Source organism: Tenrec ecaudatus, chromosome 17 (assembly GCF_050624435.1).
Source record: "Tenrec ecaudatus isolate mTenEca1 chromosome 17, mTenEca1.hap1, whole genome shotgun sequence".
Classification (NCBI taxonomy): domain Eukaryota; kingdom Metazoa; phylum Chordata; class Mammalia; order Afrosoricida; family Tenrecidae; genus Tenrec; species Tenrec ecaudatus.
Window position 1 is genome coordinate 52,099,955 of NC_134546.1, and position 143,664 is coordinate 52,243,618.

Below are 143,664 nucleotides of genomic sequence, written 5' to 3' on the forward strand. Positions count from 1 at the left end.
GAAGACAACAAAAAGACTTGAGGATCTCAGGTGGAAGAATGCGACAGATTTAAGAATGATCGGCTTTAGAGCTGAGGAAAGCAGCTCAAGTAGAAAGCAAATGTTTTGAGAATGATGATGGCAACAAATGTACAAATGTGCTCGACACAAGGGATGGGTGGATGGATTGTGACAAGTTGTACGAGCCCCCCTTCCCCCAAAATGATTTAAAAGATCGGCTTCTGTTGGAAAAGTCAGTAGACTGAAACTAGAGAGGGGAAAACGCAATCATTTGACTATCAGCAAAGCGCCTGCCACGTGGCTGATGTCTCTTCGGAGCAAGGGCTACACACAGAGGATCAAGGCAAGGAAGGGAGGCTCTCGCCTCGATGGGAAAAAGGGCGCCTTGTTTTTCCGGGGAGTTCTGATTCCACGGCCTTCCCCACTCCCGTAAAGACGCCAACAGGTGCCACACGTCCCTCGACCTAAGTGTCCCAAGGGCACGATGAAGGTCACAACGAAGTGGGGGATCGCTCCGAGGGCCGCGCCAGGGCCTCCCCCGCTACAGCCTCCAGAACCCGGCCTCCGTTCCACAGGCGACCGGGCAAGCCATTCACCTTGCGACTGACTCGCTCCTCCCCGACGCTTCCTTTGTCTCCGCGTCCCAAATCTCGCGCGACCGGGCGGCAAATCCCGCGAGCTCCGAACCAGGGCCGGGGCTGCAGCTCTCGCGGTGTTTGCACGCGCCGCTTCCTTCTCGCCAGTCCCGTCCGCCTTCCTCCCGCTTCTGCCCGCGGGGCCTCCCCTCCTCTCCCCGCCGCCCCCGCCCCGCAGGGAGAGCATGGTCTCCGGCGATGGACGCCCCAAGTGCAGGTCAGTTTCCGGCCCCCGCCTCGGGGCTGGCGCCGGGGTCCCCGACTCTCTCGGCTCGAGTCGTTCGCCCGGGGCCCGCGAGGGCCAAGCCTCTCGGCCGCCGTCTCGGCTGCTGCTCTTGACCCGCGCCCGCCGCCACCTGGCAGATGCTGCTGGCCACCCGCGGGCCCCCGCGCCGCTCCGTACATCAGGTCGCCATAGGCCCTCCGCCGTCCCCCTTCTCCTCGCCCCTCTCCCTGATTGTCAGAGCGGAGGCCGCGCGCTTGTCTCTCCTCGCACCTAGTTGTTTCTTCCGCTGTCCAGCCGGGAGCCCCTCCTCTCGTTGCCTCTCGAAGCAGAGTGAGGGCCGGTCAAGGCCGAGCACTTAATTAATCAGTCAATTCCCAGCCCTGATGGCAGCGCTGGGTTGCCTCCCCTGCCCTCTTTCACTTAACCTGTCTAAAACAAACAAACAAACAAACGAAAAACACTGTGTAATGGGAAAGTCTTTCTTTTCCCAGACCAAGGCCCCAGCAGTGCTGATGGCCCAGCCCACCGACCTCAGTGACTCTACACAAAAGACCCGAGGCTTCTTTCCCTCCTGGGTGTCTGTCCCTCTGCCTCTTAGAATGTGAGGAGCTGGCCCCAATCCGATGAGACCCCTGGGCCTTGGCCACTGACTGTGTACTTCAGCTTCAATTGTGCACAACCAGGAAATGTCGCTTTTCTGAAGAACCTCCTAATTTACCTAGGTGCTATTCGTTTTTTATTCCCCACTCCTTAAGACACAAGTCTTAGAAATGGAAGAACCTTTGTTTAGTTTTGGTTTTAGGTTGATTTTGTTAATGACGTTGAATGCTCTGGGGAGCCCAGGAGGTACAGTGGTTACTTGTAGGGCTGCTAACCACAGGGTCCACAGTTCAAAACCACTAGCCATTCATGAGAAAAAAGACAAAGCTTTCTACTCACTTGAAGAGTTGTAGGCTTGGGACTGCTCAGGGGCGGTTCTGTCTTCTATAGGGTTTCAGAGTCAGAATTGACCTTGATGGCTTTTGAGTTTGGTTTTTTGGTTATTGAATATTCTTGTTTTTTTTCTAACCAAATTCTAAAACGAGTTCTCAAATTGTTCAATGTATGCTTACTCAACTTTTAGAACATGTCTTTCCAAAATATACCTATATATCATTTACATTCTTCTTGTTCCCTTCTAGGCCTCCCCTCCCCAGAAGTTAATTATCTTACAAATTTTTAACAGCAGAGACATGGCTAAGCACTGTATGATTCCATATGGTCTCCACTAGCCAAATGTGGCTTTCTAGATTGGTTGAAATAAATGGAATTCTTCCATTGCACTAGCCCATAGGCCCCTGACTTTATTTGGCTTACTGCCTTCTTTTCAGAAAACAGAGTACTCAGCCCTTGCAGTTAAAAGCTTTTGATCTATTGCTCATAATCCTGGATAAAGTGTAGATATCAGCTTCTGCAGCACCTCTCTGCACGCCTTTGGGAAACCCGGCTCTAGCTACATTTCAAGGGCTCAGTAGGCTTGTGTGTATTGACAGCCAGATGTAGAGCCTTCCTCCATTTCAGAAAAGTCTTACCAAAGTTGGTTTGAAGCTATTTCCACTTTGAATAAAATATTCTGTAGCTGTATCTAATGAAAGCTTTTTTTTCCATCCCCAGGATGCCCTTTTGAGTACCTTGTTGAAACATTAAAGGACAGTTCGCATAAATTCTTCAATATACCTAAACTTGGAGGCACCAAGTATGGTAATGTTGCTTTTAATTTACTCTTGGTTTGTTCTTAGCTTGTTTCTAGTAATGTATGTGTTGAGCTCAGCCAAAGAGATTTTACATTTGGTTATACCCTGTTGTGAGAGATACTTACCTACACTTCTCTCATATTTGAAAAACTCTTAATGCAACTTTTTTTGAGGCAGACATAAGTCCATGCCTTAACCTCTTTTGGAAATCTGTGAATTAAGCAATATTTTTCCCCCCAAAAAACGTATAATGTGATTTCTTAAAAACCTGCTGATGATATTCTGTAGCTATTATGTGTCTATTTCAATTTTTCAAATGACAGTGCTATAATTATTCTTTATCTGCCATCCTTTGAATAGGAACCAACAGGGCCCACTGAATTTTTTTTTTTTAACAATTTATTGGGGCTGATACAATAGGGCCCACTGAATTTAGTTGTTCTGTAGTACCACGTTTGGTTTTAGAGTACTGAGCAGGGAGGGCGCTCTGTGGCACTGTTGGTTAGGTTAGCAACTGTGGTTGCTAGCCACAAGGTGAGTGGCTTAAAAAACAACCACTGCGCAGAGTGGACCAGATGGCTGATCCCACTATGAGACACGACATCTCTCGCTGACCCATGGCCCTACGGGGACAACACTAGCCTGGTCTGACCCTGTAGCACCGAGGCAAAACACTAAAGGCGAGCGGCAGAGCAACGGGGGTTAGCAGAGCAGGGAGCTCCCAAGTGAGTGCAAAGGATAGACTCTGGGGCCAGAGTGTGACACCCCATTGGACTTGACTGGAGGACAGGCCTAGAGGTCAAAAATCAGACCTTGATCTATTTACAGGTTGTTCCTTTTTAAAAATATTTTTTTTCGTTTTTTTTTTAATTCTTCTCTGGGTCATTGGTTTTTCTGTTTTGTCATCGTTGTGTTCTCTTTTGTCGCTTTGTCTTGCTGTGCCTTGTGTTTTTGGTGCATATTATTATCTCTGCAGATCTATCTAGAGAACCTAGGCTGGATGAACAGTCTGGAGGAGAAAACAACGGGACCAATGGTTTCGGGGGGCACATGGGAGAGGGGGAGGCGGGTGAAAGGAGGTGGTGTTGACCAACCAGGGACAAAGGAGCAACAAGTGATCCAAAAATAGTGGCAAGGTGGGTGTGAGAAGCCTGGTAAGGGCAATGTAACCGAGATAAATTACTGAAACCCAAATGAAGGCTGAGTATGACAGTGGGACAAGAGGGAAGTAAAAGGAAATAGAGGAAAGAAATAGGCAAAGGGTATCTATAGAGGTCTAAACAAAGGCATGTACATATGTAAATTTATATAGGATGGTGGGGAAATAGATCTATGTGCATATATTTATAGGTTTAGTATTAAGGCAGCAGATGACATTGGACCTCCACTCAAGTACTTCAATGCAAGAACACTTTGTTCTATTAAATTGGCAGTCCATGATGCACACCTTCCTGACACAATCGCCAAAGACAAATGTGTGCATAAGCAAATGTGAGAAAAGCTGATGGAGCCCGGCTATCAAAAGATAAAGTGTTTGGGGTCTTAAAGGCTTGAAGATAAACAAGTGGCCATCTAGCAACAAAGTCCACATGGAAGAAGCACACCAGCCTGTGTGACCACGAGGTGTCAAAGGAATCAGGTATCAGGCTTCAAAGAACAAAAAAATCATATTGTAAGTGAGGGTGAGTGCAGAGTGGAGACCCAAAGCCCATCTGTAGGTAGCTGGACACCCCTTACAGAAAGGTCGTGGGGAGGAGATGAGCCAGTCAGGGTGTAGGGTATCAACGATGAAACATACAACTTTCCTCTAGTTCCTAAATGCTCCCTTCCCCACCCCACTATCTTGATCCCAATTCTGCCTTACAAATCTGGCTAGACCAGAGGAAGTACACTGGTACAGATGGGAACTGGAAACAGGGAATCCAGAACAGATGACCCCTTCAGGACCAGTGATGAGAGTGGTGATACCTGGAGGGTGGAGGGAAGATGGGTTAGAAAGGGGGAACCGATTACAAGAGTCTACATATAACCTCCTCCTTGGGGGACAGACAACAGAAAAGTAGGTCAAGGGAGACATTAGACAGTGTAAGATAGGACAAAATAATTATAAATTATTGGGTTCATGAGGGAGTGGGGAGCAGGGAGGAGGGGGAAAATGAGCTGATAAAGGGCTCAAGTAGAAAGCAAATGTTTTGAGAAATGATGGCAGCAAATGTACGAATGTGCTGGACACAATTGATGTATGTATGGATTATCATACAAATAGTACGAGCCCCCAATAAAATGATTTTTTTTTAAAAAGATCAAGCTGCTCCCTTACAAACTTACACTCTGCTATATTTAGAGTTGTTATGAATCGGAATTGACTTGGTGGCAGTGGGATTCAGGAGTTTTATTTGATAGAACTGAATGTGGTTTGGTTTTGGTTTAGAGCAGGTTTGCCCTGACTGGCCCTCTGGCACTTGTGCTGAGCACTGGATGAGTGAGTCTCTGGTCTTAGCTGAGTGTGTGTTTGGCATTGAGTGAAAGTCGTGGCTTTATTGACAGTTGACTTGACTTTCTCAACCACATCACTGAAAGGAAGATTACTTAGGAGAGTAATTATTCTTTTTGGACTACAGGGGAAATTATACAATAAGATTAGCAAAATTTATTGCAGCCAATTGTAGGGTGAGCTTTTGTCCCTCCTTGTACATTTAAAGAGGAATTTAAAAATTATTTTCCTGTAGATTTTAAAGGATTTAAATGTTCTAGATTGCCATAACAGTATTTTCCTCTGCATTATGACAAGCATTGGGTATCTTGAATTCTCTTAGAAGATCCCAGTCTTATCATTCGATTACCATTTAAAAAGAAACAGTTCACCACAATCAGAGCAATAGCCCTTGTATGTTTAGTTTCAGTGCTTTGTAGTTTATTGTTAAAAGAACTGGGCCATTCTCTAGTGCCTTATGTCTTTCATCCACTTTCGTTTTATTAATTTGGAAGGGAACAGTGAAATTGATTATTGCCTTTTCCTTCTCCAGATATCTAGGGATTCTAGCTATAAGGGTTTTTTTTTTTAATCCAGAATTTGTGGCATAATGAATTAAAACCATGTAAGTAAGAGGCTGTTTTAAAATCTGATTACAGTTACTCTTTGGATAAATGTGGAGTGTGCCAGTTTGACAGGGGCCTGTCTTTCACAAATGCAGCGACTCCAGTAGGAAACAGCCATAGGCAAATGGTCCTGTAAAATGCCTAGAAGGAAAATGATTAATCATGGGAAAAAATAAATGAGCTCTGATGAGGAAAAGGCTATTGGGGCATCTGTACCTGCCAGGGGTTCCAGCGTGCCCGGGTTTTCTTAACCACGATAAATGCAATAGTAGAATACCTGTTCATACAAACGCCTTCAAAACAGATTTGGGCTATATTTTCTGTGGGATCACTACATGGAGTCTATCCTAGAGTGATTACTGGGATGTGAGGAGATGATTAGAAATTATTTGTCATTAGGTTCTTAGTAACTACTGGTGAGAAAATCAGTTGGAGAAAAGCCGCTTGTTGCCTTCCTTATTGATCATCAGAACAATAATCCTTGACGACTGTGCCGGAGAGGCAGATTGACACCGTCCGGCATGTGCTGCTTCTGAGGTTGCCGCGGTCTTCTCTGCCTGTATCTCGAATTCTGGAGCCCAGGCTTGTGGTGTGTAACTGTTAACAAAGGACATGTGCTCCAACATCCCTCCAAGTTGGGAAGAAAGATACTCAAGCCTCACTATTTCTGTCCCCAAGCTAACTCTATCAAGAATGCCTTCAGCTGCAAAAGAAAAAAAAAATCATTTAGCAAGTGCCTAATAAGTAGGGGATTATTTTCTCACAGGACTCAGCTTCCCCCCACCCACCCACCCAATTGCTCTTAATCTTGTGGTTGCAAAAGCACTGCTGTGCCCCTGAACACTGGCCTGCTCCTGGCAGCTGCCCGAGCCAAGAAGGAAGGGAAGGAGTTGTTGTCTCTTATCTCCTTGACTAAAATGTCCCTAGCCTCTGTGAGCTTCTGAAAGGCTGGCAGATGGGAGTATTCTGCTTCCCAGCCTTGAAAGTAGAGGAAGCCAAGAGAGAAGTGATTGGGGATGGGTGGCCTCTCTGTCTCTTTGGCCATACCGTCTTTTCCTTTACTAAAATGATCTCACAAAGTATTTATCATCGGGAGAGGGACATACCTGGTTGGAGCACACGGGAGCAGATGAAGGGAGATGAGGAGAGAGTGGGGCACATCCTGGCCCACCAGGTTTTGAGGGCAGTGTTCCCGATTAGAGCAGCCAGTCCACAGAGAGGACCACATGGCCGGCCCCACTATGAGACACGATGTCCCTCACTGACCCATAGCCCTACAGGGGACAACACGAGAGACACAGTGTGGGAATTGTACCCGATCTGATCCCGCCACACCCAGGCAAAACACTAAGGGGGTGCAACAGAACAGCAAGGGAACAGAGCGGCGAGGTCCCCAGGGAATGCTTAAGGTGGGCTTTGGGACCAGGGCTTGGTGCCCCAACAGACTGGACTGGAAAATACTCCTAAAGGCCAACAAACAGTCCTTGAACTACAAAATAAATTATCATTATAAGACTGACTAACTTTACTGAGCATAATGTTCTCTAATTTTGTCCATGTCTTAGGGTGTTTGACAGACTTGTCATTGTTTTTAAGGCTGCATAGTCTTCGATTCTAAAAATGTACCAGAGCTCATCCATTCCCTTCGCCGGAGGCTTTGATTGTTTCCATGTTTTGCTGTTGCGTTAACTGCTGCAGTCAGCATAGGTGTGCGTATGTCTGCGTTTTGTTCTGTATTTCTTTAAGGTATAGACCAGTCGAAGGAGTGCGGGATCAGTTGGCACTCACATTTATTTAAGGAAGCACCATACTGATTTCCACAGTGGTTGTACAATTCTACAATCCCACTAGCAATGTCTGAATGTTCCGGTCTCCCCAGTGTTTATTAGTTCCCGGTTTGGTTTTGTTTTTTGTAATTTTGCTGAGTCTAGGCGTGAAGTGATATCTCAGTTTTGTTAAGTTGTAGTTGTATGGCCAGTGAACGCAAGCATTTCTTGATGATTGTTAGCCACTGTTTGTCATCTTTAATAAATTGTGTGTTCATGTCTTGTGCCTGTTGTGTGTGTGTGCACGTGCGCCATTTTTTGATTGGGTTATTTGTAATTCGGCTGCTATTATAAATGGAGTCTGTCTTTAGATCAAATAAATGCACTTCCCCTGCTTTCAGCTGCCACTCTTTCTGCTTCCCACGGTTCTGTGCAAGGTTTCTTTCAGGAAGTGAATGTCCTGAAATCTCTCAGCCATCGCCCGTTCACCAGAGGGCCACTCACAGACATCTGGCTCATTTTGATCTTTGAATGAAGTTTTGCTAAGTCTCCTCAGTAGATATTGGAGTTTGTACTTTTCTTTTCTTTTCCCCTCATTTTTTTAAAAGTCATTTTATTGGGGACTCATACCATTCTTATCACAATCCATGCATACTTCCAGAGTGTAAGCACATATATACATTTGTTGCCGTTATCATTCTGAAAACACCTGCCTCCTACTTGAGCCCTTCATATCGGCTGCTCATTTCCCCTCCCCCCCACTCCCCCACTACCTCATGAAACCTTCATAATTCATAAATTATTATTTTGTCATGTTACTCTGCCCACCGTCTTCCCCCGCCCTCTTCTCAGCCATCTATACCCCAGGGAGGAGGCCATATACAGATTCTTGTAATTGGTTCCCTCTTCCCACCCCACATTCCCTCCACCTTCCAGCCTTCGCCACTCTCACCACTGGTCCTGAGGGGTCATCTATCTGTCCTGGATTCCCTGTGTTTCCAGTTGCTCTAAGTACTATATATTCTCTGGTATAGCCAGATTTGTAAGGTAGAATTGGGATCATGATAGTAGGGGGGGCGGGGAGAAGCATTTAAGAACTAGAGGAAAATTATTTTTCATCGTTGCTACCCTGACTGGTTCATCTCCTCCCCACAACACTTCAGTAAGGGGGTGTCCGGTTGCCTACTGATGAGCTTTGAGTCTCCACTCTGCACTCACCCACATTTACAATGATATTTTTTTGTTCTTTGATGCTTGATACCTGATCCCTTCAACAGCTCGTGGTCACACAGGCTGGTGTGCTTCTTCCATGTGGGCTTTGTTGCTTCTGAACTAGATGGCCACTTGTGTATCTTCAAGCCTTTAAGACCCCAGATGCTCTATCTTTTGATAGCCAGGCATCATCAGCTTTCTTCACCACATTTGCTTATGCAAATGTTTGTCTTCAGTGATCCTATCAGGAAGGTGGACATCCACTGATAGGATTTTTAGTTCTTTGATGTCTGATAACTGGTCCCTTCTATACCTCGTGGTCTGACAGGCTGGTGTGCTTCTTCCATGTGGGCTCTGATGCTTCTCAGCTAGATGTACTTGTTTTCAAGGAGGGTAGAGACCATTGGGACTGGGCAGCACGGGGCTGCTTTCTGGAGGAACCTGCCCTGACTGAGGTTTAAATAGAAGGGATGGTGGAGGACAGTTCGTGCCTGGGAGATTAGAATGAGAAGCATAATGGACACATGGAGGACACTTGACTGGGAGGGAAGATGGGAAAAGATTGGCTTGGCCGGAAGGAAGCATGTATTGTAAATAGTGGCTACTCTTGGGTAATAGGAACTCCAGCGATTAGAAAGCCCTCAGCTCCCTTTTCATCTGGAGTGGCCTCAGTTGCCTTTTTAATCTCTCCTGAAGATCCTCAGCATTTGGTCTGCTGTTACTTTTTAGTGTCCAGTATTTTTTTCACCACAGGACCTCTCAGTTCTGTAGTAGAGCCAGCACCAACTTATCCAAATCCTGCCTGTGAGTCTCTGGAAGAGAAAATTTTGTTTGCTTTTTAAAGAGAGTTTTTGTTTTTAACAGTAAACCCCATCCACAAGGCAGGTTTATTTATTTTGCCTTTTTTCCCCCTGCTTTCTTTTATTAATACATTATTTTATTGGGGGCTCTTACAGCTTTTATAACAATCCATTACATCAATTGTATCAAACACATTGGTACATATATTGCCATCATAAATTTGAGAACATTTTCTTTCTGCTTGAGCCCTTGGTATCCGCTCCTCTTTTTCCCCTAAAGAGTGTTTTATGGCTGATAGGCTATCCAAACAGAGTTGAGATTCACAGAATGACATCTTCCCCTGTGATTGTCTATAAGTCTCTCTTGTATATCACACTCAGTTTGGTTTCTGAGTTGGGAGCAGGTGTTCTGGAGAAAGACACCGCTATTGCCCAGCTTCTGAGCGTGGTATGTTTAGCCCACAAACTTGGAACTGAGGTTACCAACTTTTCTCTCTTATTAAACACGGCTACTCTCTATGCGTTTGTATTGAAAATTTTATGATGATTTTTTGAAAGTCAGTTCAGCACATATACTTAAAAAAAATTTTTGTTCTATTCTGTCTGTTCCAGTCTTCATTCTTGAATCCAAGCAACAGAAACTCAATCATCTCAGGATTGGAGGGGAGGGGGGATTGGGGGGTGTCTTATAACCGTTTCCAGGCATCCAAAGATAAGGAAGCAGGGCTTAGTCAGTCCATCCCAGTTTGATCTCCACTGAGTGGTTGCCTTTCCACCTCTGATAGACTGAAGGGAGAGGAAATCCAGGGAACGAATGTCTAAACCCCAAGCTGCTCTCTCTTTTTTTTTTTTAACTCTTTAACAATTTATTGGGGCTCATACAATTCTTATCACAGTTCATACATATACATACATCAATTGTATAAAGCACATCTGTACAGTCTTTGCCCTAATCATTTTTTTCTCCTCTTTTCTTTTTTTACATTTTATTAGGGACTCATACAACTCTTATCACAATCCATACATATACATACATCAATTGTTTAAAGCACATCCATACATTCCCTGCCCCAATCATTCTCAAGGCATTTGCTCTCCACTTAAGCCCCCTGCATCAGGTCCTCTTTTTTTTCCCCCTCCCTCCCCATCCCCCCCTCCCTCATGTGCCCTTGGTAATTTATACATCGTTATTTTGTCATATCTTGCCCTATCCGGAGTCTCCCTTCCCCCCTTCTCTGCTGTCCCTCTCCCAGGGAAGAGGTCACATGTGGATCCTTATAATCAGTTCCCCCTTTCCAACCCACTCACCCTCCACTCTCCCAGTATCACCCCTCACACCCTTGGTCCTGAAGGTATCATCCACCCTGGATTCCCTGTACCTCCAGCCCTCATATGTACCAGTGTACAGCCTCTGTCCTATCCAGCCCTGCAAGGTAGAATTCGGATCATGGTAGTTGGGGGGAGGAAGCATCCAGGATCTGGGGGAAAGCTGTGTTCTTCATCGGTAGTACCTCACACCCTAATTAACCCATCTCCTCTCCTAAACCCCTCTATGAGGGGATCTCCATTGGCCGACGCTTGGGCCTTGGGTCTCCACTCTGCACTTCCCCCTTCATTTAATATGATATATATACATATATATATACACATACATACACACACTTATATCTTTTTTTTTTTTTGCATGATGCCTTATACCTGGTCCCTTGGGCACCTCGTGATCGCACTGGCCGGTGTGCTTCTTCCATGTGGGCTTATTTGCTTCTGAGCTAGATGGCCGCTTGTTCACCTTCAAGCCTTTAAGACCCCAGACACTATCTCTTTTGATAGCCGGGCACCATCAGCTTTCTTCACCACATTTGCTTATGCACCCATTTGTCTTCAGCGATCCTATCATGGAGGTGTGCAGTCAATGATATGATTTTTTTTCTTTGATGCCTGGTAACTGATCCCTTTGGGACCACTCGATCACACAGGCTGGTGTGTTCTTCCATGTGGACTTTGTTGCTTCTGAGCTAGATGGCCGCTTGTTTATCTTCAAGCCTTTAAAACCCCAGTCACTATCTCTTGATAGCCGGGCACCATCAGCTTTCTTCACCACATTTACTTGTTCACCCACTTTGGCTCCAGCCGTTGTGTTGGGAGAGTGAGCATCATAGAGTTCCAATTTAATAAAAGAAGGTATTCATGCATTGAGGGAGTGTTTGAGTAGAGGCCCAAGGTCCTTCTGCCACCTTTATACTTGACCTATAAATATAGACACATAGATCTATTTCCCCATCCTCATATATATATTTGCATGTACATGTCTTTGTCTAGACCTCCATGAATGCCCTTTGACTCCTAGCTCTTTCCTCCATCTACCTTGACTTTCCTCCTGCCCTACTACCATGCTTCGTCGCCACCTGGGCTAGAGTATACCTCTTCTCTAAGCAACCTTACCCTTGATCATTTCCCACCAGGCCTGCCACTCCCCCTTCTCTACCATTTGGGGTCCCATGTTTTTCCCTTGTCCCTGGGTTTGTTAACACCACCTCCTTACCCCCCTTACCCTCCCACCCCAAGTCCAGTCGTTCCCCCCCCCCCCCCCCCCGAACTGTCGGTCCCATTGTTTTTCCTCCAGATAGTTCATCCAGCCTGTCCTATTCAGACAGACCTGTGGAGACACTAACATGCACGAAAACAAGACAGAGGAAAACAAAGCAACAGTATACAACCAGACAACAAAACAACAAAAACAAACCACTGACAAAGAACAGAACAAAACAGTTCACAAGAGAAAAGCCAAGCTGCTCTCTTGATCACTTCAAGACTGCCTCCTCTCTTTTTCTTTTAATGCCTACTCCATTCTTCTATCTGGACAGCTCACTCTGCTTATTCATTTCTTGTCAGCCAATGTGGCCACCACTGCTGGCCATTCTCTCTGCTCACCAGCCAGAAAGATTGTCCCTTTAGGGGACTTTTCCACCTTCTGTGTTAACCTAGTTTGGCTGGGCTTGTCTGCTGTCTGTTGTTGGTCCAGTTACCTGGCTGGAAAGGACAGGAGGAGCTTTTAAAATTTCCTCTCTGCCAGGAACTCTGGGCAAGTTCTCTGGAAAGTGTAGGGCAGGGATTGAAATTCTTTGCTTGTAATGTGCCTACAGGAGCCCTGTGGTGGCCCAGTGGCTAAAGTGCTTAGCTGCCAAGCACAAGTTTAGCAGTTTGAACCCACCAGCTGATTCATGGGAGAAAGAGGAGACTTTCTACTCCTGTAAAGATTTATAGCCTTGGAAACCCCCAGGGGCAGTTCTGTTCTGCCCTATAGAGTTTCTGTGAATGAGAATGGACTCCGTGGCATCCCTGAGTTTTTTCTTTTGCTGCCTAATGTTATAAGGATTGTCTGTACCTAACAGGATCCCAGTCCCGTCCACAGCCAGAAGTACTCCCCGACCCGAGTCTTTTTTTTTTTAATCTGCTTTTGACGCTGCCCCTTTTGGTTGCAAGGTACTGAAAGACCCTACAAGTTCAGATGAGAGAAGGAGTTACTGTGATGACATGTGGCTGTATCTTACAGAAGAGGAAGCTCGCATTTTACCTGCACGGCTTCTCTTCCTTCCTCCAGATGCTTGCAGGCAGCCTCTGTCTCTAAATAAACAACAGTGATCACCATCTGAGTGCAGATCCCTGAGAGAAGCATCCAGTGGGCCCAGTGGTCATTTTCCCGCCAGGCTGTTGCCAGGGGCTATTAGGCTAACCAGTAGTGTCAGCTTACGTGCTTACCAGAATTGAACGAGAATGCCCTTAATCAACAATGGATATGATTTTTTTTCAACTTTGTCATTGAGTGGGGAAAAAATTCGTAAGCAGTAATATTTTCTCTCTGCCTTCTTAGCCTATCTCAGTGATAATTTGTGGGGAGAAAACAATGCAAAGTTCCTTTCCTGGAAGTCAGTCTGTTTCAGATTACACATGTTGGATAGAAGTAAGATCTTGATTTTAGTAAGATAGACGTCAGGTCTGACTCAGCAGCCCCACGCACCACATGATTCAATACTGTCTAGTCCTGTATCGTCCACAGAACCAGTGCTGTACTTGACTCCATTGTTGCAGGTACTGATTCAGCCCATGTCTGACAGGCTTCCTCTTCCTCACTGACCTGCTATCTCACCAAGGATGTACTTTGACTCTTGTGTTGTTTGTTTTAATATTTTTCAGCTTAATTTTGTCTGATGAGTATTTGATGATCTATCTGTTCCTATAGTCAATGGAATCATGTTCTGTTAATGATCTTGAGCTTCTCCATGGTTTCTTTCACAGATGTAGTCAATTTTATTCTTGTGAATTACATCCAGTGAAGTCCACTGGTATAGTTACAGTTTTTGTTGCTGGGGGAAAAAAAGTATTGGTGGTGGTGTTGCTTTTGAAAAATTGTCATAAAATGTCGTGTCGTTCTGTCACCTTAGCCATCTAGTGATCCTTCTGTTTTCGACGTTCACATTTCACCAGTAATTATCAATACATCTTTATTGCATGTTTGATCAATTTCACATGGCAGAAGTAGGTGAAAATCTCCCATTTCCGCATCGTTGACATTGGTGTGTACAATTGAAATGCAGTTGTACTAACTGGTCTTCCTGTGTAAATATATAGATATTATGACATTGTTTTACTTGTTAGATTTGGAAATGTTCTTTTAATGATGAGTGCAGCCCAATTCCTCATTAATTTGTCATTTCTCATTTCTGATATAGTAGACGATACAATTTCCCAATTCAAAATGGCCAATACCAATCAGTCCATATCAGTTTACTAACTGCCCAAGATATCAATCTTTATGGGGTCCATTCACTTTTTGATGACTTCCAGTTTTTTTCCTTTTCCAATTTTCCTTACCCATTCCAGTTGCCAGTGCTGTCTGCAGCTGCTCCTCAGGTCTTGAAACCACGGCACACCAGCAAGTGAGGCTCCTCGGAGCTTTCCGCCAGCCACGTGGTTAAGGTCCGCGCTTCTCTGGCGGTGTGTGAGTGCTCTCAGCCCCAGGCACTGCATCTGAAGATGTTCCGCTCCTTTTCATAAGCTTCTCGTTGCCAGGTCATATTTAGAAGTAGGTCACCGGGTCCGACTTCCAAGTTTTAGTCTGGAAACAGCACTGAAGTGTGTCCTCCAAAGGTGACTGGATGTGGTGGCAAAGCCTCCAGCACCCCAGTGCTTCAGAGTGACAGGTGCATGTAGAGTAAGATTGGGCGCCAGGTCTTTCAGAATTCTAGGCAACTGAGATCACACGAGGAGCCTGGGTGGTGTGTCAGGCGAGCAGTGGACTGTGAACTAGAAAGTCACCACTTCCCACGCTGCTCCGTGGGAGGACGAGGACGCATCTATTCCTGTCAAGTTTTACAGCCTTGGGATCCCTGTGGTGGTAGCTATGAGCTGGGATTGCCTTGGTGGCAGTGGTTTTTTTGTTTGTTTGTTTGGGGATTACAGGACCTTTTAGGACAGTTTTACAATCTTTTCTCCAGGAAGTTTATTTTACTAGGGACTAAATCAGAAGGAGCCATTCAGGACTATTTCTGTTTCCCGTGGAAATTTGCACTGTTGCCCATGTGGTAGAGGACTCTGGTAGAGCTTGCCATGGGCGTTTTTCAGTTAAAGCTCTGACTAATTGAAAGTATTCTCATAATAAGCAGATGCATTATTCGTTGATCCTCCAGAAAGTCAGCCATCAAAATGCCTTGGATATTCCCCCAAATTGTTTCCATGACCTTTGCTTCTGACCTGTCCACTTTTGCTTCAATTGGATCACTGCACTTCTTGGTACCCATAGTTTCGATTTTGTTTTGTCTTAAGGATCGTGCAGGAAGAGCCTGTTTCATTTCCTGTTACAATTCTGCAAAGACATGCTTGAGGATCTTGATTCCCACTTGTTGAAAGACTCCATTTAAAGTTTTCCTCTTGTTTGCAGTAGATTTGAACTCAGTCGTTTGGTTCACATCCATTAAATGATTTTCCACTGAGTAATTGATAAAAACATAACTGTTAGTATCGGCTTGGTGCAAAAATGTGGTAACACAAATTATCCTGCTTTCTCTGTTGTTTTTTAATTACCTTTGCTTAGAAGATTACTCTCGAGATTCATAGAATTCTAGAAGTTACTGGTTAGAAGAGATAAAAGTATCCCTAACCAATTTCCTATTTGGTGCAGGAGTCTCAACAACACTTTAGTTCACATTTATTGAATACTTACAACTTTCCAGCCAAATAAAGCTGGTGGGTTTGAACTGCTGGCCTTGAGGTTCACAGTCCACCTCTCAATGCTGCCAGTGCTCACTGTAGCCTTCGTCACAATATGGGAGCACAGGACATCTCCATCAACCAATGCGTGGATATGCGAGATGTGGTTCAGTCTGTGCTTTGGAATGTTACTCTACCTTTTATAAAGAAGAACGAAGTCCTCAAACACGCTACAACATAGGTAAGCTCGAAAACGTGCTGCGTGACATAAGTCTGCTGCAAAAGGACAAATGTCGTGTGATCCCACTTGTATGAAATAATAAAATTAAGAGTTGGCACATTGTATAGAGACCAGAGATGATAGTGTTTACCAGGAGGGGAAGGGAGAGTCCTTCATTGCTGATGGTACCCTGAGCTGCTATTAAGGGTGGTGGGAGATTTTGGAAATGGATAGTGATGCTGGATACACAACATGATGAAAGTAATGTCACTGAATAGTACATGTTAAAAAAAAGTTGAAATGACACATTTTATTGTATACACACACAGACGGGGGGTGCCCCCCCAAAAAATGTTTAAAGGCTCCACTGGGCAGAGCTTTCATATTATACGTTTTCCCTGCTAGGTGAGCAAGAATGGAATCTCAGGTTTGACAAATATATTAAGTATAATGGAGATTACGTTGAAGGTGACAATGGGGGGGGGTTGTTTTTTTTTTAAAATCATTTTATTGGGGGCTCGTACAACTCTCATCACAATCCGTACATACATCCATTGTATCGAGCACATTTGTACATTTGTTGCCATCATCATTCTCAAAACATTTGCCTTCTACTTGAGCCCTTGATAGCAGCTCCTCATTTTCCCCCTTCCTCCCTGCTCCCCACTTCCTCATGAACCCTTGATGATTTATAAGTTGTTATTATTTAGTCATATCTTACACTGTCTGATGTCTCCCTTCACCCACTTTTCTGTTGTCCATCCCCTAGGGAGGAGGTTATATGTAGATCCTTGTAATTGGTTCCCCCTTTCCACCCCACCCTCCGGGTATTGCCACTTTCACCACTGGTCCTGAAGGGATGGTCATCTGCCCTGGATTCCCTGTGTTTCCAGTTCCTATCTGCACCAATGTACTTCCTCTGGTCTAGCCAGATTTGTAAGGCAGAATTGGGATCATGATGGTGGGAGGTGGGTGGGGAGGAAGCATTTAGGAACTAGATGAAAGTTGTATGTTTCATCGTTGCTACACTGCACCCTGACTGACTCGTCTCCTCCCCAAGACCTTTCTGCAAGGGGATGTCCAGTTACCTACAGATGGTTCTTGGGTCCCCAATATACACTTCCCCTCATTCACAATGATATGATTTTTTGTTCTAATGATGCTTCATACCTGATTCCTTCGGCACCTCATGATCACACAGGCTGTTGTGCTTCTTCCGTGTGGGCTTTGTTGCTTCTCAGCTAGATGGCTGCTTGTTTGCCTTTAAGACCCCAGACGCTATATATTTTGATAGCCGGGCACCATCAGCTTTCTTCACATTTGCTTATGCACCCATTTGTCTTCAGTGATCGTATCGGATAGGTGAGTACACCATGATAGGATCTTTTTGTTCTTTGATGCCTGATAACTGATCCTTTCGGCACCTCGTGATCACACAGGCTGGTGTGCTTCTTCCATGTGGGCTTTGTTGCTTCTGAGTTAGATGGCCGCTTGTTTACCTTCAAGTCTAAGACCCTAGACGGTATATCTTTTGATAGCTGGGCACCACCAGCTTTCTTCACATTTGCTTATGCACCCGCTTTGAGTTCAGTGATTTTGTCAGGAAGGTGAGCATCATGGAGTGTTGGTTTTAATAGAACAAAGTATTCTCACACACACCTTTCCACTCCCTCATTTCTAGATCTGGTAACTTCCAATCTGTTCTCCATCTAATCCTTTTGTTATCTCAAGAGTGTTATATATATGGACTTACACAGCATGTAACCAATTGTGTTTAGATTTTTTCCATTCAGCATCGCTAGTGCTTATTAATGACAAAAGTGTCTAGTTAATGCTCATGATTTTTTGTCATAATGCTATTATGTAGTAGTTTGTTGTAATTTAATGTTTATTTAATTTTAAAAACTGTTAAGACCACTTTGACGTGTAACCAAAACAATACCCATGACATGTTTACCATTTGAATTCCTCAAAAACGGGAATCTTCAGTTCTTCGCTATTTTCTCTGGTATCTTTTTCCATATTAACTAAGTACTTTTGTGTCTACTTCTGTTTCTTGATTTTAAATGTTTTAGACTTTGTTAGCATTCTGCTATGGAAAATGAAAGTGTAGCACTTTGCTTTTTCCTGCATATGTCACCTACTTCCCTTCCTGATATAGACATTATACTCTTTTTAAAACCAGCATTCAGTGTGTACATATTGTTGTATTCTCTAGTAACCTATGGTCATATCTTATGTCTCTTACAACCCATTCTAGTCAAGCCCTTCCGTTGTGACCCTGGTTAGATGGGTTGGGAATTGCCTGGGGAGGTGAGGCCATGGTTTGTAGGGACTGCTCTCTATAAACGAGTTTCTTTGAATCTTTGCTTCCCTTCTTTCTCGTTTGTACTCAGTTGTACTCAGAAGGCTACTTACTAGGGAGACAGAGATCCTCTTTGTTCTCTGCGATGGTGAAGGTTTTATTTCCCAGAGTCGTGGTTTTCTATTTTCTCTTCACCCTCTTGTTTGATAGATCATATTGTTCAGTAAGTTCCTGAGAAGGGATTCTGGAAAGTTCAGATTAGGCCTGGCATGTTTTATTTAGGGTTGCCTTTATGTAAGTGTCAAGGTTGGACAGTGTTTCACTCATGAAGATAAAGGCTTTGTCCCATTGTCCTCTAGCTCCTAGAGCATCTGATTTACAGTGTGGGGACTTCTGACTCCTGGCTCTGGCTGGTTGCTTGCTTTCCCCCAGTGTGGGCATTCAAGTGTCAGCTTGTTCTGTTGTCTAAAGGGCACGAACATGTTTGCATCCATTATCTTTTCATTGCAGTTTCCACAAAGCCCCCCCATATTCGCTTCAGGCCATTGCTGGTCATCCTTGCCTTTTCTTTCCAAATGTACCCATTTCTCTTCTCCTTATGTTTTGTACTTGTGGATTTACAACCTTTTTGTTTACCATTTTGCTAAATTTTAGGAGGGAACTATTTAACTTTTGAAGCCTGATATTATGCATTTTGTGAAGACACTTTAAGCAAAAATTAGTATTCCTATGACTTTATTCTAAAGCCATGAAACATTAATCCTTACTGTGGTAGTGTTCTTGCTATTGTCATTAAATGATCTATAAAATTCGCGATTTTCTCTCCCTCCCCAAAATCCTGATACCCCCCCCCGCCCTTTTTTAGGACTTTGGTGCACAATGGTTAAAGCACTACGGCTGCTAAGCAGCGGTTCTCAACCTTCCTCATGCTGCGACCCTTTCACACAGCTCCTCATGTGGTGGTGACCCCCCCCCCCCAACCATAACATTTTCGTCGCTACTTCATAACTGTCATTTTGCTACTGTTACGAATCGGGTGCCCCCTGTGAAGGGGTCATTTGACCCCCAAAGGGGCTCCACCCACAGGTTGAGAACCACTGTGCTAAAGGTTAGTGGTTCAAACCCATCAGCTGCTTCATGAGCAGACCTGGCAGTCTGCATCTCTAGACTGGCAGCTTTGGCAACTTTATGGAGCAGTTCTACCCTGCCCTAGAGGGCTATTATGATTTTCATTCACTCGACAGTAGTGGGGTTTGGTTGGGTTGTTTTAGGACTTTATTTTTCCTCATGCTTCAGAATAAGATGTAAGCGTGGTAAAGATACTCTTCCCGTCTCTCACAGACTTGTTCTGGCTTGCGCAAGGCACTGCCTTCTGTCAGCTTCCGAAGGTCATCCTGACTTTGAGTCTCACATTACTTATTTTGTAATCCTGTATCCTCTCTCACTACTTCATATTCTTTCACTTAGGAATCTAAAAGTGTTCAAACATATGGAACAGAGAATAATATAAAGTTATACTATGATATATTAGTAATGATAGTATAGCCATGAGCTTAGCCATTTGTCAACGTTTTTAATCTCCCCACAAAAAATATTCCAACATGGTTTAAAACCTAAATTATTTTCAGTATGCATCTCTGATAGATAGATAAGAACAAATAATGAAAATTATCCCGAGATTATACTACCTGACAAAATGAATAGTAGTTCCTTAATAAAATCTAAAGCTTAGTTATGTTCAGATTTTCCTGGTTGTCTCAAAATAATTCTGCAGTTATTATTTTTTAAAATAGGGTTCAAACAGAGTTCACGTTTGGCACTTGGTTGTTATATCTTTGTCATTCGGTCTATAATAGCCCTCCCCCCCCCCATTTTCTGTTGAAGAAGCTATGTTCCTGATTGACTTATGACTGCTGCTTGGTAGTTTCCCATTCCACTATGCTCTTCAGTATTTCACCTTAACTGAAAGTCAGGGCTAGAGGTTCTATTAGATTCTGATGAATGGATGGATGGGACTTCCTGCACAGTGGAGCCGGTGGCTCCCGCTTCATGGTATTCGTGATGCCGCATTTTACATGTTTCTAAGTGGGCTCAGGTGTAATCAGCTTGACCCTTCCATTAGAAGTTTCCCGTCCACATGGAGCCTCATTACCCAGCTTCTCTTGATGATCACTCTCAGAGCTATTACTTCATTAGCTGTTAGACAGTGGTGATTTTTCTCATTATATCATTCCTATATTGGCTGTAATTCTATGCAGAACTTTTCTCTTTTTAGCTACTTAATGGCCTAAAATGAAGTGAAGCAAATTAAGACTTGTTTTTCTCCCTCCTATGTGTTAATTTTTAGATGAATAAATTGATGCCCTTGCTCTGCCAACTAACATTGATCAGCAATGGAGTTAAGACTTTTATTTTGATAAATTGCAGTTACTGTTGATTTTTGTTTGTTTCTTAATGTGGAAATTGATTCATCTCTGGCCAGTAGAGGGATCTTTTGACTGGCGACCTTATGGCATGACCCATTAATCTTCGGCGTGATGTGATGTTTGCTTTCTGTTGTGATGGTCCAGGCTCACACTTTACATAACCTGTCTATAGACATGCAGTTGACTGTTTCTTCAAGAAACTCTTGTTTTTACTAGAAACAGTATTTTAAAACAGCAGTCTGAGTTGCTAGAGGTATGGTAATACTGGGTTATTATTTCTACACATTTAGTAGACATAGATACATTGTAAAAAGAAGAAATACTGAGTTCATACTGATATTTCCAATTGCAATTGAAATGCTTTGTTTTTAATTTAGCTACTATGATTTCCATTTATATATTGTTTGTAAATCTTGGTTCCCAGTCTTGGGGAAAAAAATTACTTTTTTATATGAAAGGTCTTCAGAAAGTTATGGAAAAGTGGATTTAAAGGCTAAAAATAAAATACATGAGCTTTTTCTCAGTATAAGCTCCCTCAAGGTTAAAACAATTTTGTTAGAAATGATACCAGCCATTTAGTCCATCCCTAAAGAACTGAGGGTCCTGGGAATTTAACCTTACTGATGCAATCTTTCCCCCTCCCCCTTCTTTTTTTTAACTTCATTAACAGAAGAAAATGAGTATCCCGTAGGGTGTTTTGTTTTGATTTTAAAGTTAGGAAGCAAAAATAAATCAGACAGTGCCCAATCAGATGGTTGGACAGTGATTGTCGATAGAAAGCCTCACATAGTGGATGGACAACAGAAAAGGTGGTGAAGGGAGACGCCAGAGAGGCCAAGATATGACAAAATAATAATTTATAAATTATCAAGGGCTCATGAGGAAGGGGAGAGTGGGGAGGGATGGGAAAAAAGGACTTGATGCAAAGGGCTTAAGTGGAGAGCAAATGCTTTGAAAATGATGAGGGCAAAGAATGTACAGATGTGCTTTATGCAATTGATGTATGTATGGATTGTGATAAGAGTTGTATGAGTCCCTAATAAAATGTTAAAAGGAAAGCCTCATATAGTTGGCCTGGTTTGAGGATCAGAATCATCAGGAATGTGCCATGGTGGAGAAGGCCTCCGTTTTTCTAAGTTTGAAGCCTTGACTAACTTTCTCAGAACATTCTCCTACTAAGCAGCTACCATCACCTTTGACTCTCCCAAGGCAGCATGTGAACTGAGCATTCCCAATTCTCCTGCCGGCATCACCTTTGCTCTTGACCGGACCGCTTCCATCTCTTGGTAGCCGTTGCTTTACATTTTGTATTCAGGGTCAGACTGGTGCCTTCGGGTCTCAAACCCACTTATTTAAAATTTCCATGGAAAGCTCTGCCCTTCTCAGCAACTGATGCATCCATTTTGGCGCCCACCAAGCCTTAGTTTTAGTATGTACTCGGAACCCATTGAGATGTCCGTGGTGTTGGCTGTTGTTTGTGCTGTTGTCGGTCCTCTTCAAATCGAGGGCCAACAGTATTAATTCTTTGGTGACAAATTCATGTGGCTGGATGGATCCTCAACTTAAATGTGTCTCTTAAAACAAGTCATCCATTTGTAACTTGCTGACTTCTTTGGAGTATTTTCCTCACAACTTTTTGTGAAGCAGTGATTTCACCATTCTTTCACCCAACCTTCACCATAGATTTGATGTTCACACCTGTGTTAGGGTTCTCTAGGGAAACAAAACCACAACACTTCTGATTTTATATATATGGAATATAAAGGTAATTAGTCCTCACGAAGGAATATAACAGATAATTAGTCCACACAGTAGTACAGAGGGCTCAGTTCAACTCACTTCCGTGGAACAATAAATATACTGGAAGTCCTTCAAATCAGTAGGGCTGCTGGGTCCAAGGTCAAGGGAGCAGACAGCTGAGTCTTCCGTAGAGCAATGCAGGCAATCTGGCCACAGGTAGCAAACAGCAGGGCAAGCTACTAACTGTCAGCCAGATGACAGGATCCGACAGTCCCAAGCTCAGGCATTGTATACACCAGCAGCTTGGTGAAGCATCTCTCGAAGGAACCTCAAACGTTAGCACAGTGGTTCTCAACCTTCTTAGTGCCATGTGACCCTTTAATACATTTCCTTATATTTCTGTAAGCCCCAACCATAAAATTATTTTCATTTCTACTTCATAACTGTAATTTTGCTACTGTTATGAATCGGGTAACCCCTGTGAAAGGGTCATTCAATCCCCCCCCAAAAGGGTCACGACCCACAGGTTGAGAACTTCTCTAGCGACACGATCCATGCGTTGGGTGTCCAGTGGGTAGTGTAGCTCACAAGTTAAGGCAGAGAACTAGCTAAGGGAACCACATGCTTGTCTGATCACCAGGGAGCAAGAGAGAGACAGGTGAGGCTTGCCGAATCATTTATCTCTTCGCCCTCCAATCAAACTGCAACCTTATTGATCCACGTGTTCCTATTGACCAGGTTCCTATTGACCACAACCTACCTGTCACAATACCCTTGCTTCAATTTTAGTAGAATGAGTTTGTGGGGTGGGGGTGGGGGGCCTGATAAATTTTGTAAACCTATGCCAATTTTTTTTGTGATCCATATTCTCCACAAGCTCTTTGAATATCCTTGTATATCTGCTAAGGAGCCCTGGTGGCAGTGCAGGCAAAGTGGTGGACTGCCAACCCCTCCAGCTGCTCCAGGGGAGAAAGAGGAGGCTGTCTGCTCCTGGAAAGATTCATAGCTTCTATTAAACTGGCATTCTGTGATGCCTACCTTCCCAGCACAACCGCTGAGGACAAAGCGGGTAAATGGGCAAAGGCGGTAAAGAAAGCTGATGGTGCCCGGCTATCAAAAGATACAGCGTCTGGGGTCTTAAAGGCTTGAAGGTAAACAAGTGGCCATCTAGCTCAGAAGCCAACAAAGCCCACATGGAAGAAGCACACCAGCCTGTGTGATCACGAGGTGCCGAAGGGATCAGGTATTGGGCATCATCAGAACAAAAATTCGTATCATTGTGTGCTCACCTCCCCCAATACGATCGCTGAAGACAAATGGGTGCATAATCAAATGTGGCGAAGAAAACTGATGGTGCCCAGCTATCAAAAGATAGAGCGTCTGGGGTCTTAAAGGCTTGAAGGTAAACAATCGACCATCTAGCTCAGAAGCAACAAAGCCCACATGGAAGAAGCACACCAGCCGGTGTGATCACGGGGTGTTGAAGGGATCAGGTATCAGGCATCATCAGAACAAAACATCTTATCATTGTGAATGAGGGGGGTAGTGCGGAGTGGAGACCCAAAGCCCATTTGTAGGCCACTGGGCATCCCCTTACAGAAGGGTTGCGGGGAGGAGACAAGCCAGTCAGGGTTCGATGTAGCAACAATGAAAAATACAACTTTCTTCTAGTTCCTAAATGCTTCCTCCTCCCCCACTATCATGATCCCAAGTCTACCTTACAAATCTGGCTAGACCAGAGGATGTTCACTGGTACAGATAGGAACTGGAAACACAGGGAATCCAGGGTGGATGATCCCTTCATGACTGGTGGTGTGAGTGGCAATACAGACAGAGTGGAGGGAGGGTGGGTTTGAAAGGGGGAACCAATTACAGGGATCTACACATAACCTTCTCCCTGAGGGACGGACAATAGAAAAGTGGGTGAAGGGAGATGTTGGACAGGGCAAGATATGACAAAATAATAATTTATAAGTTATTAAGGGTTCAGGAAGGAGGGGGAGCAGGGAGGGAGGAGAAAAAAATGAGCTGATGCCAGAGGCTTAGGTGGAGAGCAAATGTTTTGAGAATGATGAGGGCAATGAATGTACAAATGTGCTTTACACAATTGGTGTGTGTGTGTATTGTGATAAGAGGTGTATGCGCCCCTAATAAAACAATTAACACCAAAAAAAGATTCACAGCCTCATAGAGGGTCACTCCATGAGTCAGCATTGACTCAGTGCTGTGGGTTAGATTTTGGATCTTGTATATATGATCATTTCAATATTTCATTTTCTTCTGTGAAGTTTTTTTTCCCCCCTTAGTATATATCCCACTAGGGAAAACGAGAAACCAAACTCAACTGCCATCGAGTCCAGGCTGACACACAGCGACCCTGTAGGACTGGGTAGAGCTGCCCCTGTGAGTTTCCAAGACGGTCACTCTTTATTGGGAGTAGAAGGCCCCATTTTTCTCAGCACATCCAAAATACGTATGAGGTAGACACAGTTTCCCTTGGTAAGCAAGGGACTGCTAACCACAGGTTGACGGTTCAAGCCCACAGGTCACTCTGCTCCCCCAAAGATTTATAACTTCACAAGCCCTTTATTAGGGTCACTACTAGTCAGAATTGACTCAATAGCATGGGGGTTGGTTTTACACGGATAGTGTACTGTAAATAATGTTCATGATACTATTCTGTAAATACTGTTCTGTATAGCCATTTTCCTTAATGATCAGTCTCAGTGACCTCTCTATATCAGTTATTTCGATAGTGCCACTCCTTTAAAACAGTAATGTACCAGGAGTTATTCAAGCAGCCCCGTACTATTCCGTTTTCCCCTAAGTTCCAAGAAACATTTATGTATGGAAAATCTGATAGGAGGATTTAATATGATTGACAGCTTTAAAATACTGGAATCTTTCCCTAAGGGATGCGTAATCTAGCATTGCAGAGTGGTAGGAAGTTCATGAAATGTATTTTGGTGCTTGCCTGTGCCGACCAATTTACCACAGACTTCAACCATTTCATCTGTTGGCTCTCATAAGGGGTGTCACGCCACTGGTGCTTTTCATGTCAGTATTCCTTGCTTTTCAGTGTTTGTCTTTTCTGAGTGTCAGCTGTTTGCCGTGGTTACAGTCCTCTGTGTCCAAATCATGTGTTTCATGTGAATGCTTTTATTCCTACTTTGCCAGGGTATTGACTTATGTCTGTGAAAGTCAAAGTTACAGAAAGTCTAATGCTAAAGTGAGTTTACTAGACTGGAAAATGACAGTGTTTTTGTCTAACTTTTTGCTTCTATAAGCTTTACAGTATTGTAGTTATGACTTCTTATTGATGCTCATATTTCCTCTTGAATCAGATGCTCTGCCTTACTCGATACGGGTCCTTTTGGAAGCTGCTGTACGAAATTGTGATGGATTTTTCATGAAAAAGGAAGATGTTATGAACATTTTAGACTGGAAAACCAAACAAAGCAATGTGGAAGTGCCCTTTTTCCCTGCCCGTGTTCTTCTTCAGGATTTTACGTGAGTGAGGGGTTATTTGTTACTTAAATGAATTTGCAGTAGGTTCCCTTTTAAAATGCAGGCCACCGACAGATGACTGTTTCTGCTGTGTTCCGATTTTGAAAGTTAGCTTAGAAAAGAAGACTGTTCTTTCTAAACAAGAACAATTCACTAAAAATGGGTACTGATTTATTGTACCACTTATTCAGGAGTACTTTTGCTTAACTGCCTAATTAACATTTCCTTTAACTGTACTAGTCTTCTCAACTTGACCTGCCCAAAGCTGATTTCCTACCCCCCCGCCCCCCCCCCCCTTCTATTCCTTTCATCCCAGTAAATAGCACCTTTAGTCTCCCATTTGTTTAGGCCAAATGTCTGGGCACCACCTTTGAATCCACTCCGAGTACCCAAAGACGGTCTGTCAAGAAGTTTTGTTGGTTGTGCTTTTGGAATTTGTCCTGAGTCCAGAACTCTTAGCACCGGCACCGTGTCCTCCTGTTTCTAAGCGCCTGCGTCCCTGCTGCAGCAGTTTTGGATCTGGCGTCCACACTTCTGCACTGTGGTCTACACACCGTGCCTTGCATAGTACATGGAGCAACCTGGTAGGAATGTTACCAGATCTAAGCGTTCTCCTCCTTCAAATACACCAAATGGCTTTTATCCATTTAAAATGAAATCCCAACTCTTCCCCACACCTTGAAAGAATTTCCCCGGTTGGAGTATATGTGGGGATAATTTACTGAAGAGTTAAGCTGACTGTTTAAGAATGTATAGGTGTGAACTAGCCAGATAGCATTCTACTCACCTACTTACCAAACCTCCTTTGTGTGCCACTGCTGTGTGCTCGGTACGTCCCGCTATTAGAAGACACATTCTGATACTGCGGTGCCCTTTGTCGCCACTACTCTATCTTCCTACAAGGCCCTCGAAAATAGAAACGACGTCTTGTCTGACCTGGCACACATTGGAGGCCTTTGGTCGATGTTATTTTGTAGGAAGACCGTTCCCTTGAAACCCTCATGCGGGTCACCTTCCCCCAGGAACGCTCGTTCTTGGATTTCGATTCACTCTCTTAAACCAGATGCATCCAACTCTGGGTAACTGGTCCCTTCCCACACATGAATGCAGACTGAAAGGGATACTTTCAAACATTGAACCGTGAGTACGCGCATGTCCGTCATGTCTCGGTGCCTCTCAGGGAACTGGGCCCTTCTCTCTTTTGCAGCGGCGTCCCGGCAGTAGTGGATTTTGCTGCTCTGCGGGAGGCAGTGAAAGCCCTGGGAGGCGATCCCAGGAAAGTTCATCCTGCCCGTCCGACAGACCTCACGGTTGACCACTCTCTGCAGATCGACTTCAGTAAATGGTACTTCTTTACAGATGCTTCTCAAGACAGCCATGGAGCCGCCCTGGCTGCCAGTCCCCTGCAAGCATACGCTTCACAGGAAAGCGGCTGTTTTGCCCATGTCGAGTATGCTGCGCTTAATGTTGACGAGTGTGTTTTAAAACACCTGATTAGAAGTTGGTAGATTCTTTGTCATTAGTCTGGGCTTAAAGTTGCTTTTGTTTGTGTACATTCTTTTGCTTCCATGTTGCTAGAAATGTATGAGCCTAGAGCCTGCTCTTTTGGGTGAGTATCTGAACTCGGTCTCTCCTCTGGTTTAGTTTTTCCGAAACCCTATTTGCCTTCTAGAAAGTATGTAAAGAGGTGAACCATGAATATGTCTTTAATTAATTGGTGACAGAAATCACTGACCCCACTAGAGCTGTAACTTCTTCCACCAAAGTGAATTTCTTCTATTTCTTAGCCTCCCGGTTAAAGGTCTGACTGGAGATTCCATGCTTCTGTTACATGCACCAGCTGTCTTTAGCGAAATAAGACGACAGTTTATGACCACCCCAGAGAGATCTTAGAGTAAAGCAAGGATTCTGAGCTTTTAAAACTTCTTCGATGGAACCCAAAATCTGTTTCAGTACTTGCTCAAAGTTATTCAGATCCTTAACAAAGTTTCTGTCTATCATTTAAAATTACGTGTGAGAGAGAGTAATGAGAGGTTTGCTTTTTTTTTTTGAAGAGTTAAATTTGGTCCCTTTTCATTTGCCCTCTTTCTCCTCTTTGGAATAATAGTGCAATACAGAACGCTCCAAATCCTGGAGGGGGTGACATGCAGAAGCCAGGAAAACTATCTCCACTTCGAGCGCAGCCTAAGAAGCTGCCCTGCAGAAGCCAGGCTACCTGCCGCGGACCGTGCGGTTCTGGAGAACTGGGCCGACACTCAGGAAGATTTTCCTCCCAGATTGAGAACACACCCATTCTGTGTCCTTTCCATTTGCAACCAGTGCCTGAGTATGGAGTTCTTTTTGTTCGTATATTTTAGCCAGACTGTAGTTAAAGACATGCTTGTCCCCGTCCCGTCCCATTCCACTGCCTTCATTATTTATTTGGCTGGTTTTGAAAGGAGTATGCATATCCCTTTGTTCTGAAAGAAGCTCAAAATATTTAAGTGCTGGTCTATAGCTAAAAATGTCATCTGCTTCTGAGAAGGCAAACCTTATCTGTAAATATATTTTGTACTCTTAAGTGGAAAATGTGGTCTTTTATTAGACTGTACGCTTTTGACTTGGTGAATTCATACCATTTTTCATATGCTTATTAGTCATTCCTGTTTCTTTTGTGGATTGCATTAAGATTTGTCTGTATGTTAAGAATGATCCTTTATGTTAGATATGTGCTTTTACATAGCTGATTGATTACCTGCATAATACCTTGGAAGATAGTAAACCTTCCCAGAAAAGAATCCTGTTCATAGGTTTTGTTTGGATTTCCTTGCTTAAAATAAGAAAAATAGTTCCATGACTTGAATTTTTATATATTATGAATTTTCCAAAACAACTTGGTTAAGTTTTGAATGAGGGGATCTTAGAGCCCTTAATACTTTTTTTTTAAAAAATTTTTTTGGGAAAAAAACAAAAAGCATTTAAGACTTAAAATAGCTAAGAGTAATAACTCCTCATAGTTCATACTAAATGCCAAATATTGTATTAATTCATTTGTCACTGACCTGGATCTGTAACCTTTATCTTCGGTAATTTAAGTTCTCAAACTGTAGACCTGAATGCTGGGCTCAGTGTTCTACACAGCCTCGGGGTTCTGGTGGTGCCTGGACTCTTCCTTTCTAAGAATCCATTATTGCTCTCTCTCTCTCCCCACCCCCACCCCACCCAGTAATTACCCTTGTTGTTCAGGACATGTTGACTTTTGAGATTAATATCTCTTCTTATACAAAAATTAATTTCCTGCACAGATCTATTGATGCAAAAGCCTGGCTGTTCTTGTTTGTCGTTTTATGACTGACAGGATGTGACGTGTTTGAGTGGTGGTGTTGTTTTAGAAACAAACTCCACTTTGGTGTAACATCCTCCATTTTGACTTTCAATTGCAGAATATTTAAGCTGGCTTTTATTGGCTTTGTGAAAAGTAACTCTTGTATTCCTTATTACATCAATGAAGGGTTTAATTAGACACTCAGGCAAGAAATTGAGAGAATTGAAAGTTGAGAGCATAGCCTTGGGCACTTGAAATTATTATCTAATTAGAAGTAGGCTTGTGAGCTAACAAATGTTTGCAGGGCACTTTGCAGCCCTAAGTGCTAGGAAAAGGGAAGCGATTGTGGGGACTCTTTAAAGACACCTGTTCCCTGCGGTCCTGGGAGCAGGCTCACTTAAGATGTAGTCTGACTTAAAACAGTCACTCACTCAGCAGTGAAGTATTAAAGTAGCCTTTGTTTTTTAACATGTTGACAATTAACCATCATTAGCTGGACCCTGGAGGACTGGAACCTTCAATATAGTTGAGGTTATATTGATAATTCCAGTCACAGCTGGCAGGCGAAATAGACCATTTAAATTTACTGGAAGTAATTCTTTAAAGGACCCATTAGATAAAAATGGTGCTATGTTTACTGCTTGGAGATTTTTTTTCCCTCCTAAATAATTCATATAAATTATGTTTGTAATCCATGTAAGCTGCCACTTACCCAATCTTGAGGGAGATGAAAAGATTTTTGTAAAAAGTGTAAGCTAGAAAATTATGTTGAGCCTGTTTGCCGCAACTGCATAACAAGAACTTCATTCTCTAATCAATGCCTGTCTCCTGCTTTCAATCTGCACATGAGCAAAGTAGGTAGGAACAGACATGTTTATGGTTGAATGAACCACTCACTCATCGCCCTCTTTCCCCTGCAATCTAAAACCCAACAAAGTTTACAATTTTTTGTTTCTGTTATGATTTTAGCCAACTCTTACACAGTACCTGATTTTGCTGCTCTGAATAAAGTGCTTTGCTACTTTCTATTGTAAAGTTGGAAGAAAAAATAGCTTGTTCTAAGAAGTCTGATGAATTGCTCTTCCATTGATTTTTTTCTTCTGTGTTTGCATATATTTGCATAGAAATGAAAGCTTAGACATAAGACAAATATTTCCTGTATTACATATATTTAATACCAGCTCTTCTTCCATCTAGACCTGAAACAGTGTTAAAAAATCAAGAAGTAGAATTTGGCAGAAACCGAGAGAGACTTCAATTTTTCAAGGTATAGATTTTGTCTAGAAATTGATAAAATAAATTGATATTTATTATTTTTGTATCTTTTAAGTTAGGGGCTTGAAAGATTTTATAGCAGTAGAATCCTTTCTGTTCCCCCAAATAAAATATTACTGGAAATCTTGGTGTATGAAAAAAAGATAGAATCTAGAATGACTTTGGTTTAAGTGAGCTTGGGAGGCCTCTGAACTATTTGAATAATTTTCTTAGGAATCATTTCATTTTGTTTGAATAATTGATTAATAACTGTAGTAAAGTATGGCCTGTAAACTTGGAATTGAATTGACCATATTGAATATTGGCTAAACCAATTTTAGTATCAACATGCATTCTTATCTTATGTATTCAAATTCATACTAATTCTTATATTTCTAAATTTAAACAAAATATAGTGGAGTTCAAGAGTCTTTAAGAATGTGACTGTCATCCCGCCTGAGACTGGAATGGCTCATCAAATAAACTTAGAATATTTGTCAAGAGTGGTTTTTGAAGAAAAGGACTTCCTCTTCCCAGACAGTGTAGTGGGCACGGATTCTCATATAACCATGGTGAATGGTTTGGGGATTCTAGGATGGGGTAAGTAAAGGACCAAATAGATTTCTTAAGTCCATAAATAGCAGGTCTGCTTAGCCTCTTTGAGACCGTTTTCTCAGTCTATGTTAGCAACAAAGTGTTTAAATCCATAAGAGTTTATAAGCCATGTAGTAGAAGAGTTTTGCCTAGTGCCTAGTGCCCAGCATAGCACTGCCACTTGGGAAGTCATCAGAGGGGCCATGGTGTCAACGAACACAATGTTGGTGACTCCCTTGTTTGAAGTTCCATGGTGGCTTCTACTGGCCGCCTCCATGCATCCGGATTCGTTAGTACCTGGCATGGTAAACCTTCAGTCAATGTTGCTCGGCGCTGCTGCGTCCGTAGAGTGGAGCAGTACCAATAGGAGCCCTGTGGTGTAGTGGGTATGCGTTGGGCTGCATTGGGCATGGTTGGCAGTTCGAAACTACTGGTAGCTCCTCGGAAGAAAGACTGAGCTATCTACCCTAGGGGGTGGTCAGCACTCCCTTGATGGCAGCAATTGTTGAAACTGTAATCTCTCAGAGCAGATCACCAGGGCTAGAGTTCTGTAGACCAACCAATTGTTTTCGCCTGCCAGCCTTTCTGTTAGCAGCCAAGCATTGAGCCATTGTACCACCAGCACCCTGTCAGTAAATGTGTGCTGGATTGAAAATGAAAGTGAGGATCGGATTTCACACCCATCTGAGATGTTTTAGGGTTGCTGAATGAAAACAACTGCGAGGCGGTGGCGGGCTCCTTAGTCTCATAGCAAGAGCAACGTAGCAGCTTTGTGCTAGTACTGTGTGAGGCTCATGAACCACCCAGAGATTGGGAGTTCACACAGGAAGTTATCTTTCACTATACTGGCCTAATCTACCTGTCCGTTACTTTAGGGGTTGGAGGGATTGAAACAGAAGCCGTGATGCTTGGTCTGCCGGTTTCTCTAACTTTACCTGAGGTGGTTGGATGTGAGTTAACTGGGTCATCAAATCCTTTTGTCACATCCATAGATGTTGTTCTTGGTATTACAAAGGTAAGTTACAGTCGGAGCTTGGGTGGCAAAGTGGGCCCTCCTTTCCTGTTACGTTTAGAAGCCCTGTGAGAGCAGGGTTGGCTATCACAGCATCCTCAGCATTTGGACATAACCAGCCACAGAGTTCCCATTGTAGCAATAACAGCAAATACAAAACCGTTCCTACTGAGCACAAAGATGTTGTGTGATTACTTACTCCCATACACTTGAATTCTGAGGAAAATTGGGGTACAAAAAAGGCCTGATGACTTACCCAAGGTCATAGAGCCAAGTAGTAAGTGGTAGAAGAAAGATTGTAGTCACGTTCTTGGGTTCATGTTCATAACTGTAATGTCTTATTGCCTCAATAAATGTTGGTTGACTACATGAATGTTTTTAATAAAACAGACCTCTACTTAGCACGTCTGATTTAGCTGAGTTATTTACCCTGAGACATCATTACTCCACTAGATAATACGTTAAGAATTATAGACTGGAAGATGTGATAGGGTCTAAATTTTCTGTTGTTTGTTGTACCATTTTGTTGACAGAGTTTTTCTCTGAATTTAAAAAAATAGTAGTTACATAGTATTCTGAAGATAGGTGCTCATAAGTTTCCTAGTGAACTTGGCGCCCTACATTTCTAGTTCTCACCAACTTAGTTATACTGATTAGAAAAGGCTTTGTATGTAATTCCGATTTGAGTCTCCCAATAGCAACTTTTGGTTAACCTTTCCGGGCCCTCGGGGCTATTAAATGGTAGCGCCTTCATCAGTATTTCGTATTGATCCTTATTCTCTAATAGGGACACTTTTGACATCTTAGCGAATCGATTGATTCTGTATGTGTTACCTAAATTGGGAATTGCAGGATTGTTCCCAAAAGAAAAGGAGCATCCATTATCTTTTCAGAGACTCCTGAGAATTACTGCCCCTTTTAGATTTCTACTAGCTCTTTTTTCTTAACAGTATTATTATTATTATTTTATGTTTTTCAACATTTGGGTTATTGATTCCAAAATTTGATCTACGCAGTTTGCTCTTACTGACCCCTCCCCCTTTGGAGTTCTGTGTATTTGAGATTTTTTTCCTCCCTTCATTTTGCTTTTGTTGTGCTTGAGAAGGGTGTACAGTAAAGCATGCACCAGTTCAGCACTATGTACTTGAGTTCAGTGAGATGGAGTGCATCCTTTCCTGAGGCGATCCTCCCCCATTCACAGAACTCCCTGCTCTCCAAGTTTCCTCCCTGTTCGCCATTTGGTCTCCTACAGATAGACCTTAAAGGAGTGAAATGCTCAAGACAGACCTTTTGTACTAGTTAGCTAAACTGCTGTTTGGTTTCAAGAAGACTTCGGGGGATTATTTGGGGTTTAAGGGTATTGATGATTTTTATAAAATTGCTCATGTCATTGCTTTCCACACTGAATAGAGGTAGTTTCTCTCCTACTCCCCTTCCTGAGCACTCTTCTCTATGAACCTGAAACTCTTTTACAGTTCCAAAAAGTGTGAGAAACAACTAAGAAAATTGGATTTTTAGAAGGAATCAAATTAAGCATATGTTAATCCTACTCATCTGGAATTAAGAGGGCTGTGCCAGTATATTAGCGTTTCAGTGAATCTAAAATGCCGTAATTAGTCAAAAGCACTATGGTTTCCATATCGCTGATAAAGCAAAAGGCCCACCAGCTAAACAGACACAGCACTGGGTTCGATGTGCTGCTCCTCGTTCAGAGGTGTTGAAACCGGAATCTTGGCCACCTGAAGGTGTCGGACCTTCTCTACCAAGATTAACTAGTGTGAATACTATAACCGGAATGAGTTGGTGTTTGACAGACGACCCTGTCTTAATGCCAGGACTCCTGCTTAAAGCAGTGGGTTTGTGTGGTTCGCAGGCATCCGTGCTAATCTCGACACTGCTAATTTTGTGTGTGCTTCTCTATGTCCCTTTTGATAGCACCTCCGGCAAGCAGGAGTGGCGGGAAAATTTGTTGAGTTTTTTGGGCGTGGAGTTTCACAGTTGTCTATAGTGGATCGAACCACAGTAGCAAACATGTGTCCAGAATACGGTGCTATCCTCAGCTTTTTCCCTGTTGACAATGTGACACTGAAACACTTAGAACATACAGGTAAGAAGATCAAGTGGAGGGGGAGGCGGGGGGCTGATACAGCCATGTGTCTGCCTGGCAGTGTTTTATAATAAATGCCTTCCTTGTACCATGCGTGTTACTTCATACCCAGGAAACTTGTGTTTTGAAACAATGGCTCACAAACTGTCTCAGGTGCCTTTGGCGTGTTCAGTCATCAAGCCTTAGCCACGTGACGCATTTGCACCCATTTGAAAGAAGTAATTCAAAGCTGCTGGTCCTTGCTGAACTCTTTCTTCAAAATAACGGCTATTGTAGCTTCAGCTTAAGGATCAGGTTGCGATTTAAAGGAAGTCAATTTCGAGCATATTCACAGCTGTCTCCTCCTGTACCCAAAGTGGAGAAGCCTTCAGGCGAGAGAGTTTGGGAATCAGTGTCTGTCTGTCTTTTGAACTGCAGGCTCCGAACCTCGTCATAGCTTGACTATCATTTTGCCTCTTTCTTGTTGGTGTTGAATTTAAACTATGAAGTACCAGCAGAGGTGTGTTGCTGTTTCATGAAGGTAGTGTTCTTTGAGAACCAGGAGCTCGCCCTTTGATCCACTTCATTGCTTGTGTCATTTGGAGAGACGTTCCGGAGCCATTCAGTGCTGGAGCCAGAGGTGTTCTTCAGCTGAAAGGCGGGAATGAGTCGGATGGCAAAGTGTATGGTGCGGTGCAACCGCGGGAGGATGGCCCACAGAGCACGCGGCTGCCGCCTCCCTGGATTTGGGTTGGCAGGGTGGTCAGGAGTTAGCCGTGGCTAGAGAAGCCTCCTTCCTTGCGTGTTAAATTGAGCTAATGAATCGCTCTTTAGCCTGTTAGCCTGAGGCGCACGCAGTGGCTGAACAACAGTAGTTTTCTGTTCTGCCACGTCTGCAGATGAGTGACTCAAGACAAACCACAGCGGGCGCAGCTTGTCCCTGCCTTGGGAGTCTCAACTTTGCCACTTGCTGGCTGTAAAACTTGCCTCTGGATCATCAGTTTAAAGACGTACAGGACAGGGCCTGGCCTTGTGAAGCCTTGTCCACCTGCATCTGTGGCTCAAAGTGCTGAATGTCTGCTGAGGGCTTACCTGGGGTTCTCAGCATATAAATTCTTTTAGTTTCTGGAACAGCTTGTTTGATCTCTGATTTGTATGCTTCGTGAAAGGAATTTTTTAATTTATTTTGATGTCAATGTTGCTTGTTAATTTAGGGGGGAAATAGTGAGTTTCCCCTTCGTGACTAGTAGTAATATATTATATTACATTTCACTATTGGCTTTATTCTACAAATAGTATTTGTTGGTGAGTTTTGTTCAGTAGTCATTGTGTCTTTGAAATAACCTTTAAATGAGGACAGTGCGCAACAAGTGATGTGTTTTGTAAAGTTTTCATGAAAGGTAAATTTACTACTTTGGAAGAAAATACCAGCTACTAATTTATAAAGAGTCTTTAATACAAGGGGGTAAACCCTCCCAAAAAATGGGGAAAAGCTCCACGGGAAGAGCGTTCACCGTATGTACAGCAACTCGCACCCAGTTAGTGCACTAGAAAACCTAGGGAGGTTTCTCTGGTCACAGTGAATTTTCTCATAACAGCGATTTTGCTCAAATCTCGTTTTTTGGGATGGTTGGTTCATGAGAACAGTGTGTAGCTGTGAAATTTTGTTTCCTTCTGGGGGCCGCAGAAGCTGTTTCGATGTTGAACACAACTTACAAGAACAGCACTATGGAAAAAACTCAAGTGTACAAGTGGTTTTCTCATTTCAAAAAAGGTGAAATGTTGATTGACGACAAACCTCGTTCTGGATGCCCATCAACTTCCTGAACAGATGAAAATGAAGACAAATGTCGTGCATTTATGCTCAACAGAGCATTGAAGAGACGAGGAAGCTATGTGGACTATCTTGGAGATCGATTCAACCCATTTTAAAGGAAGATTTGGAATGAGACGGGCCGCTGCAAAATATGCCTCAGGTTCTGACTCCTAGGAAAAAGAGTGTAGCCGGGGAACAAGCCATGCTTTGAAAGAACTGCTCCTAAGCGACCCAGGCTTTTTTTCCCCCAAGGTCATTACTAGTGACATGATGCTATTCTTATGGCCCCGAAAGCAAGCACCAATCAAGCTCAATGTAGAGGTCCCGAAAAGATTGCGAAGCTGTGTGTGACAAACAAGGCCTGATTGGTGGCAGACGGCAGGCTGGTTTTGTCACCACGACAGTGCACCTGCCCACACAGCCATCTCAGTGCGCCAGTTTCTGACAAAAACAGCAGGCCTCTCTTGCCCCGCGCACCTTGCTCACCTGACCTTGCTCCGTGGGACTTCTTTTTGGTTCTGTGAATGCAGAGGGAAATGAAAGGACAATTTGATGACACAAAAGAAGTGATCAAAAAAAAATGAGTGAGATGCTGTCAGCCATCCAAACAGATGAGTTTGAAAAATGCTTCCAAGAATGGAATCCGAATTTGACAAGCGTATCAAGTGTAATGGAGATTGCTTTGAAAGTGATAAGGATGATTTGTAAGAAAAGTTTTTAATATATCGCTTTGGAAGAAAATTCGGAGGTTTTTTGGGTACCCCCCCCATACACCACGTGTATTTTGTTTCTTGTTAATTATTGAATTCAGTACCCTAAGCCCCCAAATTTCAAGTATTCTCTATGGCATTCCTTTTTACTCCTCTCTTTAAAGGTTTTGACAAAGCCAAACTAGAGTTGATGGGAAGCTACCTGAAAGCTGTGAAATTGTTTCAGAATGGCCAGGATTCTTCAGGAGCACCTGAATATTCCCAGGTAGGTTCAGAATCGTCCATTTAGCAGTATGTAGCTACAAGTGTAAATTCTGGAGCCGCACACTCCCTGGCTTTGAACCTCTGCTCTGCCATTTATTAGCAGAAAATTTGAGCCATTTATTTAGGCTTCCTGCTTCAGTTCTTTCCATATGTAAACGCTGTTCATGTGGACCTGATTCCTTAGGGATGAGATACAAATCTGTTGAGCAGGTCCCCTTTACAGTAAGTGCTCAATAAGTGTTCGCTGTGATTATTACTTAACAAACGTTGCTTGCTTGTGGCTCGATATTTGGTTTTAGTCATTAATTTACACAGGCTTTTAATTTTCACAGTGAGTTTTAGAATATTTTGTTGAGTTGGGTTTTTTAATATTGAAAATACATAATTCACTCTTAATTTTAGCTTTATGATAAGAGTAGTACAAAGTGTGCTTAGTATAATTGAATGCTAGATTGTCATAAGCTTTGTAAGAACCCCCAATAAGATGATTAATTTTTTTTTAAGTTCCCATTTTTTAAAAATGTAGTACAGCATATCACCAGAATATTTGTTTCCACAAGGGCGACATCTGGTTGATGATTATATTTTGCACGTTGTTCGTAACTATAAAGGGATTAAATGGTTATGAAGTCACAAATATTTGTTCTAAAGATATTTTACAACCTAAGGAAGCACTATTTTGGTAAGCAGTTTACATTAAATATTATATTGGGACTTGTAAATCTTAAGAGAAACGCCTTAAATACCCTGCAGTGACTAGGGATCATTTGAGCCCATGAAGGCAGCATATGAAAGAAGCTGATGGTGCATTTCTGATTAATCAGAATAAACAGGGCTGTTACATACTTATTAAATGTATAGTGAAGAGATTCCATTTAGATTGATGGCGGCCAAACTAAAATACACAAGGAAATATCAGAAGAAAGAAAAGACAGAAGTGGGGTTTAGCAAAGCACAGTGTCTGAAACGTGGTCTGCAGGAGCCTGGTGGCAAGTGCCCTAGAGCCCTTCTCTTCTCCCCCCGCCCCCCCCCCCCAAGGAAATGTCCTGCCAGTGCACTCTCCTGAGCAGGTTCAGCGCCACCTTAGCTGGCGAAGGAGTGTGGTTCCCAGGTCTGTCTCTATTGTCACAGAGCTGGCAGTGAAGTGTGACTCGGCAGCAGTAACTTGTTAGATAACTGACTCGGGCAGTGATACTACTGGCAGGGGTCTGTGGGGGAATACCTGGGGCCCAGAAATTGCATAGGCTCTAGTTGGTACTGTGGTAGCTCGTACACTGATGTACTAAGTCTCCCAGCACATTGTTACTAGTTAAGTGTCTTCCGTTTCATTGGGCTTCCTTTGAATGCTCTGCTCTTGGTGGTGTGTTTCCTTTAAAACAAATGTGGATATATTTATTCTGCTTCAGAAAGTAATGCTTCAATTGGAATGTATAGGTGTAAATTCTAATTCCTCTTATTTCTGATTTTGTAGGTGATTCAGATTAACCTAAATTCAATCGTTGCATCTGTCAGTGGTCCAAAGAGACCTCAGGATAGAGTTGCTGTGACAGATATGAAAAGCGATTTCCAAGCTTGCTTAAATGAGAAGGTCAGTTACTGCCATACTACGAGTTTGTGCTCCCTATAAAGTGAAGAAGCAACCATGTGGCCTGCGGGCTCAATCCACTCTTCAGATGATTCTGTGTTATGTCACACGCCCGCTCCAACCACCCACTCACTACTGATGAGTTGTTTCCAATTCAGAAAAAACCCGTAGCCCTACTTGTAGAGTTGCCAAGGCTGTACATCTTCATAGAAGCCGACTGCCTCGTTTTCCTCCCATGGAGCACCTGGGGGTTTTTCACTGCTGACCTTTGGGTTGGCGACCCACATACATAACTGATTATACCACCGGTGTTCCCTCATGCCCCAGCAGCACCTTCATTTTCCTCCATCAAATATGCAAGTCAGTAATTAGGTAGGTACGCCCCCGTTTCACTGTGTGGCTGGGAGCTTGATTGTGACTATTGAAAGTAACTTAACTGAGGAAGAATATTGAGCTTCGTAGTCCTGTTTGCCTCATTTGTCTGTGGTTCCCTCAGCCTTAGCAGCACAAACGTGGGACCTTTCCATCGCCACCGGAAGTTCTGTTGAGCAGCAGCCCTGTTCGAGATTTGTGTGACTCACCACAGTGGGAGGAAAACACAACCCCCAAACCACTGCTCCGTGATCATGCTCCCAGCACCTGACACGCTGTAACTAAGTAGCGAGGGGCCGCTTGGGCTTTGGGGGTTTGCCTTTTCTGTTTGAGGATCATGACTTCAGTATTGTCACTTTCTCTTCTATGTTGAGAACTAGTCAAAGGGCTTAGTGCCTTTACTATTCGTTTTTGTTTGTTTGTTGTTTTAAACTGTCAAGTTCAGAAATAAAAATGTTACAATGAGTTCCCCTGGGCCGACCACCCAGCTTCAGTGATTATCAAATCATAGCAAAGATTGTTTTGATGGCAATCCTTACAGCCTTGTTGGCCAGGAAAGGCCATCTTCATACACTGGAATGAATGGAGAACAGGTCCAAAGGAGGTGTGGATCCTGAGCAGTTCGGCCAGCTAACTGGATAGAGAAAAGCTTTATTTAGGAACCCAGCTTCCTAATGTGACGATTCAGGTTCAGGCTTCGGCCCAAGTACAACTAGCTGTACTGAACTCGCGGTCTCCGGTTTATAAGACTAAATCTTTGGGGACGTGGAAAGCTTCATCTTTTGCTTGTGGAATGCCTGGTGGTTTTGAACTGCTGACCTTGCAGTTAGCCCAGCTCACAACCCTCATTGCCACCAGGGCTTCCCACATGCCAACTGGAATGCTGAACATTTAGGTCTGAACAAATGGCAAGGAGCTAGTGGCTTTTCCCGCAGTCATTTTCCCCTCACAGCGTATAGGTATCTGGCATGTTTTGTTGAAATCTCTGCCCATTTATACAGGTTGGATTTAAAGGCTTCCAAATCGCAGCTGAGAAACAGAATGACTTCGTCTCCATTCATTATGAAGGAAGTGACTATAAGCTGTCTCACGGGTCGGTGGTCATTGCTGCAGTCATCAGCTGTACCAATAACTGCAACCCATCTGTCATGCTCGCTGCAGGTAGGTTGTGGTTCGTGGCCAGTCCGGGTCCTTTGCTGGATTCATTCTGCTGTTCTGCTTTTTCACCTTCTGTGCGAGTGCCCATGTCTGTGTGAGATGAACGCGTTCTCTGATTCTGAGTAGGCCCTCGGAGCCTAGAGTTGGTTCCTGTTATCAATTTTGTTTTTATTACACCAAAGGTAAGTGGGGTCGGTTGGTTTCACTGTAACGTGCATGTCAGTAGACTTGGTTGTAGCTGCTGTTACTGTTAATTTAGAAGTAGAATTAAGCAACAGATGTCGTATTTATTAGAAACAGCACAGCATGGGTTTGATTCCATTGCAAATAAGAGGAAAGAGAAGATTGTTGACAAGGGTTGTAAATGGAATTAATTGGGTACACATGGCAAGGTTGATGCGTGAATGAAACTGTCTCACAAAGGTTAAGGAGCCCAGGTGGGCTAAGTTAAGTGTTCCGCTTATGGAAACGTTGGTGTCTCAAACCCCGCGGTGGCTCCTTTGGGGTGATTCAGCTCGGTCCCGTGGGCTGTTTCTCTCTGCCATAGGGCATTGCTAGGAGTCAACAACTGATTCAGTGGCACCTAACAACCACTGCACAACAAATGTTCAGTTGCTGTTAGATTGGAATGATCTTATCAGTGGCTGCTCCCTGCCCCGCCCGTGTGTTCAGAGTGAAACTGCTTGGAAAGGTTTTCAAGGCTGCGTCGCCAGGGCTCCTTCAGCCTGGCCCTCTGGGGAGGGGGAACCGCTCACCTTTGGATGTGGTGAGGGATGACTGTCTGCAGCACCCTCATTTTGAAGGGCACCATTGTTAGCCCTGGTTCCGTGACTGTGCCAAATGGTAATGTGCGCAGTGCCGTACTGTTGGTTCGACCCCAGGAACTCCAGGTCCAAAGGGTGGTATGTCTGCTACATTTTCATGGCATTTTTTATGAAATAAATAGAACAAAATGGACAAACTAATGACAGTAAATACATGATTTGGATTTTCTAAGTAAAGCCTAGCCTGTTAAAATGAAATATTCCTTCCTACTGGAATATGAGTGAAAGAGGGGAAGGAAAATTGCCGTCGTAAATCAGTCTGTGTGTTGATTGTGCAGGTCTTTTGGCTAAAAAGGCCGTGGAAGCTGGTCTTCGTGTGAAGCCTTACATCAGAACAAGCTTGTCTCCAGGCAGCGGGATGGTTACACATTACCTCAGTTCCAGTGGAGTATTACCGTACCTTAGTAAGCTTGGGTAAGTGAGAGTTCATACTTCACATTGACATTGGTAGTCAGCAAGTTATGGGAGCTATTTGTTGTGGCCATTCGTAAGCAGATAGAAGGGAGACAGCCTTGGCTCTCGCAACTTCCTGTCGCTCGCTTTGTTCTCACGCTCCTTCCCACATGGCAGCGTGGCTGTGAGGCCCCGTGGTGGTCAGAGGGGCAGACCGTCCCCAGCCTCTGTCTAGATGTGAGCCAGCTCACGGCCATAGCAGGGACGAGCATTGGAGAGGAAGCACTTCACAGCTGTGTGTCCCTGTAAATCCATGCAGACAAAGACCTCCTGGGCTGCATCGACTGACTAATGTTCTTTATTGCGGTTTTGCGAACTTACTGCATCTGTCATCCATTGTTCAGTTGTCCGTGAATTTGGTGGACAAATGTTGCTTACATTTCTTATATCATCAAAAAGTCCATGCCAGCTGTGTTTCTAATAAATACTTCAAACACCCCTCACAAAGATCATTGATTCCATTGCAAGTGTGCTGACTTTTAGATGGTTCTTCTTGTAGAAGAATGGCTGAAAGTAGTTTAGAGGATTATTTGGCTGGAAGTCCAGTCCCATTATTTTTAAATGTCATGTTATTTTCTTAGCAAGTATAGGAAGATTTTTGTTGTGTTTCGGGTTAGTTGAACAAATCTAAACAGAGGACGTCTCGATTCTCAAGACCCTCAGAGATCCTCATTCAGTACAAATAACATGCCCGACAGTCAGACCAGTCGCTTAAAATGCTATGAAGTGAGCATGGCGGTGAAAGTTGGTGGTCCATTGAGCATGAATCTGAAGGCATGGAAACGGAAGAGCGGATGTGGTGACGTGCTGCCCAATTCCATTTATCTTTTGAAATGCAGGTTTGAAGTAGTTGGCTATGGCTGTTCAACATGTGTGGGGAATACAGCACCCTTATCAGAAGCCGTTTTAAATGCAGTGAAACAGGTACAGTGTGTGGGCCAGCATGATGTCCGAGAGAGCTCTCGTTACTAACTGACCGGTTCCTAAGGGTTAGCCAACGTGCATTTCCCTTCCTGTCGTCCTTGCACCTCTGATCTGCAGTCAGTTGAAAGAGTCTTTTCTAGACACTTGTCACTGTGCCTACACGATATAAACAAGTAGCTTTTTAAATTTGCAGGATTGATAACTCTGAATCTAATAATTCATCATAGACTTTGGGGGAATACCTTTCCCTCAGGACTATACTATGTGAAATTATTGCTAGATGATTACTCAAGTTTCCACCGTCTATTGATTTGAGTACATCTGTTTGCATGCTTTGTTTTTTGGCTTGTTTTCTTTTTCTCCTCAGGGCGACTTGGTCACTTGTGGTGTTTTATCTGGAAACAAACATTTTGAAGGTCGTCTCTGTGACTGCGTTCGTGCCAATTACCTTGCCTCTCCGCCATTGGTGGTGGCCTACGCCATAGCGGGAACCGTGGATATCGATTTCCACAGCCAGCCTTTAGGTATCTCTTCCTCCCGGTTCTGTTAACTACTTCGGGAAAACTTCACATAGTGCACAATAGCATTCATTTCTGTGTTGGGAAAATGTAAAATGGATAAGCAATTAGTTGTAACTACTTAAGCCTGAAGCATCTTGTTGAAAGTCATTGGAAGACATGAACAATTTGAGGGGGTTATTTTTTATACTGAATGTTGTGTTAAATTCTTAACCAGGGACCGACTGTACTGGCAAGGACGTTTTCCTGCGTGATATCTGGCCTAGTCAAGAGGAGGTCCATCAGGTGGAGGAGGAGCACGTGATCGTCTCCATGTTTAAAGGCTTGAAAGAGAAAGTAGAGGCAAGGGTCTCTTTGTTTTTCAGTAGTTAATAGAGTTGTCGTCGCTTCTGTGTGGAAGAATGAATTCCCCCAAAATAATCTATGTGATTTGCATGCATAGTGTTTAGTAATAGACTGGAATCCACATTAAGAGAAGGGTTTGTATGACTGTCTTTGGATTTGCCTGTGGAGTTTGTTGACTAGAACGCATAGCAGGCACTGAGAGTTGGCATCCTGAAGGAGGACACGCATCCTAGAGACCTCCCTTGTTTATCACTCCCATTCAGATGGTTCCACATTCAAAAGAAATCACGGTCAACAGGGAAATCTCCCTCCTGCCTGACCGACCGTTAGCCGCCTCTCTGGGGCAGTTAGTGGTGGTGGTTTCTTATGCATCTTTTCAGAGCCGTGTTGTAAACGTCCAGATAAGCAAATGTGAGAGTGGAAATGTATGTATTCACCTAAAACATACTTACTGAGCAGCGCCTTAGTGCCAGGTGGGGACCTCAATAGAGCAGCGGTTTGAACACACCGCGCACGCTGCCTGGGAGAAAGGCGGGGCCGTCGGCTTCCTTAGAGAGGACGGTCTGAAGTTCTGTGAGCAGCTCAGCGCCGTCCTGCTGTACGGGCACTGAGTCACAAGGGACCAGAGAACCAGGAGTGGGAAACGTGGGGAACAGATGAACTTCCATTTGCGAGGAGAGGGGGCCCCACTGAAAAGATGGTGCTTGATACAGTTTTGAAGGCAACGCATGAGTCGTCCCTCTTTCTGGACAAAGAGCAGAACTTGCCTGGAAGAGTTAACAAACAGCTCGCATGAAAGCCAGTGTGGATAGAGCATTCTCTTCAGAAATGTTATCACAGCAGCGTAAATGAAAGATAACACTTGGCCTCTAGAATACTCGGAGCTGCTTTCCAAACATACTTATTTTTTGAGAGGGCAGGGAATTATGTCAGAAATTGGAGATTCGAATCCAGAATGCTAGGCCATGTGTGACCTTAATCTTTCCCCGCAGTGAGCGGGAGCACCATTGAAGGCTTTGGGGCAGAAGAGAGTTGTAGCCGACTTGGAAGGATTGCTTTGTCTGCAGATTGAAAGCAGGTGTGGGTCCTGGGTAGGGGAGGGGTGGGGAGGAAACTGGGTAGGAAATCATTCACAGTAATCCTAAGAGAAAAGATCTTGATGGCGTGGACTACTGGGATTTCAGTAGAGTTGGTCAAAGAGATTTTTGGACACCATTTGAAAGCAGGCCCGGTAGGTAGTAATGTTGGACAACTGTGACGAGAAGAGCAGAGGCGCTTAAGGTAAGGCCAGTGGTTTCCTTGCCTCCAGCGGGAGATTGGCATCCTGAAGCATATTTCTTACTGCATCACTCTCTAGCTCGCACCCTCCCAGTCATGAGTGTGTCTTCCCGATCAACATCCTCAAGCATACAAGATGCTTGATTTCTGTTTAGCAGTGTGCACCACTACAACTGAGGCAGCCCCGAATGACTCATAGCAACCCTGCAGGAGAGACTAGAACTGCCTCTGCTGGGTCTGAGAGTGTAACTCTTTACAGGAGTAGATAGCTTCCATCTTCCAAGGAGTGGCTGGAGGTTTCAAACTGCTGACCTTGGGGTTGGCAGCCCAACACGTAAACCACTACACCACCAGCTGCACGTAGAGATCTTTCTAAATACTTTAGCTTTGGGGGGAACTCTACAAAGTCCCTGTGCTCAGTTCATATAAATCCACTTTCACAGTCTTCCTGAAGACCTGGTTTGCTGGGAATTGATGAGCACATCGCTCGTGTCCATCATGCTTACAAACGGCACTGTCTTCGAGTGCATGCCCATGGTCATGTCTCTACCCCCTGACACAGTTCTTTTCGATCCTTGGTTATTCTCAGGAGCCTTTTGTCTGACCCTGTTTTATGTCTTTTATTGCTCACAGAAAGGAAATAAACGGTGGAATTCTCTAGAAGCACCAGATTCCATTTTGTTCCCTTGGGATTTAAAGTCCACTTACATCAGATGTCCTTCGTTTTTTGATAAACTTGTAAGTACAGCTTTACAATTTGATCTTCCAAACATGGTTATGAACTTTTCTGAAAAATACCACAAGTACTAAAGAAATGCCTTGAATTTTTACCTTTTAGACCAAAGATCCTGTTGCACTTCAGCCTATTGAGAATGCCCATGTTCTGTTATACTTGGGAGACTCTGTTACCACTGACCATATATCACCTGCCGGAAGCATCGCTAGGAGTAGTGCTGCTGCTAAGTATTTGACGAACAGAGGGTACGTGCAGAGCCGGGGGGTCTCTTTAGGCATATATTTTGACCGTCACGTACCCTGGTACTGTGGGGATGCATGCGGGCAGCACAGTCGACCTCGGGCGTCCTCACTAGACAGGCCATATCGGTCCACCAAGGACATTTACCCAGCCCGCCAGATGTTTTTTCCCTGTTTGTTTTTTTACTTCAAAATAAGATGTGTACAGTGTGCATAGGAATTTGTTTATAGTTTTTGTATGTTTTTTTTAAACTATAGTCTGGTTCTCCAACGGGTCTGGGGGACAGTGAATGGGCCTCCAATTTTAAAAGTTTGAGGACCCCTGATTCTACTTAGAGAAACTAGGGAAAATGGCCCGGCTTCTTTAGATCAAATACACGTGGGAAAAGGAGGTGAAAGAAACCTTGTAGATTAAAAGAGCCTTGAGATATGTCAGCTGCATGAATTTAGTGAACCTAATTTGAAATTCTGATTTGAGTAAACCAACTATACAAAATAGCACCAGTGTATGGGGAAACAGGGAAATTTTAACATTGATTTTTTTTTTGATGCTCTGAAATTGTTGTCTTTTATTTTTAACTGTTAAACAACAAGTTACCTGAGTTTGCCTCAAAGTAATCTAATTAGGTGGTGATTGTAAAGGAAACAAAGTCCGAGAGTGGATTATTACAGCTGGGCTCTCAGCACATAGGTGGTGGCGACATTTGCTACTTTAGTACGTGCTTTAAAATGCTCGTAGTACAAATCCACTTTAAAGTAAGTTGTACTGTTACTTTGCACTGGGCTGGAGCTGACTTCCGTGACTTTTTTGCAGCCTGACTCCTCGCGAATTCAATTCTTACGGCGCCCGAAGAGGTAACGACGCTGTAATGACAAGAGGCACTTTTGCAAATATCAAGCTTTTTAATAAATTTATTGGAAAGCCAGCCCCTAAAACAGTTCATTTTCCATCAGGACAGACGGTAAGGGCCGCGACAACAGTCCTTTGGCGGTTGCTGACCGGATCACAATCTTCTGTCGCTAACCAGTGTGTGTGTTTGGATCCACAGCTGGATGTTTATGAGGCTGCAGAGCTGTACCAGAAAGAAGGTGTCCCGCTGATCATCTTAGCAGGAAAGGACTATGGTGCAGGAAACTCCCGCGACTGGGCTGCCAAAGGACCGTTCCTGCTGGTACTCCTGCTTTCCCTTCTCTCCATGCTTGCCTGAGAGCGTTCACGAGGCCCTCTGTCAGCCACGTCCTGTCCACCTCTCCCTCCTTTACTTGGATCTTTTATGCTTACTTGGACCTCGTATTTGTAGGAGTTTGTTTTGTTTATTTTAATGCGATCTTTTTTTTTTTTTTTTTAATGCGATCTTGTGGTATTTTGGATATCATGTAGTATTTGTGTAATAGTGCCTAAGATGGAATGTGCTATTTTGGTTTGGGCTACCAAATGGAAAGTCAGTTGTTCAAACCCACCAGCTGCTCCACAGGAGAAAGACGAGACCGCTGGCATATGGAAAGAAAGGTTTACAGTTTTAGAGGGCCCGGAGGCAGTTCTTCTGTGGGCTCGCTGTGGGTTGGAGTTGGCTGAGTGGACTTGGTTGGTGTGTGTGCTATTTTATCTCCCCCTCCGAGTCCAGTACTACAGCTTTCTCCGTCTTTGTCCTTCAGGAGATCAGTCCAGGCGAGAGAAAGGCGTGTCTGTTCCGGACTGTTGCTTTATGATTTGTACCCATTGGTAGTGTCACCTCATTTCGTTTTTTCGAGGGTGCTCCAGTAGGGTTGACAGGCAGGTTGTAGGCATTTTTTTCCGATGGGATGGTGGGGGATGACCGTCTGCCAAGAAGACATTCCTCCTGAACCCTTTCTTTGTGCAGCAGAGCAGTGGGGGTGGCCAGGTGCCATGGGGGTGGTGTCAGGTTGCAGCCATAAGTGATGCTCTTTACACATGTAGCTGTGCAACCTAGCTTATGAACTTCATTCATTCTGAGTTCTTAAACAACTCCTTCTAAAATATAAGTGTTCTCACAAGTTAAAAGTACTAAACCAAAATCTTGTACCTTTCTCAGATATTAATTATAGGTATAGTGAATATCAAACATTGCTATTTCCACAACTAAATCAACTCCAGCTTATAACGGCCCTGTGTAGAGTTTCTGAGGCTTTACTTTTTTTTAATGTTTTATTAGGGGCCCATACAACTCTTATCACAATCCATACAGACATCGATTATGTAAAGCACATTTGTACATTCGTTGCCATCATCATTCTCAAAACATTTTCTTTCTACTTGAGTCTTTTGTATCAGCTCCTCATTTTTCCTCCTCCAGCCCTGCTTCCCCCCTTCCTTATGAACCCTTGATAATTTATAAATGATTATTTTGTCATATCTTACACTGTCCTACGTCTCCCTTCACCCACTATTCTATTGTCCGTCCCCCAGGGAGGAAGTTATATGTAGATCCCTATAATCGGTTCCCTCCACCCTCCAGGCATCGCCACTCTCACCGCTGGTCCTGAAGGGATCATTTGTCCTGGATTCCCTGTGTTTCCAGTTCCTATCTGTACCAGTGTACATCCTCTGGTCTAGCCAGATTTGTAAGGTAGAATTGGGATCATGATAGGGGGGGACATTTAGGAACTAGACAGAGGAAAGTTGTATGTTTCATCGTTGATACCCTCCACCCTGACTGACTCGTCTCCTCCCCACGACCCTTCTGTAAGGGGATATCCCGTTGCCTACAGATGGGCTTTGAGTCCCCACTTCTCACTCCCCCTCATTCACAATCATATGATTTTTTGTTCTTCAATGTCTGATACCTGATCCCTTCGATACCTCATGATCACACAGGCTGGTGTGCTTCTTCCATGTGGATTTTGTTGCTTCTGAGGTTGGCAGCTGCTTGTTTATCTTCAAGCCTCTAAGACTCCAGACGCTGTATCTTTTGACAGCCAGGCTCCATCAGCTGTCTTCACCATGTTTGCTTATGCACCCGCATTGTCTTCAGCGGTTGTGTTGGGAAAATGAGCCTCGTGGAATGATGCTGTACATTTTTTGGTAACTTCAGCTTACTCACAGGAGAGGCTGGTGGTTTGAACCACCAACCTCTGAAGTTAACAGTTCAACCTACCAGGGCTCCAAATACTGGTATCGGTTCCTTTTAGTCCCTGAAGTTGATTTTTCTCTATATATACATATCCCACTCCTCAACCGCATAGTTAGGTAACAGAGACTAGGTTCTGAGGGAAATTGGTGCTGTGTGGGAGTGAAGGAGCTGCGCCCGGTCTTCAGAGCTGGTATCCCTCTCACGGCTGCCTGGTGGGTTCCTGGTGCATGTGGTACAGGTGAGGAGCCCCTTCCCTACCACTGCGGAGCCCACAGGGCTTAAAGATAGTGGTACTAGTTGGATGTTGCTTGTGCCTGCCCTGAGCAGAGAACCCACTTTTCGTCCATCTACCCCTGCCTCACAATTGTACAAGACACACCCTCTTCCCTTTTATGTGTGCCCCCCCCCTCCTTGGTCTCTTCCCCCACATCACTCTTTGTCCACCCTGACCTGGTGCCATCCTCTGGGACAGATCACGACAACACGGGTGAACCGGAGAAGGCATCCCGTGTCCTCCATGTTGTCCAGTCACACTAAGGCTTCTGTTAGGTTGTTCCAGGTGGGTCATGGATGGCACCCCAAGCCCAGCCACGAGCACTTGTGGGACCCAGGCAATTGAAGATACCCCTGAGTATTTTCCCACAGTTGCCATATGTGTGACATGTCGAATGAGATCCCAGGAGTAGAGGGTGGGTGTGTGTAGACGAGAGGCTTTCAGCAGGAGTCCTTGGGTGCCCATTCCGTTCCACGTTTAAACAGTGATCACAGGTTAGAGTGTGGGCAGTGGGTGTCAACCGGTGCGCCTGACTGATAAGCCACCCTTTTCATCTGAGAACCTCGTTCTCCCTAAAGCCATTCCGTTTCTGCAAAAGAGACCCCAAAATACCAGACTTCCCGTGAACGTGTCAGCTTTGATCTGCTGTCTGCTTCCTGGCTTTCCTGTGCCCCATGTGACCCAGTCAGAGTCTGCCTGCTCAGTGGAATTGACGGGACTGCTCCCAACAGGGGAAAAGAAACTTTCCCTGTTCCAAGAATTGGTACTGCCCCTGGCTGGTTGGCAGTGCCATGGAAGGGGTCCTGGCAATTTGCTTTCCTGAAGACTATAACCACAAAGGTGCTGCGTGTGGACACAGCCCTATCTGCTCTGTGACACATGGGGACCCCGTAAGTCAGAACAGCTCAGCTGCAGGAGTGGGTTTGGGTTTTGGAATTCAGGAGCAGCATTGAACTGGAGATCTGCTCTTGGCTTTACAGAAAGATGGCTGGCCAGTGCCTGTAAATGCTGAGACCATGGAGTCCTCGGCTTTTCCTGGCATCTCTGTTACAGACTGACCCAGACGCCCCGCTTTTTAGTTTCAAGCCTTTGGTAGAGTTCTTTCCAGGCATCCCGGGGGGTGGGGGGGTGGGTGTGGGTGTAACTTTTTTTAAGGCTTCTGTAAGTACATTGATACAAAGTTTTTTGTTTTTTCTTTTAAAATGCTTAGTGAAGCGATCTTCATCAATCATTGAGGGAATAAACTCCTTGTGTGTTACAGGGAGTGAAAGCCGTTTTGGCTGAAAGCTATGAAAAAATTCACAAAGACCATCTGATCGAAATCGGCATCGCTCCGCTTCAGTACCTTCCTGGCGAGAACGCAGACTCCTTGGGCCTGTCAGGCAAAGAAACCTTCTCCTTAACGTTTCCCCAGGAACTCGCTCCCGGAGTGACGCTAAACATAAAGGTACTTGTGGAATTCTCAAGCAGGTGATTGTGTACCGTGGAGTCAGATAGGATATTCCGCTGAGTGAGCATTATTCATGGTTTAAATTGTGTACTGACATCAGCTAATGAGCCCAAGTTTAAGCTGTTTGCTACACATACTTAAGCCTTTGGCAAGACTCTTGGTGCCCTCTAAGAAAAAGTCGCAAGAACTCGATGATTGGTGTGGTGTAAAAAACAACCCTGGGTGGAGATGTCCACGTGCAAGGGTGATGGAAACTCAGCATCCTCAAGGGAGACGGAGCAGCAGACGTGGGCGGGTGTGAGCCCTGCGCAGTGATGTGCGTTGCCTTGCAGACGGTGCACACGCTCTCCCCGTCCAGTAGAGGCCGCCAGAGATACTCTTCCTACAGAGACCCTGTACCTTCAGTAGGAAGAGAAAATCTGCACGCTCCTTTTGTGCTCAGTATGCTGTACCTGGTTATCATTCCAGTTAAATTCCCAGGAATGGGTTTTTTAAGCTGTAGCTATATAATTGGGAAAGCTTTCTTTTCCATTGTGGAAAGATTGCACGTTCACGCACACACACGTAAGCACCTGCAGGCTTCATTTCCTTAACAAAGCCATGTGTGGGCATGCATCTTGCTTCTGTGGTGTAGTCCACAGCCAAGCCGTCCAGCCTCCCCACTTCTCTCTTCAGCGGCATCTTCCTCCGAACACAGACGGAGCGTAAAATCTACCTGGAGCGTATGGTTAAGGAATCAAAAATATAACGCTCCTCTTATAAAGTGCCTACATCTGTTAGAACGGAAGAATTTTAGATTCATCAGATCTGAACAAGCTCAATTAACCCTATGGCCCAGCCACCTGTATGGTACATGTGCGTGAAGCAGGGTGTCTGGGGTGCGTAGCACGTTCATGACACGGCAGGACTGAGCCCCAGCTCCTAGCACTTGAAGTCAGTGTCTGTGCTTCAGTGCTGCTGTTCCCAGCGTGGCCATTGCACTGACAGCCCCCCAGGGACTGTCGTGAGTAGATAGCAGATACCTATTGTTTATTCTGGACAAATGCCTGTAGTACACAATGTTTAATTGCCAGGGTATGCTGAGTTTTGGGGGTTTCTTTGTTTTCTGAAAAAGGGGTAGTACTGGGCAGTAGGGAATCTAACCTATGCCTCATATCATGCTGCTTCCATCAGAGAAGGTTGGTTATATGCCTGTCTGTGGTACTGGAATTTCATCATCAATTTTAGTTAGGCTTCCTAAGTAACAGCTGGTTGCTGGCCATGTGCTGAATGCCGTGGGGTTTATAGAGTGAGGTGGATCTGTTGTCGGAATTAGGAACCCCTTTGAGGGGTATTGAGAAATGAGATATCCCACAAGTCAGGTGGGAGGATGTTAGACTAGGAATCCGCTTGATGGCGGTGAGTTTGGTTTGGGTACTTGGATTCCTATCTGTATGCATCTAGGAAGGGTGCGTTGAATGTAGTGGGGGAGGAGCAGTGAGGTACTTGTCTGGGCTACGTTGGTAAAGTTGCAATGTTGGGTAATGACTGACTTAGGGCTCAGAAACGCCACGTGGCCATGTTCTTGGGAAAGCTTGGCTCAGTCACATGTGTTGGCCTCCTTTTCCCTGTTTCCAGCTCCTCCTGTTCAGATCCAGTTTTGAACTTGAGTAGTCTTTGGACTTAGGGTAGACTTTACAACCAGGAAGAAAAAGGAAGAGCAACCAATACTCTATTCAGTGAATACTTGGTGCATCGGGAATATGAGTGTTAAAATGCAGCCTCTGGTGAGTAAGTAGAAATCTGAGCCTGTGATTGGGTATTCTACAAGGTGCAACACCAGCCAAGTATTCTTTTCTGAGTCAGCAATTAAGCTCTAGGTCTGGTATCTTGGTGGTACTTTGTACTTGGGGGATCTGTGCCTCCAACCCTTCCCCCCAGTGTAAGGGTTTCAGGCAGTTGGAATGCAGGTATCCTCCATTTTTCAAACATTTGCTTTATGTCACTGTCACATATGTGAAAAAGATAAAAGGAACATTCACAACTTGTCGCAAGAGCAGGGGTTCTCAACCTTCCTCATGCCGCAGCCTTTTCATACAGGTCCTCATGTTGTGGTGACCCCCCCCCCAACCTTAAAACTATTTTTGTTGCTACTTCAGCACTGTAATTTTGCAACTCTTTCGAATCGGGCGTGACCCCTGTGAAAGGGTCATTCGACCTCGACCCACAGGTTGAGAACCGCTACGCTGGACAAATTCATAAGAGAGTGTCCATTGTTAGAAGAAAAGGTAGAAAGGGGCCCAGAGGAGAGCTAGCAATCAGCAGTTGAAGAGGCTCCACCCCTCACACCCCAGGCCTTGTGGGCGGGAACTGCGTGTGGCCTCTGGACTCTGGCTTGTTCATGAACAGTGAATGTCAGTGTTGTGTCAGGTATGACAAGGGGCTTCACGTAGTTCCTGGACAAATGAGATCAAAAGAGAGTGGAACTTCCCACGAACCATTTGGGTGCCTCCCAGTGTGTGTTGCGTGGTCTGATTTGGTAGATTCCTTTTGGGTCCAGGAATACTCCAAGATTTTCTCATACAAGTGAATGGTCATGCTGCTGCGCCCCACGGCATTGTGACCTACAGAAGGTTTCCTGGGGACGCTGCTTCCAGGGCCCAGGGAAGCCTGTATGGGAAAGTAAAGCTGGGAGAATGGGTTTCTGACAGGTGGTCACTGAATATGTAGACAGTGTGGAGATTTCACGGCTGATGTGAAGTGTTTTCTGTTTCTTTAAAGACAAACACTGGGAAAGTCTTCAGCGCCATTGCTTCCTTTGAAAACGACGTGGAAATAACATTATACAAACACGGAGGATTATTAAATTTTGTGGCACGGAAATTCTCATAGTATCCACTCACCGGGAGACCTTCCTAAGAGATAAGGGCAGAGCCGCCTGCCTGTGCTGCAGCCGGGAGTCCTTACCACGGAGCTGCGGACCGTCCAGCGCGCCCACTCTCCCATCCGCGACGGCAGCCAGTACAAATCAGCGTCGTGACTGAAAGGAAGCCTTGATTTTAAATAATACATGAATGGTGCTATTAACCTTGCTAAAATCAGTGTGTGGAGTGTGTTGTGGAAGAGGCCTGTAAGTATGGGGGGAGGGGAGATTTTATCACACCGTTTTGTAAATAAAGGCAGAATTTGAACTTGTGTTGAAGATTCTTATCCGAGTAACGTCCCTGGCGTTTGTTTTGTTTGCACCTGCCAAACTGTGCACTGCTCTTTGTTGGCTTGAGAGTAGCAGGTTGAAATCTCAAAAGCCAGATTAGACTCTAAAGTTAGAGAGTTGGAAATTGGTTTATAACTGAACTTCCCCAATAGATTCATGTCTTTTCAGAATTGAGCTGGACCCTGTTGGCTTTCTTGGTAATGTCAACCAAGGACAGAGCCCACCCCAGAACACAGTCCCTCGGCCGGCCACAGGCACCCTCTACGCTTGCCCTAACAGATGCAGATCGGGAATGTTTTGCCAGGGCCCTCCAGCAAGCCTCAGGTGGTATGGTAGTGCTTAGATTCAACTGTTTTGCACACTTGGTGCGATACTATAACTTACAGCATATTTCAGGTACCATTAACCAAATTTCCACATATTTTATAGTCGCTAAAGAGTTTAATCTCTAAACTCTACAGTTATTTTCTCTAGACCTTTAAATTACCCACTCTTAAATTATATGATTGCTCAACTCTAAGCATTGTTTTAAGTTTGATTATTTCTTATTTAAATGGATTTCCCATTACTGTCTTAAGTCCTTCCTCGACCTGGGGTGCCTGGCTCCTTCCGTCTTACTGTAACTAGAGGGTAAGCAGAGCTGCCCCCCGGAAACAGCCTCTGTGCTGGCTGTTCCGTCAAAGCTGAGGTTCGCCGTGCTGAAGAAGAGGCGTTGAATACTTCCAGAAAGGTCGATACTGTGTTTGAATGACCAAATTCAGCTTGGTAGGCTAAAGGTCAAACATAGTTTGTTTTTTCTCATGGAATTATCGTTAGATGACCCAGTCACTGCCACTCAGAACGAGCTCCCGGTGCACAGAATAAAGCAGTAGTTCTTTTCCCCTGAAGCAACTGGAAGGAACAGAGCCGGGGCTGACGGCCACAGCAGCTCTGCACGTAGTCACTCGCACAGCCTGCGGGACGTGGTGCGGACGTGTTCACACAGGAATGTGGACTGGAGTGTGACAGAACAGTTCCCTCTGTTTGAATTTTATAAAATCGTTGCTTTGGTTTCTTCAGAGTGTGAGCTTGACATGGGCTATGCTGTGTGTGTGTCGAGGCCTGCGCTTGTTTGTTTATATGCCAGACATGAGTTGGAGATGGCAGACTTACGAGTTGAAGGGTAAGGTACTTGTTCACTGCTTTGACGATGTGGTCGTGACAGGTTGTGTTGGGAGGAGTCTGTGTTAGTTTGAAATCCTCCTATCAGCAGAGTCAGCAGCGTTAGAAACCTCCAGTCTAGGAGAGGAAGCCAGGTGACAGGGTGGAAGTGTATTTCCACTCCACCTGGGCTAGCTGCTGACAGTAGCAAATGTTATTTCAGGAACAGAATCAAGTTTCTCTTAAGTCTCATGCTTATATACAATTAACCAAATGCTTAGGATGTGTGGTTTTCCTTTCACGAGGGGTTTCAAACAGTGCGTGGGGCAATTTCTTGTCCTGCAGTTCCATCCTTCCATGAGCTCTGGGAAGCCCCTTATCCCAGAGTAGGCAGGATAATTCTGCCCCTAATCAAATGCTGTGGGGGCAGAAACGAAGCCCTAGGTTGCCTTGTATTGTCTCAACAATACAGAAATCTTTGTTGACTAGAGAGGGGTCATTCCGTGTTCACACACACACACACACACACACGAACACATTGTGAAAAGGGAATAAAAGAGGCACTTGAAAAGCAAATCTGTGTTGGAAATGAATTTAAAGTTAACCTTCTCAAAAGTCATTACCAGCGGCATTCACTCCACCACTCCTCTTGCAAAACATTACCCTTTGAGTTTTGGCATTAGGGTGTCATCCACCCAGCAAGTCATTGTGATTATCCCTAAAACATTCCCAATGGGATCGTGGTGGCTTCCCATTTTATGTCCAAGCTCACACTTGGGCTTCCATTAGCTGAATTGTTCACGATAAGCAAACTGCCCTGTAATTAAAGAGGTAGCCGGAAGGCAGGGGTTGAGTGGCGGAAGACATGCTTGGGGATGAGTTGCAGGGAAGGAGACACTACTTGACACTTTGCTGGGACTGGGTTTGAAAACGACAAATGTTAGGTGTAGGAGAGGTACTGGATTTTGACCCTAGACTTAGTTTGGTTTAGAGTAACTAACGGGGTGAACTTAGGCTTTGTTGATGTTGGTTTTGCCCCGCGAGTGTGATAATACCAATATTTCTATCCTTTGTACACACTTGAAAACCCTATCTCTCACTTAACCGCAGATCATTGTTTATTATTTAAAGCCAACAAAACAGTGCGACAGTTTTAAGTTCCATAATGTTAAGTATTGTATAGAAATATATTGGAGGCAAAGTTCAATTGATGACAATTGTGTATATGTTACGGATGCTGTCAATTATTTTTAATAAAGAAAATTGTATTATCACATATTGATCCTTGTTCAGTTTTGTGGTAACCGAAAATAAACACCCTGACTCTAAAGGAAACGAGAGATACCGTCTAGACGTTTCTCTTCACTACACCTGACGCCTCTCTAGCAGTTCCTGTGGGGTATAAACAGCTCACCTCCCCCAAAGATGTCTACCTCAGACCTGGGACAGGCTTGCAACTAATGGTAAATGAGTGTCAAGCTATTTCCCTGAAGGCGTCAGCCATCCAGAGCAAGCAGCCTGTTGTCTGTCCCACCAGAGGTGGGACTCACTCCCTGCTGTTAGGGACAGTGGATTGCTTCCCCTGAAAGCTAACAAGTCTCCACATCAAGGGCAGTCAAGGTTAGGCTGCCATCATGAATCTAAAATCTGCCCTTGTCACATGCAAACCCTTAATCCCTCCTCTTCTTAGATCGTCCCCCTCCCATTACTGTAGTACCTATAATACAGCCCCTTCCTGTGACGTATGCCTTTGCCTGTAATGAGGGGACTTGCATGCGCCCCCCCCCCCCAAGATATATAATCCTTGGTTAGCAATAAATCACATCCTCTCTGTCCGTATTGTGCGCGGACATGGCTGGCCAGGAGCATACTACCATGAAATGTGTCTGACTTTTCATTTTACCCTCTCTCTCCCATCTCCTATTTCTCGATGAGTTTATTATAATTATATGTTTTAACCATACAATTGCACTTACTGAACCTGTGATAGTGTAGTGTGTGGGGCTGGCTTCCCCCACACGTTCCATTTACTCCTGAGCCAGTAATGAAATAAGCCCAAGGCCAACTTTTGATTAGGAGTAGCCTGAAGGAGAAATCACCAGAATAAAAATGAAAACTCAGCCCAAAGGTTCAGATTCTACGGCATCAGAGTTGAAGACTAAAGGGATGATCCCGTCTACAAAGCAATTGTAAGCAGCAACCATCTAATTGGATGTTTTGTTGGTTTGTCTTTTGAGCTAAAAACCTTCCACCTCTTAGCTTATTACTCATTGATGCTCTCTTCCCCTAATCTGTGCTTCAAACATTTCTTCTACTAAGTACAAAGGTATTTCTGCCGGGGTTCCAATTCACACGTTTTATTCCTAACAAAATGCTAAAATGTCACAGTGGCTACAGACAAGTTCTCTCAGTAATACTAACTGCCCGCTAAAGTGGATCACCGTACTGTGGGTTTGAAACTGTAACTCTTGACAGGAGTAGAAAGCCCACTGTCCCGAGGAGCTGCTGCTAGATTTGAACTGTTGACCATGTGGATCACAACCCGAAAGCATAACCACTACACCACCAGGGCTCTTTAATCTTAAGGAACCTTCAAAATAAGTCCAATCAAAGCATTAACTTCCAAGGGAATCTGCTCATTCGTTTATGATGACTGATTTGGGGGGCTTCCAAATCATCCTGCTGTATTTCCTCAAAGAAAGGGTGATGATCTTGGGGCTTGTTATAAAGATGTGATGGGAAACCTGCATTGGTGCGGGAAAGTGCACGGGGAATTTTTTCCCCACCATGACAGTGCACCTGTTCATTCGTCCAAGAGTAGCTAGGGCTGTCTGACAATCGCCTTGGGAAGCCCACCCCACGCCTCGATAGCCCTGAAGTTGCCCCTTCAGCCCTCTGTAAAACGTTGTAAAGGAACACAATTCGATCCCTCAGCTGAGGAAGTCAAATGCCACTGTGAGGTTGGGGGAAATGGGGAGCTGATAAGGAGTACAAGAAAAGAAAATGTTCTAGAACTGATGGTAGTGATGATTCTACAACTCTTCTTGATGTGATTGAACAATGGAGTTGTATGATATGTGAATTATCGGCCAGTAAAACTGTTGGAAAAAAAAGTTTAGAAAATGATGAAGGCAACATATGTACCAATATGCTTGATACAATTGATGTATGGATTGTAAGAGCCCCAATAAAATGATTTTTTAATAATAAAATGAATTTCCATACAAAACAACTTTATCACCTTCAAAGTACTCTCCATCACACTTAATACATTTGTCAAATCTGTGATTCCGTTCTTGGAAACATCCAAACTCATCTCTAGGATGGCTGGCAGGGCCTCCCTTTTTTTTTTTTTCTTCACCTCTTCTATGTCATCTATCACTCACTGTCCTTTCATATCCCTCTTCATTCACAGAAACAAAAGGCCTCATGGAACAAGGTCAGGTGAATCAGGTGTGTGTCCAAGAGAGGCATGCTGTTCTTTGCCAAGAACTGGTGCATTGAGATGGCGGCAAGAAAGGGTGCATTGTCGTGGCAAAACCAATCCCATGTCTGCCTCAAATCACACTGTTACGCTATCTTCAGAATCTCTAAGCAGAAAGCTTGAATAACAGTCTGACCTGGTGGAACAAATTCCAAATGCACTCACATCAAAAAAACAAATGAGTCATTTTGGGGGTGTACCCATCATATGTCATTGTTCCTACATGACTGAAAAGGTGATTTCCTTTAGAAACTGTTGTGCCCCCACCAGCTTATGTAACCCATCTGCTTAAGCCCCACCACTGCCTTTTCTTCACATTGCACTTGAGCCCAAAGCCCCAGTGGTCACTCCCAGGCCCTAAACAGTCTGATTCGTCCACGCCTCCAACTCATACCCCACCTCCTTACTGGTCAATCCTGCTTCAGCCACATTGGCCTAGCTGTTCCTGGCACACAAGGTCATTCTTGTCTCCAGGCCTCTACTTAATTTTCTCCACCTAGATAGTTCTTTTCCCACCTACAGAGATGTGGTCTATGCCTTGAGAGGCCTTCCTATTTCCTCAAAAATTATGAATATTTGGACCATTAGCATATGCATGCATTGATACTAGTCTCTGTGAAACAAACTTAAAAATAAGCCTTACTCATTTATGGCTAAATGTCACACGATGCCTTAAGAGTAGGAGAAAGGGCATGTGTTTTTAGAGCAGTAGGCTGCAGACCACATTGACAAAACATGAGGGGATAGAGAGGCTACAGGTCAACCAGAACTGACTTCACTAGGGAGCACCAGCAAAGGGAGGAGAGGGTGACATCCACACAAAGCCCCTTCATCCTGCGGCCAATCCCTCCTGTAGTACACAACGGACGCCGAGGGACCAGAAGACCTCCGTCCAATTCAGTCCCAAGGGGTTGCTTGAACACAATTACGTCCATGTTAAAGGTCTGTAGTATGGAAGATACGTATAGTCCAGCTCTTAGAGGAAACGCAGAGGGCAGAGGGTGGGCACTGGGAGGGGCAAAAGGAGGGGTTCCAGATCTCGCAACCATATTCCATCTTCATTCCCTTCACTCTTCCCATGAGGCATGGAAAAAGACCAGACCAGTCTATATGGAGTGGAGACAAGATGGAACTCAGGAGCTGCTGGAGGGCCAAGGACTTAGACTCAATTACAGAAGATTCATCCTAAAAGAATGAGACATTTTGTTATATGTGTTAATATAGACTACGCACCCCACCACCCCCACTCCAAGATTTGGAACGGTGGGGGCGGGAGTCCTGCACCTTGAATACTACGGAGTGAAGTAAATAGTACCATATCTGAAGGGGAAAATGACGGCCTTGATACAAGGCTGAGATATACCAGGCAGCCTTCTGAAAGTCCCGGGACACTCCAGCAAGGAGCGAATCTACTAATCGCAGGGCCCAAGGAAGGGTGGTGATCTCCTTACTGTCACACCATGGCCCCACTCCTCTGAGACAGAGGTTTGAGCTGCTTTCCCTTCTCTGCCCTCTTGTCTTCATCGAATGGTTTTGGCAGAGAGGAGAAAATTTGGTGCCTCCACAAGAGCATAGGCTGGGTGGTGGATGACCCACGCTGTGGCAGAGGGGGGCCTGCACTGTGGCTGAGGCTCTGGGCGACCTTCCATTCCGTTCCCTAACAGCCCAGGAATGTAGGGCTTTCTGGATACATAAAAGGCTTCCTTATAGCTTGGTATCTCCACAGGAACAGCCAGGCCAGGGCTCACAGGACCCCCAACCAGGGCCCTTGCCTCCAATCCCCCTCAAGCTGTGCTTTCCTCTGGGATACAGGCTTACAGCATTGGCATGTGGGAAAGGGGGAGGGAAGTGAAGGGGAAAAAAAACAACGAGGATGGGACTTCTGTGAACTCAAAATCTCCATACAACCGGTGCGGAAAATGTTTTGAAAATGATGATGGCAATATATGTACGAATGTGCTTGACACAGTTGGTGTATGTATAGATTGTGATAAGAGCCGTACGAGCCCCCAATAAAATGATTCAAAAATGCAAAGAACCAGTCCAAGTTGCTGCTACTAGGGCAGTGGTTCTCAACATGTGGGTCGCGACCCCTTGGGGGGTTCCAACAACCTTTTCACAAGGGTCGCCTAAGACCGTCGGGAAACATATTTCACAATATATAATTGCATATTGGCTTGTGACTAATCACCATGCTTTATGTTCAATTTGTAACAATGAAAATACATCCTGCATATCAGATATTTACATGACGATTCATAACAGTAGCAAAAGTACAGTGATGAAGTAGCAACGGAAATAATTTGATGGTCTGGGTCACCACCACATGAGCAGCTGTCTGAAAGGGTCGCGGTCTTAGGAAAGTTGAGAACCAAGGCATTAGGAAGTGGACAAGGCGGAACTGCGGAGAGTCACTCAAGAGCTGGACGCTGCTAAATGGCTACTCACCACCTTGGGGGCGGGGCGAAGTCTTGAGGAGCCAATAAAAAGAGGAATCTGAAGTGCCAGCTCAGCGGGGTTGGGACTAGGAATGTCAGCGAAAGGAGGCGGGGCAGGATGGCGCAGAGCCAATCAGAAGCCACCTGCTGCCAGGCCCCGGCCTCCAAGGCAGGTAGGGACCGAAGTGGGAAGACTCAGGCACACCTGTGCGGTCTAGTCCACTCCGACGCTTAAGGACCCTGCACGGGGAGAGCCAACCAGCAGCCAGGGCCCCCAGCTGGCGGGCCGCTGGACCTGCAGGACGCCCCGGCCGCAAGCTTCCAGGTGAGCTGGGCTGCGGTGAGCGCAGGCGGGCCCCAGCCTTCCCGGGGCCCAGGTGCGGACCCAATGTGAGTGTCCCAGGCCCCGTCGCTTCCGTCTGGCCCCTCGGCGGGCCAGGCTCCGCATCCAGCTGCAGCCCATCGGCCTCCGCCCTCCTGCTGGCGGCCTCCGGGTCACGGGTGGGTGGCCCATCTGGAAACGTCGGAACCGCGAGGCGCCGAGGCCCTGCCCTACTTACTGTTTCCCGGTCCCCTTTGAGAATAAACAGTCTGGGAGACTGGGCAGTGGACGCGCCCCTCCTTCCTTTAGCGCCACCGATGTTTCATAAGGGCTACTACAAAGGCAAACGAGCCCTGGTGGCACTGTGGGTTAGACGTTGGGCTACTAACCCTAAGGTTGGTGTTTCAAAACCACCTGCCGCTCCCCGGGAGCCCGATGAGGCTATCTACTTCTGGAAAGATTTACAGTTTTGTCAACAACATCTGGGTCTCCATAAATCAGAACCTACTCAAAACCCAGGCTCCGACTGGGTGTAACCCTGGTTCCCCCACCTGGAAGCACATACCATAAGGGATTTCAGGAGGAGAAGGGCAGATTGCAGGGGTGGAAAGGTGTGTGTGTGTGTTGGGGGGTGTGTGTGACTAGACTTTGTAACTCTGTGGGAGGGCGAAGGGGGGGGGGAGAACCAGAATGACTGCTTCCTGCCTGGTACATTTCACCCAAAGTTTAAAGTCCAGCGCTCTTAGTTTTAGGACAAAGGTTTTGCGAGTCTGGTGTAAACCAGGGGATTAGAAAATATTTGCTTCGTGAGTGGTTTTTCTAGATTGCAGTCAAATAGTGCTTGCAGGGCATAGAAACTGACTTGAACCATACACACAGTTTGTTAACACAGCCATCTGTGCTGAATACATGTTTCCTCTTTATTTCTTTGCTTTCAGGAGCCGAATGATCAGTATTAATTCCTTGGCTTGGAATATATATATAATGTCTTTATATATTCTTTATATATAAAAACTATATATTATGAATTTATACATATATATATAACCAATTAAGCTGGGGGGTAAATATTTTAGAAGTAAAGAATGTTAGAATTAGAAGGGACTTTGAGACAGTCTACTTCACCTCTCTTTTACAGGAGAAATGAGCGAGTAACAGAAAAACCCAAACCAAACCCACTGCCAGCTAGCTGATTCCAACTCATAGCAACTCTATAGGACAGAGTTGAACTGCTCCATCGGGTTTCCAAGGCTATAAGTCTTTCCTGAAGCAAACTGCCTCATTGTTCGCCCCAGGTGAACTCTTGGTTAGCAGCCCAAGGCTTATTAACCCACTGTGCACCACCTGGGATCCTTTAGGTAACAGAGCTGGGACTAAGACGCGCCTCTCTGCTACACCAGGCTGTCTTTCTGATGGCCCGAGTTGTCCAATATTGCTTTAAGCTGCTGTAGAAAACACGACTCTTTAAACCGGCTGGAAAAGCTCCTCCCACGGATGCTATGGACCTTTTCTGAGCTAGCAGGGAACTTGACCTTCATCGACTGTGTGTAAGGTTCCTTTCAGTGAATTCAGATCAAGTTCAGTATTGTCCTGCAGTCCTTAAGGTTTTGAGTGTTGGGAAAAACTCCAATTTCAACTTAAAGTTTCAGCTCATATTACATTGTGAAAACTAGTCTGACACCAGCTTACAGACCTCTGGAGAGAATGTTAGCCTTCCGTGTACAGTTTTAAACCCCAGGTGTAGTGTGAAAGGGTAAGTATCTTGGTTCCCAGAAGCTTCAGGTGCAAAGATTGTTTTGCAACCCTATTTGGGCTTTGAGACAGTATCTTTAGTAGCCCAAGCTGAGCAGCTTAGCTTGGCTTCTGGAAGAAAATGTTCTGGTCAGGAGAAGGGATGGTGTATGTTACCACTCTTAACAGGTACCAAAAACTTGCCAGCGACAAAGAAGCTATATGCAAATTTGGAGGTGGGAAATCACCCTGGGTGGGAAAACTGGGGACCACTATGGCATGGAATCAGGGGAGATGGCATTTGTGGGGTATGCTCTGATGATCATTTCGTGTCACTATCAGAGACCCCCTGGTGGCGCTGTCCATAAGATTTAACTGCTAGATCAGCGGTTCAAACCCACCAACCAGTACACAGGGGGAAGATGAGGCTGCCGGCTCCTGTAAATGTCCACAGCCGTGGCCAGGGTCCCGCTGAGTCGTAATGGACTTCATGGTAGTGAAGATAATGCGGGGTCACAATGAGTCACCGAGGTGTAACTCTTTTGGGAACCACCCGTTTCTTCGGTGGCTAGCCCTTATTTTCTTGGCAGTAGAAGGCTTACTCTTTTTCATGTACAGCCCACGTGGTCACCTCTAGTCTATTGTGGAGGTGAAGTGCCTCAGAGTCAGCTCTGACACAGCGACCCCTACAACAGAACGACGCACGGCCAGGGCATGTGCCCTTCATCGGCTAGTGTTGCGTTTGAGCCCGTTGTCGCCGTCAATGTGCCGATCCATCGCGTTCAGGGTCCCAGACCCTCGATCAAGCAGGCGGTCCTTTTCCTGGGTTGGTCAAGGTGACATACTCTCCCCTGTAAAGTTAACGGGGAGGAGGTGGATTTGGACCAGATGACATCCCAGGGGCTTTCCTGATCTGCCTTGTGTCCCTGGAACATTCCTTCATAAAATAATAAAGACTCATGGTCCGAGGACTTAAAAAATATATATTTTCCCCAGGTTTTATTTTTTTCGTGATCCAAGTGAATTTAATGAGAGTTAAAAGAAGCTTCAGGTTTTACGCGGCACCCATAGGATTCCTTTGACCATGTGGCCTGGCAGAGGCTGCTCCAGGTCACACAAGGATATCTCTCCTCCCACGAAGACGACCAGACCAGCCAAGCCCTTTCCCGTTTTTTGTGAAAGCTAACACAGCAAGTTAGGTTCCTATTTGTCAGTTTCTGCAGAAATGGCTCAGTGACATCAGTTACGCGTGTCACCATGTGTCCACACTCTCCCCTAGCTCCCCCTCATTGGTCTTCCATCTAGGAGCCCTGGGGGTGTTGTGGTTACATGGTGGGGTGCTAATGCCAAGGTCAGAAGTTTCAAACCAACCGCCACTCCAGGGGAGAAAGACAAGACTTTCTACTCCTGTAAAGAGTTTTACAGGCTTGTGAATCCACCGACGACAGTTCTGCTCTGTCCTGATGGGTCACTCTGAGCTGGAATATCTTGATGGCAGCGAGTGAGTGAGTGATCTTCCATCTATCGTCCATCCACCCACCCGTCCTGTCCATCTACCTGCTCATCTGTTTATCCATGCATTCACCCATCTACTAACCATCCGTGTATCTTCCATACATCCGTTTTCCCATCCATTCGTCTACCCAATCATCCATCAAGCTTCCATCTGATCCATGCATCATCCATCCATTCACCTATCCAATTATCTGTCCATGTAGCCGCCATCCATCCATTTATCTTCCATCTCCTCATCCAGGGCTCCTCAGACTTTTTAAATGGGGCCAGTTCACTGTCCCTCAGACCCGTTGGAGGGCTGGACTATAGTTAAAAAAATTATGAACAAATTCCTATGCACACTGTACATATCTTACTTTGAAGTAAAAAAAAAAAAAACAAATGGGGCAAAAACACCCAGTGGGCGGGATACATGTCTTCGGCAGGGCCGCATGTGGCCTGCGGGCCATAGTTTGAAGACCCCTGTCCTAATCCATGCACCATCTATCCACTTACCCACCCACAACTAGTGATCCCATACTTGGTGTCAAGCTCTGTCCAGGGACAAGGTGCAATAAGGCACGAGACAGGCCTCCTCTCAGCCCTCTTTGATGTAGCTTAGAGTCCATTGAAGACGAGCAATAATGAAGTCGTCAGGGAAAGAAACACAAAAGTTATTAGCAGCCCTGTGCCACAGGTATTCCGAGTTGAACTGTGTCCTCCGAAAGGTATGCTGCAGTCTAATCCCTGTGACTGAGAGAAGGTTCCTCTTTGCAGACATGGGCAGTGAGCAGAAGGCAACCAGAGGAGCGAGGGCCCTAATCTTCTGAATGGCAGTGATGGAAGGAAGGACAGACACGGAAACACAGGGTGCCATGTATGGGTCTGTTTACAAGAAATGCCAAGGACTTACCCCAAAGCTAGGAGAGGGGTATGACATAGGTTCTCCCTTAGCGCCTCGGGAGTCTACACAGCCGAGAGCCTTCAGAACTGTGAGACACGGAACATCTGTTGTGTAAAGCCACAGGGGTGTGGTGCCCTGCTGTGGCAGTCCCCAGAGACTGGGGAAGCACGGTGGGAATGCTGGAGTTGACAGGATCGACATAAAACCTGCAACTGTCTGACCCTAAAGCCAGGTGCCCCTGTCCACCTCTGCCCCTTGTTCTGGTTATCTCACCCACCACCACCACTGGCTGTGCCAGGAGTCAGCACCAGATCTGCAGAGGTTTGAAAGGCTGAGCCTACAGTAAGTGGCAGGGATGGCTCAGAGAGGTGGGTGATAGTGGGAGACCCATATACCCCAGTGGCTTTGGGAGATGCATGGGCTCAGAATCCCATGCCCATGCTGGGTGCAGCAGGCTCCATGCCAATGAGGACCCTCTGCTTGGATCTCCATGTGGCCATGATGGGTATCTAGACACCCGTAGGCCCGGTGGGGAGAGTCCTCCATAAGTGGGTGTTGTCCTCATCCCCTAGAGTTCCCATGAGAAAAGATCCCACAAATGGGGGCCTTTAAAGAAAAGTTCCTTTTCCACAGCCTGGGGATCAAACGCCCAAATGCGGGCACTGACTAAAGATCCTCCTCCTCTCTCAGCATCTTTCCTTGGCACTCTGGGCCCGTGCTGATTCTGCCTCCATTGTCGCACGATGTCTGTCCGCCCCTCGACATGCTCTGTGTTTGTTCATTCTCTTTTCATTACTCCAGTCTCCCTGCACCTTTCTCTTCTCATCTTTACTTTTGAGTAATTGCTGACCCTTCACACTGCTGACTCTGTAAGCCGGGTACGACCTTAGTTCGGGGTAAGGTTCTGTATGCTGAGTGCCACTGCCATTTCACTGCCAGATGATCTCAGGGGCTGGACTTGCTTCTGTCTTAGAAGAGTGTCTCTGGGCCTCTCTACTGTTGTCTTTGGTAATATGAGGGGGTGCCCAAAATAAAGCCGGATAAAAGCCCTGCTGGGTGGAGCTTTCGTAGCTAGGTGAGCATTGAGCAGCTCCCTCTGAGTTAGTGTACCCTGTGGCATCACCTGGAAAGGTTCTCTCTGCTCACAGTGAATTTTTTCGTAAAAGCAGTTTCACTTGAAGCTTGTTTTTTGTGATGGCCGCAGAAAGTGCTGCGATGCTGAACACAACTAACCAGGATGGCACTATGGGAAAAACTCAAGTATATGAGTGGCTTTCTCATTTCAAAAAAGGTAAAATGTTGATTGATGACAAACCTTGTTTGGGCCATCCATCAACTTCCCGAACAGACAAAAATGCACGTGGAGTTTGTTCCACTAGGTCAGACTGTTAATCAAGCTTTCTGTTTAGAGGTTCTGAAAAGATTGAATAACAGTACAACAAAAAAAGGCCTGATTTGTGGCAGACGGGCTGGTTTTGCCACCATGACAATGCCCCTGCTCACACAGCCATCTCAATGCCCCAGTTTTTGGTAAAAAAAAAAACAGCAGGCCTCTCTTGCCCCGCGCACCTTACTCACCTGACCTCGCTTTGCATCATGTGACTTCTTTTTGTTTCTGTGAATGAAGAGGGTCATGAAAGAACAGCGATTTGATGACGTAGAAGAGGTGAAGAAAAAAAAACGAGGGAGGTGCTGCCACCCAACCCAACAGAAGTGTAATGGAGAGTACTTTGAAGGTGATAAGGTTGTTTTGTAAAAAAATTTAAATATATATCTTTGAAAAAAAATCTGGTTTTTTGTGTGTGTACACCTCCTCATATATGTAAGAATGCATTTATATATAAGACATATGTCTAAGATATATAAGAATGTAATATGTGTATATGTAAGAAATATATGTAATGTATATATGTGTAAGAATGCAAACATATGTATAAGATATATATGTGGGGGTGAACAAAGAGGGGAACATAACAGATCAGCAACAGGTACAAAGCCAAGTCACAAAGCCCCTGAAGAGCCCCCAAAATAAACTTCAGGATGGGTGGGATAGTTACCAGAACCCCTGCAAGACTGGTGGGGAGATAGTCATGAAGGTCAGTAGACAGACCTGGAATCATGTGTGCTTTTTAGAGGGTTGTTTGTTAGATTTTTTTTCTTTTCTTTCTCTTTTTTTTTCCAATCATTTTACTGGGGGCTCATAGAACTCTTGTCACAATCCATACATACATCAGTTGTGTAAAGCACATTTATACATTCGTTGCCTTCATCATTCTCAAAACATTTTCTTTCTACTTGAGCCCTTGGTATCAGCTTCTCATCCCCCCCCCTCCCTACTCCCCGCTTCCCCATGAACCCCTGATAATTTATAAATTATTATTTTTTTCATATCTTACCCTGTCCGACATATCCCTTCACCCACTTTTCTGTTGTCCGTCCCCCACAGGGAGGAGGTTATATGTAGATCTTTGTAATCAGTTCACCCTCTCTACCTAGCCCTCCTTCCACCCTCCCGGTATCGCCACTCTCACCACTGGTCCTGAAGGGTTCATCCGTCCTGGATTCCCTGTGTTTCCAGTTCCTATCTGTACCAGTGTCCATCCTCTGGTCTAGCCAGATTTGTAAGGTAGAATTGGGGTCATGATAGTGGGGTGGGTAAGAGAGCATTTAGAACTAGAGGAAAGTTGTATGTTTCATCGTTGCTACACTGCACCCTGACTGACTCATCTCCTTCCTGCGACCCTCTGTAAGGGGATGTCCAGTGCCTAGAAATGGGCTTTGGGTCTCCACTCTGCACTCCCCCACATTCACAATGATATGATGTTTTGTTCTTTGATGCCTGATAACTGATTCCTTTGATACCTCGTGATCACACAGGCTGGTGTGCTTCTTCTATGTTGGCTTTGTTGCTTCTGAGCTAGATGGCCACTTGTTTACCTTCAGGTCTTTAAAACCCCAGACGCTATATCTTTTGACAGCTGGGCTCCATCAACTTTCTTCACCACATTTGCTTATTCACCCGCTTTGTCTTCAGCGATTGCTTTGGGAAGGTGAGCATCATGGAATGCCAGTTTAATAGAACAAAGTAGTCTTGCATTGAGGGAGTACTTGAGTAGAGGCCCATTATCCATCTGCTGTCTTAATACTAAGCCTATAAATATATGCACATAGATCTAGTTCCCAATTCATATATATATATATTTACATAGGTACATGCCTTTATTTAGACCTCTATAAATGTCCTTGGCCTTCTAGCTCTTTCCTCTATTAACTTTGACTTTCCTCTTGTCCCACTATCATGTTCAGCCTTCATTTGGGTTTCAGTAATTCCTCTAGGTTACATTACCCTTGATCATGCCCTACCAGGCCTCCTACACCCTTCTCACCACCGATTTGGATCACTTGTTCCCTTGTCCCTGAGTTTGTTAACACCACTTCCTTCCCCCCTCCACCTCCCCTTCTCCCATGTCCCCCAGAACTGTCGGTCCTGTTGTTTTCTCCTCCAGATTGTTCATACAGCCTACCTTATTTAGACAGACCTGCAGAGATAATAACATGCACAAAACCAAGAAGAGCAAAACAGCAACAAAAGAAAACAACAAAATGCCAATGACAAAAACATAACAACGAAAAACAAAAGCCTGTAGTTAGGTCAAAGACTGTTTGTTGGCCTTTAGGAGTGTTTTCTGGTTGAGTCTGATGGGGCGCCAAGCCCTGGCCCCAAAGTCTATTTTTGGTATTCCCTGGGGACTTTGTTGCTCTGTTCCCCTTGCTGTTCTGTTGCACGCCCTTAGTGTTTTGCCTCGGAGTGATGGGATCAGATCAGGCAAAATTCCCACACTGTGTCTCCAGTGTTGGCCCCTGTAGGGCTGTGGGTCAGTGAAGGATGTCATGTCTCATAGTGGGGCCGGCCGTATGGTCTTCTCTGTGGATTGGCTGCTATGAGCAGAAATATCATCGTCAAGGGTTGGTAGGCCAGGATGTGCTCCACTCTCTCTTCCTTCACCGTCATTTGCTCCCATGTGCTCTGATCAGACATGTCCCTCTCCCTGAGCTGCAGATTCAGTGCCGTCCTTTGAAATTCTTCTGGGAGGAGGGGCAGGTGTCCACATAGTTGGGATTGGGACCCGCCCCTCAGACCTCTCCACTGGTTCCCTACTCCATGCCGGCACACTGCATTCACATCCTGGAACACCTTCTTTTCCCTTTTTACTCGGTGTTTTGTTTACTTTTTGTTTTGTCTCCCTTATTGTTGGTTTGCCTACCTATATAACATAAGCATGGGAAGCAAGCCTGAGGAGAAAGCAAAGTTCCAGGGGGACTTGGGGGGAAGGAGAGCCAGGTGAATCTAGCAGTGAGCAAATAATGCCATAGAGGGGGAACAACTAGGGAATTAAAATCAACAACAAGGAGGATGTAGAGATCCTGGGGGTGTTGGAGCAACAGCAATCTAGCTGAGAGGAATTACTTAGAGGTGGAAGTAGGGAGGGTGTGATGGTGGGGCTGGAGGAAGGTAAAAGGAAAGAGAGGAAAGACCTAGGGAGCAAACTATAAACAGAGAGAAGCATAGGTGTGAACATATATAAATACATTAATTCATCAAAAATAGAGGCATTTGGACTATGTAAATATGTTTATATGACAATATACTGAGGTGGTGGATGGACTTTTGACCTCTGCTCATGCCCTGCCTCAACGCAAGAACCGTTTATTCAAACAACCTGGCATTCTGTGATGCTCACCTGTCCAGCATGATCGCTGAAGACAAAATGGGTGCACAAGCAAATGTGATGACAAAAGCCGATGGTGCCCGGCTATCAAAAGATCGAGCGTCTGGGGTCTTAAAGGCCTGTAGTTAAACAAGCGGCCATCTAGCAGAGAAACAACAAGCCCATATGGAAGAAGCACACCAGCCTGTGTGATCATGAGGTGTCAACTAGATCAAGTAATAGGCATCAGAAGACGCAAAACAAACAGGCATATTGTTGAGAACAAGGTGGATCAGAGCAGACCCAAAACCCATCTGTAAACAACAGGACATCCCCTCACAGAAGGGTCACAAGGAAGGGGTGATTCAACCAGGGTGCGGTATAGCACCAAAGAAATACAATATTCCTCTGGTTCTTTGAGACTTCCTCACCCAACACTATCGTGACCCCAGTCCTGCCTTCTACTTCGGACTAGACCGGAGCATGTACACTTGTACAGATAAGAGCTCACGACACACAGACTCCAGGTCAGATAAACCCCTCAGGTACAGAAATGGGAGTAGTGAAAGGAGGGGAGGAAGGTGGAACTGATCATAGTGATCAACACATAACTATCCCCTCTCCCCCCAGGGGATGAACAACAGAAACCATGGGGGAAGGCAGACAGAGTTTGGTGTGAGATTTGACAATAATATTAATTTATAATTTATCAAGGGATCACGAGTGGGGAAGGGAGGACAAAAAGAGGAGCTGATACCAAGAACTCAGAAAGTAAATCTTTAAAAAATAATCATGGCAACATGTATACAAGTATGCTTGATACAGTTGATTGTTATAAGAGCTGTAAGAGCCCCCAATAAAATATTTTTACAAAGGAGTATATAGCTATAAGATACATATATGATATAGATGTAAGAATGTAAATTCCATATACAAATCTTACTACATGTGCGTGCTCCATGTTTTTCTCCCATTCTATCCAGGACCAGCTATTGTAATCCCAGTCAGAACAATCAATGGTAGTAACCAGGGACCATCTGGTTCTCCTGGTCTCAGGGGCAATGGGGATAGCACTCTTGTTGGCTCGGTGCATCACTGAGCTTCCGGTTACCATCTTACTGTTTGCTCCTGACCAGTAGAAACCTGCCATTGTGTCTTACATGGCCACTTACAAGCTGTTTAAATGGCCCCACTTCTTTATCTAATTTACTGGTTTATTTGTTGATGGTTTATTTGCTTGTTTTTCATTTGTGAATGAAAATTAGTCATCAGAAATAGTAAGGCACTATTAATATGGAGGAATAGAATTGCTATGCCTTGAGGAAGATCATTTGCATAAATGTACTCATTATAAGTCACACATTTCTGATATTTCCTCCCTAGACACAATGTCCAGCGGAGATGAGCAGCAATCTCGGGCCCTGACCAAACCGACTTTCAGTGATGTTCATGCCTCTGCCTTAGTGGAATCGGTATTTGGGTTAAAGGTTTCCAAGATCCAGCCACTGCCCAGCTACGATGACCAAAACTTTCACGTGTACGTTTCCAGAACCAAAGACACTTCGGCTCCCGATGGCCCAACTGAGTATGTTCTCAAAATAAACAACACAGAGTCCAGCAAGACTCCAGACCTGATTGAAGTGCAGAGTCGCAGCATCTTGTTTCTGAGAGCTGCTGGCTTCCCCACGGCCTCCATGTGTCGCACTAAAGGAGACAACATCACCTCTCTGGTGTCCGTAGGTAAGAGACGACCAAGTCGACTTGCCAGTCTGTTCACAGACTCCCTTCAGGCGTTGAACTCAATCCACATTCATGTTCGAACACCGGAAAGTTGGAGAACTGGACATATTTTTCCCGTAAGAAATCTTGGAAAACCAAATAATTGGTTCTCAGGCCCCCAAATTACACGCATCGATTCCTTTTTCCAGGACTTTAAATCAGTACAACGGAGGCTTTCATCTCCGTGCACAACACTGTGGCCATTGCTTCCGACCCATCTAAATTCGGTGTCTTTTCAGTCTCTCGGATGGGTGGGGTGCTTTGTGTTCTGTCCACGGTTCCATGCCTTTTGCTACATGAGCCGCTTTAATTACCTTTGTTTTGAAAGGCCCTGATGGATACAAAACTAAGGAAACACATGAAAATCAGAAGTTTGGGGCTTGGCTTTTTATTTTGCTCAGAAGTTTATATTTATTTATCAGGGCAGCAGCATATTACGGTGCTGTGATCTCACAGAAAGAACATTGGACTGAGGGTCACTGTGCAGGTGACCTTGGGCACATCGCTGAAACGCCTACCACTCCATTTCCTCACCTTGAAGATTTGGCCCCTTTCACTCCTGAATGCTAAAATATATTTAATTCACATCTCCAGAAAGTAACTTGGAATATTCTAAAGGCGTGACATCTTTTTTTACATCTTTTTATTACTGTTAGTTTAAATAGTTTTATCGGGATATAATCCGCATATCATACTACAATTCATTAGTTCAATCTACAGGCGTGAAATCTTAACTATCCTACATTTCGTTTCCTCTCCTTACTTTTCAACCATTCTTCACTTATTTCTTTCCCCCGTAGTTTTGCTGGCATGTAATTCACAGGCCAGACAATGGAACGATTCGGTCACATAAAGAGCCGTGCGTCACTGACACCACCATTGACTGTGGAGCAATTTCTTCCTTCTCGTCTTCACTGTCAGCTCCTCATTTCCCCCAACCTCCCCGGCTGTGCCCCTGGGTAAAACAGGATTTATTGATCCAGTTACTGTCTCCACAGATCCACCTATGCTAGATTTCATGTACAGAAAATCATGCAGAACACGTACAACGCAGCAGGCAGGCAAACAATCATGACAAAATGCATCAGAAAACGCCCGAAGAAGAATGCAGAAAATATTAAAAACGGAGGCAGCTTTAAAATGGGTCAAATGCTAAGGTGCTGCATTTTGACCCAACCTCGTCTGCCACCATCGACTACAATGCTGTCTGATAGCAGGGCCATGCGCATCCCTCGTCTGTGCTCAGAGGGGAGCCACTCGAAGCGTGAGCCATGTGAGTACCTGCAAATGGATGGGGCCTTCTGCCGCCCCCCGTAGCCTTTTGCAGACCAGCAGTTCAGAATTTAAGCCCTGACATCACTCCCTTCTTCAGACTGGATTTTATTATTTACCACAGACTGGCTCCCACAGACTGGGGTGCTGCCACCATGTGAAATGAGCTGGTGCCTCACCTAGGTGGCTGCTTGTTTCAAAGCAAGGCTTGCAGACCTGCCGGCACTATTCTTCCTGGGAGCCAGCAGCCCTCTGGTTTCTTCCCCACACCACTCTTTGCTACAGCACCCGAGGCTTCGGCGTGCTCTTCAGAGTGGTGAGGGTGAGTGCCAAACAGGGCCATGTCATAAGAACTAATTGATCTTAGGTTAGGGCTAGATTTAAATGCAAGCCCCCAATCCATTCTGGTATCTCTGGTTTATATATGTTTCTGGTTTACTTTAGAGATACCATCATTTTATGACAGAGAACACTGTAAGTCATCCCCGAGCATTCCTTTCTGTTGATGGTGTCACTAATTTAGCCAATACAGCCATTCACTCATTTCCATCGCTCCCGACAATGGAGGCTCATTCTGGTACTTGAGGGGTCATTGTTCCCTGTGCTGAGCACAGGCCCCAAGAAGCCTCTGACTCCAGGACGGTCATTTCTTTCTCTCGAGCTTGTCCCAGCTGTGAAAGTGTGTGTTGGAGGCATTCGTGTGGCAGAGTAGCTGACTTCCGTTTAGGGTGAAGACGAGTTGCTGGCTGTGCTGAATCTAGTTTTCTTCAAGCTCCTCGGTCCCGTCCGCTCACGGTGCCCACGTAACTCTGGCTCATGGGATCTTGCTCACCAAGTTGTTTTAGGTTAGCACATGTTCCGCTCTCTCTTCCTGTAATTTCTGTGATCCTCAACACGAGAATCTAGTGATCTCTTCTGAGAAGGGTTGACGGTGTGCGTTGTACCCCCCTCTAGATAGTGGCTCTGAAATCAAAAGCTACGTGGTGAGGCTGATGACTTACCTCCCGGGCAGACGCATCGCCGAGGTCTCCGTCGGCCCCCGGCTACTCTATGATGTCGGGAGACTGGCTGCCAGGCTGGATAAGACCCTGGAGGTGAGAGACGTGGGGCTTTCTGTGGTTTTCCGTAATAAATGCACACTCAGACTCTTTGCTCAGTGCTCCCTCAGGGGTATGATGAGGGATGCATGTATATTGGGATAAGCAGTAAGGCTACCTTCTCCCCAGGTCTGGACGTGACTGCGGCGTTGCCCACATTTGTAGAAAGTCCTGGTACGCATTATGCCACTCTGGAGGCAGTCCGTATTCGCCAGTGGGAGCCGGAAGTTTCCTCCCAACAAGGTGCATTCAGGCCGGGCTTGAGCCTTCCTACTTAATCCATCCCGGTAGATGAGGCAAGCCCTAGATTGCCCACACACCTCTAGCCAGTGAAAATAGAGGAGTCATGCTGAAAACAAGCCGGACACCAGCAGGGTGGTCGGGCTGGCCAAGACACCTGAGATCAGATGCTTCTTTAAGTTGGGCACTCTTCACCCAGTGAACCCCCAAACAGAAGGACGAAGCCACCCAGAGCTTTCCTAGGGAATACTTCAGAAGACTAAGTAGTTTGGTCAAAAAAAAAAAAAAAAGCAACCAACCCTAAACCACAGTATTTATCCTTTTATCCAGAAATAGCAATAACCCTTGTAACTATTGAAAAATCTTTATTAATTAAAAAATTAAGATAAATACACAAAGCAAAAGTGTTCAAGAATACCATTCAAAAGAGGTCTCCTCAAAAAGAAAGAAACATTTTTAAATGTTTTAATTAAAAAAAAGAGGCCTTCGCTCTCACTTCCTGTGAATTCTCTTAGGGCAGTGGTTCTCAAGCTTCCTCATGCCACGGTCCTTTCAGACAGCTCCTCGTGGTGATGACCCCCGACCATAACATTACTTTCGTTGCTACTTCATCACTGGAATTTTGCGACTGTCGTGAATCAGGCGACCCCTGTGAAAGGGTCGTTTGATCCTCTAAGGGGTGGAGATGCACAGGTTTACACTGCTGGCTTAGGCTAAGATGGCAGCCCTGGGGCTGAGCTGGCGTCCCGTGAGTGTTGGTAAACGGACACCTCATGTTCTGAGCTCACAGCGAACACCATTTCCCCCGCACTCTCTTATTCAGCGAACTTTTCGGAGCCAGCCAGTGCCTGCTCTGTGCGTGGTCAACGTACTGAAGCATGTCTGTTGAAATTGTTTTCCATTAAGGCGGAGCAGTGCCAGCGCCTTGGAAAAATCCATCCGTTTGTGGATTCAAATAGCCTGTTCCATTGAAAGGGATTTCCAGGAAAATTTCCCCATGGGTTAGTATTACAGGACTTGTTTCTGAGTGGAGTGCTTAGTTAGGTCTCGGTCAGCCTCACCATCAATTCCAGATGAGTGAGTGAGTGAGTGAGTGAGTGAGTGAGTGAGTGACTGTCACGGAGCAGGGATAAGTTCACCTTTACCATTGGCCTTTCTCTCCTGCCCTCTCTGGGGATTTCATTGCCACTGAAACGGAAAAGGTAAACACTGAGCCAGATAGCTGCTATCTAATTAGCCACCTGCAGCTCTGCTGTGCAACTTCCTTCCAGGTGTGCTGCCTGGCCCAGAGCGCTGTAGAAGGAGCCAGGGAGCCTTCTCTCTTGGTGCTGCAAGGCCTTTTGCCTTGTTTTTTCTAGAGCCCATCCCCCACTTCCCTGCACCCCAAGCCTTTATAGATGACAGCTTCCTAGATTACCTTGGTGGCCAATTCATGGCAGCCCGGGGGCAACGATGGGAACTGCCACACAGGATTGTTGAAGCTGTCAGGTGCCTCTGGATGACTTTGAACTACCAACCTTTGGGCTGCTGATTAAGCACTTAACCATGTGGTCTGTTTTGTATGAGCGATGACACATGTGCAGAGCCCATGCCAAAGGTGGCATTTCAGCGCTGTGGGTGGGGCAGAGGCTGCAGTTCCTCTGCGGGAGATCCCGTGGGGCCATCAGAGCTTGTGGCAGCTTGTAGCCTGGACAGGCCTGGAAGGTCCAAGGCCGCCTGCAACGCTGGGGTTTGTAGCAGCCAGAACTGAGGTGTTCACATGGGGTCAACGGTTAACTAATAACAAAAAGGTGGGCAGTTCGGACCCATCCAGAGGCACTTCTGAAGACAGGTCTGGTGGTCTTAAAAACCCTGTGGGTAAGGTAGCAGACGGACAATGGGCCTCTACTCAAGTACTCCCTCAATGCAAGAACACTGTTCTAATAACCTGGCATTCCAGGATGCTCAGCTTCCCAACACGATTGCTGACAACAAATGAGCACATAGGCAAATGTGGTGAAGAAAGCTGATGGTGCCCAGCTATCAAAAGATATAGCGTCTGGGATCTTAAAGGCTTGAAGGTAATCAAGTGGCCAGCTCACATGGAAGAAGCACACCAGCTTGGTTGATCATTAGGTGTCGAAGGGATCAGGTATCAGGCATCAAAGACCCAGAACAAAATATCATATCATTGTGAACGAGGGGGGAGTACAGAGTGGAGACCCAAAGCCCATCTCTAGACAATTGGACAGCTTCTCATAGAAGGGTCACAAGGAAGAGATGTGCCAGTCAGGGTGCAGTATAACACCGTTAAAACATACAACTTTCCTGTAGTTCAGTGGTTCTCAACCTTCCTAATGCCATGGCCCTTTAATACAGTTCCTCATGTTGAGGTGACCCCCTTTTTTTCCCCGCCCCCCCCCGTGACCCCTTTCATTGCTACTTCATAACTGTAATTTTACTACTGTTATGAATCAGATGACCCCAGTGAAAGGGTTGTTCTACCCCCAAAGGGGTCGCCACCCACAGGTTGAGAACTGCTGCTCTAGTTCTTGAATGCTTCCTCTACCCTTCAACCCCCACTATCATGATCCCAATGATACCTTACAAATCTGGCTAGACCAAAGGATGTAGATGGGTCCAGATAAGAGCTGGAAACACAGGGAATCCAGGACTGATAAACCCCTCAGGACTCATATTGAAAGTAGTGATACCAGGAGGGTAAGGGTAAGGTGGGGGGAGAACTTTATAATGATCTACATATAACCCCCTCCCAGGGGGATGGACAACAGAAAAGTGGGTAAAGGGAGACACCGGTAAGTATAGGACATGAGATAATAATAATTATTATAAATTATCAAGGGTTTATGAGGGAAGGAGGGTTGGAGAGGAGGGGTAAAAATGAGCTGATACCAAGAGCTCAAGTAGAAAGAGAATGTTTTAAAAATGATGATAGCAACAAATCTACAAATATGCTTGACACAATGGAGGTATGTATGGATTGTGATGAGTTGTATGAACCCCCAATAAAATTGAGTAAAAAAACCCCAAAACACAACCCTGTAGGGACGCCAGGAGTATGAATCCGCTAACAATGAAAAACTCAGTACTGGTATTTGTTCTGGACGGGACATTCATGGCAGGACATTGTTAGGCCTGAAAGAGAAGAAACTGGAAGGCAGGCTAATGAATATGATTCTTGTCAGAACTCTGTTTGAGGAGATGGGGAATGGGAGGTGGGCCGAGGAGCGGGCAGCGAGGCAGCTGAGAGAAGGTACCTTGGCTGAGAGACTGATAGAAAAGTGGTATCCCAAGGAGCCAAAACGGGTGAATTAAGCTCCGGAAGTTACCCAGATCTGTGCAACATGAGCATCCAGCAAACATTAACTGAAGGCCTACCTTTGAAAGGTGTGTATTCATTTCATGTCATTTAATGCACAGGAGTCCCTGGTGATGCACGCAGTTAAGCAAGCTTCTATGAACCAGAAGGCTGGGGGCTCGAACCCACCCAGTTGCTCCTTTTGGGTGCCGGCCACTGTTCTGGGTGTGGTGGTGGAGTGGTAGGTAAAACAGACCAGAAGCAAAGTCCCTGCCCTTCGTGGAGCCTACATTCTACTGAAGATAGGCAGGAAGAGATGCAGATAAACGGTGGTGAATGTCAGACGTTGAAGGTGCTCAGAAGCAGCTCGCAGCAGAGCTGTGTGAGGTACATGAAATATCAGAGAGGGTGGGCGTTTTCTCTGGCGTGGTCAGGACATTCTCAAAGAAGGTGGCTCTTGAGAAAAGAGCAGAGGGAAATGGCTGTGCTGCCTACATGTCTATGTGGGGAAGAGCCTTCTAGGAGGAAGAGACGGCCAAAGCTAAAGCCATGGGGTTGGAGGAGAGTGAGCAAGGGAGAGAGGAGAGCAAGTCACAGGGCTGAGCAGAGGTGGGGGGGTGGGTGGTCACAGAGGGGATGAGACCAGAGCTCTGTAGAGGGACCTTCCCTCCCTTTTGTAATTTATGAATGCGAATGCCTGTCTGCACAGTTGTGAGGATCACAGAGATGGGAATGTGCTCTCACAACGGTGAGCGCCATCCATCCCAACCCTTAAGTGTCCATGCCAGGATTCCGGATATGGGGAAGTGCCATTTTGTGGAGGAAGCAATAAACAGCAGGTCCGTGACAATGCGGCGTGCTAGCTGTCCCTCCCAGGCCCTGCCCAAGCCACCCTGAAGAGTGTCGGTTAGAAGCAGGACGTCTCTCAGAAGGGGCCTTCCTGTCAAGAGTCTAAGGGGTCTTGCTTTTGGTTTAGACATTCCACCACCCCAAGGTAAGCAGTCTTCGTCGGGAGAACTTCATCTGGAATCTGAAAAATGTTCCACTCCTGGAGAAGTATCTAGATGCCTTGGACCAGAATCGAAATCGCGAGATGATCCAACAGGTCATCCGGCTGTTCCGGGATGAAGTAATGACCAAACTAAATCACTTTCGAGAATGTAAGTGCCACCCAATCAAATGAGGCTCTTTCTCTGATTTGAAGTGACAGACTTCCAAACCACCAGAAAGGTATTAAAGGGGCAACTTAGCTTATTCAAACCCTACAAATTACCGTGGCTGCTCCTGATGACATTTTAAAGGAACAGTACGTTTTTATTTTCCTTGGCATCGTGGGTGACATGCTGGGCTGCTAACCACAAGGTCGCAGGTGGAGACCCTGAGCACCCCACGGGAGAGAGAGGAGGCTCTGTTCCCATTCCGACGGCCAGTCTGGAAGCCTGTGGAGGCAGGTCTACTCAGTTGGACTGCGTCTTTACGAGCAAGAGAGGACTCAGTGGCTGTTGAGTTTTTTTGGGTTTTGCTTTAGTTTATATGTTACATGATTCTACCTCTCTGCTCACTACTGAATGTATGTTTTCATATCATTTTTGCCCTTTATCTTTATTTTCCTTGGACTTATTTTTCTATCTTAAAAGTTGTAAAAATTATCCTCATGGCTCTTAGGCACATGGAATTAATGAAATAGCCTTGGCTAAGAAAGAGAATTGAGCGAGCGCGTTAGATCACTGTTCTCACATGGCTTTTTCTACTTTCAGGTATCAATCATGGAGACCTTAACGACCACAACATCTTGATAGAGCCCAGCAAGTCCACCACTGGCGATGCTGGGTACCAGGTGTCTGGGATTCTGGACTTTGATGACATGAGCTACGGCTACTATGTGTTTGAAGTGGCCATCACCATCATGTACATGATGATTGAAAGCCAGTCACCCATACAAGTGGGAGGCCACGTCCTTGCGGGGTTTGAAAGTCTAATCCCACTGACAGCCGTAGAGAGGGGAGCTGTGTTCCTGCTTGTGTGCAGTCGTTTCTGTCAGTCCCTCGTCATGGCTGCACACGCCTGCCAGCTACAGCCCGAGAACAAGGACTACCTCATGGTCACGGCAAAGACGGGCTGGAAGCACTTAGAGCTCATGCTCGACATGGGCCAGAAAGCTGTAGAAGAAATCTGGTTTGAAACAGCCAGGTCCTACGGTTCTGAGGTCTCTCTCTGAGTAGTTCCCCTGGGCTTCGGTATTTCAAAAACCACTACAATCACATCTAGTTGTAGGAAGGACTGATTTGTCACAGTTAATGAATGGACGGCTTAGGCTGATTCTGAACATGACTCGGCGTAAGAAAATATGAAGAACTCCTACCAATCTCATGACCACCCTTTAAAGCTCAGTGAGCACTGCACGGGCAAGTGTGTCTTTCTGGGCGTCTTGCTTACCTATGCTGAAAATATGCAGAATGGTATCATTTTGAATCAGGTCTCTTGCGGCCCTGAGATCAGTGACTTTTTAAACTTTTTTAAACTTTGGAAAGCACACATGCGCACATTTTAAATACCCTAACAACAATTGCACAGATGTAGCCAATCACAACCGGAGGAAGCCGCCTCTGATTGCTCCTGTCTTTAAAATCCCATTGCACTTTGTCTTTCTTCTGGCACCTTCCTCTCCATAGTGGATGGCGGCTGCGGAGTTGCTCACCCGGCCTGCGAGCCGCTGCCCGAGGGCAGAGACCGTGTATAGCTGACCATGTCTTCCCACTCTTTCCCTCAAGCGCCTTCCCCACCGAGTCCTTTACAAGTACTTTCCGAATGAACATGGCTTAGAAGAGACTAGAGACGAGAAGGCGCGCGTCTTAGGGAAGAGCTCCAGGGCCATTCACAAAAGAAAACGCGTAAGGTGAGGCGGTGCTAGAAACTGGAACTCTGGACAAAGAAGGTGCCGGCGCGAGATGCTCTAAGACACCATTCTGGAACTGCAGGGAAGGGTCCACGCAGGGCCATGAGATCCTGGAAGCATGGGAATATGAGGGTTTTCAGGACAAGTCCTCAGTAGGTTTTCTTAATCTTTATAACAATTTTATATGAGTATGTAGTATTTTGTAGCTCACTGAATATTTACACTATGTCACATTTGTTTTCCTTCGCTGATTTCCCATCCTATCTCCTGAAGTAAGGTTTACTCAATGATTCTTTCCCTCTGGTTCTCTAGTCTCTATACACAACTCTAGACATTCATTCTCCACCCACGACTCGACTCCAGCCACCAGCCGCCCACTCACTCACTCTCGGTAGTTATCATTATTGTCAATATTTATGAGGAGGCATCGATCGTCTCTCTCTCTCTCTCCACCCTATCCATCTTTAGTCCCCAAACTAGATGTCTTTTTAGGACCTCTAATGGTTTGTAGTGGATTATGTATTGGGCTGTTAACCACAAGGTCAGTAGTTCAAAACAACCAGCCTCTCCTCGGGAGAAAGATGAGGCTTTCTACTCTCAGAAAGAGTTAGTTACAGTCTCGGAAATTACCGGGCAGTTTTACTTAGTCCTGTACAGTCCCTGAGTCGGCATCAACTCAATGGCAGGGAGTGAGGGAGTGAATTTAAGTTTACTCGTATCTTTCAATGGGACCATTTGTAACTTTGTCTCTGTACTTTGGTTTCCTTCTTTCTATATAACTGGGGTAACAGTAATATCTACCACATAAGATAACGTACTTCTGAGGGTTCCATAAGATGAAAATGCAAACTGGCTAACAGTGCTTGGCACATAGTAGGGCCTCAATCTTTATACAAATGAATAATCACTGAATCATCTTCCAGGTTACTCAAACTCAAGCTATTACAGTGACTTTATGTGCCCTTCCAAATGAAATTGGTGAGCCCTATTGATTCTTGGATCACAGAATTTTTGATAAAAAATTCATAGAATCACAGAAATGTAGATAATAGTTACTACCTTACTAAATTGCTAATCAAAACAAAACACAACATAACCCAGACACACTGCCATCAAGTCAGAGAGCCTCTTCTTTCTCCCCAGGAGTGGCTGGAGGGTTTGAATGCCTAATCCACAGCACCACCGGGGCTCTGAATTTCTAATACCGTATAATCGAAGCCAACACTTACTGAACACCAAGTACACGCCACATGCATTTTCTCTCATCAGCACGACAAACCCGTGACATTTGTTGATGAAGCCCTAATTTCAAGATGAACAAAATTAAGACTTAAAAAGGTGAAGGAATTTGCTCAGAGAGCCAGGGCTTAAACCAACACTGATGGAGGCCATGCTTCTAATCACTACAGGCCTCCATTCTGCTTCCTCCCCCACTCCCTCCCCTACCCACACACTCACACAGCCCTCTGCCTCAGCAGGAGCAACAAATGAGAGCATGCCAGGCAAAGCACAAGAACTGCTCAGATGGAAGGGCTGAGGGGTTCTGTCTAGCCGGACCATGCCTTGAGGACGGGAGAATGGCTGAGACTCTTCACGCCGTGTCTGTGGTCCCTTCTGTGGTGAAACTCTACAGATGTCCTCCCCGGTTGCTCCTGGGGACGTGGATTTCCCTTCACTGGATTCCTTGTGCACATGTTGTCTACCACTATTTTAAATACACGCTGTCTTGCATTGATATTGGAGTCTTTGTGTCTCTTCTCACTTAGCAGCCAATTCCATGTCATGGATAAACTCTTTGGTGTCCAGGTTTCCAGGACTATCTGTTGAGAAAACGGCCAGAATGCACTTCCACTAACGCCAGGACCCTGGCCCCCTCAGCCACGGAGGAGAAAGCCCAGTTCTGGTTTGGGAAATCATGAACGTGCATGCAGCAGGGATCCTTGCTCTTTCAAGTGTCTTTCTGTTCAAGCTTTCATCCTCTTAGTTTCACCAACCTACATCCTATGCGGGGGCGGCAGAAAATATCACTACTGACTCATAGCAACCCTATATAAGCTGTAAGGCTTTTTTTTTATGATTGATGGGTTTTATTCTGAGAAAAAGTATTTAAATCTACCTTGTTTTGTTGGCACTTTTTTCACAAATCACACAATTCAATACTTCAACCATATCATGGAGAGTTATACAATCTTCACCATTTTAGAACATTTTCCCCATACTCCTTGTCATTCATGTAAATTTTTTTCAGTTTTGGTAAAAAGATACACAACAAAGCATTCTCCAACAACTTCTACATGTATAATCCAGTGCCATTGATTATGGCTCTATGTCTTGATGAGAGCAAGTGACCTCATCTTCCTCCCAAGGAGTGGCTGGTAGGTTTGAACCATGACCAGCCACCCCATGCCCTTGCATTCCTCTATCTTCTTAGTGGTAGTGAGACCCTGCCCTTACACTTTCAGGAAGGTTCATTTTTATTTTATTGATTTTGCAGGTTCATTTTAAATCTAGTAGGATGGAAAAATTGACCAAGCCCCTTGTTACAGTTCCATCTTATCTACATGATCCCATCCCCACAAGGGTGCCATGTACCTTATTTGCAAGAGTAACAAGCTGTCCAATCCCCTTGGTAGACCACAAGCACTTTGCATAGTTCCACCCAGTCATTTGGTGGAGTTAAAAAAAACCGTGGAGGTACTTTTATATAAAAGTAACCAATTACACAGCATAGCCATAGAGGTCATTTCTATTGTAATCCTAAATCCACCCAGATTCAGGGGAAGGGGAGAGAGAACACAGCTCTCAATAGACACCTGTGTGAGGGGGGATTTTGAAGCAATTTTGGAACATGCGATCTGCCTCATTATCCTGAAAACATTATTTTAATCCTAGCCTCTCATCCCCTACAGAAGAAAACAAAACATTCTGGCTTTGACTAGCGTCCCTTACATGTCTCCTCCATTCTGGCCAGACTGAGCCACTCTCCCCCAAGTTTCAGACACATTTCTGTTGCCTTATCTGGGCTCTTTTGACCCTAAAAAATCTCAAGATGCATTTGTGTTGGCTGAATTCTAAAGCATGAGCTAAGGTGGCAAGGGCCCGCAGGGACAGTCATGCCAGCGGTGTCCATTTAAGGGTGCGTTCAGAGCACCCCCTGGTCTGGTTGCACTGCCTTGGCTCACCTCCCTGTGTTGGGAAGCAGCGGCGACAGGAAAGACCTTCCCATGGCATTCCCAGGTCACAGTTTGAGAGCCCAAGGCCAGAGCCCCTATATATTTTGTGTGTGTGTGATTACATGTTAGTATATTTCCTTAGCAAAAGTACATTTTAGGTGATACTATGTGTTTCTTATTTTAAGGTATATCATGTCTGGCATACTTCCTTTTGAGCTTATATTTTTTTAAAAAAGAAACCAAGAAGGGGAAAAAAAAAAGAAACCAAGAAGGATATATATATTATTTATTCCAACTATTAACTGCCATCAGAAAATGTGAAATGTGACAGTGCCTACTAAATGCCACTCCTCAACCTCAATCAACCTGGAGCACTGAAGAGGTTAAGAAGAATATACCTTGTTCAAAGTGACATACCTAAAGCCAGATAAGACTAGGGGAAAAAATCAGCAAATGATTAGATTCAACTATATGAAGATACTAGGGTTTTTTTTTAAATCGTTTTATTAGGAGCTCATACAAGTCTTATCTCAATCCATACATACATCAATTGTGTAAAGCACATTTGTACATTCATTGCCCTCATCATTCTCAAAACATTTGCTTTCTACTTAAGCCCCTGGCACCAGCTCATTTTTTCCCCTCCCTCCTCACTCCCCCTCCCTCACGAACACTTGATAATTTATTAATTATTATTTTGTCATATCTTGCCCTGTCCAACATCTCCCTTCACCCACTTTTCTGTTGCCCGTCCCCCAGGGAGGAGGTCACATGTAGATCCTTGTCATTGGTTCCCCCTTTCCAACCCACCCTCCCTCCACCCTCCTAGTATCACCACTCAGCACTGGTCCGGAAGGGATCATCTGCCCTGGATTCTCTGTGTTTCCAGTTCCTATCTGTACAAGTGTACATCCTCTGGTCTAGCCAGATTTGTAAGGTAGAATTGAGATCATGATAGTGGGGGTGGAGAAAGCATTTAGGAACTAGAGGAAAGTTGTATGTTTCATCGTTGCTACATCACACCCTGACTGGCTTGTCTCCTCCCCGAGACCCTTCTGTAAAGGGATGTTCAGTAGCCTACAAATGGGCTTTGGGTCTCTACTCCACACACACCCCTCATTCACTATGATATGATTTTTTTGATCTGATGATGCCTGATACCTAATCTCTTTGACACCTCATGATCACACAGGCTGGTGTGCTGCTTCCATGTGAGCCCCAATATTTTTGTACCCAATCTTAGGACAAAGTTCCTACCTTCTTGGCGTCTCTCTGGTAGAGGTGACTAACGTAACCTGAACCAATTTCTAGTGCCATGGAACAAAAACACAAAATGGTAATTTTTTTTTAATGTCGCAGTCGTACCTCTTCATTGGGCTTCACAAAGGGTGGAGAGTCAAGGTGAACACCAGGCCAAGTTGATTCTGAGGTGGAGGTCAAACATACCTCTGCCCTCTAACCTTTTCACCAACCCTGACATCAGCTGTCCCTCCCATTGCACTCTCTGCTTCTCTGCTGGGTTTGATATTCATTGCAATGGCCACACACAACTCACCAAATACAAACCAAACCTACTCAGAGCAACCCTACAGAACAGACAGAACCGCCCCTGCGGGTTTCTGAGCCTGCAAATCTCAATGTATAGGAGCAGAAAGCCTCAAGTTTCTCCCACAGAGCGGCTGGTGGTTTTAAACTACTAATCATATGCTTAGTAGCCCAACTCATAGCCCACTATGCTACTTGGGACCCCTGAACTCATCAGCAGCACTTCTAATTATAGGGTTTATTATGGAAACCCAGGGACAGCAGATTATAACGAGAGATCAAGATCAGGAAGCATGCCGGCAATCTCCCTTCTTCAGGTCAGGGCAGCTCTCTCAGCTCCTCTTGGCTATGTAGAGCTCCTGAGGACAGGCCTCCTCTCTTGGCTTGTTTGCTCTCTGCAGTACTTAATGCTCTTTTAGCTCTGCAAAGAACCCAGAAGCACCCCATTCCGCCAGCAAGCCTCCTGGCCAAAGGCTCTAAGCTTACCTCGAGTGTCCTTGCTTTGTCAGGGGCGGGAAAGGGAGTTGTGTCAGGAAGCTTATTGTGCTATCTTGTGCTTGTCTCCTGGCTCAACCTCCTGTTTCTCTGTCAGGGTTGCCACCACTTCCCGCCGTCTCATACCTTCTCTAGTGTTACAACGGTCCCATTAGACAAGGAGGTTCTCAGCACAAGGACCCTGGCTCCAAAGGATGTGCTCCACTCAACCCTCCTTTCTTATTGGGAGTGTGGTCCTCTCTTTGATAGCTGACTCATTTTAAGCCTAGCTGGGATAGAACAACTGACTCATCCAGTCATGGGTTTCATACACCTAATTTGCATGGTCCCACCCCCACAAGGGCTCTTTGTACCTTATTTACGTGGTTAACATATTGTCCAAACCCACTGGTGGGTCACAAGCACCTTATTTATATAGTCCCACCTAATCACTATCTGGACCAGGAAGATCATGGGTGCCCCAAAAAAGCCGTATGAATTTCCTACAATACAATCATTCCCAGTCCTTAAAGACATTGAAGCCAGATGAGGGGAAAAGAAGTGGGAAAAGAGATGGTAAGTAACATGAAACAAACACAATTCCAGAAATGGATACGTGCTCTGAGGAAGGTAAAATACTACCTGAGTATAGAAACGGTGTTGTCCTTCGACGAAGTGGGTTGGGGGAAGCCTATCTGATCAGGTCCCAGGCGGCGCAGGGCATCAAGGTGAATGCTCCCGCCAAAGTGTGTGCCGCATGGTAATGTGCTTTGTATGATCCATGTACGAAAAAGCATGCATCTGCAATACAAGTAGAGGCCAGCTTCTGGAAGCGAAGTGAGAAGAGGCAGGACGAAGACCACAGTCTGAATCGGAACCACTTGGGGGAACACGGCGGGAATGGGAAGCAGTCTGAGAGGTGGAGGGCCGGTGAAAGTGAAAGCGCCGTGCGAGACAAGAGGGAAATTCCGCCATCGGCTGCAGTTACACCACCTCTTCGGTTAGGGCCTCTCCACCCTCCTGCTCACGTCCGAGCCTTGCTGTCACCGGCTGGGGTCCAGCCTGCGGCCCGCCCCGCAACTCCCCAGCCCCGGCGCTGTGGCCCGCTCTCGCCCCGCCCCCCGGGCGCACTTCCGCGTCCCCGGACGCCCCGCTCCCGGGCGCACTTCCGCGTCCCCGGACGCCCCGCCCCGTACGCACTTCCGCGTCCTCGGACGCCCCGCCCACCGGGCGCACTGCCCCGCCCCCTGGTGGCTGTACGCACGCGCGGAGGCCATCTTTCGCAGCGGATACTGGGGCAGCGGTGGCGACTTCCGTTCCCCGAGAGTAGCGCGTTCCGTGCGGCTCTTGCCCCTTCAGCGTCTTCACGCCGGTGAGTGTTTGCCCCCTGGGCGCCTGCGGAAGCGTGGCCACTCTCTCCACGGGCCGGGGTCGTGAGGGTCGACACAGGCTCGGTCCCGGCCTGTTGCCACTGCCGAGGCTCCGCGGGCGCGATGACTCTGCACCGCCCTCGGGACCGACCGGCTACCGGCACTTGGCTCCCATCGGCCACCGTCGTGCCCCCTGCGCGGAGCCGGGACCACTGGGGGCGGGTCCGCGTTGCATCCAGGGCTGCTTCCGCCTCGTGAGCGCTGCTTGGGGGAAAGGAGCGTTTCTGGAGGTGCTGGTGGATCTACAGCCCTCCTGTGCCCGGCGTCCGGCGTGGGAATCCAGAAAGTTGTGTTTGCACGCGAATCACAAGCCTTCCTCAGGTCTCCCCTAATCCGTGCTTTGCCGCATATCTGCCCAGGGTTACCCGTAACCTTTCACCTGCCTCCGGAATACCCCAAACTGGTTACTCTGCGGTCTGCTCTCACCACCCCCGTCCGACTGTCTGTCCCTCTGACTCCTAGTCGGTGGGACTTCGCTGCCTGTTGGACAAAACTCAAACGTTTTTACCTAGACATACGGGCCGCCTGTAAGTTCATTTATTCTTGCTTAGCGGCCAGTTTAATTCTCGATAGTCCAGCGATTTGGAGATAAGGGCTTTGGAGAGTGAAATTCAGCTTTCCAACGAAGCTCTGGTACCCCCCTTTTCAGGAGTGGTGATGTTGATGGGGAAGATTCCCCCATCCTTCAGGTCCAGATTTCACTCCGGCGAAAGCCTAAGCCATTCAGAGTTGTGCATAATTGGAACACTTTCTCCTTCTGTAGTTTCTCCCGTCGCGTATGTGTGTGCATGTAATAACTTAGACTAATTTCCTATGTCCGTTTTGCTCAAAGTCCCTGGTTTTCTCGGTCCCTTTTCTTGCCCCATCTCTCAGGCTGCTTTGCAGTTCATTGTCGGAGTCTGCCTCCCTTACCTGACTTACCCTCCTGCCAGCCCTTTCAGGCAGGGATTTCCTTTCCCCACCTGACGTTTCCATACCCAGTGCATTGCTTGACACTTCCCTCGGGCACCATAAACCTTGGTTGAATGAGAGGAGCAAAGAATTTTTTCCCCTAAGTCAGAAAATGCTTTTTAAATTGTTAAGTGTCATTCTAATCATGAACCCGTTTTCTTTTTACAGGCGTTCTATAGAAAACAGGAAGCATGGTGAGTTAACTAGACATGGCAGTAAAGCTGTTGTGTGAGAAATACAGCCACACCTCCCAGATGTTGCCACGTGTGACTTCAGGCCTCTGCATTCAAGCGACTATTGCAGTAAAGCAAGTCACAGGGAAACGTTTGGATTCCCCGTGCATGTAAAAGTTACATTTACACTGTACTGTGGTCTGTGCAGTCTTTGCAATAGCATTACAAAAAAGTTTGTAATGTGAGCACGGACAAAATGTGGCCGCAGAGACATGAAGTGAGCTCACGCTATTGAGAAATGTCTCGGATAGACTTTGGGTTCACCTCAAACTTCGCATGTTTTCTTGTTTCTAAAAGGGAGTATCTGCGGTGCTCAGGTTGGGGGGTGGGGAGCGGTAGTAGCCTGTAGCATTGTTTGTAACTCAAATGACAGACTTGCGTGAACAAATTGAAATGAAAGGGGAAGAAGAAAGGCTGGCGACTTCTCTGTTTTCTCACACACGCTGGGTATCGGGGTTGCGGGGGCTTGTGTCATGTTCTGAGAGTAAGAATCTCCTGTATGTTCTTCCTTGGCAGTCTCGAAGATATGACTCGAGGACCACAATATTTTCTCCAGAAGGTAAATAGAAATTGTTCAGTCTCTGTTCGTTTAAAGAGTTAGACTTTTAGCGGGGTGGGAGGGCAAGGAAATCTGGGAGCTTTCTTTTTGCACTTGCTCGGTGGTTCATTCTTCTTGTACTTGGAATTCAGTCTGGTCACCAGGTTGCTCATATGCCCTGCACTTACATTGCTGTTTTCGGTGATTTTTCTGGGGCCTGTTAATTCCCAGTGGGCACAGAGTCCTAGTTTCTTATATTTGCTCCATGCAGGTCGCCTGTACCAAGTTGAATATGCCATGGAAGCAATTGGACATGCGGGCACCTGTCTGGGAATTTTGGCGAACGATGGAGTTCTGCTTGCAGCAGAGAGACGGAATATCCACAAGCTTCTCGATGAAGTCTTTTTTTCCGAGAAGATTTATAAACTCAACGAGTAAGTGAGACCCTGGGGAAGTGAGTCGTAAAACAGCGCCTGCTCTCACCTACGGAGCAGGTGTGCATGTCAAGTTCAGAGCTACGCACTTAGTGGGAAAGAGCACCGCGTGGTGCACAGGCTTAGGCAGACCTGGGCTGTGCCATCTTCTACTAATGATTAACTTTGCCGAGCTTCCTGGAGTCATGACGGTTTAGAATCAGGGCAGAGCACTCAGTCCAGTGTCTGGCAGCTGGCAGGCCTGCAAAGCAGGACATTATCCTGCTTCATTCTGGGTCAACCCCTACTGAGAATTTGCCTTTTCAGGCAAGATAATACTGAATCAGAATATGCATTTTATAACACACACCCCCTCCCCTCCCGTATTCTTTATGGAGCTGAACCACTCTTGTTTGGGATAAACTTGCTTGCCTCTAAAGGCTGCCAAGTCCATTACAGTTGGTTTTTTTTTAAGTACTCTCAGACCACTAGTTAGGCTTGAGGGAAAAGGAAACTGGGGTATTTTCTTCTTTTTAAAAAAATTTTTTTAACAAAACATATTTAGACGGAAAATACATTTTATTTTTTAAATCGTTTTATTAGGAGCTTATACAACTCTTAATCACAATCCATATACTTCAAAATGTGTAAAGCACATCTATACATTCATTGCCCTCATCATTCTCAAAACATCTGTTCTCCACCCAAACCCCTGGCATCAGCTCATTTTTTCCCTCCTCCCTCATGAACCCTTGATAATTTACAAATTATCATTTTGTCATATCTTTCCCTGTCCTACCTCTCTCTTCACCCACTTTTATGTTGTCGATCCCCCAGGGAGGAGGTCACATGTAGATCCTTGTAATCAGTTCCCCCTTTCCAACCCACCCTCCCTCCACCCTCCCAATATCGCCACTCTCACTGCTGGTCCTGAAGGGATCATCTGCCCTGTATTCCCTGTGTTTCCAGTTCCTATCTGTACCAGTGTACATCCTCTGGTCTAGCCAGATTTGTAAGGTAGAATTGGGATCATGATAGTTGGGAGGAGAGGATACATTTTAATAAAATCCCCAGAAGACTCTAAGAGTTACGATTCAGATGTGGATTCTTCCCCTCCCTGCTTGGATAGTTTCAGGGGCGTATAATTCACATATCATACAGTTCAATAGCTCAGTCACATCAGGAAGAGCTGTACAGTCCTCACCCCGGTCAGTTTTCGAACGTTTTCATCATTCTTGTAATCATCATTATTAGTCAAATGTAAAATCTGATTTCTGGGGTGGAAAAGCCAGTTATCAGCAGGGGTCCCTGCTTCACCGTCTAGTCTAGGGATTTTGTTGCATCCTGCTGATTAGCCAGTGAATGGGTCTTCTCCGGGTCTGGGGACCAGTTAGCCTGTACACTTAGGAGCTCCTTGGGGGTACGCACAGTTCCTTTGCTTTGCTGCTGACCAAAAGGTTGGAGAGTTGAGTCCATACAGAGCTTCCTCAGAAGAAAAGGTCCTCGCGATTAACTCCTAAAGAACCAGCCACTGAAAAACCCTATGGTGTACAACCCTGCCCAGACCCCATGGAGTCCCCACGAGTTGCAGTCGATGCAGGGACAACTGGTGCTGTGCACAACAGCCTGGCATGCAGCAGGCCTTGGCCACTAACAGCTGGGTTTGCAGCTAACTCTCCCTCCGTGGTAGGCCTGGGGAAGGCTGCCTGTGAAGGCCTTTTGAAAGCCCTGTTCCTCTCACATAGCTGTTGTTGGGCTACTCTGCACTCGAGGGAGAGGCTGGGCGCTTGGAGAGCTGGGGCAGCCCTGGAGGGGCAGGGGGCAAAGAAATGCACCCTTTGGCATGAGCCAAGCCTAGACCATGGAGGCAGGCTTGCAAACACAAGAGCATCACATTGTTGCTGTCTGAGTGGCCGAACCACCGCCTCCTGCTGAATCTTCAGGCTCTAACTGTGCAGGGTCATCCCTTACCCTGGGTGCAAGGCTCTGTTGCTCCATACAGGGGCATGGAGAGGTAGAAGCGAAAGGTCGGGAATTTCCCACGAACGTTTGAAGACCCTCGTAGACCTAATTGGGAACTGATGGGTGCGTGCGTTTCAGCACCCTAAAGCCTCCTGCAGAGAGAGAACGTCTGGTGTTGGTCTGAAGCTAGGGGAGCCAGGTGTGAAGCAAGCATGGGGGGTTTCCAGTTGAGTGGCAAAAGTAATACAAGTTGGGGTTGTGTAAATTAAAGTACTTCAATGCGTAAAAACTGACAAGCATGTCCTCTCTTACTGAGCAGTCTCTTCTTTTCTCTAAGGGACATGGCTTGTAGTGTGGCCGGCATAACTTCTGATGCTAATGTTCTCACTAATGAACTCCGACTCATCGCTCAAAGGTATGGTCACAGTAGCATATCTAACGATAGCTAGGTGAGGTGTTTCCAAGGAGAACTCACTCTTGAAAAGGTTAAAGTCATTAACAATCTAGTCATTGGAAGATAGTGAGTTTTTAAAAGGGACACGTGTGAAGTATTAGCTATTGCAAAGATAATAGGATGTTGACCTGTTCCCTTCTGTCTTCCTCTTCAAATTAAAAGCGACTATTGTCCAAGGAGCTGCATCTGCAGTGGGCCCCTTGTTGGGCTGCTGTCAGGAATGCACACATGTGTGAGGACAGAAGCTTGAGGCTGGTTTCCATGCGCCCTGGTGGCCTAGTGGGTTGAGTGTGGAGCTGCTAGCCGCAAGCCCAGCGTTCCCACCCACAGCTCCTCCTGTGAGAACCTAGACATGGTCCCTCCTGTAAGGGTCGGCAGCCTTGGACCTCTTAGGGAGCGGTGCTGCTCTGGGCTGTGGAACCACTTTGAGGCAGAATCAACACGGTGGTGGTGGTGAGGTGGTGTTGTCCCAGTGGCATACATTTCTTTTAATTAAGAAATGTTTACACTAACACTTTGATTGGCATGTGAGTCACATATCCTGTATCGCATCACTATAATCAGTTGTAGAATGTTCTCCGTTTTTGTACTCGTTATCAGCTCCTTAAATTTCTTTTTAAGGCTCTCTTGCTTATATCCTAGTTGTGTTTTAATGGAGCCTGGGTGGTGCAGTGGCTTAAGCGTGAGGCTGCTAACCAGGAATTCATTGGTTTAAGCCTACCAGTCGCTCCTCAGAAAAGATGGGGCAGTCGGCTTCAGAAAGATCTGCAGCTCCTGAAACCCTGTGGGGCAGTTCTCCACCCTGGAGGGTTCCTGGAGTGGGAATCCACTCAGTGGCGGTGGTGTGAGGTGGGTTATTTTGTTGGTGCCTGTGTTTTAGAGAGAGTAATATTCTAATCTTCTGACACCCTAGGTATTTACTACAATATCAGGAGCCAATTCCTTGTGAGCAGTTGGTTACAGCGCTGTGTGACATCAAGCAGGCTTACACACAGTTTGGAGGTACTCACTTTGGAGAAATTTTATTTAAAATGCCCAATGAAATTTGAACTTTTTAAAGATAATTAAAAAGTCATTAAACATTAAATAAGTAAGTAAGTAGTACTTTGCATAAATTCCTGCTTTGTAAGCGTGACAGCCAGGTAGATTTTCATAAGCGGTTCCTAGGAGATTGAAAGGCCAAGGTAATACTTTCAGATGTGGAAACGTTGCTTTTTGCGTGATAGTCAGATGCAGCACTGGGGGCCAGAGCCGTTGTTCTCTCCCCTGGCTGTGTCCCAACCCGAGAAACCAAGGCGGATTTTATGCGGAGCTTGTCTGCCTTAGGCAGAGCACTTCACAGACAAGGCTCAGCCACCTGCCCTGCGCGCAAGGAACTGTGATATCAGCTGTTGCTGATTGCCTCTCTCTTCCAGGAAAGCGTCCCTTCGGAGTGTCGTTGCTCTACATTGGCTGGGATAAACACTACGGCTTTCAGCTCTATCAGAGCGACCCGAGTGGGAATTACGGAGGATGGAAAGCCACGTGCATTGGAAATAATAGTGCTGTGAGTACTTTTGTGATGTTACAGGATGGGGAGTAAAGGGTCTGATTACTGCCGCAGAGTATAAACAGTATTTGAGAGAGCTACCCGAGCCTTAATGGAACGAGTGTGATTTGTATTGGTGACAAAGCTCTACAGGGGTTTTCTGCCTGTGGTAATGATGAAAGACTGTTAGTTCTCCATCAGAAGTTGCAGGCATACAGGTGTATGTTTGCCCCCCTTTCTTAGTTCATGGGCCCCCTGACTTTTTACCTGGTTAAAAAGTCCCTTCAAGAGCATCAGGACTCCTCTTTCCAACTCCATCCCGTGTCTGCCCTATTTGTCATCCAAACTATACTTTGCTGGTTGGCTTGCCAGTAATTCAGCCACTATTCTTCTGACCAAGCCCCATTCTTCTTTTTTTAAAATCATTTTATTGTGGGCTCATACAACTCTTATCATATAATCCATACATCATCCACTGTGTCGAGCACATTGGTACATTTGTTGCCATCATTCTCAAACCATTGGCTTTGTACTTGAGCCCTTGTTATCAACTCCTCACTTTCCCCTCCCTCCTTGCTTCCCCCCTTGATAATTTATAAATTATTATGTTGTCATGTCTTAACACTGTTCGACATCACCCTTCCCCACTTTTCTGTTGTCCTTCCCAGAGGGAGGGGGCTATATGTAGATCCTTGTGATCAGTTCCCCCTTTCTACCCCACCTTCCCTCCACCCTTCCTGTACCGCCACTCTCACTACTGGTCCTGAGGGGAGCATCTGTCCTGGATTCCCTGTGTTTCCAGTTCCTATCTGTACCAGTGTACATCCTCTGGTTTAGCTGGATCTGTAAGGAAGAATTGGGATCATGATAGTGGTGGGGAGGAAGCATTAAAGAATTAAGAAAAGTTGTATGTTTCTTTGTTGCTGCACTGAATCCTGACTGGCTCATCTCATCCCCGCGACCCTTCTGTAAGGGGATGTCTAGTTGCCTACAGATGGGCTTTGGGTCCCCACTCCGCACTCACCCTCATTCACAGTATGATTTTTTGTTCTCTGATGCCTGATCCCATCGACACCTCGTGATCACACAGGCAGGTGTGCTTCTTCCATGTGGGCTTTGTTGCTTCTCAGCTAGATGGCCGCTTGTTTATTTTCAAGCCTTTAAGACCCTAGACGCCAAGTCCTGTTCTTAAGAGTACCAAAGTGGAAAGGAAGAATCCCCATGTGGATGAAGCCTCTGTCGAATTCCCTCTGACCAACGACAGGGATGTGCTCAGACTGAGTGCGCTGGAAAGTGGTTACTTCCACCACCATCCCTTTCCCACCAGCGCAGGGAGCCACAGTCTGCTTGAGCAGCTCACTTGGGTGTGTCCTTGATGGCGGTCACTCCATTGGGGGTAATAGCATAGTCGTGCCTTGGGCAGCCTCGGCTCCAACATGTGCTATGCTGTCTAATGTTACATACGTGTCCCAATCACAGCTCTTCATCCCACTTTGGGGATTCCACCAATAACTTGGGTTTGTTGATCTGCCGCTAACCATGATCTTGGGACAGTTTTCTCTGATCCCGAATGTCCTCATTAGAGCAAGCTCTGTACCTCCGCCAGCCCTTAGAGACCATTACGACCATGTACTGACGGTCTCCCCCACTTGGGGGATATGTCTGTATAGTTTCCTGGCTCCTTTAGGACTTGTAAAAGTGTTCTACTTAAAGAAAGAAGGGAATTCTGTGTTAACTCTCTGTTTCTGTAGGCAGCTGTGTCAATGTTAAAGCAAGACTACAAAGAAGGTGAGATGAGCTTGAAGTCTGCACTTGCTTTAGCAATCAAGGTGCTGAACAAGACCATGGACGTTAGTAAACTTTCTGCTGAGAAAGGTAATGCTGTGACGCCGTGTCCGTTGGTGGAAACTCGGGGGGCTCCAGAGGGAGGCCAGTGGCCCTAGGACTCGAGCCACAATCCCACAGTGCTTTTCAAGCTTAGTGACTTTTCTAACGGTTTGTCACTAAAGATGGCTGCAGTGTGTGCAGGCAGCCCCCAACTAACGAGGAGGTTCCCGTGTGCCAGCTCCATCAGAAGGCAGCTCTGACATAGTCAGAGGGTTCCCCCTTTGGTTTTCATTGTCAGTGTCTGTGTGTCAACATTGCACATCTGTGAGCCAGATGTTAACATGTGCTGCAACGTCGTACGAACGGGTCCCCAAAGGAACTGGAATTGGTAGGACGCCTTTCTCCCATTCGGCGAGCATCGAGCAACTCGCCTGGGAAGGTTCTCTCTGGTCACTGTGCATTTTGTCATAAAAGCAGTTTCGCTCAAAGCTTTTTTTTGTGATGGCCAATTGAAGAGAAATGCAAGTGGCTGTGAAATCTTGTTTCCTGCTCTGGAAAAATATGCCGCAGAAACTGTTGTTTAAAATGACAGCTTAAAATGACAGCACTATGGGGAAAATTCCAAGTGTACGAGTGGTTTTCTCGTTTCAAAAGAGGTGAAATGTCGATGGATGACAAACTTGGTTCCGGATGTCTGTCAGCTTCCTGAACAGACGAAAATGTCAATTTGTGCATTTGGAATTCATTCCACCAGGTTAGGCTGTTAAATCGAGCTTTCTATTTCGAGGTTCTGAAAAGATTGCATAGCAGTGTGCAACAAAAGCCTGATCTATGGCAGGTGGGGACTGGTTTTGCCACCAGGACAATGCACCTGCTCACGCAGCCATCTCAGTGCTCTCTAGTTCTGGGCAAAAAATAGCAAGCCTCTTTTGCCACACGCACCTTACTCACCTGACCTCGCTCCGTGAGACTTTTTTGTTTCCGTGAAGAGGGATATGAAAGGACAGATTGCACAACATAATAGAGTTGAAGAAAAAAAAACAAGGGAAGTGCTGTCTGCTTTCCAAACAGATGAGTTTGAAAAATGTTCCCAAGAGTAGAATCACAGAGTTGACATTTGTATGAAGTGTAATGGAGAGTACTTTGAAGGTGACAAGGTTGTTTTGCAAAAAAAATAAATACATAGTGTTGGAGGGAAAAAAAATCTGTTTTGGTGGGGTACCCCCTTGTGTGTAATACAGATTACTAACAATAAGATGTACAGAAAGATGGGCCTAAGTGCAGTTCAATTTAACCAATACCTCCTAAGTTGGTTCTACCTGTATATGTGATAAAATGTACAGGACACTATATAGTTGTGTACGTGTGTGTGATACATTTCCATCAGTGGTATGCATTGTGCTATTCTCAAAATTAAGTCCATGATTCCAGTTAAAGTATTTCGTTCGTGTGTAAGTTGCATTGAGTCTATGGTCATGTAAAACATTAAAATGTCTAACTTTGTTTTAAGCTGTAGTAAATTAACCTATTGGTTTTTATTTTAAAAGCTTGATCCCTGGTAGGAGACACTATTCAATTTTTATTGCACAAATAAATGTTCGCCTTCAGGTATCAAGGCCACTTTTTTTGCCTATAGCAATGGAAGCTGCTTTTTGTGCTTTTTTAACAGGAATTTTAAAAGCCTTTCAAAAGTAAGCGCTATCATTGCATAGGTTCCCAAACTTATTTGACCTACTGCCCCCTTCTGAGAAAAAAAATCACTCAGTGCCCACCCCCTTGGCAATTAAAGGGTCTTGTGCTATGGCCCACAATCCAGGATAGAGTACAGGTATCTCCCTGGAATGTTCCAGCACTCCCCAGAGGGCAGTATCTCCCATCTTGGGAAGCACTTTTACTGGTTGGAGATTCAGGATGACCCTTCAGACGTTCCAACAAAGAAATTGTGGTCCCCTCTGGTTGTCAGCTAAAAGCAGGCTAGCAAGGGTGACTGGCTGATGTGACTTGTTCCAAACCGAACCCATTGCCACCCATCTGACATGGCAACCCTGTAGGACAGGGGAGAGCTTGCCTGTAAGATTTCCTAGGCTGTAAATCCTCATGAAAACAGTCTGCCTCATCTTTCTTCTACTGAATACCTAATGGATTCAAACTGCCAACCATTTAGTTAGCCACCAAGGGCTAACCACTGTCCGCCAGGGCTCCTTTTGTCTAAGGGAGTGACCAAACAGCTGCTAACAAGGTTAGGACAGAGGGAGCAGAGAAGAAATGGATACATAACTGAAAGTGGTTCCCATAAATGTGTGTGTGAGCTGTAATCTGTGTCCAACAAGGGAAGTGTTGGGGAGGAAGGCCAGAACGGGGTGGAGATTACATCAGGATTGCCTGTTGGGTTTGTTTGCTAATATGCTTGCTTCTCATACACACCTGTGTGTTTATTGCTAGTGGAAATCGCCACTCTAACAAGAGAGAATGGAAAGACAGTCATCCGAGTCCTCAAACAAAAGGAGGTGGAGCAATTGATCAAAAAACACGAGGAAGAAGAAGCTAAAGCCGAGCGGGAGAAGAAGGAAAGGGAGCAGAAGGAAAAAGATAAATAGATTCTGTAACCCCACGTTGGGCGCCACTCGGAGCAGACGCCCTAATGTCCCCACTGAGAAAGGTGTGACTCTTAAACACTTACAAGAGGAGCCAGGACGTGCGGTCCTTGTCCTTTATGTTCAGTTGATGGTGTTATGCCAATGATGATTGTTGGTCTTCATGGATAGCTTACATGATTTCTTTCTTTTTAAATAAAACTTGGAAGAGTAGAAATGGCTCCTTCACTGTGTGATTTAATTGATGAAGATGCCAAGTTTAATGGGGCCATTACCATGCTTTGTGCGTGCTGTGGCCCCCCTCTCAGTTACCTTTAAGCGGGCTGTTAAAATGGACCAACATGTACATTTTAAAAGGGGAGAGATGGGGATTGTGCATGAAGATTTCCTCTGCTACCCTATCGTACTATCTTTTTAAATCATTTTCTTGGGGGCTCGTACAATTCTTAACACAATCCATCCATCCATCCATTGTGTCAAGCACATTTGTACATTTGTGGCCATCAGCATTCTCAAAAGTTTCCTTCTACTTGAGCCCTTGGTATCAGCTCCTCATTTCTTCCCTCTCCTCATGAACCCTTGATAATTTATAAATTATTTTTATTGTGTCATATCTTACACTGTCCAGTGTCTCCTTTCACCCACTTTTCTATTGTCCGTCCCCCAGGGAGGGGGTTATATGTAGACCCTAGGCGTTTATAGCCCAATCCGAGCAAAGTCGAGCGCTGCCTTTCCCCAGGCCTAAAGGGTTAGAGTTGAGCTGCTGATGATGCCAAAGTGAGTGGTTCAAACCCACTAGCCATGCTGAGGGTGAAGAGTGAGGCTGTCTGCTCTTATAAGGACTTGCAGTCTTGGAAACCCTGTGGGGCAATGCTACTCTGTCCTGTAAGATTGCATCAGAGGACCTGACGGCAGTGGGAGAAGAGGGTACTAACGGGAGGCCTGTCTGGTGAAAACAAGTGTCACATTCTCCTTCTGGCTTCTGACGGCCTTCTGTGGTAGCTTTAGAACTCTGTTGCCAATACATATGTACAGATTGTTTGACACACCCTCACCGTAACCCTAACCGCAACCCTAGCCTTAGTCTTAAATTTGACCCTAACGCTGGCCCTAAGCCTAATTGAAACACTAACCATAATCCTAACACTGGCCCTAAGCCTAGCCTTAACTGTAAACCTAACCCTGACCCTGACACAACCTAAGCATAAACCTAAACCTAACCCTTACACTAATCCCACCCCTAACTCTGGCCCTAAGGATAACCCTATCCCTGACACTGACACACTAATCCTGGCCCTAGCCTTAACCCTAACCCAAATCATAACCCTGGCCCTAACCTAACACTAACACCCTAACCTTAACCCTGGCCCTATCCCTAACTCTAACCCTAATCCTAACCTTCATCGTAACCCTAGCACTGGCCCTAACTTCAACCCTAGTCTTAGTCCTAACCTTAACCCGAACTCTCACCATAACCCTAAACCTAACCCTGGCTCTAACACTGAACCTAACCATAACCCTGGGTCTAAACCTAGCCCCAACTCTAACCCTAAAACCCTGACCCCGACCCTAACCCTAACGACAAAAAATACAACTTTCCTCTAGTTCCTAAATGCTTCCTCCCCCTCCTCACCCACTGTTGTGATCCCAATTCTACCTTGCAAGTCTGGCTAGACCAGAGGATGTACACAGGTACAGATAGGAACTGGAAACACAGGGAATCCAGGGCAGATGATCCCTTCCGGACCTGTGGTGAGAGTGGTAATCCCGGGAAGGTGAAGGGAGGGTGGGTTGGAAAGGGGGAACTGATTACAAGGATCTACATGTGACCTCCTCCCTGGGGGATGGACAACAGAAAAGTGGGTGAAGGGAGACGTCGAACAGGGCAAGAAATGACAAAATAATTTATAAATTATCGAGGGGGCAGAGGGGAGGGAGGGGGAAAATGAAGAGCTGATGCCAGGGGCTTGGGTGGAGAGCGGATGTTTTGAGAATGATGAGGGCAATGAATGTATAAATGCGCTAAAATAAAATAAAACCTGAAAGGTATGAGGCCCCTTCAAAAGGTTTGTGGGAAATTCTGTTCTCTTTTAATTGCGTTTTTCACTAACTTGAAGGCCCCTCACAGAGATGAATCAGAGGCCTATGTTCTCGGTGCTTTCCAGAGCACATCCCCCTTCCTCCCAAGAAATATTCACTATTCTGAGTTGGGTGCATTCCCTTCCTGAAGGGGTACCTTCCTCAGGCTGGCCGGATGACCTGTCTGTCTCAGTGACTGGCTGCGGAATGAACATGTGGACGGACAGAAGCCAGAACAGACCAGGTGTGAGAAGAGGGCCGGGGTTTTGTAGCTAGTCAGGCCTCCCACCGCCAGCATCCAGCTGTGTGGAAGATGTAGGGTAATGGCCCGGACCGTGGAAGGAGAAACCAGTCAAAGGGAAATGAAAGCCAGGTGCGGACAGTTTCAGCCCAGGCAAGCTCATGGATGGGTTTTGCTTGACTGGCATTGGTTTGTTTTTGTCACTTGGGCTGTGATACAAACCACGACCAAAACCACTACCATTGAATGGATTCTGATTCACCAAGCCTCTATAGGACAGAGAATCGGTTTCCTGTGGCTGTAAATAGGGGTAGAAAGCCTCATTTTCTACCAAGGAGCATCTGGTGAGTTCAAACTGCTAACCTTGTGGTTAGCAGCCCAGCCACTGTGCCTGTACCAGGATTCCTTTGATAGAGAGCGGTGCCGTTCACGTGTGGTTTGGGAAGGCAGCTTCAGCTCCACCTGGGACGCTGATCGGATGCATACAGACCGTGGAACACTGGATGGAACCCAGCCAGCAACAAGGTGTATAATAGTTTTTCTCTGCAGAAGTTTCAGGCAGGGCTTTAGACTGGTTCATTCTGGTTTGACTCCCTACATTTCCATCCCACAAATGTGGAATCAGAACATACATCTTAACAAGATCTGGATTCTAATTTCAGAACACCTGGGATGGAAATGCTAATTCCCAGCAAGTGGTCCAACCAGAATGAATGGGTCTGAAGGCCTGGTTCGCAGTGTCCCTGGCTGCCTATTAGGGAGCCCTGGTGACACTGCTGATTACACAGCCAGGATTCAAACCTGCCGGCCAGGCCTCGGGAGAGAGATGGAGCTATCTGTCCCTATTAAAGATTCACACCTGACACTCCACCTGCTAGTATCCTCTTTAACTGCGAGCCTCGGATCGCCCTCCACAGGGACCCCCAGCGGCTCCTGGACCACTGTTGCCTCCTGTGCCAGCTCCGCTCCTGCAAATGCACACGCTGCACAAAGAGCTGCTGCTCCCACTGCCCTGTGAGCTGTGCCAAGTGTGCCCAGGGCTGCATCCACACGGGCATCGGACACGAGAGCCGATGTGAATCGGGTGACCTGTCCAGAGCCGGGGATGCTCCCTCATATAACCCTGACCTCTTCACTTCCTCCTTTGTTTCCATAAAACATATAAAGGATAATAATAAAATTCAGAATGGATTGTGATAAGCATCGTAAGAGCTCTCAATAAAATGACTTAAAAATAAAATAAAACTTGGTGATTTTTAATTAAAGAGATTTACAGTTTTTATGACCCTTACGTTGGGTCATTATGAGGTAGAACTGACTCGATGGCAGTGGATTTGGTTTGGGGTTTGGCGGCGTGGTGGGTTATAAATTGGGCTGCTAACCACAAGGTCAGCAGTTCAAGTGCAGCAGGTGCTCTGTGGGAGAAAGAGGAGGCTGCCTGCTCTGATACAGACTTACAGCCTCAGGACCCTAGGTAGCAGTTCCGGGTTGCTGGATTGAGCTTTCGTTTAGTTTTCATTTTTTGCTCCATATATAGAATCATTTTTTGTTCCATATATAGAATCATTTGGGGTGCTTTGGGAGGGGAGGGTCACTTTTGAAATGCCCACTTCCCAAACTATAAACCAAACCCTTTGCCATCCCATCACTGCCCGACTACTCACCATGCCAATTAAATCAACATCTGGGCTGAGGCCTAGCTATTAGTGTTGTGAATTCCCCGAGTAATTTCAGGGTGCATCCCTGCTGTGGGCCCTCTGTGTCCGGGTGTTGCCTGACACTGCGTGAGTGTGGCCTTAGCAATGTTCATCCGAGCACCTTCCATTTCAGCAATCTTCACCCGGATGAAGCAACCGTGGTTCCTGAGGAGATGTATCCTCTCTGATCACTTCCGTGCCGGGCAGGAACACTCATCCACAAGACAAAGCACTTCATTCTGTACCTAGACCAAACACTAGGGTTCAGACAAGGGCACCATCTGCTCAGAACCCCACAAACCAAGCCAAACTCACTACCATCCAGTTGATTCTGGCTCATAATGACCCTGGGACAGGGCAGACCTCCCCCAAACTCTAAACAGGAGTAGAAAGCCTCGCCTCCCTCCCATGGATAGGCTGGTGGTTTTGAACTACTAATCTTGTGGTTAGCGGCCCCAGGCATAACTACTGCACCACCAAGACTCCTTAAGAAAAGGGAGGGGGCACTGGGTGCTCAAAAACACTTCAATACAAACAGGAAGCCAAAGAGAACTGAAGTTTGAAAGGTGGAGTCAAAACATTACGTCAAGTCAAAATCTGGAGTTTTATTTGGTGACTTACCAATCATGCTCCCTGAATATAATTTTACTTCTCACCTTTCTCCCCTCTAGCGGGCTGCGGAATTCCCACAGTCTAACACTTTGGAAGTGGCACCACCTGTTAACGTAGTACCAAAGATACCCACACTGAGGAAAAGAATCTTCACTGAGCACTGAACACCTTCCTGGTAAGGTGAGGTGACAGGGCTGCCTGGGGAGTACGATGTGCCCTCCTCAGCTCCTAGCTTGGAACCTTGTAGGAGAAGCTTTCCCCGAAGGCCTAAGGTGAGGCAGATGGCTGGAGACGGAAAGACCGAAGGAACTGCTTTTGCAGAGATCAGACCACGTGTTTATGGAAAACTAGGAGCTGAGCAGAAGTAGAGCAGAGCATGTGGCGGGAAGAGGGTGCTGACAAGAGGTGAGGTTAGAAACAGAGGTGGGTTGAAAAGTAGAAAGCCTTGCGAGTCTTGGAGTTGGAACGCCACGCAATGAGATGTTAAAAATACATTGTTATTGGCATCTGATTCATATGTCATGCGATGCAGTAGTTCAGCCATATGGACTTGTGCGACCATCACCACAAGCAATTCTAGAACATTTTCTTCTTTCTCATGCTCATCCCCACATCCCCAACTTCCCCCGCCATGCCCCTAGGTAATTGCTGATCTGGTTACTGGCTCTAGAATTTACCCATGCAGAAAGACACAAACAACACAATCAAGAAACAAACGGAACCCAACAGTAATAGCAAAAGAAAACATCGAAAAGAAATCAGAAAATGGAAAAAACTGCAACAAATTTAAAATGGGTCAAAGGGGCGATCAAACGATAAGGTGCTATTAGCATGACTGTATCTGCAATCATGGCTTTACAGTGCCCTCTGTCTGATAGGAAGGCTACTCACAGCCCTGGACTACGATAAGAGGGGGTTCGCCAGAGGGTTAATCCACGTGGGGACCCTGCAAATGGATTTGGGGCTTCCACTGCCATCCATAGCCCAGCTTCCCTCTCAGTGATTCTACACAGAGCTGGGGAGGCCCTGCCTGTCCTGGGGCCCTAGATGGGGCTGTGGGAACACTCCAGCCCCCACCCCTGCTGCAGTGCGACATACAGCATAGGGCAGGTATATCAATGAACTCCAGCGCTCAGTACTGTGGTGGGAACTGACCTTCTAGAGCAATCCCACCCTGCATTTGTGGAACCCTACATCAAGCGAGCACCCCACCCCACTACCTTGAGGAAAAGTTGGAACTCCTCCAGCCCACAGACAGGTGATCAAGTCTCAGTTATCTCCTTACTTACCACTCCATTTCTTCTTTCTGTATAAGCTCATCCTTCTATCTCTCCCACTGCAGTTGGTCTCAACAAGCTCAAGTTTGTGTTGTTTTTTTTTTCTTTTTTTCTCTTCCCCTCTTTCTCCTCTTCCCTTCCTCTCTTTCCTATCATTCGCCACGACTGTCTTCCAGGTCACTACCCACCGCCTACGTAACTCAACCCAAATAGCAGGGGAACTCTAGCCTGCTCTCTGGGAGTGCTGTACACCACGAGGCAGATGTGACAGCCATCGACAACACGCTGCGCTGCTGAGGAAACCTCCATCAGATCTCTAAGGTGATCTCGCCAACTAGGGCAATTCACCCAGCACAACTGGGTCCCTGCATTAAAAGGGCACACCAATCTGCCACCGTGGGTCATGGTCTAAACCCCTCTGGCCCCACATTCAAGCTATCAGGCATCAGCTATCTCTTTATTTTTTTATTCCCTCCTTCTCTCTCTCCTCCCTCTTTACCATCACAGTCAATATTAGTGAACACAATTGCGTTTTCCCTCCTTCTCTCTTTCTTCTCTTTTTCTATCTTTCTTCTCTCTTTCTTTGTTCCCTTCTCTCTCTACTTTTATGATTCTCTCCCTCTCTTTCCTTCCACATACCACTGCTGGTTTCCAGACCCCTACCCTCTGCCTAGGACAACGCTGCCCACCCAGTGGGGAAAGATGCAGCCTGCCCCCTAAGACAGTGCTGCACACAGCACAGCACGGGGTTCAGCCATTTATTTATCTATTTTAAAAATTTCTCTCCTTCGCTTTCTTTTTTCTTCTTTCTTTTTGTTCTTTTTTCACGTTTTCTTCTTTTCTCCTCCTCTTCTTTCTAGCTCTTCTCTCTTTCCTGCCACAGTCTCAGCAGATTCAGTTCTCCTTTTTTGTTGTTTACTCTTTTTTATTTTTTTTACTGTTCACTTTTGTTTACTCTGCACTTTAGTTGTGTGTGTGTGTGTGTGTGTGTGTGTGTGTGTGTGTGTGTGTGAGTGGCTGTTCATTTGCTTGGCGTTGTTGCTCCAGTCTGTGTCTTCTTCTTTCTCTCTTTTTCCTCTCCTTCACTCTCTTTCCTTTCACAAGCCACTAGCAGCCTCCAGGCCTCTCCCCTCCGCCTAGGGCAACTCTGAAGGCCTCATTGGGGGAGCTCCCACCCGAAATTGTTGGCTTTGCTTGCATGTGAGAAAATCACGCCGGTCCTTTTCCATACACCAAGCATCAGGGGGTTCTCCCCTGTAAACAGTGGGGTCATCTCCTGCCTAAATCTCGAAGCCCTACAAGTGACTGGAGGAAATGCCTTCCCAACATTGGTGGTGCTCCATGCTACTGTGGAAACATTTACCCAACCTCCAAGGCGATCTATGTTTATTGTAATTCCCCCTGCCAGCTACAGAGCTCTACACCAAGGAGGGTATACCCACACGCCCTCCTCGGCACTCCAGTTGCAAAAGGAAATACCACAGGCCACCTGAGGTGCTCCAAACACCATGAGGACTGCTTAGAGATCAGTCAGTGAAATGACGCCCTCATGGGCCCACAATAACCCGATCTGTGTCACATGACAGGATGATCCAACTCACATTCCAAATACTGGAATATTGTATGGCTAGGGTAAGAGTGCAACCACCGGAAGATATACTGATAGCCTGACCCCTCAGTACAGCTACTGGCAGGTAGTTCGTAGAAGCACTCATATGAGTCCCCCAGAGAGAGTCCAGCGATCTTCGATTCTGTAAGATGGCTCCAGGCTCTTCTAAAACAACACATAAACAGCAACCAGTTCTAACAGCTTCAACAAAAAAGCAGGAGAAACAGAAGACAATGCCAAAAGAAGTCATGAACCTAACAATGTGCATAGAAGAAGCAGATATTGACTTGCCACAAAAAGAAATATTCAGAATGCTGCTTGGAGTCATAAAGGAAATGGGGGGAGCAATGCAGAAAAAAGATGAAATGATAGAGGAGATACAGGCAACACACCAAAGGGACATACAAGACTTAAGGGATAAAATAACAAAATCCAGTGCCAATAGACAGACTTTGCCAACAGACTTGAGGAGGCAGAGAATCGTACCAGTGACCTAGAGGATAACCAAGCAGACCTCAGCAAATGGGAAAAGCAATCAAATAAGACAATCAGAGAAGCTGAAGAAAACTTGAGAGCCATGTCTGATGCTAAGAATAGGAACAATATTAGAATAATTGGAATTCCAGAGCAAGACACAACAAAGAAGTCAACAGCAAAAGTAGTGAGGGAATTCTTAGAGGAAAACTTATTCATCTGGGGAAGGAAGAGGTGAAATTATCATTATTCACAGATGATATGATTCTATACATCGAAGATTCCATAAACTCTGCAAGTGGAGTGTTGGAAGCAATAGAGGAATATGGTCGAGTGGCAGGATACAAAATCAACAAACAGAAGTCTATCGGGCTGCTCTAAACATCAGACAAGATCATAGCAGAGATGATTAAAAAGGTAGTACCCTTTACAATAGCCAAGCACAAATTGAAATACCTAGGGATATACCTGACGAAAAAAACAGAAAGATTTGTATGAGGAAAATTATAAAACACTACTACAAGAAACCAAGTGCGACCTCAACAAATGGAAGAATATCCCATGCTCGTGGATTGTAGATAGTAAAGATGTCAGTTCTGCCCAAGGCACTATATAAGTTCAATGCTATCCCAATATGAATACCAGCATACTCCTTCAAAGCATTGAAAAACCGAATACCAACTTCGTATGGAGGGGGTAGAATCCCAGAACTAGCAGAAAATTCCTCAAGAAGAAGGACAAAGTGGGAGGGCTGCTCTATCTGACTTTAGCACGTACTATACATCCACAGTAGTCAAAACAGTGTGGTTCTGGTATAACAACAGATATTCAGACCAATGGAATAGAGTTGAAGGCCCAGAAAACAAACAAACAAACAAACATCAGCATACAGGCAACTGATCTTTGATAAAGGCCCCCAAAATATTAAATGGGAAGCAGATGCCCTCTTAAATAAATGGTGCTTGGAAAAGAGGATATCTACCTGCAGAAAAATGAAGCAAGACCCTTACTTCACTCCATGCACAAGAATAAACTCAAGGTGGATCACAGACCTTGAGATAAAACCCCAAACAATTAGGGCCATTAATGAGGGAATTGGGACAAACCTGAGAACGTTGGCACAGGGAACACATAGGCTATCAGAAATAGGGAAGGATACAAATACAGAGGAGTCACAAATAGCCAAGTGGGATATACTGAAGATAAAAAACCTGTGTACATTGAAATAATCCACAAAGAGAGTAATAGGAGAGTCCACAGACTGGGAAAACATCTTTAGCAATGACACATCAGACAAAGGCCTTATTACTAAAATCTACAATACTTTGCAAGCATACAATAAGAGAAAAACTAACTGCCTACTGAGGAGGTGGGAAAAGGACCTGAACAGAAGTTTCACAGAGTCTGAAATCCAAATGGTCAATAAGCATATGAGAAAATGTTCCTGATCTTTAGTCATAAGAGAAATGCATATTAAAACAGCTATGAGATACCACCTAACACCTCAAAGGTAGCCCAATTAAAAAAATTAGAAAGCAACAAGTGTTGGAGGGGCCATGGTGAGATAGGAACTCTCATCCACTGATGGTGGATCTGTAGGTATGTACAACCACTATGGAAATTGATTTGGGGATTTCTAAAGCAGATGGAAATTGAGCTGCCATATGAGCCAGCAATCCCCCTACTGGGAATATACCCAGAAGAGGCAAGGAACAAACCACGGCCACCATCTGTGCTCCGGTGTTCATTGTGGCACAGTTCACAATCACAAGGAGTTGGAAACAACCCAAATTTCCATCAACAGATGAATGGATTAAAAAACTGTGGTACATACATACAATGGAGTACTATGTATCCCTAAAAAGCAGTGATGAGTGTATGAAGCATATCGCCACATGAGAAGAACTGGAGGAAATCATGTTAAGTGAAGTAAACCAAGCACAAAAGGACAAGTACAATATGAGTCCGCTGAGGTAAGTTTATTTTAAAAAAATGCAAAATGGGCACAGGGTAAAAGCTACTGTACACATCGCTTCTCGGCCTTTTGGCTAAGATCAAGTGTAGTATCTGTTCTTATCAGTTTAATATCGCATACATCCTCTATCTGAGGACAATACATTAAATGGATTTTTGGAGCAGGGAGTTGGAATAGGAGCTTGCTCCGTCCACTCCACGCATCGACCTGGTATTGCAGTACTTCCAGGAACGGTGCACCCCCCCAAAAAAAAAAACCAACAAAAAACTGTGCACAACACTCCAGGGGTGAGGTCCAGGTAGCTTGGCAGGGGCCAGATGAAATCCAGGGGTACATATGGTAGCCAACTAAAAAGGAGAGGGGGGGGAGGGAGGAAAGTGAAAAAAAAAAGATGTGTGGTGGGGCAATAGGGCACTGACCCACACAAGGGGAGGGTATTGTTTGTGTCTCCACTGGGAAGGAGGGACCAGACTTAAATTCAGTGTTCCAGGATGCAAATGCAGCATGCTGACATGGAGAGGGGAGCCAGTGGAGGGGCCTGAGGGCTCTGCCCCCATACCAGCTACCTGGACAACTGTCCCTCCCCAAGAAGAGTTTACTTTTGAGGACCGCACTGAAGCTGCAGCTAGGGGAGAGAGGCATGTCTGATTAGAGTACATGGAGCAAATGAAGGGCAAGGAAGAGAGAGTGGATCACATCCTGGCCCACCAGGCCTGGAGGACAATATCACCACTCCAAACAGCCAAAGCACAGAGTGGATCATATAGCTCATCCCACTATGAGACACGATGTCCCTCACTGACCCATGGCCCTACAGGGGCCAACACTGGCGGAGACTCAGTGTTGTGACTGGACTGGACTGACCCTGAAAAACCGAGGCAAAACACTAAAGGTGTGTGGCAGAGCAATGGGGCGGGGGGAGGGCAGCAGAGCAGGGAGCTCCGGAGGAAATGCAAAGGATAGACTTTGGGCCAGAGCATGGCAATCCATCGGACTCGACTGGAGGACACGCCTGAAGGTCAAAAATCAGACCTTGATCTATTTACAGGTTTTTCTTTCTTTTTTAAATTTTAATTAAAAAAATAATTTATTCTTGTCTTGGTCATTGGTTTTCTTTTTTGTTGTCATTGCTGTGTTCTCATTCGTTGCTTTGTCTGGCTATGCCTTGTTTTTTGGTGCACATTATTATCTTTACAGATCAATCTAGATAAGATAGGCTGGATGAACAGTGTGGAGGAGAAATCAACGGGACAGATGGTTCTGGGGGGACATGGGAGAGGGGAAGAAGGCAGTAAGGAGGTGGTGTTGACCAACCCAGGGACAAGGGAGCAACAAGTGATCCAAAATTAGTGGCAAGGAGGGTGTGAGAGGCCTGGTAGGGATTTAGCAAGGGCAATGTAACCGAGAGAAATTACTGAAACCAAAATGAAGGCTGAGTATGATAGTGGAAAAGAGGAAAGTAAAAGGAAATATAGGAAAGAACTGGGAGGCAAAGGGCATTAACAGAGGTCTTTTATAGAGGTCTAAATAAAGGCATGTACATATGTAAATTTTTTATAGGATGGTAGGAAATTAGATCTATGTGCATATATTTATAGGTTTAGTATTGGGCATTAGATGAACATTGGACCTCTACTCAAGTACTTACTCAATGCAAGAACATTTTGCTCTATTAAATTGGCATTCCATGATGCACACCTTCCTGACACAATTGCTAAAGACAAAAGTGTGCACCAGCAAAGGTGGTGAAGAAAGCTGATGGTGCCTGGCTATCAAAAGATATAGTGTCTGGGGCCTTAAAAGATTGAAGATAAACAAGCGGCCATCTGGCTCAGAAGTAACAAAGCCCACATGGAAGAAGCACACCAGCCTGTGTGACCACAGGTGTTGAAGGGATCAGATATCAGGCATCAAAGAACAAAAAATCTTATAATTGTAAATGAGGGGTAGGGCAGAGTGGAGACCTAAAGCCCATCTGTAGGCGGGCTTACAGAAGGGTCGTGGGTGCAGTGCAGCAAGATGATACATACAATTTTTCTCTAGTTCTTAAATGTTTCCTCCCCCTCACTATCATGAACCCAATTCTACATTACAAATCTGGCTAGACCAGAGGATGGACACTGGTACAGATAGGAACTGGAAACACAGGCAATCCAGGTCAGATGATCCCTTCAGGACCAGTGGTGAGAGTGGCGATACTGGGGTGGGAGTGGGGGTGGTTGAGGGTGGGGGTGGAGGGAAGGTGGAGTGGAAAGGGGGAACCAATTACAAGGATCTGCATATAGCCTCCTTCCTGGGGGATGGACAACAGAAAAATGGGTGAAGGGAGACGTCGGACAGTGTAAGATGTGACAAAATAATAATAATTTATAAATTATCAAGGGTTCATGAGGAAGGGGGGAGTGGGGAGGGAGGGGAAAAATGAGGAGCTGATATCAAGGGCTCAAGCAGAAAGCAAATGTTTTGAGAATGATGATGGCAACAAATGTACAAATGTGCTTGATACAACAGATGTATGTGTGGATTGCGATGAGAGTTTAAAAGAAATAAACAACTTGGGGAGTAGACTGTTGTGATGGCCGAACAAACACAGTACATGCAACTATTGTACCAAACTGTACACTTCAGAATAGTTAAAATGACAAACTTTTCATTATGTACATTTTACCACAAACAGCAGCAACGAGAACCCCTAAAAGGACTTAGGCTTGTTACCGAGGAGCAAGTCAATGTGGCTTTGGGCACGAGACAGCTGAGGAACTGGAAATTAGCCAATGATTTCCCATCCTGAGAGATTTGGATCAGGTGGCTTGGAACTCTGTTAAAGATAATCAATTTCCTGGAACCATGAAAGGCAAGCATTTCTCTAACCTTCAGCGGGAGATGCTCACGTGCTCTCACCTCTGCTCCGCTGAGAAACTTCACATCAATTAGCCTCGGAAGGAAATGAAGCAAAAGGAGAAAATGAACGCTTGCTAAATAAATTAGAAGCGGAGCTAGTTGGAGCAGATATTTCCTATCTGGTCAGGGAAGCAACTCATTTTGGTTTTATTTTATCCTTCCCTGAAAATGCTATAGGAGAGGTTACAAATGGAAATGTAAAAGAATTCCTTTTTGTAGTGTGTGTGTGCGTGTGTGTGTGTGTGTGTGTGTACGTGCGTGCTCTTTAAGACCAGAATGGCCTAATATAATTTAGTGGAAGTAGATTTAATATAGTTGGCAATCACAATTAAGTTCTACAATGACAGTTATCCTGGTGTGTGGGCACATGTTTCTGGAACATGTGTTATTTATAATGGCAATGTAGCCTCTCCTTTGGATTCATTTATTGTATATGTAGTCATAGCCGTGTAGCTTCCATATCCAAAATGGGAAGCCTAAGAGATATACAGACTGAATATTGAAATTCTATTTGCACAGAATCAAGCATTTGCAATTGTGTCTTGTAAACATTAAAATAAGGGCAGACTTTCTTAAATTTACAATCGCACATAACTTGTGGAGAGCAGATCACTTAATTCAAGATTACTTAAGTCAACAAATATCATAAAGGTTCCTGGTCAGTTATGTTCATTTAACATACAAATGTGGCACTTTTGTATTATATTCATTACAACCCTGCTGGAAAATTTTATCTACAGAATTCCATATTTGCCTTCAAAGGAAAATGCTTTCGTGATATAACTCATCTCTCCCAGATTGAAAAACTTTGGACATTTAGGGCTGTGAAGATACTGTTTCCTTTCCTCTTTTTTTTTTAACAGACTTCTTTTTTTTACATGATATGTCTTTAAAATTCTACCCATCTCCTTTTTACAATTTTAATTTTTACAATATAAATGATGTTCTTCATTAAGCAGACATAATAGATAATCTTTGAATGTTACAAGCTATTCACTGAAGATACATGCTTAGACAGCAACACGGGATCTTGCAAGGAAGTCAGTGAAATGTGATCTGAGCCCCTGCTGGCTGTACCTCGTAGCTGGGATGACTGGCTGAGGCTGACGTTACCAGGACAGGGCTCTCTTCATCTATGGTGTTGACTGAGAGGCCATTGCTAGTCATGGGTTACATGGAAGGGAACGTGGAACTGGTCCGACTCATTTTGGAATGACTGGTTTTTGCACAAGTCCACTGGGGAAGTTTTCATGTTTGAGGGGTCCCTTGGGATGCCTGATAACTGAGCAGCGATGTTGCTTGTGACAAGTCTGTGTCAGAGTGACTAGTACACGGGGTTCTGGGACAGTGTCTGGTAAACAGGAAACATGATCACAAATGTGGCTGAATCCCGGAAGTTGGCCCACTTGACTTCCGTTGCGCTATTAGCTTAAGAGACAGTACCTCTGACTGGAGTGTGAGCTGAGGTGAGAGTCCTCCTAGGGAACTGCTGGTTTTCCCTTTTATTTAAATGATAAATATCCCTCAATGATGATATCTTCATCTGAGCACTAGTATTGACAGGCTTGGAGGAGGACAGCACAAAGTTGTTCTCTGCAGAGAGTGATGCATGTCCTCTTCCAGTTTCTGGTAAGTCAGGTGTGATCCTGATTCACCTAATCAGGAATGTAGACTTTCATCTAGTTTGCTGAAGGCAAATGCGTGAGAAGGCGTCGTCGTCGATGGTGGTGATATTAGGGGCCATCAAGTCAGTTCTGACTCACAGCAACTCATAGAACGAACCCCTTCCTGGCCCTGAACCATCCTCCCGATTGTTGTTGTGCTTGAGCCCGTTGTCACAACCACTGTGTCCGTCCATCTCATGGAGGGCCTTCCTCTTTTTCTCTCCCCACCTGCTTCCCCAAGCATGATGTCCTTCTCCAGGGACTGGTCTTTCATGACAACAGGTCCAAAGTCCATGGGAGGACATCTCATCATCCTTGTCTCTAAGCAGCATTCCGGCTGTATTTCTTCCAAGATAGATTTGTTTGTTCTTTTGGCAGCAGGTGGTACTTCCAGTACATTTCACCTGAGTTGTAATTTAAATGCCTCGATTCTTCTTCAGTCTTCCTTATTCAGTGAGGAGGTGGGACAGCAGTGGAATCAGATTTCTCGGGTGATGTGTTAGTTTGGGTACAGTAGAGAAACAAATCTACAGAAACTCATATATATGAGAGAGAGTTTAATATAAAGGGTAAATGAACATTAAGAAAGCATCCCAACTCAGTGCTGCCCAAGCCCATAAGTCCAATATTAGCCCAAATGTCCGACACCGATCTACAAAGTCCTCCTCAATCTCACAAAACGCACACAATGATGCCAACTGCAGGAGGAAAGCCAAATCAGTGAACATGTAAGCATCTCAACACTGGCAGGTGTCTCCACACGGCTGCTCCAGCACCCAGGACTGCATAGGGGTAGGTCCATGTGGTTTCTCCTCAGGGATGTCTTGCAGGAAGTGAGCCTTGCCAGCTGAAGCAGGGAATTGCCTAAGGCAGCCGCACCCTGGTCAGACCATCAGAAAGCAAGAGTCCCGAGAACTAGAAAGGCTAGGTTCACTGAGCCATTTATTTCTCTGTCCTTCAATTAATGCCACATGTGTTTATCAGCCAGGTTGGCACAATACACTTTAACTATCTCAGGTGGTGACTTCTTGGCTCACTCACTTCCTCGTATAGGGAGGTCTTGAACATTCCTCTGCTATGTAGGTTCTCTTTGTTGTTTCGTAGGCTCTCTTTGGTTGACGTTGCTTTAGCTTTTGCATCTAGGATGTTTTACATAGACTATTTCCACCCACCACCACCCCTAAATACCTCAGAAGTCTTATCCTCATCAAGGAAGTCGGGTTCATATTCACCAAGAAAAATAGAAATACCTTCCTTCAGAGAGAGTCACTGAACTTGCTAGCAGTCTGTGTATATAGACTCTGGCTGAGAATCTTGGTGAGCTACCTGCAGTCCTGCAGGAGCGCCCGGGTGTTCCATGAACTCTGTTGGGTCTCTCTCACTTTGTAGGTGTTCCATTCTGAGATGCTGAGTTCTGCTCCCCGAGCTGCTGTCCGCGTGGCCGGTGGGTTGTGATGGGGTTGTCTTGCTGCATTGCAGGTTCTCTCTCAACTTGGGGACACTGAGAATAGGCTCATTTCTCTCACTGTTTTCAAAATTTTGTTTTTTGGTTTTTTTGTTTACTTTTTGAGGAGATTTGACTGGTGGAGGCCCTAGCAGTGTTACCGGCCTGTGACGTCACTAAGTCTTTTATCTTCTGTATGTGTTGAATCTGGTTGTGGAAGTTTCATTTTAGAAAATGACCACTGTCTGTTCTTGACATTGCTTTTCCACCAAAGGCAACAGCTGGATCCACCTGTGGAAGCTCCGCTGATGGTGCTGCCCTAGAATAAGGATAGTGTCCGGGACAAAGTCGCAGGGACAGCTTCAATGCCTGGAACACCCCTTCTCCTGGCCACTAGTGGCTTGCTCTCTTGGGCACATTCTGCAGCTACTGGTGCACATGGGCCCTGCTTGTCCACCTGCCTGGTATTATTCTTTTTTGTGGAAAACAATCTCCTCAATTACCAAAAAAAGTTGAAGTGTTTGCCTAGGGCGCATTATAATTTATTGTGCTTTCTAGCTGAATTACCATTTCCAATTAGTAACTGGGTCTTGTGACATTACGGTGTGTGTCTGTCTATGCTGTTATTAAATTCTATTGGCATAGCTTGGTTTTATATGAAGTTTAAGTCTTGGTGCTCTGATTTTATGCACGTCCATTTCTTTATGACAAACTCTTAAAAATATGGCCAATTAGTTTTATTTCTCAAAGCTCCATACATTTAAAATAGCTGTGCTTTTAACAGTGGCCTGCCAAATAGCTCTTGAAAAGGACCATTTATTTTTGTCTTTTATTTTTAAAGGATTGGATTTTAATATACTATCAATACGTGCTTTCCCCTTTAATCTGGGAAAGCACATTTAATTTCAGTGGTGAAATTGACAGCCTCCATTTTTATCTTTAATGAACTTTTCAGTTTGGCTTTCTTCTTAAAGGCTCATAGAAGAATTTATCACCAAGCCATAATGGAAGTGCTGAATGGAACTTTTGCAGAATCTGCCCAGCTCCGAATTTAGTTTGGCTGACCCCGTTATGAAAAAGAGAAGTCACCCCTCCCCCCAGAAGAATTTATTTCAGAGGACAGCACTGAAGCTGCAGCTCAGGGAGAGGGACATGTCTGATCAGAGCACACAGGAGCAAATGAAGGGGGAGGAAGAGAGAGTGGAACACATGTGGCCCACCGAGCATTGATGAGGACATTCCCACTCAGAGCAGCCAGTCCACAGAGAAGACCATATGGACAGCCCCACTATGAGACACGACGTCCCTCACTGACCCATAGCCCTACAGGGAACAACACTGAAGACATAGTGTGGGAATTCCACCCGATCTGATGCCACTACACCGAGGCAAAACACTAAGGTCATGCAACAGTACAGCAAGGGGAACAGAACAACAAAGTCCCCAGGGAATACCAAAAATAGACTTTGGGGCCAGGGCATGGTACCCCATTAGACTCGACCAGAAAACACTCCTAAAGGCCACCAAACAGTCCTTGAACTAAACACAGGCTTTTCGTTGTTGTTGTTGATAGTTTTTGTCATTGGCTTTTTGTTGTTGTTGCTGTTGTTGTTGATGCTTTGTTTTCTTTTGTTGCTTGGTTTTGCTCTGTCTTGTTTTTGTGCATGTTATTATCTCTGCAGGTCTGTCTAAATAAGACAGGCTGGATAAACAATCTGGAGGAGGAAACAACGGGACCAACGGTTCCAGGGGGTGTTGAGGTGGGTATAGGAGGCCTGGTAGGGTGTGATCAAGGGTAATGTAACTGAGTGGAATTACTGAAACCCAAATGAAGGCTGAGCATGATAGTGGGACAAGAGGAAAGTCAAAGGAAATAGAGGAAAGAGCTAGGAGGCAAAGGGCATTTATAGAGGTCTAAATAAAGGCATGTACATATGTAAATATATTTATATATGAGGATGGGGAAATAAATCTATGTGCAAATATTTATAGGTTTAGTATTAAGGTAGCAGAAGGACATTGGGCCTCCACTCAAGCACTCCCTCAATGCAAGAATTCTTTGTTCTATTAAACTGGCATTCCATGATGCTCACTTTCCCGATACATTTGCTGAAGACAAATGGGTGCATAAGCAAATGTGGTGAAAAAAGCTGATGGTGCCCACCTATCAAAAGATATAGCATCTGGGGTCTTAAAGGCTTGAAGGGAAACAAGCGGCCATCTCACTCAGAAGCAATAAAGCCCACATGGAAGAAGTACACCAGCCTGTGTGATCCCATGGTGTCGAAAGGATCAGGTATCAGGTATCAAAGAACATAAAATCAAATCATTGTGAATGAGGGGGAGTGTAGAGTGGGGACCCAAGACCCATCTGTAGGCAATAGGACAACCCCTTACAGAAGGGTCACGGGGAGGAGATGAGCCCATCAGGGTGCAGGGTAGCAACAATGAAACATACAACTTTCCTCTAGTTCCTAAATGCTTCCCCCCACCCCCACCCCCACTCCACTATCATGATCCCAGTTCTACCTTATAAATCTGGCTAGACCAGAGGAGGTACACTGGTACAGATAGGAACTGGAAACACAGGGAATCCAGGGCAGGTGATCCCTTCAGGACCAGTGCTGAGAGTGGGAATACTGGAAAGGTGGAGGAAGGGTGGGGTGAAAAGGGGGAACTGATTATAAAGATTTACATATAACCTCCTCCCTGGGGAATGGACAACAGAAAAGTGGGTGAAGGGAGTGGATAAGATATGACAAAATAATAATAATTTATAAATTATCAAGAGTTCGTGAGGGAGTGGGGAGCAGCGAGGGAGGGGGAAAAATAAGGAGCTGATGCCAAGGGCTCAAGCATAAAGCAAATGTTTTGAGAATGATGATGGCAGCAAATGTACAAATGTGCTTGACACGTGGATGTATGGATTGTGATGAGTTGTACGAGCCCCCAATAAAATGATTTAAAAAAGAAAAAGAGAAGTCAACAACAATATTGATATGAAAGAGGACTGATTCGGCTCCACCACTTAGAGATTTGAGACCTACTCATTTCTGTTCAGAGTTTGCATGCCCAGTGCAGAGAGACAGACCCAGAGTCTACCTCTTAACCAGAGAACCTGATAACTCTGATTCCGTCTATTTGGGTGGGACATGCAAATTCTCAGCAGGGGGTGGGTGTCAAATCAGAATGAAATGGTCCAAAGCCTACCTTTTAACTCCCAACCACGGACTGCCTTTTGCTTGAGGTTTTGTTTTCTAAATGGAGATTTCCAGAGAATAATTGCTACACAAATTCTAATTCATAAAACAAACCCTGCTGTGGTGTCAATTCCTGCTAACCAGCCACCCTCTAGGGCAGTGTAGAACTGCTGGCTAGGGTTTCCAAGACTGTAAATGTGTTTGGAAGTCAACTGCCACCCTTTTCTCCGGCGGAGCAGCTGGTGGGTTCAAACTGCAGACTTTTCCATTGTCAGTCTAATGCTTAATCCACTGTGCCACTAAGGCTCCTGAATACTAGCTGCCAGGTGTTGAACACTTACACTGGTCTATGCTCTTTACAAATATTGTCTCTTGCGATCTACGCATCGGTGTCATTTTAAAGAGTAAGAATGGCATTTAAAGCACTGTAGTTAGGCAGACAGTTAAAATCTTTCCATTAGGTCCCCTGTGTTTAAATCCTTGCTCACTGGCTCTTGAGATCTTGGGCAAACTACTTACCATTCATTGATTCATCCAACAGAGACTGGGAGCCTGTACCCAGTGCTCAGTACATGGGGCCTTCAGCAATGAATTAGACTGCAGCTGCCCTTCTGGAGCTTATCTACGGCGTGAATCAGACATTATAGGGAATCTGCCGTGCAAATTGTGAGGTGTGGAGAGAGTGGGTGGGGTAGTCACAGAGAGGGAATGAAAGGGCTGATGGAGGGAAGGCGATAGGCGATGGTTGCTCTCAGGAGGTAGTGAAAAAGCCCAGTCCTGAAGGAGTTGGACGGAGCTAGGCCAGTAGGAGGAGAAGGCAGGGGCAGAATAGTCCAGGCAGAGGAGCAGCATAGATGAAGGCCTTTGGTCAGGAATATGATTGGGGACCGAAAGGGGCCAATGGGACTGGACCTTAATGTGCCAAGGGGAGGGGCATGCCATAGCAAGGACTTGGGCTTTGGGTTTATGCTTTAAAGACTTTATTCGTAGACCAAGAGTTTTCTATAGAACAAGGGACGCTGCATGGCTTAAAATCAGGGAAGCTTTTACCAAATTTATTCCATCTGTATGCCCAGCAAATAACCCAAGCAGCTGGATTTGATGAAGAGCGGAAGAGCGGGGCATCAGGGTTGGAGGAAGACTCATTCAAAACCTAGGATGTGCTGTTGACTCAACCATGCTTGCTGAAAGAGAAGAAGGCTTGAGGCACTTATGAAGATTAGCTCCAACATAAAACAAAAATCCTCACAACGGAACCCATAAGCTATACTCTTGACCTCACCCCCATGAAACCAAACTCACTGCCATCTATCTGTTTCTGACGCATACTGACCCGATAGGATCGAGTAGGGCTGTTTCTTTGGGTTTCCTAGACTGAAATTCTTTATGGGAGCACAGAGCTTTAGCTATCTCCACAGACTGGCTGGTGGGTTTGAACTGCCAACCTAGGCGTTAGCAGCCCAATGCTTAGCCCGTAGTGACACTAGCACTCCTCTGGACCAATAAGCAGCATCACAATAAATGGAGACCAGAGTAAAACTGTTAAGGATTTCATTTGGGTTGGATCCACAATCAATGCCTATGGACAACACATTGGACAAACTTACTGGAAAAAACATTTTGCAGACTAAGGTGTACCTGGAGCAGGAAGTGGGGGAAATCAGGGCAGCGGATGCAGTAACTTAGAGGCGAAGTCTACAGAGAAAAGAGAGGCTAGGTTCCAACTTTGAGTCTGGGTAGGCAGAAGAGGTTGTAGGGAGTGGCTGGCCACAACTCTTAGTTTCTGGGATGGTTTACCCGAGTTCTTGCTTCTCTATGCTGAAAGAATTCATGCGGCACAAGCACTTCTGTGATCCAAGTCACTTTTATGAGGGAAAGGGACGTTTCAGGTATGACAGTCTCAGCTAGTACATCCTCGCCCTGGAAAGCATGCAAGGCCACATAGCGGGGGGTCGTGGGAAAGTTCCAACCGAAAATGGCCACTTCAGGGGAGCACGAAAAACCCACATGGAAACGAGTCCCGAGACCCAAAAGAGGAGTCCTGGAACCGAAAATAAAGAGTGGTAGCCAGGAAAGAGTGCGTGTGCACTGGAGAGAGTCCACCCTCTGGCCTGAACGAGAGGGGCCTGCCCTCAGTCTCTGCTAGTTCTCTTCCTCTCCTCTCTGGAGGGTGTGCGTGTGTGAGTGTGGTTGAGGGTATTGGCAGTTCCTAGTGGCTGAGCTTAGGTACCTGTGTGACCTAATGTTGCTGGTGCCTAGTGTGCATACCCAGGTTGACCTTCACCTGCACCTAGGTGACCTTGGCCTGAGCTTGCCTAGCTGTGGATTGCCCCCATAGGTACTTATGTGTGTCTGATTTCTTTCACCACCCCCCCCTTCTTGTGGCCTGGCCATCTGATTTTCGCTTAGCGTAGGCATTCGGTGGGGACAACCCCCTTTATCCCTAATCTTCCTGCCGCTCACAACTATTGATTATTGCCATTTGATTAGCCAGGGCCTCTCCTAGCGGTCAGGAGCCCTTGGGAGGTTGTGGTTATGTGTTGGGTTGCTGACCACAAGGTCAGTAGTTTGAAACTACCAGCCACTGAACAGTGAGAGTCTCGGGAACCCACAGGAGCAGTTCCACCGTGTCCTACAGGGGCACAGGAGTCAATTCCCATGGCAGTGAGTTCCAGTGTGTCTCCTCACAGTGTGAAGATTCCTGTTGCCACACTGAGGTGCAGCCTCGGGTACCTGGCTTTTCCTAGAAGGAAAAAAAAAGAAAGAAAGAAAAATGCCTGCCAAGATGCATATGCTAAATTCTATGGTTTTTTAAAAATCATTTTATTGGGGGCTCATACAACTCTTTTTTTTCTTTCTTTATTTTTAAAAATCATTTTATTAGGGGTTCATACAACTCATCACAATCCATCCATCCATCCATTGTGTTAAGCACATTTGTACATTTGTTGCCATCATCATTCTCAAAGCATTTTCTTTCTACTTGAGCCCTTGGTATCAGCTCGTTGTTTTCCCCTCCCTCCCCCAAGTCCCCTCTCTCACAAACCCTTGATAATTTATAAAGTATTATTATTATTTTTCATGTCTTACACTGTCCAATGTCTCCCTTCCCCCACTTTTCTGTTATCTGTCCCCCAGGGAGGGGGTTGTATAGGTAGATCATTGTGATCAGTTTCCCTTTTCTCCCCCACCTTCTCCTTACCCTCCTGGTATGGCTACTCTCAGTATTGGTCCTGAGGGGTTTATCTGTCCTGGATTCGCTTGGTTTTTTGTTTTTTTTTAAGTGTTCAACAAATATCATACTTTGCCTTTCACTTAAAAACAACAGTAGCCAATAGGGGTCCTCCCCACCCCCTGCGGATTCTGGAAATAACCATTGTTCTCAAGGTTAGTGATAAGACACTCCAACGGCTGGGTCCTCTTGCCACTGGCAGGTACTAGGACCTTCAACAGGGATTAAACTACGCACTTCCCTTTCAAATCCCCTAGCCTTCCAAATAGACTAACACTTTACTTCCTCCAGACACTGTTAGGAGACTTGCCTCCCTCGGTGTGGATAACAAACCAAACTCGCTACCATCCAGTCAATACTGACTCATAGTGACCCCACAGGTCAGGGTGGAGCGGTAACCCTTTGTGGCAGTAGAAACGCCCCCCCCCCCACATACACACACTTTCTCCTGGGGAGTGGCTGCTTGTAAGCATATGCCACCAGGGCCCCTCCTCAGCTCCAACGAATTTCTGAGTCCTATAGACACGTAAGCCCCATAAAGTGCCTATAAGTCCCATACATTTGTTAGAGCAAAACACCAATTTGTATTACAGGAACCATACATACTGCCTTTCCTTCCTGCGCAAAACCTGCTTACAGCTCTTCCTTCATGCCCAGTTCCATCCGACAGGCTTCATTAGAAACCATTTCCATTTGCCAGCTTGTGTTTGGATGTGGTTTTGAAAATAGTCTTAACTGAACTTTCTGGTTCAGCTCTTTGGCACCCTGCTTTAACTTTTAAAGTGTGTGGAGCCTGGCGTGAAATTTCTGCTCAGAACAAGCGTTAGAGGTGTCAGCTCCACAAGGTTTCCTGGGAAACTTCACCAGCACGCTCTGCCACTGAGGTTTAAGGATAATTTGCCTGGATCTCGTCAGCCAAAGGAAGCTTTCTAATCAATTATCACAGAGCATGAAATAGAGGGCTGAGAGAGAACGGAGCATCACTCACCATTGGAATTGCTCAGTGTCTGCCACTAATATTTACAAATGTTAATTGATGTCCACACAGAGGGCCACATTTGAGGCAGTTGCATATAGTTTCTGTGGATGGCTTTGCAGGGAGTCATTTGGGGGAGGGGAGGGGAGCTTCAGGCTGCACCTTGTGACGCTGAAAGAGAGGGTCACGCGCCAAAATGACGGTCTACAAAATTTCTGTGCCTTATTTCAGCAGACATTTATTTTAAAAAATAAGACCATCCAAGGTGCCCTGTGGACTCTGAGGGTTGTGTTGGGCTACTAACCACAAGGTCAGCAGTTTGAACACCGCAGCCGCCCCTGTGAAGATGTGCAGCATTGGAAACACAAAGAAGCAGTTCCACTTTCTCCTACCGACTTGTTAAGACTTGGAATCAACCCTGTGACATTGGTTGGTGGTTGGGAGTCATAAAAAACAAACAAATTGGGGGACATTGAACCTAGCTTGTGTATATTAATGTACCTACAAGACTAAAACTCAGAGCTAATCCACTTTTTGAATTATCTGATGTGCTCCGGTCAGGGTCGCCTTCATATCCTGATTTCCGAGGGACTTCTGAATCCCTGGTTTCTTTGGCATGTGGTAGAAACACACGCTGCTGTTTCTGTTGCTGCCGGTGTTGCTACAGTTGCCATTTGTCTCAAGTTTTCAGGTGTTTTAGCAACCATACTGTGGCAGGTAGTACTTGAGAACCCACATTGATAAATTATCTGAGAATTAGGAAGTAATTAAAGGGAAAAGGAGGAAAACCACTTCCGGCAGAATGGCTGCATTTAACCGCCTACCTGAGGCTTGGAGGCCGACGCTTACCTGCCGGCATCACCAGAGCCCCCTGGAGAAAGACCACCCTGCTTGGGAGAGCGGAGGGTTGGCTAAGAGGAAGATCCTGGAGGAGGAAATGGATGGACCATGGCTGCAACGAGGATGGATTCCTAACAGTTGGAATGGCGTAGGACCCGGCTGGGTTTCAGTCTGTTGAGCCCACTCAATGGCACCTACCACCAGCAATGCTGCAAGTCAACCTAGAAAGATTTCACAAAACAATTCTGTTGTTAGTAGCTGTCTGATCTAAGACACACTGCCTTTAAGCAACTTACAGTTAGATTTATCATATTTATCTGTAATTAAATATGGTATACCCTATGGTAGAGCATGGTGGGAGCAAGAGCATACACGGCTTGAGGGAAATGAGAGCTGTAGTACATGGTGACCCCAACCCTAGTGGTACCCCTGAGGCTACACAGGGGTATAGAATGAGCGTCAGAGCTCGCCATTGGTCATTCTCCAGTTTACTTACTTCCTGTAAAGACCATTGGGGGGGAGGGTAGGATCTTCTCTGATCCCAACATGGGTCTCTTGAAGGGATTACGTGCTGTCCCCTCAACAGCCTGAGGAGGAGGCAAGCTGAGACTGAGACCTTCCTTGAAAGGAACAACTGAATGGGTAGAAAGGCCAAGTGTAGGCTGAGAGAGCAGGCCGGGCTCCCAGCTCTTATCACAACTTGAAATGTCTTTATTTTTCTTGGCTTTCTGTCTGCCGTCTGGTTCCCCATGTGACACTGTGCCCTGTAACAATAACAGGCAGCTCACCCCCCGGTCAGAAATGGAATCATTTTTAAATTGCAGCCTGAAACAGGTGTAGCCCAGCCCAGGATGTTTACACTCCAAGAAGCAGCCTAGCCTACCTACAGCATCGTTTGGCAGACCACTGGGGACAAACTGATCTTAAATGTAGAACTTACTTTGTTAGACTTAAAAACTGTTTATTTCACTTTTCTGAGAATGCTTTGCCAGTTTCACACAAGAACTTGCCTTCCCCCTCCCCTTGCTTGGCAAGACGCCCCACAAGGATGTATAACTTCCCTTTGAAGCTGTTCAGGGCTCTCGCCTTACAGACTGAGCCTGCCTCAGTTGCTGGTGAGGGCCCAGATTCGAATCTGTCTGAATAAAGCTTTACTGTTTCCATCTCTGTTTCAGTGAGTGGTCAGGGTGAGGGTCTCGCTCGCTAACACCCCACTTGGTTTCGGACACAGAACACACATTAATGGTGGAGCCCTGGTTACGTGCTAGGTTGAATGAATGGCTGAAAATCACTAGCTGCTCTACAGAAGAAAGACCTGGCGATCCGATCTGGGAATCTACTGAGAACAGTGATTCGTTGCTACTTCACAACTGTACTTTTGCTACTGTTTTGAATCATAAGGCAAATATCTGAAATGCAGGATGTATTTTCTTTGTTACACATTTAACATAATTACACAACAATATGCAATTATATGTTGTGAAATATTTATGTGTTTTCCGATGGTCTTAGGCAACCCCTGAAGGGGTCTTGATCCACAGGTTGAGAACGGCTGTCCTACAACCTCAATGGAATGCCTATCAGAATCTCAGCGGGTTCTTGGCAGATATTAACAAAGTGGTTCTAGAATTTACCTGGAACTTCAAGGGACCCAGAATTGTCAAAACAATCTAGGAAAAGGTATGTAAAAATTAAACCCCCAATGATTCAGAGAACTGAATGTATGATTGTAAAACTCTGAGCAATAAGCCTAGACAAGAATCTTTGTGACCTTGGGTTAGACAATGATCTCTGAAACATGACACCCAAAGCCCAGAAACAAAGGAAAAAGGGAGAAAATGATAACTTCGGTACAAAATAGAGCAGGGTCCCTGGTGTGGCACAGTGGGTAAGTGCTCCGTTGCTAATCAAAGGGTTGGTGATTCAAATCCACTGGTTACTTTGTGGGAGCAAAATATTGCAGTCGGTTTCTGTACAGATGTACAGCCATGGAAAGGGGCTGTTCTGCTCCGCCCTACGGCGTTGCTAAGGTCAGAGTGACTGGCTCGCGGGGAATTTGGCCTTCCCTCCTGGAAAACCCTAAGGGGCAGTTCCCGTTCGGCTCTGTCATCTAGGGTCACTAGGAGTCAATCAACCAAACGGCGCCGGACAACATTCTCGGTATAGGTCCCTAGGCAGGCAATGACTAGCTCGACGTCGCCAGTGGTTACACTAAGTCCCCAATGGTCAGACAAAGGACGTGCCGCCTGGGCTGTCTTCCTTCTCTTCTGGTCTTCGGTCCTGGCTCCCGCGGAGCTGACTGGTTGGGCGGGGCCATGGGCGGACAAGGCGGGGCTCGGAGCAGACCTGCTGGGGACTGAGGCGGGCCAGGGGAAAGAGGGCGGGGCTTAGGCAGGGCTAGAAGCGCACGGGGGCGGGGCCTGAGAACAAGGCGGGGACTGGGCGGGGCGGAGCCGGCGAGCCTCCGCTCGCGTCCCGAGCCGGCCGCAGGCGGTGGGGCTGAGGTGGCTGCGGCGGGGCGGGAGCGGCTCGCCGGGTCACCCCTCCCTCTGCCCGACGCACACCCCTTTCGTCTCCAGGAGCCCGTGTTCCCGGCGGAGCCCTCCGGACACCACGCGCGTGTTCTGGGCGATGGCCGCGCGCGAGTGGCCCGTCGAGCCGCCGCGGGGCGTCAGCCCCAAGGTCCTGGGCTCTGTGCGCCGCTCCCTCGGGCTCCTCCTTTTCCTGCTGCCCGCGGGACGCTGGGGCCCGGCCGGCGCGGGGGCTGGGGCGCCGGGAGGTGAGTCTGGGCCGCGAGTGGGCGCGCGGACCTGTCGGCAGCGGGGCGGCCTGGGCGGCTGCACCCCGCGCCCCGGAGCCTCCGGGGAACCGCGGGCGCCCCGAACCTTGCCGGGGAGGGTGGCTAACGCGGGGGGTTCTTCGTGCACTTTGTTGTTTGTGCCCCGACCTGCTGCGCCGGAAACAGCTAGGTGACATGTATACTCGAATACTTGGATACAACTTTTTTCCAAGATGCCATTGTCCTCCCGCAGGGCTTTCCTTTGCGGCCGCAGTCGGACTGCCTGCTTCGCTGCGTTGTTCGCCGTGCAGTGGGGTTTGCTCGTGGGGCGGGAAGTGCGGGAGCGGGCGCACCTGCTAGGTGTTGAGACGATCTCTGGACTCGCCTTCCCTCCAGTGTTTGAAAACCTTTGGCTTTGCCTGATGACGAACTGTGTTTGTTGTAGGATAAATACTAGACAGCAGACTTCCTGGCTGCTGGGTTCATTGCTGCACCCTAAATTCGTTAGTTCCTGAGAATAATGATATTTTCAACCTAGGTCAAGATGTTTGGGGTAGGGAAAGGCCGGCGGCTGGGAGGAGGTGGGCAGAGATGGCAAACAGCGAATGAAACGCTTGGTGCTGCACTCCAGAAGTTGAGAACTCGGGGAAGTTTTCCATTCTGTCTTCCCATTATCCTACCATTTACGGTGTAATCTAAACCCAGAAACTTAAGAATTCTTTAGCCAGATGAAAGCAGAAGTTCACGACTTCACCATTTCCAGTCTTATGAGGGAGTTGCTGAACTGGATCAAGCCCTGTTGGGGTTGGGGTTCAAACACGCGGCTGATAACTGGTTTGAATTCACCAGCCAGTTAGTGGGATAAAGGAGAAGGAGCGGGCTGGGCTGTCTCTTTGGAAACCCCCTTGGGCCTTTCTGCGCTCCCCTGAAAGGTCGCTCTGCGATGAAATCAACTCCAGGGCTGGGGTTTTGGGTATGAGAAGAATCCTTTCTTGTCTTTCCTTCATTAAAGTTTTCACACTGTGATTCTGGTTTGTAGGAATAATAACTTTGAGGACTAGAGTTATTTATTGCCAGAGGGGCTTTTAACCGAAATGTATTGCTTACTGTGGACTGCCGAGGAGCGCTGCACAGGGCGAGTCAAACAAAGGAAAAGCTGGGGCGGAGGAAATCCCAGTTGAACACAAAGAAAGGAGCCCGTTTGGGAGTCAGACAAAGCTGGGTGCAAATTAGGATCCCTGCTGTGTCCTGGCTTGGGCAGTTTGGGCAGGCGATAGCACTGCACAGTCCTTAGAATCCTGATATTCAAGATTGAAAATATGTAAAATGCCAGGCACTGTGCCTGACATGAGATCTTCCCACGTGTTAACAGGAGACTGTAGCCACTGATTAGATGGGGTACACAGCTATCTCTGCTCATGTCCAGTGTGCCGTGCTAAAACCAAACACGGACGGAGGGATTCGCCCTTTAACAATGACGAGCTGCTTCTCCTTCAGTACTCGTACCCATGGTTTCTTTTCTCTTGGCTCCATGTGAGCCCCTTAAGGACTGGGATCCCTATCTTTTTCTCCGGTAGTTAGTTCAAAGACCTAGTTAACCGGGGTGGGTGGTGTTGGTTCCGACTACTGGAGACCCTGTGCACAACCAAAGGAAACACTGACCGGTCCAGCGCCTTCCTCACAATTGTTATGTTGGAGTCCGCAGTTTATTGTGGGAGTTCAGGAAATGTCTGTGGAATGAATGAACGGGACAGTAACCTCTCTCTGGATCCTCCTTCATCTAGTTCCCTTTGAAGCGCCACAACCTTTTCCATCTCTGACATCCTGCAGGTCTGGGTGCTCTTGGTGGGCATCCTGAAGAGCAGAGGGAAGCTGAGTAGATGATGGGGTTGCAGGGATGCTCCTGGGCGGTACGGTGCTGGGCTGCCCTGCACAGATGCCTTTGCATGTCGGTGTCTGAATGAGTGCTGTCCTGGAGAAGTCAGGGGACCTTTACTGGACTTGCTGCTTTGCTCCCGTAGCTTTCCTGGGCCCTATTTTGAAAGCGAGAAGGTAGATGTTTTGAGGTTCTTTCAATTACCATTACTTTCATAGTGCCATTGATTATTTTCATTCACCCTAGTTTCCTAACAATAACTCTCCATCCGGATCTTCCTGAGCCAATTCCCAGGTAAACAGAATACCAAGCCTGCCAGCAGCCATCCCTATTTGACTCACGGAAGGTCACAAAACTGGGGGAGGGGCCTCAGGAGGCAGTTTTGCCTATATTAAAGGGTAGACCATTGACTGATAAATTAAGATAATACAATCCCCCTCCCAAAGATAATACAAACCCTTTTAACTATGACCTCATTGTGATGGGAATAGTGATATATGGAAATCAGACAGTCGTTAGTTCTGTTTCTTAGCGGTGTGACATTTTTAAAAGTTGAAACTTAATTTTTTTAGCTGTATAGTGATGGGGTTCGGTTTCATTCAAAGAAAAATAAAATAATTATTTCAAAGGAAACGAGAGCGTGGACGTTTTCTTTTCTGCTCCCGGGAGTCATGTGTCTGAGTGTGGTCGGAAGTCCACATGACTGCACGCATCTGGTGGCTATTTCTCCACTGTTGGTACGACTTCATCCAAAGGAGGGAGGATCAAGGGGCCTCGCTTCCCTTCTTTAGATACACATTTTGCACACTTAAACTTGAAGTTAAAATTATTGTGATGGGCTTCCAAATATTAAATATGCTTTAGTAAGCTAGGCTGTGAGTACCTGGTGTGGGGCGGGAGAGTTTTGTTCAACTGTATATCTCCTCATAAATGTTGGAGAGGTACTTAGGCTTATGAATGTAGCCTATTGATTGAATAGTAAAAAGTTTTTCAGAATCTGGTTGGTTTGTTTCCAAACTGTAATCTACAAATTAGATCTAGCAACCCATTTTTTTATAATTAGGATGTGCGTTTTTTAGTACTCTAATTTCAGTACATTTTCCGTCTAATAACATTATTTTTTTCCCCTAAGAACTGGAATCAAATTATTTCAGATGATATTTTAAATTTAAGATTAGCTAGGCCTGGCTTGACAATGAGCTTTGCTAATTGTTGGAATAGTTTTTGAAAGTTTAGACTTTCTTTGGGAATCATTCCAGGACAGTGTAAGTCTAGTTTTATATTGACAACAGGGTAGAAAAGATCATTTAGAATGGTCCTTTTCTGCTCTGTGACTAAAATTTAAATGTTTGGTTTCCATTTGGGGGACACTGGACATCGTTGCTCCTACACCATTGGCTTCAGGTTCTGTCCTTCTAAAGTAAAATCATAAACAATAGCCTTTTAAACCATGAAGCCAAACCCAGACCCCTTGCTGTTTAGTTCATTGTGATTCATAACGACCCTATGCAGTTTCCAAGCATCTAAATTTTTACCAGGAACACACGGCTCCATTTCTCTCCCCCTGACTTGCAAAAATAGTTATTAAGTAGGAATACTCAACTCTGGCCCAAAAGGAGAAGATGGATGTGCTAGTACTATTTGTATTTTGAATTCTACAGCCATTGGTGGGTATGAAATCGTCAAAGCGGTCTTATTCTCTCTAGGTGTGTTTCTCAACCTCTGATGCCATTTTGGGAGGGGAAGTTTTTTGTGGTGGGGGCCTGTCCAGCGCACAGTGGAATGTTTGGCAGCATCCTCGACCTCTGCCCTCTAGATGCTAACAGCAACCTCCTCCTACCAATGTGGCCGTCAAAAAATGTGATCAAACATTACCAATTGCCCCCCGGAGTGGGTGCCAGCATTGCTGTAGGTCTGGTGGACCAGGACTGCTGCTGCTCTTCTCCTTCCCCACTCCTGACTTTCTGACCTCGGCTTTATTTTTGACATTGCACTTATTTTGTTGTGGTAAATATACACAGCAAAACTTTGACCAGTTTGGTTCTACATGAATGTCCAGTGACACAGATTATATTCTTCTAGTTCTATAATAATAATTTGTCAATTATTAAGGGTTCATGAGGGAGGAGGGAGCGGGGCGGGAGGGGAAAAAGGAAGAGCTGATACCAAGTTCCCTCTTTTCTGCTTTAACATAATATGAACATGAACGGAGATACACTTCCCTGAAGGACCTACCTGGTCTTTCACGTTGCTGTTGCCAGGCTGATCCAATTGAGACGGATCTTGAACGGGCAATGCTCAAGACAGACACTCTTCACTAGTTAAGCTAAACTATTGTTTGTATTTAAGAAGATTTCAGAAGATATTGTTGGTTCAGAACTTAATGATAATCTCAGGGCAGCATTTCAGGGGCTTCCTCCAGCCTCTCTGGCTCCAAAATCTCTGCATTGAGAATTTGCAATTCTCTTCTGCACTTGTATCAGGATTCTTTTTTTAAAAAAAATCATTTTATTGGGGTTTGTATAACTCTTATCACAATCCATACATCCATCCATTGTGTCAAGCACATTTGTACATTTGTTGCCATCATCATTTTCAAAACATTTGCTTTCTGCTTGAGCCCTTGGAATCAGCTCCTCATTTTCCCCATTCCCTCCTCCTTCCCCCTCCCTCATGAACCCTTGATAATTTACAAATTATTATTATTTTGTCATATGTTTACCCTCTCCGGCATCTCCCTTCACCCACTTTTCTGGGTTCTTTTCTAGGCTCTCTGATCAAGATCTTTAGTGATGATAACCAGGCACCTTCCACCTGGTCTTGAGGCAAAAGAGGCAGTTTTTCCTGGGATCAGACAGCCACACACTCAATATCCTCCACTGAATCTTCCACTGATCCTGCCTCTCCTCCCTCTGGTGCTCCGGGTGGAGAGAGACCAATTGTGGCTCAAATGGAAACCTGCAAGCTGTGACCCCAGGCACAACCCCGTGAACTAGAAGGGAAAATAAAATCTCTGCACACAGTAGTAGGTCAATTCACCGGGATGCCCCCCAATACCTGTACCCCAAACCTCAAAACCAAGGGACCAGATCCCGTGAAGTGTCCGCTTGTATGGAAGCAGCTGCTGCTTTGTTGTAATTGTTCCTTGCTATCGCTATCACCTAACTTGTCAGTTTGGCATTTTACAGGTGTACACCTTATTGACATCAATTACACTGATCATATATAACCCTGCTTCTAATGAATGCGAGTTTTCTATCTTCAACCCCTCTTTCTCCCCCCCCCCCAAACCCGTGGTAACTACTCATAAGCTGTACATTTCCCTTTTTTCAAAACATAAATGAGGTCATGCAATTGATCTTTGGTGACTGACTTCATTGAGTATAATATCTTCAAGCTCTATCCGTATTGTAGACTGTTTCAAGACTTCCTTCCTCCTACGAGCTCAGTAGCCTATTAGATGTCTACATTTGGTTAGCCCATCATCTATCGAGGGGCGTTTAAATGAATTCCACCTTTTGCTATTGTGCCTAGCGCTGCAGTGAGCATTGGTGTAGAAGCCACTGGTCAAGCTTGCTTTCTCCTCCTTTACCAGGAGTGGGAGTGCAGGGTGGTGTGGCGGTTCTGGCTTCAGTGTTCTGAGGTGCTGCCACGCCGTTGCCAACCATGGCGGGACCATTTGGCATTCTCACCAGCAATAAGAAAGGGCTCCACTTTTCCCACATGCTCTCACCAACACTTCATATTTTCTGTTTTGTTCATAAATCTGAGACATCCTAAAGAAACAAACTCCTTGAATTCGTTGCCACCAAGTTGATGCTGACTCATGGTGATCCTATAGGACAGTGTAGAACTGCCCCTGTGGGTTTCCAAGACTCCCTTTGTGGGAGCAGGAAGCCTCATCTTTACCAACCAAGCCTTTGGATCATGAAGCGTCATGGGGCCAGGTATCAGGCATCAGAAGACCCAAAAAAACCATTTCTATGTGAACCAGGGGAGGGGTGAATGCAAAGGAGGGTGGGTGTTTCTTGGAATGGAAACACAAAAGCTATCTGTAGACAATTGAACATTCCCTCACAGAAGGGTCACAGGAAGGGATGAGCCAGCCAGGGTGCAGTATAGCACCGACGAAACACACAACTTTCCTCTAGTTCTTTAATGCTTTCTCCCTCCATTATCATGACCCCAGTTCTATCTCACAAATCTGGCAAGACCAGAGCATGTACACTGGCACAGTGCTCTCGACACATGGAATCCCGGACAGATAAACTCCTCAGACCAACAATGAGAGTAACAATACCATGAGAGTAAGGGGAAGATGGAAGAAGAAAGGGGAGAAAAGGGAAACTGATCACAATGATTGATGTACAAACTCCGTCCACCCCTCCCACCAGCCAGGAGACGAACAACAGAAACATGGGCGAAGGGAGACGGTGGATGCTGTAAAATATGAAAATAAAAATAATTTCTAAATTATCCAGGGCTCATGAGGGGTGGGAGGGCAGGGAAAGAAGGGGAGAAAGAAGGAACTGATACCAAGGGCTCAAGTAGAAAGAACATGTCTTGGAAATGTTGATGGCAACATAGGTACAAATGTGCTTGATACAATTGAGTGTGGATTGTTATAAGAACTGTAAGAGCCTCCAATAAAATGATTAAAAAAAACTGTACAAAAAAGGAAAATCTTGTCTTTCTGTCTTGGAGCAAACTGCTGACCTTGGGTTAGCAGCCCAAGGCTGTGGGAGTTCTGTTAGCCTTCCTCCCAAAATAAAACTTACTCCTCGCGACCCTCCAGACCAGAGTAGAACTACTTTTGAGTTTCTGAGGCTCTCAGTATATATGGGAACAGTCTACTGCATCTCCTTCTCAGAGCGCCTGGCAGATTCAACCTGCTGAACTTGCGGTTAGCTGCAATATTTCATTGTGGTTTTGATTTGTGTCTCTAATTGCTGTGAGGCTGAACATTTTTTTCATGTGCCATCTGAATGTCCCCCTTTCCCATTTGATGATTTGGCTTATATTTCTGTTGTCAAAGTTTTATAAATACTTTGGTGAGGGGGAGCAGGGAGGGAGGGGGAGGGGGAAAAAAAGGAAACCGAGCTGATTCCAGGAACCCAAGTGGAAGGCGAATTTTGAGAATGATGAGGGCAACGAATGTATAAGGGTGCTTTTCTCAATTGATGTATGTATGGATTATGATAAGAGTTGTATGAGCCCTAATAAAAAGATTTATTAAATAAAAAAAGTCAAAAAATACTTTGGTGATTCGATTCTTACCAATTTTATGGTTTCCAAGGGGATCTCCCAGGCTATAGTTTATCATTTCACGTTTTTGGATAAAATTTTCAGATGAACAGAAGTTTTTGGTTTGTATGAGGTCCCATTTGGAGGGGGGGTTCCACTTTACAGATTTTATTATACCTAGTATGTGACAGAGATGGTATTTGAATCTGGCAGGCTGAAACCAACAAGGGTGTTTTGTTTTTAATTAAATACTCTTATTGGGGATTCTTATAGCTCTTATCACAATCCATACATTCATCCATTGTGTCATGCACATTTGTACATATGTTGCCATCATCATTTTCAAAGCATTTTCTTTCTACTTTGGCCCTTATATCAACTCCTCATTTTTTTCCTCCACCCCCCACCCGAGGTCTGTTGTGTTTGGGTGGACCAGGGATTCTCAAACTTTGTGTGTGTGTGTGTGTGTGTGTGTGTGTACCCTAATCCCCTGAGGAGCTTCTTAGAAGGCATATACTGATTCAGTGGGATCTGAGGCCTTGCATTTGTAACACGCCCCCAGGTGATGGTGATGTGGAGGTTGCTGGTCAGAGGACCTCATTTTGAGTAGCAAAATGGAGACAATTTCATATATATATATCAACTAGGTGAGCTCATGGGAATCTGATGAAAGTTAATTATGGAAGTGTCAAATGCAGAATGAATTAGAAGTGAACAACATAAGAACAGTAGATGCTTGGGAGAGAGGAGTATAGAAGATCAAAGATGCAAATCTGACCTGAACAGGGAAAACTTTGTCAGTAGATTCCCTTATGATGCCGTTTCCAAAATTTTCTGTATTTTTTGGTTTGCATTGTTTTGTTTGATTTTTGTTCGTTCGTAGTAGAGTGTATCTCAGAGGTGTTATGTCAGTGTTATGTCAGTGGAGGTCATCCTCTTGAAGGTGTGTTGTATATTTTCGGTATATAAAACCCAGGATTGTTGACCCTATAGGGATAGCAGATAGAATAAGGGGTTCTGGGCTAGGGGGGGCGTACAGTGGTGTTGGGGGTGGTAAATGGGAGATGATGTCAAGGAGACCATGTAGAAAAACAATGGTTGCAAACTGATGGTGGTAGCAGTTATACAATTCTACTTGATGCGATTGAACTATGGAACAATATATGTGTTAACTCCTAACCTAGAAAAACAAACCAGTAGGAATACGGGGAGTAGAGAAGCCCAGTTGTCCCCCAATCCTAACAAATCATCTGCCTTTACTTTTCCCTGCTACCTACTCGTCCTCACTGCTCAGTCGTCATTGGACAGTTTTAAAGAGCTTTGCCAGCGCCTCATCAAGGTCATGGAGGCTATATAGAACTGAGGCAGCATCGCACTAGCAAGCATTTCATCTTACAATATTGTAATAAAATTTATACGTGCACGCTTGCCAACTTATTGTGAAAGATTTGTGGTGTCAAAGTAAGAGGCGTGAGCTCTGCACTGACTTGATTGGATGCTGCTCAAGCTCTCTCTTTTTAAAAATGTGAAAGTTATCACCTCTCTTTGAGAACTATCGACTAGAGGGAAATTTAACACTGCCTAAAGTCATTTCCTTTGCTGCAGGAGTCCCTCAGTAGAGGCAAGATGTTAAATTAAGTTGACCACAGCTTATCAGTATCCGTGACAGGGACACTTTATTTTCTAAGTCTGTGATAAGGATCAATATGCAATATAATGAAAAGCCTGCGATGGAAAGAAAAGAAAAAAAAAAAGAAACCCAACCTGTGTATTTCATCTGTGATACTTAAAATAGAGATTGGGAAGGATACTTTTTTTTGGTTGTTACATTGAAAATGTTGGCTGTAGTACACTTTTCCTCCCATTTACAATGGATGAGTGTGCTCACTGCTTTACCCTGCTTAAAATAGCTCTTCTGGAACTGATGTAAAGATTATTTTAAAAGGAACCCAAAGTACTTTTCATCAACCTTAAAGATACAAGAAGATTTCAAGTGGGGAATTACCTACTTCAGCATGCAACACGTCCAAAGTACCCCAGACGAAGTCTCACCATCCTTGCCTCCAAGGAGTGTTCTGGCTGTGTTTCTTCCAAGCCAGATTGGCTGCTTCTTTTGGGAGTTCATGATACTTTGTGTGGTGGTGTCCGTACCAAAACAAACAGACAGACAAACAAACAAAGTTCCCCACTATTCTAATGGATAGTGATCCTGTAGGGTTCCCAAGGGTGTCCGTCTTTACAGGAGCAGACAGCTTCATCTGTCTTTCTCCCGTGAATTGGTGGGTTTGATCTGCCCATCTTGCAGTTAGCTGCCCAATGCATAACCCATTATAGACCCAGGTGGAGGCAATGGGCTTCTTTGTTGTCCGTAGCTGTAGAGCCATGCAATTTTGTAATTATGCTATAACGAAGGTAAATAAGTGTACATTTGGGCCCAGAAAAGTAGATACCGTGTCTTTGTTGTCTTCTTGTCCCTTAGAACCTGGAACTAAGTAAGACTGGTACAGAGTAAGCAGCCAATCAGCTCTTGCTGAGTGAATGGCTGTATTGAACTGGATATCATGTGAGGCTTTAGTGTACCCAAGTTATAGCAGATGCTAAAGATTCAAGAAAAATGTATATGGAAGAAATGTAAGATTATATAGCAAATGCTGCCTGTTCATCTGCCAGTATCCATGTGTATCTGTATTTAGCAGGAGGGATACTACCTTGGTTGACTTTTTCAAGATCTCATATCTTTCCATGAGTAAAGCCTGATTTTTTGTGGGGAAATTGCCATTAGAAGACACTATCAAGTGGTTTGCTTCCTTGAATTGGTTTTAAAAATCTTTAGCAATCTATCTCTCTGGCTACATGGTATGCTTCCTGGACAATAAGGTTTAGTGGAGAAGAATTTGAAAAGACCATAAACAACTTTACATACTACCTGACATAGTAAGATAATATATTATTTATTTTATGGTTTTTTTCATATCTTTTAAAAATTCATTTTATTAGGGGCTCATACAACTCATCACAATCCATCCATACATCAATTGTGTAAAGCACATCTGTACATTGATTGCCCTCATCATTCTCAAAACATTTGCTCTCAACTTAAGTCCCTGGCATCAGCTCCTCATTTTCCCCCTCCCTCATGAACCCTTGATAATTTATAAATTATTTTGTCATATCTTACACTGTCCAATGTCTCCCTTCACCCACTTTTCTGTTGTCTGTCCCCCATGGAGAAGGTTATATGTAGTTCCTTATAATCAGGTCCCCTTTTACACCCCACCTTCCCTCTACCTCCCAGTATCACCACTCTCAGCACTGGTCCTGAAGGGATCATCCACCCTGGATTCCCTGTGTTTACAGTTCTTATCTGTACCAGTGTACATCCTCTGGTCTAGCCAGATTTGTAAAGTAGAATTGGGATCCTGATTGTGGGAGGGGAGGAAACATTTAGGAACTAGAGGAAAGTTGTATGTTTCATTGTTGCTACCCTGCATCCTGACTGGCTCGTCTCCTCCCCAAGATCCTCCGTAAGGGGATGTCCAATTGCCTACAGATGGATGGGCTTTGGGTCTGCACTCTGCACTTACCCTCATTAACAATGATATCATTTTTTGTTCTCATGATGCCTGATATCTGATCCCCTCAACACCTTGTGATCGCAGAGGCTGGTGTGCTTCTTCCATGTGGGCTTTGTTGCTTCTGAGCTAAATGGCCACTGTTTATGTTCAAGCCTTTAAGACCTCAGACGCTATATCTTTTGATAGCTGGGCACCATCAGCTTTCTATGCCACATTTGCTTATGCACCCATTTGTACTCAGCAATCACATCAGGGAGGTGAGCACACAATGATATGATTTTTGTTCTTTGATGTCTGATACCTGATACCTTCGGCACCCCGTGATTACGCAGGCTGGTATGCTTCTTCCATGTGGGCTTCGCCACTTCTGAGCTAGATGGCCGCCTGTTTACCTTTAAGCCTTTAAGACCCCAGACACTATATATTTTGATAGCCGGGTACCATCAGTTTTCTTCTCCACATTTGCTTATGCACCTGCTTTGTCTTCAGTGACTGTGTTGGGAAGGTAAGCATCATGGAATGTCAGTTTAATAGAACAAAGTATTCTTGCATTGAGGGAGTACTTGAGTGGAGGCCCATTGTCCATCTTATTTTATGTTTACAGTAGTCTTGGAATTAAGCAGGAATTATCTTTTTTATTGGTAGTCAATGTCTTTATTTATTTATTTGGTAAATGTTTTAATAGAAAAGCTCAAACAAAAATGATTCATTATAATGAATCTAAGAGTATTTGCCATCCACTTTTAAAAAACATGTTATTATTTTTGGTGAAAGTTTACACAGCAAAGTAGATTCTCATTTATTAGTTTTTCTGCGTACTATTTCAAGGATACGGGTGACATTTTCACAATGTGTCAGCATGCTCATGATTTCCATTCTGGTTGTTCCATTTCCATTCATTTAGCCTCCCTATCCCCTTTGGGAGAAAGATGAGGCTTTCTACTCCTGTAAAGAGTTACACCCTCAGAAGCCCACTGGCACATTTCTATTCTGTCTCAAAGGGTCATTATGAATCAGAATTGACTCAGTGACAGTGAATTTTTGTTTGTTTGTCCTCTATTATCTTCAGTTCCCACCCACTTTCAGCACTTATGACATTTTGCCAGCAGACATTCTTACATAGTTAGAAAAACTGTGGCAAATGGTGGTTAACAGCCAATGAGTGGTGCTGAGTATTTCAGGTTAAAATGTTCAACTTGGGGAAAAAAATAAAATGTTTGCCTGGGTAGGTGCCTTTTTTCCTTTTCACCATGTGGAAATTAAGGAACAAGGTTATATTTCTTGCAAAGTATACATGATTTCACTGAATGACAAAACATGAATTTTGAGGGGGTTGAATAATTCTTCTAATTCATCAGATTTTAATAGTAGATCAATAATACTCTTTGAATCGGCAAAACCCAAACTTAAATCCCAAAGACATGTTGTAAATTTGTACCTGTTTTCAGAAATTCAATGTAGTTTTTTCTCTTTGCTATTTGGGGAGCTCTTTTAACTACTGTGGAAGAATTGCCTCAGTGATTTTTTTTCTTACTCTATTTTTACTGGCCTTCACCTCATGGTTTTCTCCTAGGAGATTTTTGTGGCGATTAACAGGTTGATATGCTAGTTAGTAATGTTAGCTTTATAGACTATAGACTCGAAGGAACTTGTTATTGACCTGTCATTGCACTGGGGAGTACCCACAGCCACCAACAATGTCTGTAGTTTTAGAGGGTCCCATTGCCCAGGATAATCTGTGTGAAGATGGTCTTTGCTGGGCCATGGGAAGCGTTTAGATAGAAACGACTAGGTCCACAGGCCGTGATTGCTTTTGTTGCAGTTTTGTTATGTATTTGTCTGTTGAGGTCTACCCGTTCCCAATACTTTAATGTCGCTGGTGGGGTAATCAGAATGGCTCTGTGCTGAGAAACTGCATTTTCATAGTTTCATCTAATCTTCACAACGATCTTATAAGGTTTTATACCCATTTTTTCAGATAAAGAAACTGATAAGCAAAATGAACTAACTTGCTTCCAAACACATCCAAAGCTACACCTCCTCATCCTGAAGGCAAAAGGCTTCTTTGTTTTTAGCTCCTGCATCCTTAAGCAGCACAGGCAGGCGGAGCTTAGCCTCGACCATACCAAAAGGCTCAGTGACATCGAGTCACTTCAGTCTCGGTGCCCACCACACAGTCTGTGTAGTCCGATCTGAGGTGATTTGGTACGTTGTAGGAGCGCTGTGTCTAGAGACTGCTATGTTGTGGTTTGAGGCCTGGGTAGCTCTCGCTCTGGATGCTTCAAGTGAGCACTCACCAGCAGGTGGCAGTTGGACAGCTCCTGCTGCAGGCATTTCAGGTGAGTGCTTGGTGGTCACCTCTGCCAAGCCACAATCTGCTCAAGGAGGGGATAGTGCAGGCCAAGGGACCTGGGGGCACCCAAGTTAGAGCTTTCCACCAGTGCCCTGCAGGACCACACCAGGCTAAATGTGGGCACGAGACCTTCAGATCCTCAGAGTTGTGGGAGCTGAGAGGGAATTTGGGACTGGGCCCATATACTCACAGAGTAAATGACTCCAGCCCACACAGCAGCTGGACAAAAATGGAGCTCTGACGTCAAGACTAGGATCTGACTTGGTGACACTCCAGGTATGTGGGTACCTGGTCCATAGACTGATAGGAGATCAGATGATAAGTGTCCCTGTACGTTATACTGGCTGCCTTCACAGTCTAAGCAGGTCTGTCATCCCAGGAGCTGAGTCTAGTGCCTCATGATCCTTAAGAGCAAAGTTATATATGTAGTTCTTTTCATATTTGCTTTATAGTAAATGATACTACTTCTAAATGGTTAAAAGTAAGTGGGAATTTTCAGGTGGTACTGATTTTTTTTTACATTCACTAATGAACTTATTCACTCAACAGACCGAGCACCTATTGATATGCTAGTATTTTGCTGGGTCTTGGGGATATTATGATGCATAAAACACAGAATCATATGTCATTCATTTACACTATAGAGCAGAGATTCTCAACCTGTGGGTCATGACCCCTTTGGGGGTCGAATGACTCTCATAACAGTAACAAAATTATAGTTATGAAGTAGCAGTGAAAGTAATGTTATGGTTGGGGGTCACTACAACATGAGGAACTGTATGGAAGGGTTACAGCATTAGGAAGGTTGAGAACCCTGCTCTAGAGGAAGCAGTCATCTATGTTTGGAAACTTGGAAGACAGCTCTCTGGCCAACGGATTGGAAGAGATCCATATTTTTGTCCATTCCAAAGAAAGTGACCCAGCAAATTGTCGTAATTATTGACCAATAACATTAATATAATATGCAAGTGAAATTTGCCGAGGACAATTCAAAAGTGGTTGCAGCAGTCCATCAACCAGGAGCTGCCAGAAATCCAAGCTGGATGCAGGAGAGGACTTGGCATATGACTGTTGACATCAGATGGCCTTGCCATGGAAGCAGAGAATACCCAAAAGGACTTTACTTGTGCTGCGTTGACGAGGCAAAGGCTTCGACATTGTGGATTATAGCAAACTACGGATGACTGAGAAAACTGGGGGCTCCAGAACCCTTCATTGTGCTCATGCAGAACCTGCACAGGGACCAGAAGCCAGGCAGCCCCTCGAGGAGAACACGGGCCTGGTTTACAATAAGGAAAGGTGTGGACCAGGCTTGTATTCTCTCACCATACTTACTAAGCGTGCATGTTGAGCAGATAATAAAAGAAGCTGGGCTACAGGAAGATAAACGTGGCATCAGAATGGGAGGAATACTCATTAGCAATTTGTGATGTGCAAGTGTTACAGCCCTGCTTGCTGAAAGTGAGGAAGACTCGAAGCACTTGCTGATGATGGTCCAAGACTGCGGCCTTCAGTATGGGTTACAACCCAATATAAAGAAAACCAGAATCCTCACAACGTGATCAGGAGACACGAGGTTGGCAAAGATCTCATTTTGCTTGGATTCACAGCCAAGCAAATGCTCATGAGAACAGCAGTCAACAAATCAAGCGACGCATTGCACTGGACAGATCTACTGTACAGCACCTTTAAAGGGCCAAAAGACTCCTGATCCAAACCATGCTGTTTTCTATCACCTCCTATGCATGTGGATGTTGGACAGTGAATGAGGAAGACTGCAGAAGAATTGATTTGCTTTCATTCTAATGTTGGCGAAGAATATTGGAAGTGTCACGAACTGCCTAGAACAAACAAATCATACCTTGGAAGAGGTATAAGTAGAAGCAAGAATGGCAAGACTTTGTCTCACATACTTTCTACATGTTGTCAGGAGAGACCAGTCCCTAGAGAAGGACATCCTACTTGGTAAAGTAGACGATCAGCTAAAAAGAGAGAAACCCGCAAGGAGATGGATTGACACAGTGATTGCAGAAATGGCCTCAAATATAACAACTGTGAGAATAGCACAGGCCCTGGCTATTCTGTCGTATATAGGGTCACTGTGAGTTGGAACTGATTCAGTGATACTTCATAACAAGGGGGAAGACTTGAGTTAATCAAAGGTACCCATGATTATTTCATTACAACTCAGAAAAGTAACATGGTTCTATGCAGAAGAACCGACTAGAACCATGGGAGTCAGAGAAAGAAAGTGATGCTGGAGTGGAGATGGAAAGGACGAGGAACTCCAGGAAGGAGTCAGCATTTCCACCAGGGAGGAAGAGCATGTGTCCTGGGAGAGGGAATGGAGTATCATGCATTTGGGAAGCTGAACTGTTAGTGTGGCTGCAGTGGAAAGCACCGGACTGTGCAGTATTTTGATTTAGGAAATCTGATCTATCTTAAACAAGAAAAATGTGCACAGAAAAGTTTTAAGCAAGGATCTTTAAAAAAAAATAATTTTATTGGGGGCTCGTACAACTCTTATCACAATCCATATATACATCCATTGTGTCAAGCACATTTGTACATTTGTTGCCATCATCATTCTCAGAACATTTGCTTTCTGCTTGAGCCCTTGGTATCAGCTCCTCATTTTTCCCCTCCCTCCCTGCTCCCCCCTCCCTCATGAACCCTTGAAAAATTTCAAATTATTATTATTTTGTCATATCTTACACTGTATGATGTCTTCCTTCACCCACTCTTCTCTTGTCCATTCCCCAGGGAGGAGGTTATATGTAGATCCTTGTAATCAGTTCCCCTTTTTCACCCCACCCTCCCTCCACCCTCCCAGTATCAGCACTGGTCCTAAAGGGATCATCCACCCTGGAGTCCCTGTGTTTCCAGTTCCTATCTGTACCAGTGTACATCCTCTGGGCTAGCCAGATTTGTAAGGTAGAACTGGGATCATGACAGTGGTGTGGGGAGGTGGGGGGAAGCATTTAGGAACTAGAGGAAAGTTGTATGTTTCACCAATGCTACCCTGCACCCTGACTGGTTCGTCTCCTCTCCATGACCCATCTGTAAGGGGATGTACTGTTGCCTACATATGGGTCTTGGGTCCCCACTCTGCATTCCCCCTCATTCAAAATGATTTGATTTTGTGTTCTTTGATGCCTGATACCTGATCCCTTTGACACCGTGGGATCACATAGGCTGGTGTGTTTCTTCCATGTGGGCGTTGTTGCTTCTGAGCTAGATGGCCGCTTGTTTACCTTCAAGCCTTTCAGACCCCAGACGCTATATCTTTTGATAGCCAGGAACCATCAGTTTTCTTCACATTTGCTTATGCACTCATTTGTGTTCAGCAATAGTATCATGGAGGTGAGCATCATGGAATACCAGTTTAATAGAACAACACATTCTTGCATTGAGGGAGTGCTTCAGTGGAGGCCCATGCCCATCTGCTACCTTAGTACTAAATCTATACTTATGTACACATAGATCTATTTCCCCATCTACATATATAAATATATTTACATATGTACATGCCTGTATTTAGACCTCAATAAATGCCCATTTGCCTCCTAGTTGTTTCCTCTATTTCCTTTGACTTTCCTCTTGTCCCACTATCATGCTCAGCCTTCATTTGGGTGTCAGTAATTCCTCTCGGTTAGATTACCCTTGATCAAGCCCTACCTGGCCTCCCACACCCTCCTCACCACAGATTTGGCTTACTTGCTGTTTCCAGTTCCTGGGTTTGTTAACACCACTTCCTTTGCCCCCATCTCCCCCTCTCCCATGTCCCCCGGAACTGTCAGTCCCGTTGTTTTCTTCTCTAGGTTATTCATCCAGCCAATCTTATTTAGATAGACCTGCAGAGATAATAATATGCACAAAAATAAGACAGAGCAAAACCAAGCAACAAAAGAAAACAAAACACCACCACTAAAAAGCCAATGACAAAGAACAACAAAAAAAGAAATGCCTGCAGTTAGTTCAAAGACTGTTTGTTGACCTTTAGGAGTGTGTTCGGTCGAGTCTGATGGGCTGCCAAGCCCTGGCCCCAAAGTCTAATTTTGATATTCCCTGGGGACTTCGTTGATCTATTTGCCTTGCTGTTCTGTTGCACACCCTTAGTGTTTTGACTCGGTGTGGTAGGATCAGATCCAGCACAGTTCCCACACTGTGTCTTCAGTGTTGTCCCCTGTAAGACTATGGGTCAGTGAGGGATGTCGTGTCTCATAGTGGGGCTGGCCATGTGGTCTTCTCTGTGAATTGACTGTCTGAGAAGGAATATCGTCCTCAAGGCTTGGTGGGCCAGGATGCGCTCTACTCTCTCTTCTTCCCCCTTCATTTACTTCTGTGTGCTCTGATCCCTCTCCCTGAGCTGCAGCTTTAGTGCTGTCCTCTGAAATAAATTCTTCCGGGGGAATGGACAGGCATCCACATAGTTGGGGTTGGGACTGGCCCCTCAGACCTCTCCACTGTCCCTGCTCCATGCCGGCATGTTGCATTCACATCTTGGAGCACCGGGTTGAAGTCTGATCCCTCTTTCCCTGTGGAAATATAAACAAAACCCTCCCCTTGGGTGGATTATTGCCCTGTTTGCCCTGCTACCCATTTCTTTTTCTTTTTTTTTCTTTCCTTTCCCTCTCTCCTTTTTAGTTGGCTACCATATGTATCCCTGGATTTGGTCTGGTCCCTGCCATTACTACATAGTCCTCACCCCAGGAATGTTTATACACAGTAGTTTTTCCCCTTTGCCCCATTTGCATTTTTTTAAAGCTTACTTCAGCAGAATCGTGTTGTACTTGACTTTTTGTGCTTGGCTTACTTCGCTTAGCATATTTTCCTCCAGTTATTCCCATGGGGCGATGTGCTTCATACGTTCATCATTGCTGTTTAGCGCTGCATTGTATGTATGTACCATAGCTTTTCAATCCATTCGTCAGTTGATGGAAATTTGGGTTGTTTCCAACTCCTAAGCAAGGATCTTATACTTTGTTTTTCCTTTTGATAATCTGCTTAGAGCTTTTTTTTTGAAGAGGTCACTTGGGTGTTTGCGCAGAGAGCCAACTAGATGGTGCAGAGAATATGCTTGGAGACTTTTGCACAGCTGAGAGATGCACCTAACTCATCCGAGGATGGTGGCAGTGAGGGGTCTAAGAAACGGACAGATTTGAGAACGATTTAAAAGGTAAAATGAGTTTTCTGATGAGCTGCACATATGGGTATAAGGCAGAAGGTACTGTTAAAGATGACAACTTGGTGTATGGCTTGTGGAACCAACTGATGCTGGGACCATGAACTACAAGAAGCTACACTGGCAGAGGGGACTGGTTAGGGGAGGATGGTGAATTTGGTCTTGTACCTGTTGAGTCTGTGATATTTTCAAGACGTCCAAGTGGAGATAAGAAATGCACATTCACACCTGGAGGCACAGTCCCTGGAGAAGAACATCATGCTTGGTGAGGTAGAAGAAGGTCCGCTAAACATAAGGATGACTCAGGACCTGGTGGGGGAAATACAAATTTTGTAGAAACAATCTCCCCTTTCCTTAATTGTCTTTTAGTTGTAGGATACTATGCTCATGGAGATGGAATCTTGGGAGCACAGTGGTTAAGGGCTTGGCTGCCAACTGCAAGTTTGGTGACTTGCACCAGGACTTTGAACTGTTTCCTTTGGGTCTGACACCCTGCTGGGAATTTGCCTTTGTACCCCAGATAACATTGCCACCAGGTTCTGTAGTTCAAGAGGATTCCCAGGTGAGTCCTATAGAGCCTCCAGGTGAGTCTTATGTGTGTATGGAGATTACAATGTGGATTTTGATTCAATATATCCAAATTGGAAAGACAAATTTTCAGCATGAATTTGAACCAGAATGAGGCAGTTCAAAGTTCTGGTTCTAATCTGCCAGAGGCTCCACGGGAGAAGCACCTGATGATCTCTTTCTGTAAAGATTTCAAGAGGTCAGCCTCTGGAGCAGTTCTGCCCTGTTCTGGGGAGTCACTGTGAGCCAGAATAGATTTGATGGCACACAACTTGATGGCCACCGTTGGGCATGCCCTGTTGGGACTTTGTGTTATGATAAATTGATAGCTCTAGTAGAATTTCTTGGAGATCCAATGCCAATTGAAATTTTATAAGCATCCTGTGGAATTTCTAAAAAGGATGTGGGACTTAAAACAAATCCTTTCCAAAGTAATGGAAAGATGTACTTAATCCAGTAGTTTCTGGAAAATTAGTTGGCTGGTATTTCTGAAAGTGTGTCTAGAGAACTCCTAGTGTACCTGAGGGCTCTCTGGTGGTTTGCCATGCAATTAGGTTTTTGGTTTGTTTGTTTTGCATGGA

The 143,664-nt window shown here is 45.4% G+C and overlaps 3 protein-coding genes and 1 non-coding gene across 5 annotated transcripts; all 4 read left to right on the forward strand.

The window, feature by feature from the left end:
• Positions 1 to 703: 703 nt before the first annotated feature.
• Positions 704 to 55,740, forward strand: IREB2 (iron responsive element binding protein 2). The gene is made up of 22 exons (XM_075535967.1): positions 704 to 852; positions 2,515 to 2,601; positions 25,714 to 25,879; positions 27,084 to 27,221; positions 27,984 to 28,202; positions 30,378 to 30,447; positions 30,851 to 31,034; positions 31,904 to 32,043; positions 33,976 to 34,147; positions 36,817 to 36,917; positions 38,388 to 38,504; positions 39,875 to 40,034; positions 41,134 to 41,269; positions 42,148 to 42,232; positions 42,600 to 42,756; positions 42,968 to 43,092; positions 45,007 to 45,111; positions 45,212 to 45,354; positions 46,163 to 46,310; positions 46,398 to 46,520; positions 49,976 to 50,161; positions 52,925 to 55,740. Exons 1-22 carry the CDS (start codon positions 834 to 836, stop codon positions 53,033 to 53,035), a joined length of 2,892 nt encoding a protein of 963 aa, XP_075392082.1. The 5' UTR covers positions 704 to 833; the 3' UTR covers positions 53,036 to 55,740.
• Positions 55,741 to 60,504: 4,764 nt separating this feature from the next.
• Positions 60,505 to 81,889, forward strand: HYKK (hydroxylysine kinase). Its single transcript, XM_075535379.1, has 5 exons — positions 60,505 to 60,744; positions 70,963 to 71,319; positions 73,585 to 73,724; positions 78,242 to 78,425; positions 79,023 to 81,889. Exons 2-5 carry the CDS (start codon positions 70,968 to 70,970, stop codon positions 79,481 to 79,483), a joined length of 1,137 nt encoding a protein of 378 aa, XP_075391494.1. The 5' UTR covers positions 60,505 to 60,744; positions 70,963 to 70,967; the 3' UTR covers positions 79,484 to 81,889.
• A 4,703-nt stretch (positions 81,890 to 86,592) lies between these two features.
• On the forward strand, positions 86,593 to 97,500 carry PSMA4 (proteasome 20S subunit alpha 4). 2 transcript variants are annotated; one of them, XM_075535524.1, is made up of 9 exons: positions 86,593 to 86,725; positions 87,903 to 87,928; positions 88,484 to 88,526; positions 88,777 to 88,939; positions 91,218 to 91,295; positions 92,248 to 92,336; positions 92,750 to 92,880; positions 94,614 to 94,737; positions 97,132 to 97,500. In XM_075535524.1, the coding sequence occupies exons 2-9, from the start codon at positions 87,926 to 87,928 to the stop codon at positions 97,284 to 97,286; spliced, it is 786 nt and encodes a 261-aa protein (XP_075391639.1). In that variant the 5' UTR covers positions 86,593 to 86,725; positions 87,903 to 87,925; the 3' UTR covers positions 97,287 to 97,500. The 2 variants fall into 2 exon arrangements, with proteins under 2 accessions (XP_075391639.1, XP_075391640.1); XM_075535525.1 differs by lacking the exon at positions 86,593 to 86,725 and adding an exon at positions 87,013 to 87,104.
• Positions 97,501 to 107,300: 9,800 nt separating this feature from the next.
• LOC142431278 (U2 spliceosomal RNA) lies at positions 107,301 to 107,491 on the forward strand. Its single transcript, XR_012780807.1, has one exon. It is a non-coding gene; the product is annotated as a U2 spliceosomal RNA (small nuclear RNA).
• The last annotated feature ends 36,173 nt before the right edge of the window (positions 107,492 to 143,664 follow it).

Excerpts from the sequence above, each read along its gene's own strand:
- PSMA4 (XM_075535524.1), top strand. Across the intron at positions 88,527-88,776 it reads CACAATATTTTCTCCAGAAG|GTCGCCTGTACCAAGTTGAA; the intron begins GTAAATAGAAAT and ends TGCTCCATGCAG. Across the intron at positions 88,940-91,217 it reads AAGATTTATAAACTCAACGA|GGACATGGCTTGTAGTGTGG; the intron begins GTAAGTGAGACC and ends CTTTTCTCTAAG.
- IREB2 (XM_075535967.1), top strand. Across the intron at positions 2,602-25,713 it reads ACTTGGAGGCACCAAGTATG|ATGCTCTGCCTTACTCGATA; the intron begins GTAATGTTGCTT and ends CTCTTGAATCAG. Across the intron at positions 32,044-33,975 it reads TTGTTCTTGGTATTACAAAG|CACCTCCGGCAAGCAGGAGT; the intron begins GTAAGTTACAGT and ends CCCTTTTGATAG.
- HYKK (XM_075535379.1), top strand. The coding sequence starts at position 70,968 with ATGTCCAGCGGAGATGAGCAGCAATCTCGGGCCCTGACCAAACCGACT. Across the intron at positions 71,320-73,584 it reads CACCTCTCTGGTGTCCGTAG|ATAGTGGCTCTGAAATCAAA; the intron begins GTAAGAGACGAC and ends ACCCCCCTCTAG. Across the intron at positions 73,725-78,241 it reads GGCTGGATAAGACCCTGGAG|ACATTCCACCACCCCAAGGT; the intron begins GTGAGAGACGTG and ends CTTTTGGTTTAG.